The sequence below is a fragment of the Catharus ustulatus genome, chromosome 6 (genome assembly GCF_009819885.2).
Source record: "Catharus ustulatus isolate bCatUst1 chromosome 6, bCatUst1.pri.v2, whole genome shotgun sequence".
In the NCBI taxonomy this organism is placed as follows: domain Eukaryota; kingdom Metazoa; phylum Chordata; class Aves; order Passeriformes; family Turdidae; genus Catharus; species Catharus ustulatus.
Window position 1 is genome coordinate 10,411,160 of NC_046226.1, and position 144,179 is coordinate 10,555,338.

The 144,179-nt window shown below is 43.2% G+C and overlaps 3 protein-coding genes and 1 long non-coding RNA gene across 26 annotated transcripts; 2 read left to right on the top strand and 2 right to left on the bottom strand.

Annotated features, from left to right (window-relative positions):
* Positions 1-1,209: 1,209 nt before the first annotated feature.
* TRMT61A (tRNA methyltransferase 61A) lies at positions 1,210-24,038 on the bottom strand. Of its 2 annotated transcripts, none has more exons than XM_033063421.2 (4): positions 23,946-24,038; positions 20,960-21,324; positions 10,996-11,262; positions 1,210-2,643 (listed from the first exon to the last, which is right to left on the bottom strand). In XM_033063421.2, the coding sequence occupies exons 2-4, from the start codon at positions 21,288-21,290 to the stop codon at positions 2,315-2,317; spliced, it is 927 nt and encodes a 308-aa protein (XP_032919312.1). In that variant the 5' UTR covers positions 21,291-21,324; positions 23,946-24,038; the 3' UTR covers positions 1,210-2,314. The 2 variants fall into 2 exon arrangements, with proteins under 2 accessions (XP_032919312.1, XP_032919313.1); XM_033063422.2 differs by having other exon boundaries at positions 23,932-24,028.
* LOC116998080 lies at positions 23,482-28,284 on the top strand. Of its 4 annotated transcripts, none has more exons than XR_004418298.1 (4): positions 23,482-23,762; positions 24,788-24,966; positions 25,459-25,598; positions 27,615-28,284. It is a non-coding gene; the product is annotated as an uncharacterized LOC116998080 (long non-coding RNA). The 4 variants fall into 4 exon arrangements; XR_004418299.1 differs by lacking the exon at positions 27,615-28,284 and adding an exon at positions 26,465-26,723; XR_004418297.2 differs by lacking the exon at positions 27,615-28,284 and adding an exon at positions 26,462-26,723 and having other exon boundaries at positions 23,484-23,762.
* An 80-nt stretch (positions 28,285-28,364) lies between these two features.
* CKB (creatine kinase B) lies at positions 28,365-37,938 on the top strand. Of its 3 annotated transcripts, none has more exons than XM_033061871.1 (8): positions 28,401-28,503; positions 29,354-29,566; positions 30,683-30,837; positions 31,748-31,880; positions 32,794-32,965; positions 34,426-34,549; positions 35,211-35,400; positions 35,980-37,938. In XM_033061871.1, the coding sequence occupies exons 2-8, from the start codon at positions 29,374-29,376 to the stop codon at positions 36,156-36,158; spliced, it is 1,146 nt and encodes a 381-aa protein (XP_032917762.1). In that variant the 5' UTR covers positions 28,401-28,503; positions 29,354-29,373; the 3' UTR covers positions 36,159-37,938. The 3 variants fall into 3 exon arrangements, with proteins under 3 accessions (XP_032917764.1, XP_032917762.1, XP_032917763.1); XM_033061872.2 differs by lacking the exon at positions 29,354-29,566 and adding an exon at positions 30,016-30,203 and having other exon boundaries at positions 28,415-28,503; XM_033061873.2 differs by lacking the exon at positions 29,354-29,566 and having other exon boundaries at positions 28,365-28,503.
* A 19,052-nt stretch (positions 37,939-56,990) lies between these two features.
* MARK3 (microtubule affinity regulating kinase 3) lies at positions 56,991-118,907 on the bottom strand. Of its 17 annotated transcripts, none has more exons than XM_033062661.2 (20): positions 118,521-118,907; positions 110,520-110,558; positions 106,007-106,198; positions 100,188-100,241; positions 93,293-93,341; positions 92,542-92,607; positions 89,988-90,058; positions 84,739-84,795; positions 83,602-83,838; positions 83,388-83,507; positions 82,594-82,693; positions 82,225-82,337; positions 81,313-81,466; positions 79,615-79,832; positions 74,266-74,369; positions 69,496-69,660; positions 68,508-68,723; positions 66,167-66,193; positions 61,507-61,551; positions 56,991-59,456 (listed from the first exon to the last, which is right to left on the bottom strand). In XM_033062661.2, exons 1-20 carry the CDS (start codon positions 118,569-118,571, stop codon positions 59,111-59,113), a joined length of 2,424 nt encoding a protein of 807 aa, XP_032918552.1. In that variant the 5' UTR covers positions 118,572-118,907; the 3' UTR covers positions 56,991-59,110. The 17 variants fall into 17 exon arrangements, with proteins under 17 accessions (XP_032918552.1, XP_032918556.1, XP_032918549.1 ...); XM_033062665.2 differs by having other exon boundaries at positions 68,508-68,681; positions 118,521-118,906; XM_033062658.2 differs by having other exon boundaries at positions 68,508-68,765; positions 118,521-118,906.
* Positions 118,908-144,179: the final 25,272 nt, after the last annotated feature.

The window sequence follows — 144,179 nt, forward strand, 5'->3', positions numbered from 1 at the left end:
AGCGTGGAGGGAAAGATCCATCTTTCTCATCTACCACTTTTGGTAGGGAGTGCAGCCAGAATGTAGAACACAAGTGACCACAAGCAGCATTAAGAAGTGGGGTCTGGCAGCACAGTACTGTCCACTTTGGAGTGTGGGATCCTCCCTGTGACCTGGACAACAAAGCAACAGCAGGAAGTGGTGCAGTGCTGCTGGCCATGGCTGCCATCAGCAGCAAAAACACAGAAGCCTTTTTAATATTGCAAAGACAGAAATGAAATCCTTCTCTTCTTATGCAATGCTTGCCCTTCCTCAGCAGAGATCAAATCAATATGGGACCAAGCAAAGTCAATGGTTTATTTCAAGGGGTTTTGAATTGGGCTTTGTAGGCAAAAAGGCATCAGCCTTATTTCAGACTTCAGGAAGATAGATTGGTATTTCCATTCCACATCTATTTGTAGCACAGAAATGTGACTTTGTTCCTTTTTAGTCTTGTTTAAATGTTATACTACTTTAAAATAAGGTCTGTCTGGAAAAAACAATGAAGTTTGGGGCTGGAATTATCCCTGGAGAAGCTTGGGGATCCCCCTTGTTAGTGAATGAGGATCACCTTGAAGGAAATTGAGAACCTTGTGGTTGTTATAATTCCCCATCGTTTTTTCTGGAGTCTGTCAGTAGCTGTGCTGTGCTGCTTGGTGGTGATCCCAGCACACACAAATATGTGCACATACAAACACACGCACACACGTTCTAACACAGCCACCAAACCCCACACACAGCATCAGCAGCTTACTGCACAGCCTGGAGAACATGAACAGCAGCAGAAAGGGAACCTTCCCATAATGTCTGGGGAAATGCTGCAGTTGTAGGCCAACTTACATAACTGATTTAGCTGAACAGAATTGCTTTCTGCCTTTAATCTGCTCAACAGTTTATCTGTGCAGCCGTGATCGGTTGAGCTCTCCTTAAACCATTATGGATTAGCGTTCTGCTGTAACACGTTAAAAGCTTAGCTTTGTTTATTTTTGTCAAGAATGGGGGAGGGATATCAGGTTAAATGTTCAGGCAGCAGTCTGTGAATGGCTGTTTCTCTTGCACAGCAATCGATACACTCAGGTACTGAATGCAAGGCACAGCTAAATGCTTTGAGTGGCAGCACTAGTGTCTGGAATAGGAATATTAGTGAACTTACTATTAAAAATAAAATAAGAAAAAAGAGAAGGAATTTAATAAATTTGCATGATTATTTTAATGTATAAATACAAAATGTAATCCAGCATTCAAACAGTTCATCACACCCATCAGCTCTGTATGAAAGACCAAAGAGTAAATGATCTGAAAACTTAATTAATAAGGCTGGTTGAGGATTTTACTAAGTTTGCATTATTGATGTAATTTGGAGACAGAAATCCTGCCAAAAGCAATCTTTCTGTCATTCAGCTGCAGGAAAACAATACCCCATAATGGAAATAAACCACCAAACAACTGGAACCTCATCCACACCACTTACAAAGAGGTGCTCAGATAATATTAGCCAGCTGTTCAGTTAATTTTCACAGTGGATTCATCAACTATGCAAGTGGTTGTTCCATTAGAACACGGTTGTATGGATCCAGGTTTCAATTTCTACTACAAACTGACGAGCACAATATACCAATTTAAATTAAATCCAACAATTACCACACTTCTTTGACCTCTGTGTAGTCAAAATGATTTGCAGATGCCAGCCTGGAATGGAGTAAGAGGTTGTATTCCTGCATGCTGCCAGTAATCCTCTGGAACCCTACTCCAAGGAAACACTGATTCTGTGAATAGTTGCGCTGGCAGCCCTGTAATCTTGGAACTTTCTTATCTAAAAATGGAGGAAGTAGGCACTTTCACATTCTTCAGAACAACACAGATACTAGAGAAGTTTAAAAAATAGTGTCCAGTGTCCAGTGGTGGACAAATAAAAAAAATAAAAAACCCCCAAAACATAAACCTGGGAAAGTAATTCAGAAAAAAAGAAGGAAAAAATCCAACTTCTTTGTAATTTGTCTGTTGTTTGTTTTGCTTTCTTATGAGAGATCTTAATTCTGCACATTCCAGTGAATGGCCATTCGCTATTAATTTATCTTTTTTCTGACAGCAAGTGGAGCACCATTCCAGAGTTTCAACATTCCCTTGATGCTGCTCTGCTTAATGCTTGTGTGCTATTTAAACAAAGCATATTCCAACCAAATCTGACTATATATGGAATTCCCTGACAAGTAAAACTTTGGATGCCATACAAAAAAAAGCCATGAAAACAGAATGCACACAAACTCCACTCCAGACTGCACTAACTGGGCATGTACTACACCAGGCTCTTGGTGGCAAAGGTCAGGTAGCCAGTGTGCCCAACCACCTCCCTCAGTGGCACGCCACTCTTGAACTGCACAGTCCCTTGCTGCAGATTAGCACACGGGCTACCTTGGTGTGATGGGCTGCTGCTGTCAAAGCCAGTGCTAGAATTATCCTCAGCTGCTTTTCCAAGGTCAGGGATTTGCAAGCTAATTGTCCTTACATTGTACACTCGGAGCAGAATTTCCAAGGTGTTAATCTCTGTAAAACCATATTCTTCCATTGCTAGGCAGGTTCTCTGAACTTGTTCAATGCAGGGGGAGAAGGAGCAGATGCGGCCACCTGCAAAATAAGACAGGTAGTGGAAAACAGGGCAAAAGCCAAAATGAAGCACTTTTCATCTTTTTTCAAATTCTCCCAGATGCTCATGAAATTACAATCATACAGACAAAGTGACAACATTCTTCAAGAAAATCTTCCCGAGACAACTTTGTTGGTTTAAAGTGTCAGCACAAAATCAAACATGGACAACTCCACAGGATGCTTCAGACCCTTTAAAAATGACAAGAGCAACTTCATACATCTTCCACATGCAAAGTTGGCATCGACATTTGCTCACAGCATAACTGTTGAAGCTGATCCCTTTGGAGCAGGGACTCTTTAGGAATCACTCTCCATGGCTCTGGGCTGAGGCACCAAACTGCAGCTGGCACGTACACAAAGCCAGGAGTCATTCTCCACACGCCGCAGAGCGCTGGAGCCCAGCGCGCGTGCACACGCCCCTGACAAAAGCGGCTGTGTTTGGTTGAGGACGATGGTATGCGTGGACAGAATAAAGGGATCTCTCCAGGCCATAGATGGAGTGCTGTTAAGGCTTTACCCTTTTAGTCAAGCTGACTAGCATGTCTCCTGAGCATTGAAGTTTACTGGATATCGTATCGTGCAGGCTCACAGTAAATGCTGTAAAGCTCTAGGACAGGACTTTTAAGTGACCAACTAACACTTGTCTCCTTGTCTGTGCACAGCTGTGATTTTTGATTCTTAATACGGAGTATTAATAGGCCCCCTACACCTTTCTAAGTGCTACAATGTCACCTTAACAGCTGAGAATAGAACGATTCAGATTTACTCTGAAAAGCCACAGCCAAATCAGATCAAAGAATTATAAGGACACTGTCTGCCACAAAGCCAGGGCATGTGCTTTCACCCAGGACACAGTGTCCCTCAAGGCAACTGCCCTTCCTGAAAAGCTTTTGTGCAGGAGGAAGGAACACTGGGCAATGCAGCTTCAGCTGTTGTTTCATTTACTACAACTAGATGAAAATGCCTGCTGACCTGATTTGCATTCCTTCCCAGTCCTCTCCTGGGCTCCAGTCAAACCTTCCAACACCACTCATCTAATGAGTTAAAGAACCCGTGCAAGCCAGAGCAAAGCATCCTGCTAAAAATAGAGGCAATGCTGGGACTACATGAAGCCTGCTTTATCTCAAACTCCCCTTTTTTTTTCCTTTTTCGTTTCTAAAGCCAGATCTCTAAAAAAAGAAAGCATCAGGTCTGAAAGCGTCACTGTAGCTCTCTAGTTACTGTGCAGCAATGATGTGCTGGGTACTGCCTGGGGAAGAACACTTTCAACAACCATTAATTCACCATACGCTAAGTAAGATTTAATTTTAGTCCTCAAATAAAGTCTCTGCACCAAGGGGTTCTTACCATGAATCTTCAGAACAAAGTACCCTGGACAAGTAATTCCCTGGAGTGACAATTAAAACTAATAATCACCTGCAAAATTAATGCTGGTATGTGTCTTTATAAACCAAGTCTGTTGATGCTGATTAAATCACACGCCCAGTCCATCAACTGCCATAAAATTAGATTTGTATGTTCATCAGGATGGCCAGCACTACCAAAATGCTCCTAAATCTGACAGCTAATCTTTTCTGGCCAAAGAACTTACACACTTCTACCATGCTTGCAGATGTAAAACAGAAAAGCTCAGGAAAAAAATTCTGTTACATAATTAGAAAGCTACTATGATGCACGCATGTTACAAAGAAAGAATTTATATTCTTATTGTGTAAGGAACTGAACAAATGTCTGATTTTACTAAATGTCAGTTCACAATAACTCTTTGTTTGCAAAGCAAGAATCTGCAGGGAGACCAGAGACTACTACTTCATTCAGGCTTTTTGGTTTTGAGGCTTCATATTGCAACAAAAAAACCAAAATATATTTACATTTACAGTAAGTCTGTTCTTATTTATTCTGACTCGAAGGGTTTAAAGACATGTTTAGGCTTTTGAATTCACATGCTCTGGATTTACAGTCAAAAACTCAAAGCCTGCACACAGCTGTTGCCATACAAGCAGCAAAGCCACCTACGGTTCTTGTCAAGCCTTCAATTAAAGGCAGAGCACCCTTCCTCTTGCCTGGGGCTGGTCAGCTGAGCACAGCACATCAACACCAAACTTGGTGCAGATTTATCAGGCTGCCTCCTCACAACTGCTGGGGGAAGCAGGGTTACAGAAAACAGGCTTTCACGCTTTTTGGTAAGGAAAAAAGCTCTTGCTTGCAGTAGCAAATATCCAGAGGGCAAGCACAAAAAATAATGTTCCTTTACTTCCTGCACTGCTGGAAGTTTCTCAGGTGTGAAAGATGAGAACTGCTGGTATTCCATATAACTGAGACCATCCAATGGGTTTTAATAGTTCTGTCAATTTTGTTTTGCCCTTTCATGCCTATTGTTCTCATTATTTTTATACATCCCTCCCAAATAAATATACTTACAAAGGGCTTAGAAGCAAACCCATCAAGCATCTGTCCTTACAGATCCTAACAAGTGGGAGAGAGGTCCCCTCTGCTTTTTCCTATACCATCAGGTAGGCCAGATCTGACTTGCAGTTACAGGCTGGAATGACTTGATTAAGCACATATTAGGAGCAAAGTTTGGAAAGCTACAATTAGCAGAAGGCTGGAAGGCAAAAATGAAACTGCAGTTCCAGACTGCGAGAGGCTGTCTAAAATAGAAACATTTGGGAAGTTTCAATTCCTATGGTGTGTTTAGACCAGCAAAAAAAAAAAAAAAAAAAAAAAAAAAAAAAAAAAAAAAAAAAGAGAGAGAGAGAAAAAAGTAAAAAGGCAGCACTCAGAAGGACATGGTCATCTGCCCCAGGAGCAGAAACATTGTCATCTTTAACAGAGCAGATCCTTCTGAATTCTGCACACTGTGGGCTGCCCTCTGTACCCGGCTGGACTACCAGCTAGGCAACACCCCTTCTGTCACAATCACCAAACAGATATAAATCTAGATTTCAGCATTCAGAGTTCTCAGACTCTTTGAGAGCCCTCTTGTCCTTTAGACACCAAGAGGCTTTTACGGCTTAAAGAACTTGAATATGCATTGCTTTATCTTGCCATGCCAAGGATTCCTTAGTGAAGAAAAGACATGAGCCTCCCTCCCTCTCCTCTCCTCCTGGGGCACATTGCTCTGTCTGTGGATCACAAAGGGGTGGACTAGACTAGAGAGCAATGAAAACATCTGAATGGAAACCTTTTTGTACAAATTGGGTTTGTCTTCTTTCAGAGCTCTCCTTTTAGGAAAGCTACCGTTCCTAAAATTTGGTTAATGAGATCTGTGTGTCATCATAAATTGATATAGTAATTATGAGAGATTAATCCTGTTCACATTGGGAAGCTGTGTGAGCTTTTTGATCTGAAGAGCTGTCTAAAAATGTGTTTATTCATGTATAATGCATCTGACAAGTGCTACAGTTGAGGAGAAGAGAATAATGAGGTTGCATGAAAGACTTAAGGTTTTTTCTAACTTCAGTTTTACAGGGAACAAGTTAGTTTGAAGCATTAATGGAGAGGTTAAGTGTCCTGAATCCATAGCCTGGAACAAGCCCACACAGTCCTGGCAGTCATTGTAAGCAGCAATAGGGTCGAGAGGACATGAAAATGGAAGTAGAATTCAGACAGGAATGATCAGAAAAGAGAGCTTAAGGGAAGGGGGAAATAGAAGATTTTTATCCACATAGCATTGTACATTTCAACCAGTTGTATCTAATTGGTAATTGAGGGACACACCATTGCATCTCTACAAGAGGCCGGTGTCTCAAAAGTTGCCAGAATGTTCCTGCCCAACACCAACAAGCAATTTTGTTTCTGGTTTGTCTGAGCAAGGACTAACATCTCTACCAGTTCTGCTTAGCTAATAAGTGTGTTTAGGTTTCAAGTGTGGAAAATCTCAGTGCTACCAATTGACAAGAACTCCAATGTGTACTTAAGGTAGAGAAAACACGTCCAAGAAATGTGCTCTTATTTTTGTAGGTTATTGTATGTGTCACAAGTCCTCTGACAGGTTCTTTCATCATCCCCGTATTATTCAGATGATGCACATGCAATGTAGTACCATTAAGGGAAAAGGGCAGTAATTTTAGAATGATTCTGTGACATAAAGAATACAGCACAGCATTTTTACCTCTGCAAAAGAACACAGCTTGGGTTTTGGGACTTAAATGCATTGTCATAGTTGGAAGATTACGTTACAAAGATCTCAAGGAAGAAAAAAAACCCACACAGTCATTATCATTGTGCAGGGGTGAGGCAGGAGAGTCACTGAGCAGCATCACAGTGGCATTTACTCTGTGCTAGTAGGACACTAAAAATATTGTATCTGCAAAAGGGGACAGAATGTCCTTTAAGTGCGTGTGCTCGTGGGCGATTTGATGTAGCTTCCCTGACAAGTGAAATTAGAGGATTTGGCTGTTGGAAGAAATTAAAGGATGTTTCTTGATTCAGAAAAGAGAATTTTCCTCAAATCACTTGCCAGCTCATTAATAGGGAGCTTGATGTGATTTTCTGCAGATGTGACCTTAACCTCTGCACTTGTAGGTGCATGATTCAAAAGGAATTTATTCCTGCTCATTATTATGGGCTGGTAAAAGCATGTAACAAAGAATAAAAAAATCAGTTGGCTCCATACTGGGGAAGAAAACCTAACAACTTTCTTTAAGGACCCTTTCATCTCAAACTACTTCCTTCAAATTGTGTAAAAACCAGTAGCTTTGGCTGGCCTTCCACAGTGAGGATTTTGATGCAGGAATCCTTCTGGTTGACTCTCTACATGTGAAAGAATCACTTGTACTTCAGGGCAGACCCACCATGTGCACCTGACCTACCAAGCCCTAAAAGACCCAAGCTAGAAATGAATTAGTAATCTAAGTACTTCCCATGGTAAGGGACAGAAGCTGCTCCTCAAAGCCACACCTGGGTGGTTTAAAACTGGGACCATGAATAACCTCTGGAGCTCAAAAAAACAGCCAGTGAGGCTTCCTATATAGACATGGAAGTGCAGAGGCCAAAAGAGGGAGATGTTCAAAGAGAACTTTACCTGCAGAGTTTTGGGGGGAGAACTGACAGCATCATATTATCTGATTCAGGTGTTATTTCAAGGATCACAATTTGACAAACTCATAATTTCGGGGCTTAATGATGTTCAAGAGTGAATGGAAAATCTGAATTTAAGAGTAAAATCTTTAAAGAAAGAATGGAAATAAAAGAGAGGTGGTTTTAATAATTTTGTGACTCAGACTGTTAAACACCATAAGGAGCAACTTAAAATGCAAGAGGCTAATCCAACCTAATATATAGCTGTAATTTTCCATCCCCCTACCTGAAAATGTAAAATCTGTATGAAAATTATTGTACCGGTGGGTTTCTCCCTCATCTTCCACAGCCTTGGAAGAAATAGACAGTATTTATGAGAGTAGAGTAGGTGGGTGCAGAATTATATTCAAAGCATTACAGTATTCAGCTGTGAAATGACTGTGAGTCAAAAGTTTCAGGGCATTTAAGAACTGCAGAATATTTCTGTTACCTCACAATTTTCTCATTTTCTTAGTTTATAAAAATGTACCCTCAAGGGGTTAATGTCAACATTGCAAAAACCACCAAGGTCAGCTATTGGGAACGCAACTATGACTACAGAACAGCATTAATCAGCAGATGCTGCAGAAGAAAAACAGTGCAGGTCTGGAAATGAAAGGAAGTTCTGCAGTGCAGCAGTGCCTCAGAGATGCTACAAGCAGCATTTCTGCTGGAAGTGTGAGTGGTGACATCAGCACAAGAGGATGCAGCTGAGATACAAACCTGAACAGCAGCAGAGAGCATCACCAGAGAACAAGAACCTTCTAGTCACAAACATACCGAGCTATTTTATTCTTTCAGCTCTTCAGAGGCTGGCAGTGCTTTAAATGGGAGGCCAAGCTGCTCTAAGTAGTGTATTTACAGCATACTGCAAGGCATAACGTGAGTGATAAATGTGCTATGTAAAGAGGATCATTAACACCCAACCTACCAGGAGCGGCAACCGTTCAGGACCTTGAGCTGAAGTAGAAGAGAAAACACTGATCTGATAAGGCTTTGTTAAGGTTGAGAACTCTCCCATATTGTCTCAGCTGAACTCTCTATCTCGAGTATTGAGGTTTTAAGGAGAAGAGTAGCTAATGCTATATATCGACTTTGCTTAGTTCTAATTTAATTCAAAATACCTTAAGACTTTAGGGACTAAATTACCACTATCTGGCAGCACAGCTGTGATATTTGCATGGCACATCACAACAAAACCCACAGTGTGAATGGTTCAAATGTGACCCTGTCCAGATCTGAGACAGAGGGTGTGGACAGAAAAGAGGGAACTCATTTCCTGCAGTGATGCTTTATCACAACACAACCCTGGAAAAGGGCTGAATAACAGCAGAATGTGCACAAGCTGTACTGCAGAAGAGGTTTAACTCTTTGAAAACACAACATAGAAGCACTACTAAATTATCTGCCTGTGGTAGGGAAAGGGAAGCAGTTACAGATAACCTTCTGCAATTTTTTAGATTTAACAGCACTAAAAAAACCACAACAAAATTACCCGCATGACTCAGAATAAAACAGGAAAGTGTTTAAGTTTTTATATATTACTACTACAATCAATCATATTTTGCATGAAAATAAGTTTTTGTTTATATGCAAAATAGCAAAATTTTAAAAATGCCCCCAGTCAGTGGGGTATCAAGTTCCCCAAAAGAGGAGCCTTAGACCAGCAGCAGATCTCAGACATGGGAGGCTGGTTGCAGCAAAAACTGCAGCAACGATCAGCAACTTCGCCTTTTGAGTGGTTCATAAAGTGAATGATGCCACTTCACAAACACAGAAATGTGGGATTTTGGAGTCTTATTTATATTGCCTAAGCAGATGTAACCTCGCAGCATAGCACAGAAAAGCATAGCCAGATGGTACGGCCGGTTTGGGACCATAATACATTTTCTAGGATTTCAAATGCTGGAGTGAGACGAGGATTCAAAACTTGGAACTGTTCAAGCAGCCCTGCTTAGTATTCTAAGCATGCACCACTTAAATAATTCAAATTGGACTGCGCAATGCAGCGCCTTCTAAGCTGGGAAGTCAGCTGAGCGTTGCGCTCACTAGATTAGATAATTTGAGCATGGGAAGGGCATTGTACAGTGCAGTGATTTTTCTCCCTCCCAGGACACACTGGAAAGCTGCTACAAATTGAGCTGTAACCATTGAAGGTACAGAGTGCTAACAAGGCTCACTCTATTTACTCACTTTTTAAAGAAAGTGTGTTATGTGGGTATCACAAAGCTTTCCAGAAAATTTTCAGTAGTAGCTGAGGTAGCCCAACAGCAGGGCTGGTCCTGACTCAGCAAAGCAGTGCACACTCAGTGACCTTTAAGAACAAGCTTAAAGCCTGTGATTCCAAGAAGACTTAGCAATTCACTTGAAATCCAGCCTGTGGTTATGTATTTTACAAAGAACTGGGCCTTGGCACATAATCAAGTTTTTTAAACTCATGTGCCAGCATGGACACTGTTCAGCACTCCATGGTCTCCCAATTATAGAAGCCACTTTTGTAGATGGAAGCAATTTGGCAAAAGTTAGTTCAGATCCACACAATTATGACATTACTTGGAGGAAAACTTATTCCAGGATAAAATAATCATTTATTCACTGAAGCTTATTTTTCAGTAGGGAAAAGAGGTATAATAAAGTGATGAAATCTGTGCAAAACCACAACATCAGTTCCCTCTTGCTGTCACAATCCCAAAGTAACTGGTATAAGCTAGAACATCCTTTATGTTCCATTCCCACTGCATCCAATGGCAAACTTCTCACTAGCTCCAACCACACAGATTTAGGACATAAACTGGCAAGCATATTTAAGTGCGACCACATATTTTTTTAATATTACTGTTGGGGCGCTCTGTTAAATAGGTACAAATCTGCAATGGTTGATGTGAAGTGAGGCTGAACACCTTTTATACAAACATCTTTCCACTGAATTGCCAAAGAAATTTGCTTTCAGCAGTTACTGTTACTTCTGCTTCCCACACACCTCAGATCTAGCAAAATGCACTTGAGAATGGTTCAAAGGAGTTTTTATAAACTGCCCATGCTAATTGTAGCAGCTCTCATGGGCCTGCAGGAAAAAATTGTTCTTCTCCTTTCAAATCTTCCACAGTAAATTGAATCTGCCTTTTGAAGGTTTTACAGCCTTAAAAATGCCTGGAGACTGACATTTGAGAACAGTGATGACACAAGGCAAGGGAGCACATCTAGTGTGTGGCTCAAAGGCAGAGATATGTGCACAGTACTTCCTGAACAGAAAGAGAAAAATGCAGTTACCTTCAGCTTTTAATGCTGACTTTGCATGTCCTATGGCTTCCCATGGAGATGGAATGTCTAGGAACACAGCATCTGCAATGTTTGAGACCCCAAAGCCATTTTTGCAGACATCCTGGTTGATCACTGTGACCAGGTGCTCCACCCCGTGCTCCCGAAACTCCTCCCGCGCCTTCTCGGCCCTTTGCTGGTGGAACTCCACCGTGTACAGGTGCCCAGTGGGAGCCACGGTCCGGATGAGAGCATGGGAGAGGGACCCACTGCCTGTACCTAGAAAAGACAAACAACTCATGAAATTGATTTTGTCAGTGCCAAACATCAGAACTAAAGTCTTCTGCGTTAGTCTTCCTTCTTGGAACACTTGTTCAAAACTCAAATGAACACAAACCACTGATTCAGCTGCCAAAAGAGAACAGTCCCTCCTTCACGAAGAAGAAGGGACTAGGTGACCTAGGAAACAGTCTTCCGGGTCCTCAAAGCATTCATTAAAGAAATCTGGCAAACACAGGATCTGTCCTATCTCCCTGGAGCAGGAAACTAATGCCAAGGGTCAGCTATAGCTCAACAACTACCACTAGAGAACATGAGAAAATAAATGCAACAGGAAAATTCAGGGAAATTAACTGGAGAGGTTTTGTTCAAAGTGTCAGACTCTTCTAGGGTGAAAAAAGATTAAGGCAAATTTTAATGGATTTTCAAAACCTCATACTTCACTAAACAAAGAAAATATGTTGGCATGGGTACATGCTTGAAAATCCTATTAATATCCATGCAAACAAATGGCTGTCAGGACACAGTTTGCTGTGCACAGATCTCTTAAGAGACATCCTCAACTCCCACTGGAATTACCCAAAACTAAGGCCTCTTGGCTCCTTGCAGCTACACTGATTGAACACCTGTTTTCACAGGTCACTTACACACATACACACCTACACAAACTTAACTAGTCTAAAATATCTGTCACAAAGTTGCAGGTAACTACAATTGCTACATACAAACAAGGACTGACAAGACAAAGATTTTTTTCCTTGTTATAGTTTGATAATTTAGGAAACCTACTTTAAATGATCCATTGGCATATTGAATAGATGAATGACTAATAACAAAGATTTTCACTTAAGAAAACACCCATATACCAATTCCCATTGCAAATTAGTCACTCAAGTGGCATTTAATGGAGTAACCCCTCAAATTCAAAACCCCACAGCAACCCCAAATTATCTGTGTTTATTAATTCATGATTCTTGCTTAGAACACATTTCTCCTGCAGAAATAATATCTATTTCTATCTATTTTCAATGACTGTTCAGCCTGAGGCAAGTTCTTTCAGCTAACATAAACCTTAAAAAACTTATAAAGGACAGAAACCGAAGTACAGCATCTCAGAAACAAGTAGAAAGGAAATTAATTAGAGGGCACAGGGGCTGGTACAGTGGCTTAATTGGCGCAGTACTTTCCATAATCATACAGGAAGTCTGAATTCACTGGCAGATCCCAGGTTCTTGCCCTCTAGCCACATAAGGGGAGGAACACTGCTGTGGCACTGTATTTAATCCGACAGCTCTGAAAGGGGAGACATTCAGACTGTAAACAGAGCCCAGGACCCATTTTTGCCACTGGATCAAGCGGCTGCACCGTGGAATCGGCACCGCTCCTCTGCTTCCCTCTGAGAGGGCTCTGACCCCAGTGGGCAGACTGGCACCCCCCTGCAGCTTCAGCAGGGAACATTAGAGAGGGAGAGAACACATACAGATTTTTGCACTGGCTTCAGAGAGGTCCAAGAGAAGAAAGAAACTTTTACAGATGTGCATTTAATAATGTGAAAATACAGGCATTCGAGGCACCGTTAAAATAAATCAAAGAAAAAGCAAAACACACCTACATGGGCTTACATCAAAAACGATCCTGTCACAGCACTTGAACGATCTAAATATCAAAATGAACTTTTCCCTGGTCAAAGGAGTAATAGTAGCACAGCAGCCATGTGGTTGTGAAAACTCAATGGTATATGTGCATAACAAAGAAATACTATTCCACTGATATGTTTTTAATGACAAAAACAGGGAACTATTGCTCACGGGTTGCTAAAGACTGAAACCCTGCCTTTACATTTCATGCCAAAAGGGAGGATTACACAACTGAGAAAATGAGGGAATTTAATTGTTTTACCTCTCAAATGTGTAGCGCTGCACACTTTCTGCATCTCTCTCTGCTAATCTAAAACAGGCCTGGGCTGTAAGCAGAAGAGGGAGGCAGCTCGTGCATGTATCCAGTTTCCTTGTTCATATTCTTCTACATTTTTAATCACTTTCCTTTTAAATCTACTCTTCAAAACACCACAGAAAATACCATTTGTCTCCTCCACAGGAAAACCATTAAGATTTTTTGGCTTCTTTTCTAAAACTCTTCTCTTATTCACAAACACTCCAAGCCAAACCCTGAAATAAAACCAAGATGCTGGAAGTCACCACTTGCAGGTGTATTACAATCAGAGCTTTTGTTAAACAAGATTGCCAGGAATTATTTATTGTTGACTGGCTACCACAAACATGAGAACAATGCATATGTATCACATTTTAACATATCAAATTCTATCACATTATTATTATTAATGGGAGTATTTCTGAAGATGCTGCCTGCCTTCTCTGTGACAACACTTTTAAAACGGCAGGAAATAAGGAACAAGATGGTTATGAATCACCCACTATTGTAAAATCTCTCCTTGATAATATACTCTGAACCCAGACATATGACATGATGATGACCCTTAACTCTCATGTGCCCAATAGATCAGCACATTTGATGTGATCCATTAATATGAGAGTCTGGCATGAATCCATATCTGCCACAAGCCCTAAAGCCCAATCAACACTGTCTACACAAGGCAGGGGTTCAGCCCTATGTTTTTGTGATGTTGTAGAAGGGGAAATTAATGTTTATATTCACCTTCTTCCCTGCAAATCTGCAACATTAAACATTTCTGTCCTTCTCAATTTCTCTTTGTTTTTACTTCAAAATCACCACTGATAAAAAGCAAAATATGACTCAATGACTCTTAGGCATCAGTTTGGAATAAGTTCTAGACAGGTACAGGTTTCCTCAGGAAATGAAAAGTATCCTTGGCATGATACAGAATCAGTCAGGCCAGCAGCAAAACCAGAAGAGTACTACTGCAGATATACTGGAACACTACCAAACCAGAAATTGTATACCTGAATTACCTGTATACAAACGAACCAAAAAAAGCCTGGATACTCAAAAATTGCTATTTTGCATCAGAAGAGGCAAGATCAGAACTGGAAGAACTTCAGGGGATTTTCTTTCTCACAAAGGTGCAATGAAATGCCTGTGTTCCTGATATGACCCAGAAAGCAGAAGACAAGAAAACTAGACCAACTAATTAATAATTCTTACACCAGGATGCTCCCTTTCTGACAGCCTGCACAATAAACAGCCTTAGAAACTGTTTGCTCTCTGCCACAGGACAATGCCCACTTAGCTACCATGTTTTAATCATGAATGGACTCTATAGAACAGAGGTAAAACAACAATTCAAACTGTACTGAAGACAACCTTAACAGCACAGTTGCTGCTTTAGAGCTCACTTAGGTGAGCACTTATGTCATTGCTAATTTTCACTTGGAAAATGTGATGCTCTTTTACATTGACTGTTCTGTGATCTCAAACATCTTAGTCAAAAAGCAGACATCTGCATTGCAGGCATTTAATGAGGCACTGCAGGGGCCCCAATATGCCATACAAAGCTCAGCATCTGAGGAGCAGCACTGTGCAGGGGATCAGCACAGTGTAAACCAGGAATGGGCCCCACTTCAGTCCAAAGGCAGGAACTGAGCTCCTGGGTTACACCCATGATTTAGGTGGCCCTTATGGCCCTGCACACTGAGGCACTATGCTTTCCCTCTTGGGCTCAACCACACGACATTCCCCTTCTCTGATGCATATAAGCTCTAGGGGAGAGTTTTTGCCCCTCTCCCAAGCTGCAGTTTTAGGATTTCAGTCCTAATAAGTGGACACCTATATGAAACACTCTAGCTCAGCACCTACTCGTACTTCCTTCTGATTTGCAAACAAGCAAGTATTGATCAGATGAACTTCTCAACTGCCCTGACCTCCAACAGATCTGTTCTTCTCACTCTCTGCTTATTCAAGTGTCAGGTATTCCACAGAGAAGCCTCCACACACCTCAGGCATCTTGAAACAATGTACATGTTAAAATAATTTCTCAACTTCTCAAAAGTTATAATGGACAGCATGTGAGCTGTTCAAAAATGAAGCATGTTATTTCAGCACAGAATACTGCCAAGACTGAGTGTCACCATGGCACCAAGCACAGTGGTTCACCAATATAGAATACAAAGTGCATTTTACACTGTTTTCTGTTTAGTCTGGTTTCCTTATTGCAAGGGTATTTGTCTTATCTTCTGCAATCCTACCCATGCCATGAATATAAGTGACCTGATTCTGTGTTCCACTACATTTTCTCTTTGCAGGCTGTTGCTTGGCTTGTCTTCTCTAGAAGTTTCTCATCATGGTGCTTCTTTTTAAAAAAGGAGCTACGAATTGTCATTTAGGATCTACAGATGTTTACAGTGGTGCGTAAGTAAAAGCATTTTGGAATAAAGCTGAATAAGCTCTTAAGTGCATAAAAAGGTTCATATTGCCTGGAAACAGGAAAAGAGGAAAGTATGCAAAATGTTATTTAATACTGGGTGCCTAAAATATCTAGTAACATTTTAACAGAACTTAAGTTTCTGATGCAAAATTTGGCTACCTAAGACATTCTGAAATGAGTAAATACAACAAAACAATGACAGTGTTGCTCTATTTGTCTCCTAGCTACACCACTTAGCTCTAGCAAATAGTAAGATAGGTCATGAATCAGCCATGAGAACGGAAGGAGCCTCAAAACCAACAGAAAATTAATCTTGAGACAGAGCTAAAAACTCCACAGCTAAAATCTGTCAAGAAACACTGAATAGACAAAGACTGCTCACTGTACATGACAAGTTGGTGTAATGACTTATAATGAATACATGAAAAGATGATAGCATTGATAGAAATTAACCCAAATACCTTACTGGGAAGAGAGTCAAGGGCCCAAATCTTGGTAGCAGAGGTAAGACACAGGAAGAACAGGGACAGAGAGAAGGAAGAAGAGAGGGAGGGAGAGAATTTCAAGGAGTTGAACTGATGGGTGAAAGAGAAAACACCTAATCAAAAAGTTCACTCTACAGTCAAGAAGTTCCCTTTACAGAAAATTAGCTTATCTGCCTATCTGTCATGGACACCATGCTGAAGCAGGCATCTTAATTTTAGGCAACAGGCTGGAGGTCACTGCTCACTGACCAGACTGAGGAGCTGAATGAAGGTACTAGGAAGGTTTTCAAGGCTGGCACTGCCTACAAAAGAATATGAAGAATTAATTTTTCTTTAGAGAGCAAAGAAATAAATTTTCCTTAGAGATTCAAAAGTCTGAATTTTTTAGAAAGGAATCTTCTACAGAATGGACATAATATGGTTAACAACATGGTTAGGTTCAGAGCTGCATGAGAAGTGTGCTTGGTGGTCAGGTGAAATTATAAGATCAAAGTGAGTCCAGAAAGTCTGGAGACAAACCCTTTAGGGTATGAACAGCAGTCCTCATCAGTTACATGAACAGCCACAAGTCTGAGTACTTTACAGTGATGCCTCATGTGGTCAGAGGTTTGGTTTATAGAATCATCATAGACTCACAGAATGGTTGGGGTTGAAAGACATCTTAAAGACTCTCTAGTTCCAACTCACCTGTCTATGGCAGGGACACCTTTCACTAGACCAGGTTGCTCAAGGCCCCATCCAGCCTGGGCTTTAACATCTCCTGGGGTGGGGCACCTACAGCTCCTCTGGGCAACCTGTGCCAGGGCCTCACCACCCTCACAGTAATGGGTTTATTCCTAATATCAAATCTAATTTACTGTCTTTCAATTTCAAGTTATTACACCTTGTAAAATTCCCTCTCCACAGCTCTCTTGCAGCCCCTTTAGGTACTGGAAGGTGCTATAAGATCTCCCTGGAGATCTCTCTTCTCCAGGCTGACAACCCCAGCTCTCTCAGCCTGTCTCCCCAGGAAAGGTGCTCCAGCCCCCTGCTCATCTTCATGGCCTTCCCTGGACTTGCTCCAATAGATCCACATCTTTCTTACTGCCCCTCTGTTGAGGGCCCAGTTCAGTGCTTTGGTGTGGCAAGAGAATATTATGGTTTATGACATTTGTACTGATGAGGCCTTTCTATGTTATACAAGGATCAGGTTTTCTAATTCTTCTCTCACTTTAACATGAACAGCTGCTAAGAGGTAGATAAGGGCGACATTACAAAACACAGACATAATTAGTTTGGGCTCATTCCAGAATCAAATTAATACTTCCAAACTTTGGTCTATACTTTACACTAAAAACAGAACTGCAAACAATTTAGATGTACTTATGACACAAAAATAGTGAAGACATGAGGAGTATTTGTCAAAAAGTCTGTAAGCACTTCAGAAGAATCATAAGCACACAGCTGACTTGCTGGGACTGCACAATAAACTCTTAATCATTTATTAAGTATCCATTAATCATTAAGTCCTCATTAATTTTTTATGAGTGTACTCTTTAACAAAATCTATACCCAGGCTGTGAGTTTGAAAATTTCATAATTGTTTTTGAGAAGCTCTCCTGTTACTCCTTCTCTGAGAAACCATGAGAACCCAGAACAAGGCTCTTAGCCTTCAGAAATCCAGTCCCACAGCTCAGAAACCCATTGCTGTGTAGCAGTGAATAGGGTTTAGAAATTTTTAATTTGGGATTTAGCTGAAGGGAAACAAAAAATCCAATTAACATTTTCAGTCATGTGAGTCTGATTTTGTGAATGCTGAAGGATCACTGGGATGGTGGTTAAAGTACTTTTGACTAAATTACGTTTTGTCTAAATACTACGCTCCATCGAAGCCAAAATATTTCTGAGATTTATCAGATTAAATGAGGTTTCACATGCTGTACTATTAGGACAGACGCTCTTTTACATCTCACCATGGAGAGAGGACAGTAAAAAAGCCTTGATGTGGGGGGACTGGAAAGAAGGGGATTTTGTCTGGGAAAAGTATTTGAAAGGTTTCATATTGGTTCCAGTATAGTATTAAAAATAAATGTAAACCCCTCAAAATCAGCTGTCAAATAGAATTATTATCCTATATGGAGCCTACTCTGGGAAGTTGACATCAATATTAGATTTGGAGACAAAAGAGAAAGATTTAGCCTATTTCTTTACCTAGGCATTGTTGCACATGCAATAAACACAAATGGGACTATTAGAGTTACCAGACAAGAATGAAACTTTCTACTGTTGGGCCACTCACAGCAGGTATTTAAGCAGGTATTTTTTGAGTTTCATACTTTTGGAAAGACAGGGCTGTTAAAAATTGTATCCAAGTGGGGAATTTCTCAGAGCAGGGACCAATATTTTAAAAAGATCTTAGCTCTAGTAACAATGCTAACAGTTTTAAAACTCAACATACGTTTATAAATTAGAAATTAGCAGAAGACAGAAAAAGGATCATATTCCTACACCTCTGTCATGAAACATCAGGTAGATGCAGAGTCTCCTTATAGCCTCCCCAACAGAGTATGCCTGGGTCATTTTAATTATGCATGTGCTGCTGACAAGCTTGCTCTTTATGTATTTATTAAAGATGATTAAACATTGTAAAAACTGTATTAATATGTTTGTATCTTTTAGGACAAATCATGACTAATCGATTTGAACGATACAATAAAAGTGACATGAAATTAATCCTTATGATTATTCTACTCTATTTTTATAATTACATAAGATCACATGCATAAGATCATTTATACTCACAGCCTTTCAACATGACACAGAGTATATTTCATCTTACTTCTTCAATCATTTCTTCTCACAGTTGTGGAGACCAATTAAAAATTCTGCTAGCTTACAATTGCTAAATACAGGACACACTTCTACAGTAGAGTTAGTAAGACAAGAGGAAAAGAGCCCACCTTTTTTACAGAGCTCGCTTTGCCAGTCCATACAGCAACTGTGTATCTAAGTTCAAATAATAAAAAAGACGTCTGTGTTAAGTAACACTTACAATACACCTGAACTCAGCACCAGCAGGAAATAGACACAAGTTTTACTAAACTTGAGCCTGATTTGCTTGATTTCCTCTCTTGTTTCTACTCATCACCACTGGGCTGGTTCTGTCCAGCCCACACAAGGTTAATCCAGAGCTAATGATTTTGGATCACCAAATACCATCGAATTTAGGATGGCACCAAAGCAGGCTACATCACCACACTGCAGGCTCCACTTGTCAATATCTGTCAAGTTTTTAATTCAAAGTAAATCTGCAGTAACATCTCTTGCTTCAAGGTTAGCCAGTTGGATTTGTTGCAGTATTCTCTCTTCTTTCCTGACTCTGTGAACAGTGAACCTTGCAAGCAATACAAGCGTAACTACAGCAGTAACACTGTTCACTTTGCCTGGAAAGCTGAAGTTGCAATACATTGGTAGTACAAGCATTAAAATGGACCTGGTGACAGTTTCCCCTTAGCAAAAAGGACTGATTTGTGGCTATGACTTTTGACTCACAACATTTTTGGAAATCAAGTGTTTCCATTTCTTAGCTGTTTAGATAGGCAAGAGATTAAATATTTTCATCCTCTCTAGGCACCTTTGACATTATTGAAAATATTTTATGTACAGCTCTGTACATTTGACTAGTCCAAGTGAGACAGGACATGGAGCAATTCAAATCTCTCCCCCCCACACCCCTCGAATAATTTTTTGTTTATTTTTCTCATCCTGTCTAAACATAGCAGGGAGAGGAAGAGCTGATGAATTCAGAAACTTCCCATGACAAAACTAAAACCATCAGATCATCCTACAAACCGAATTACAAACTCACAGGACCCAGCTATTTTCACAGCATCAGAGGCTTCTGCAGAGAGCTTTGCCTGCTTCAAGTGCTGCTGTACAGCAACTGCTCGGTTCTTAAGGGGTGAAACTGGGTGCAGAGATAAGTGGTGCTTCAGCTGTGTTAGAAAGTGGTCATTATGTCTGAAAAGCTGCCCAAAATTATGCATGAGTGGGAACAGGAAATGGTAAACGCAAGAAAGTACAGTGCATCACAGTCCTGTCATGCTGATCCTTTGGCACATCTATGCTTGAGAGGGAAGGGTATGAAACTGCTTCATAAAAATGTTCAAACAGCCAGAAAAAATAAGGACAAACTACCTCAGTTGCTATTTCTCCAAACTACAGAGACTCACTCAAATCAAGCAAGCCTCATATTGCCTGTAGTAATAAAGACATTATAATAAACTCTATGTAACCAAGAAAACATTTATGTAAATTTTTACTCCTTACTTCCAAATTAAGCAAAATCATGAAAGCTGTAATAAACTAAACCAAGTTTAGAAATAAAACACAGCCCTGTGCTCAACAGTATTTAATCAGTGATTTTGTTTGAGGCTGTGGTGCTACAAGTAGATTACACTTGAGAAGAGAATGAAATTGATGTACTTACACGGTACCATATATAAATATTACCAATTTATTTCTCTTATTAGCTCATCACCAGAGTATCTTTCACCAGGTTATCTCAACTACGTCCTCTAAATCTGCAAATTCAAGGCCTGAATTTTAATTTAAATCATGTATTTACAAACTTTTTTAAAGTACTTAACAACAGTTTTAGAAAAGGGGATCAATTGGCATCAATTTTTGAAGAAACAGCAGCTGTTAACATGTGCACATAATATAGAATTCTTCAACATGCAGGCAGGAAAAATTGTATCACAGCAGAAAAAAAGTGCAACATTTTGCAAAATAGAAAGAAAACCCTGGTTTTTTCATGAAAGTGTTGGTGTTAGTTCCTAATAAAGGATTTCAACACAGTAATTATTACCTGATTCACATACTATGGAGCCTGGCTTCAGTTCCAGCATCATGGTGATTATAGAGATGTCTGTGGAATACAAAATCTGTGTCCTGTGTGGGAGATTCATGGTCCACAGTTCTGGAGTTGGATGAAGAATGAACACCCATCCTCCTTTACTGCAGGTCACTTTGGAGCCATACTTCTTGCCTATGAGGTCTGTGGAATGCCTGATGACCCCATACTTAGTCTGTGTTACAGTGCCATGCTGGACTTTCACAGGAAACATGGACTCGTGGCCCAGGAACACAATAGCTGTGTCGCCATCCTTTATTGTATCTCCATATTCAACAAAACTCATGGTGACAATCTTGTAGTTGGCCAGTGGTTGTCACCTAGAGAAGAATAAATATGTCAGGAGAGTTTCACAAGACCATGATGGAGCTAAACCTGCAGACATAAACCCAAGTAATTTTATTTTCTCCAATACAGAACAAAAGCACACTGTGCATATAAGATGCCAGCAAGAGAGCTCCAGAATGTTCAGGGGACCTGCCCTCCGCTGTACTCTTGATCCAATTACAAACAATGGAAGGATCCCACAGATTTGAAAATAACAAGTATTTTTCTTGGCTTATGGTACCTTTTAAAGAAAAATCGGGAAATACATTGTCATTTATTCAGCCTGGTCCACAATGCTACTGCAGGTTAGTACCAATTTCAGCACCCTGTTCAATTACAGTTCCTGAGCACTCAGAGCATGTTATTAAGTTGCAACTTCTACTCCCATCTTCTTGCTTATTTCTTGGTGATTTACAACATAAAGACATTCTGCAACTTGCCTGGACCTCAATCACCAGCTATTGAGACCACTAACAAAAGTATACTTGAAAGTTTTCCAAATGAACGTTTAGAGATAGGCTAAGGGCATTAATTTATGCATAAACTTGACTAACTAACTGGAAAAAAAAGAATGTTGTGGCCTTTAATTTGCCATTGGGGGTGCAAAGTAATTGTCTGGGAAGTGATCTCTGCTGCAGCTAAATGTAAACAACCATTTGCAAGCTAATGCCAACAGTCGAATCACTTCAGCCCCATGGTCTCAGAGCTGTTTTAGAGAATTACAATTAAATTTTGATGGCTTTGAGAAGACAATCTAGAAATCAGAAGGCAGCTTACAATGAAACCTGACATTGCCTTTCAGATAAAGCAGCTAACTGTCTAAGCTGCAGGTTGATCTGTTCATGCAAGAATTGTTTAATGAAGTAATAGGGATCCCAAAGTTAGAAATTAAAGCCTGTGACAGAAGGCTTTGAAAATCAGATTTCTGATATACCATTCCTGGCAGAATCAAAAGCAGAGTTACTTTTAGTTTCAGAATAATGACTGAATTCCAGCATTTTGGTGTTGAATGTTTGAAAGTCTTGTCCTGTTTCATCATTTAAATTAAAAACCTTCAGTTCTCAAAGTGTAGTCCGGTGTCTGTAGTCTGGTTCCTGCTTGGAACTCCATGTAGCTCAATTTGCTGTTAAGCAGCTAATTTATAATTTTTCCACTGCACTCGCTGAGGTTGATAAACAGATGTGTTTGTGGCTGAAACTTCCAAAGCTTATGACATGCTTATTGTATAAGGTGCTCAGATGCCAAGGCAGAGGAGGCTTGTCTGGACATCTGGTGAAATAGTAGGAAGGGCATCCCATAAATTCAGAAATGTATACATAAAGTACTTTGTGAGATAGAACAAATTCTGTCTTTTATAGCTTCCACCTTATGATTATGTTCATATCTTAATCTTTCACAAATGACATTTATAGTTCTCATTCCAAATACTTTTAATCAGTGCAGTTTTCAGCTCTCACAAGTGTCATTTCAAAGGATCTCGAATGGAATTCATTTCTTTCACAGTATTTACTGCAGTTACACCCATGTGAACAAGAATCCTGTAGCAAGTCTGCAGGAACACTGAGCAAATTCCTCTCCCTTTGATAACATCAACTGGCTCCCAGCTTACTTGCCTTTCTTTGAGCCACTACACTTAACATTAATGGCAGCCAACAGTCCCAGCAGTGAATCACAGAATCATCAAGGCTTAGAAGGGACCTTTAAGATCGCCAAGCCCATCCATGTCAGAGCACACTGACACCCCAAGTGACACATTTTTCAGGCTCAGACCTCCCGTCCCACATATTCATACATTTGGGGTAAAATTGGCGTCTGTGAGGAATTTTGGAAGTTTCTTTGCCTTGCCCCCTTGTCAAGGAGCACAGTGAGCTACAAGCACTTGCAGTATTTTCAGTTCCCTGGCAGTGCAGAGGCTCCGCTCTGTTACATCTCCCCGGGCAGCACGCAAGGCACTGGGGCAGCAGCGCTGTTGCCACACGGTGTAAGGGGATGGCAGTGCTGGCAAACGGACACGGGGTCAGGGTTTTTCTCTGGGTTTGCCATGGCTGCAGCGACCTAAACCAAACGCCCCAGGCGATCCCTCGCAGCTCACAAATAAAACCACTAACATGATTCTTCAACCACAAGCCAGGCACATATGTCTCCTCCCTGACCAGCACCACAGAGACCTGGCAGGCTGCCCCTTCCCCTCCCGAAGCCCGGCTGCTTGGCACGGGGGCAGGGGAACCTCCCGCAGCCGAGGCGGGCACAGCCCCCTCCCCGCCCAGGCACACGCGGGCTGGGGAGCCGCTCCGAGCCCCCGCTCGGGGGTGACCCCGCTGCCAGGGCTCCCCTCAGCCCCTTTCCTGTCCCGAGGGCGGTAATGCGGCTCCTGGACCCCAGCAGCGCATCAGCCCGACCCAGCGGAGCCGGGAACCTCAGCTGCGGGCAGGTGAGAAGCACGGACTGGGCAGGGAAGGGGTGAGAGGCGGCATTAGCCTGCGGGGGAGCAGCGTTAACCCGTAAGGGTCCCGGGTGGCAGCTCCGCGGGGACGGAACGCCCTCGCCCCAGCGCCCCGCGTCCCCACGGCCGCCCGGGACGGCAGCGGTTCTCCCCGTACCCTGAGCCGTTTACCTCCCCAGCCCGGCCCGGCGTGGCCCGGCCCGGCCCGGCTTTCCTCACACGCGGAGCCCGCCCAGCGCCTCCTTCCGCCTCGGTCGCAGGCTGCTGACGCTCCCGCCGCCTCCGCCCCCGCCAGCCCTGCCTGGAGCCGGCGAGTCGCCGCCGCCTGTGCCCGGCGCGGTCAGACCCGGTTCCTGCAGCGCTCCTGAGGCGCCTGTCTCAGCCCGTCATGCCCACAGCTCCGTCGAGGCGCCCGTTCCCCTCAGCCCGTCATGCCCACAGTCCCATGGAAGCATCCATCCCCCTCAGCCCCATCGAGGCACCTGTGCTCCGCAGTCCCCTGCTCCCCGTCCTCTCTGCGCTCCTTGCTGCACCCTGAGGAGTGGGGACGGCCACTGCCCACCCTCAGCAGCACCCCCAGGCACCCGGCGGGGTGATCCTGCCTCGGGCAGCTGCCCTGTCAATGAAACTTGAGGGGTCCCAGTGGGTCAGAATGAAAAACCGCGATGGGACTGATAGCCCCAGTGGGAACTTGGCATTCATCACCCATTGAAGGTGTGGGCTGTCTCGAGGGCCATCGCCAGCAGGGATGAAGCTCCTTGCCCAGGGAATGACTGCCTTTGCCATTGGCACCTGGGCCTTGCCTCCAGCGCCCAGGCAGGCAGCTTACAGAAAGTTCCACATGCCCTTCCCCCCAGGCAGCCTCAAGGAAAGGCAGCTCGAGGCCAACCAAGCTCTTCACAAGGGTTTCATAAGGCTGCAGGAGAAACCACACTGTGGGCTCAGAAGCAGCAGAATTGTTATCTAACCCCCTAACAGCATGGTACTAACTCCTACTTCTGTCTCGTGTTTAGGATTGAAATGATGTGGAAAGCCCTGCCTGCCCTGGTGGTACGGGGGCTGTAGTCAGGAGGCAAGGAGAAGCAAAGGAGGAGAATATTGCCTCATCTTCTGCTCACAACAAGCCCAGGCCACCTGGCATGGGAGCGGTATGGGCATAGCAGGGAGCATGTGAATCACCCTGGACGTGCAGGTAGTGTTCCCAGCTAAATCAGATAACGCTCTGTACTGTGCTGCCTTCACCAGTAACCTGTAATACACAATAATGGAGAAAAAGTCATCCTTTCACAATCACAAACCCAGTAACGGACAGCTGTTTAGATGATGATCTGTGATTTTTTAAATTATTGTGGTTCCATGAAGTATAAGGGATTTTTTCCCATTAGCTTCACTGAGAACATATTTTTTGTTATGGTGTTGACCTGCCCATAGCATAATTGCAGTAGTCTTTGTTAGTTATGAAACTCTTCTCCATCTAATCTAAACATAATGTATGCAGTTTCAGAGGTTTCTTAAACTGCAAACTCCTACTCAACTGTTTTTCTGACTGGCAATCATGGCTCTACTGTGCCTTTATATTTGCACCCACTTTGTTTAATTTTCTGTCATTTTTAGTGCCATTGGTTATATTTGTCATTGTTTATGTTCTCATGTCCTTTCTTTCCCATGATGGGCTGCTGTTCAGATCACTATGGGCCTGACTGTGTGCAGTGACTGAGACACTCAGCAACTCCTCATTTCCACAGGCACTCAGCTCACTGGAAACAATCAGTAATTTTCAACAGACTGCCTAAGCAGTGAGAAAAAATGGACTAAGGATTACAAGTAAGCAAATACATATCAAGTGATAAATGGGAAAAGAAGTTTCATTTGACAAGTTAAGCAGATGGAGCTATGGCCAATTTCTTTAATCTAGTGCTACATGAGTGTTATGTTTAATTTTCAAGTGGTGTTTAGTTGTAGATTAGGAATTGGAAACAATTCAATTGTTCACAGCAAACCACTTTCTCTTGCTGTTTCCTAATTTGGAATATTGTCCTGTGTTTCCAAGATGATGTTTATCCCTTAATTCTTCAGGTTCATATTACATTCACACAAGTAATTTTGGAAGACACATTCACTAGCTAACACCCATCTCCTCTTGCACTTGTACACCACACAACACTTATAATTAAGCCTCTTAGGAAGTTAGCTGCATGGCCCATGATTAACTTCCCTTAATTCTTCATTGTTAAAGCTCAGTGCAAAGATCTCTGGAGTAATCAGCCCACCTTTCCAACCGGAACTGTAGCATATAAATCAGTATTCACTAAGATACCGTCCCAGCATGGAAAGTGAGTATTGGTGCTTTTATCACAGTCTAACAGGCCATACGGGCTCATCCAAAGCAAGTGTTTCCCAGCAGATGAGGCAGATAAAGCAGGTGATCAGAGGCTGTTGACAAAGGGCACAGCATCTGTAATTAAGTCACTAGGGAAGCTGGCACAGAATGCTGTGACAAAGATAGGATCCAATTTACACACAGCTTTCAGCAAATCTTAACAGGCTGTCTGAGTAAAACCCAGCCACTTCTGACATACTGCATGCTAGAAATTTGTCAAATAGTGGTGAGAAAAGGAGAAAGATTGGATATATTTTAGTGATTTTATGTTCCTGACTTTCTTTCCATGTCCCCATGTTCTTTGAAGAAGAGGTGTGTGTTTGTGTTGGAAGTGCTGTAATGTGTGGCACACTGAGACTTCTACCTGCTTACCACAACTGGTATTCCCTGTTCTGCAAGACTGGGAGAAAAAGAACGTATCCAATGAAACGGATCCTTGGATTTTGGATCCTGAGGTGACCTTGACTCCACAAATCTCCTGAACAATTAAATTACAGAACAGTTGATTGCTTCTTTGTTTGTGTGGCAATAGATTATGGAATAAGATAAAGGGAGCCTTCAGAACCTACCCTGATTGGCTTATTTTTTTTCTTTTGTAGAGAACACCCCCACAAAAATATGTCATAATGTAAGAAAATGGTTTTAATATATTTCTGTTCCAAATAAAGAATAGAATATTTGTGGTTTGTATAAAAAAAATCCACACTCAGAATTCTATGTTTGCAGCTGAGGTAATCCATTAATATTATATTTATATTGTAATTTATTGAGGACTCTAGGTACAACTTTATACTTATAGTAATTTAATACTTGTTTAGCCATGTGTTATTTGCAATTTACACTATTCTGAAGCATGAGCATTGTATGAAACTATTAGTGTGTAGGGGAAGATTTTGTGAGGTTAAAAGTGCAGAGGAGACCTAGAGAGAGGATTTGTTCTTTGATCCGGAAGCTGAGACTGAACTTGCACAGATGCCGAGCCCTTGGCTTCTCCTGGAGATCTGTGTACTCAGCATCTCAGTCTACCAGACCTGGAATAACTCGGAAATCTGGATGGCTGCCAAACACAGCACATTTTTATTTGATGCAGTCTAGGCTTTTTATTTTGCAATGATTTCCTCTATACGTATATTATTATTTGTAAGTCCTTAGCAGTTCTGTAAAGTGCACATGCTTCGTGTTCTTAGGGTGAGGGTACTGGTCATGGTGCTGAAAGGATTGTGGTGGGGAAAGAGTTTCTGGTCATGTCTCCTGACAGTCACAGCTCATGTCAAGGAAAGCAGCTCTAGGACTCAGATTCGCACTGTCATGGATAAGTACACTCTGTTTGGACAGGAGGATAAACACGGGTTCTGCTGTGAGAAACACGTCAGAGAAAGATAAAGATACTATTATGTAAAGGTGAAAGTCAAACCAAGATATTCACATTGTTAACAAATTATTATTTCTGCAAACACCAGGATTTTCAGCTGCATCTTAGCTTTGGGACAAACCCACACGTTCCTACAAAAAGACCAGTGGAAGTCACTATTTTCATGAATTTCAGGTGAGCTTTAGATGGGTCAGATCCCAGAGTTCCTGTGCCTGTCTTTAGCAGGAAATCACCCTCTCTCCAGTAAAAGCTGATTTTTTTTATTTTTTTTTTGGCACATGACAAGAGCAAAGGATTCACTGCGATTTACACAATCACCCTACTTCCTTTCAAATTAAACTGTAAAACGAGCCCACGGTTTCGCAGGTGCTGGAGGCGAGGCGCAGGTCCTCCCTCTGCAGAACCAGGCTGCCGGGGGCTGGGCGCCACATCCGCAGCCGCCTCAGGGGCTCCTGCCAGCTCGGGGCCACTTGCCACTCACAAGGCTCACAGCACGGCCGGTGTGTGCACTACAAACCCCTTATTTTGGGACAATGCGTTATCAGACCCGTGTTTGAACCCTCCACCGAGGGGTTGGCGAAGGTGTGAAGCCTGGCACAGGCCATGCTGGCGTGCAGTGGCACCCCTTGGCCGGTGGCACACGAGCCGCGTCCCCGCCCTCACGGCCGCACTAACGGACAGCGCCGGGGCCGCCTCAGCGCGGCGACACCGCCCCGGGGGGTCCCGCCCCGCCAACCGACCTCCCCGACGCCGAGCAAAATGGCGGCAAGCGCGGGCCCGGCCGGCGGCGCAACACCCGCCCCGCCCGCGGCCGCGCGGCCCAATGGAATGAATGGGCTATAAATAACTGCCAATGGGGCGCCGGCTTGCGCTCTATATAAAAGACGCGCGGCGGGGCCGCTGGAGCTTCACTCGGAGTGGGGCAGTACAGTGCGCGGAGCTGCGCGGAGATTCTTGCTGTAGCTGCGAAGCCCGCGGTAAGTCCCGGGGCAGCCGAACCGTTCAGCCTTAAAGGATTTTAATTTTTTCATTTTTGCTTTTCCCTTTTTTTTTTTGCTTTTTTTTTTCTTCCCCACCCCCGCTGTGCGGGGTGGAGCCGGTCTGGCTGAGGAGGGGCGCGCGGCGCAGGGGCGCAGCCGGGGCGGGGGGCGCGGGGAGCGGCGCAGGTGCTCGCCGGGCTGGTTGGGCTCTAAGACCAGATTAACCCGGTATTTAGCAGGGTAGTTACATAGTTCGCCCCGTCTAGGTCCCCTGAGGCAGCCGTCTATTGTGTAAGGGCTCGTTGGATGCTGCCCTCCCCTCCCCGGTCGGGGAGCAGCCGGGGGTCCGCGGACGCGGAGGGCGCCGTCGCTCCTCGGGATCCCCTCGCCCTTGAGCGGCGAGAGGAGGCGCGGCCGCGCACCGAGGGTGCAGCGGTGCCGCCCCGCTCACCTGCCGGCCGGCCCGGGGTCCCGGCGGGGCCGAGCACCCCCCGGCTCTCGGCGGCCCGGCCGCTCCCCGTGCCCCGAGCCGCGCGGGGTCTGCCCGCTGCCGCACCGGCCGCTCCGCGCGACCTTGGGCGCGTCCCCTCAGCCCGGGCGGCGCCCCGGCAGGCGGAGAGCCGCTGCCCCTGCGGCCGGGATGGTGGGGACGGGGCAAGGCTGGTGGAGGCGAAGAACTTTTTTCTTTCCTCCTTCTTGGCGCTTGTGAGAGGTGGTGTAGCAGCAAAGGTGTGAAAGGCGCGGGTGGAACGTGAGCCAAGGTGACCTTTTGGGTGCCTGGCGTTCCCCCGGGCGGTCTGGAGCCTGCCAAACCCCCAGTGATAGGCTTCCCATCTTTTTCCCCTAGTGACTGCGGTAGGGTCAGCCATGCCCTTCTCAAACAGCCACAACCTCCTGAAGATGAAGTACAAGCCTGAGGAGGAGTACCCTGACCTGAAAGCTCACAACAATCACATGGCTAAGGTGCTGACCCCGGACCTGTACAAGAAATTGAGGGATAAACAGACTCCCAGTGGATTTACCCTGGATGATTGCATCCAGACTGGGGTTGACAACCCAGGTAATGGAGTCGTTAGGTCTGCATAATGATCTGTTCTCCCTCCTGACTGGAAGTGCTTCTTGACAATGGTACCCAAACTTCTCAAGCTATTGAGGGTCAGATCTTCTAAGTATTGAGAGACTGCTCTAAAAGCATGGCTCTGTTAGGAGGCCATGTTTCCATCAAGCTATGTTCCATGCTGTGATCTGACATATCAATTCCCAGACACTTCAATTATGTAACTGCTCTGCTAAATACTTTCAATCTGAAGAGAAAAAAAGTCAAACCAAATGCATTCTAATTATAACTCATCTGGGGATGGCAGGGGGGGAGAAAAAAAGTCAATTTACCTGGCTGTTTTGGTCTAGTCATATTCCAGACTGGTTACGTGATGTTCTCTAGCACTTCTATGAAAAAGGGGGAGCAGATGTGTTTGCATGTTAACATTACAGTATTTATTTTTACTCTAGCATTATCAAAATGGCCCAACTAAATAATCAGAGACTGCCTCCTGATGAGGAGTACCCGGACCTGAGCGCCCACAACAACCACATGGCCAAAGTTCTAACCCTGGATTTATACACGAAACTGAGAGACAGAGTCACGCCCAGTGGCTTCACCCTGGATGATGTCATTCAGACTGGGGTTGATAATCCTGGTAAAATGCATTGAGAATATTCCGTGTGAACCAGCTGAAGTAACTGGTGCTTTTGAATATGGTGACTTAAAACTAATCTTGTGGAGGTGGTATTTATGAGCAGACTACAGAAATGTAGCTGTGTAGCAGAAGGAGCAAAAAGCAAAGCATGCTTGCTTGCAGCAAAGCATGATTGTTTAGACAAAGTTCTATGCAGTGATCTAAATTAGCTAGTGAAATTAGATGTGCTGTGCAAATTTGTCCTAAACCAAGCTTTACAAATGAGCATGGTTTAATGACAACAGCTATGGGTTTCCATAGCACTGCATTTGACTAACTGGATGAAGTGTAAAACATAGGGTCTCTCCAAATGTTTCTATGTAAGAATGAATTTCTAAGTGACTAGACTTGCCACTAAAGAACTTGCCTGGTTAGTGCTGCACTGGAGTACAGCCAAATGTTGCCCAAACTTAGCTCTTCTGACTTTATTACCACTCCAGGCCATCCCTTCATAATGACAGTAGGATGTGTGGCTGGCGATGAAGAATCCTATGAAGTGTTCAAGGAGCTCTTTGATCCAGTTATTGAAGACAGGCATGGTGGCTACAAACCAAGTGATCAGCACAAGACCGACCTGAATGCTGATAACCTGCAGGTATAAAGTTTTGATCAATTACAGATTATTGGTCTGAGGACTGTAAAGTTGCTGGCAGCTGCCTGAACTGATTGCTCAGGCTCTGTCCCCTGACTTCCACCGAGCATGGACACTTGGGCTGTGGGTCTGGTGCAGTCAGCCTGAAGAACTCGCTGCTGTGGAATGTCAGTGGCTGGGTACAGCTGTGCAGCAGGAGCTTTTCTCAGGTGCTGCTGCAGCGTGGGTTGTGCCAAACACCTTCAGTGTGCATTTCTACGAGCTGTGGGCTCTAACAGTCACACTAAACAGCACTATCCTGGGAGTCAAGGACTATCATAAAATTTAAACACTTTCCTCTGTCTGATCTTGGATCTTAATTACTAGCTGATGTGTCATGCTAGCGAATAAATATTTTTATAGGAGTAAGGGTTCTTAGTCATTTTATGGATTTTAAATGTTACTGTAAACTAAACTCCAGGAGTGTCTAACTCCCATGTTGATTGGCTAGCCATAAATCATGTTGAAAATAAGAGACTTGTGAGAACAGCAATGAATAATTCTCATTTGCAAGAGTAAACACCTACCTAAAGAAGGTTTTGCCTCATGTTGAAATCTCTAGGTTGCAAGTCTGTAAAGGGTAACAGAAAGCCAGACCACAGTCTGAAATGGACATGGAACTGATGTTCTGGTGATAACCCTGTCTTCTAGGACTACTTAGTAGCTGTAGTCTTGGCCTCAAAGCAGGAGTTGTGTTGCACAGATAGTTGATGTAATGCTGAAGGAAATAGCCCTGAAGTGAGGTACTGGCTTACAGGCTAGGTAGTCAATACCTCAGGTGTAAAGTGCATTCTTAAGTGCATGGGGGCTCCATGTGTTTAGGGGAGCTATGTTGGTAACAGGGTTGTACTTGCTGGTTTCCTTATCTTTGTAGGGAGGTGAAGACCTGGATCCCAATTACGTGCTAAGTTCCCGTGTCAGAACTGGCAGAAGCATCCGTGGGTTCTGCCTTCCCCCGCACTGCAGTCGAGGGGAGAGGCGGGCTATCGAGAAGCTCTCTGTTGAAGGTAAAGTGAGAACTGGGTGCATCAGGGACACAGTTCTGTCCTCTGCATAAGAGGTGTTCTTTGCAGTTTGAAAATGGAGGCATTTGGCAAAAGCTACCTCCCTGGAGACTTAGTCTGAATATGGAGCTTTCCCTGGAAAAGGCTCATTGCACTCGAGCTGCCTCAGCATTGCAGCTTGTAGCTGAGAGCAAGAGCACATGACAGAGGGAAGTTGGACTGCATTAAGTTGACCTCTGCTGATCTCAAAAGCTTCTGTCTGTGTTTGTGGGGAAAGAGGTTGGTTCATCAGGGCTCAAACCTGAAATGTAACAGCTATGTAGCAACTAGAGGGCTTGAGTCATGGGGTGCAGTGTTCCTGGCTGCTTTTAATTGACTTTCATTAGTGTTCAGCTTGCTTAGAGATGTAGTCTTGTTACAAATCTGCAGCTGACTAGAATAACACCTGGTTTTTGGTGAACTTCTTCAGCTGATGGTTTTTTTGTTTTTGGGGGTTTTTTGGTTTTTTTTGGGTTTTTGTTCCTATTACTTCTCAGTGCTCAAGGTGCAGTTCTGGAGACTGAGAGTAGTTGTTTCAAAACCTCTCAAGGGCAAGGTAACAGTCCTTGACTAGAATAATGCTGCTTGTTACATTCATAACCTTGGTTCTCCTTGGAAGAAAAGCAATCTCCTTTTGTACAATTCAGCAGCACTAACGATTCTATACTGCATGGTAGGGAACAAAGGCTACTTGTATAAGCCTGGAAGGTGCAGACAAATCATCTGACACTACCACAAGGGTATTGACATTGCAGATTAAAGCAAGGGAGGAACCAGACCCAGTAGAGCAAACATTGCCATACTTTGTGTGGGGTCTCCAAAGTACTGGAAAGTCTAGCACCTTTAGTCCCATTCTAAAAGAGCCTTTCTCTTTCAGCTCTGGGTAGTCTGGATGGTGATCTCAAGGGGAAGTACTATGCTCTGAGGAACATGACTGATGCAGAGCAGCAGCAGCTGATTGATGACCACTTCTTGTTTGACAAGCCAGTTTCTCCTCTTCTGTTGGCATCTGGGATGGCAAGAGACTGGCCTGATGCCAGGGGTATCTGGTGAGTATGTCTGTGAGGAAGCAGTCATAGAAGTCAAAAAAGTCTTGCGGTTTTGGTGGTGACTTGTGCTGTTGGGCAGCATAGTAGCTTCTTACTTGGTATTGCTGTGTATGATGAGAAACTCCTATGGGAGAAGTTGTAGTTAAATTCAGACAAGTGTTCTTACACCGGTAAGGACCAGGTGACTTGGCTAGCCCAAAACTAGAGCCTGCATGGGTCAGTGAACCACCATGCAAAAACTGAATCAGCTTATGGAAGTGGATCACTTGTAAAGGAGCAGATGTGCCACTACAGTCAGCTCTTCCCACAAGAGTTGAGTGACTTGTGGTACAAACAAAACCACCATAGCATTGTCTTAGCTCAGAGTCAATCCTGGATGCATAGTTACTCCCTTATGGTCTCTTAACTTTTGCTTGCAAAAGCTCACTCATGCTGGACTAGTATGGCTTTATCTGTGCTGGTGATGAGATCTGCCCCCTGTCCCCAGAGGCTCGGTGACAGTTGACTGATGCAGAGGTGTGGAATAGAAGGATTCTGCTTCTTTTAAATGTAGGTCACCTACATAAAACTGCATCTCAGGAGCTTCTGCAGCATAATTAACTTGCTCCCTTGTAAGCTAAGGGCTAGGTTTTTATCAACAGGAATGCTCCAATCTTATTACTGCAGCTGTTTCAGTACAACTCGGAGGAAGCATGCTTTGTTTCTGTAGGTCACCTTTAAGATTGCATCATCTACCTGCAGATTGCCAGCATCAGATAGCGCTGTCATCTGAGCATGACTAATCTACAGACTTGAAGTGTAATGTCTTAGTGTTGTCTGCATAAATAACTTTCCTTGGGTACTAGCTAATTTTTGATCCTAATCAAGTTCAGAAATTACCAGCATGATAAACACTGATGATAGTACTTGCTGTCAGCTACAAGCTGGGACAGGAGGAGCCCATTGTTCAGAGGATTTGATATAGCATCTCTGAAGAACCTTGAACTGAAATTAATACTGAAAATAAGGTACAAAGTGCAGTTTGACAGAATGCGACAAAATACTGTAAAAGGCTTGAGACACATGGTGTCATTAGGAATATTATTGTACAGGATTCCCTCAAAGTCTACTGATCATCTTTTTGCAAATTGCTGAGCAGAAATAAATTAATTTTTAAACTGGAGCCACAAATGAGCTAGGGGTATGAGAAGTTTTAGGTTATGGTACTGTAAGACTATAAGGTAATGCCATGTTATTAGGCACTCTGTAAAGACAAATTCAAATTAGTCCTTGAAAAGAGCAGGGTAACAACTACCAGCTTAACTTGGGTCCTGTGTGGGCAAAAGAAGGAAAATCAGTCTTTCTGAAGCAGCTTTTTTGAAGTGAGCCTCTTGAACTAAAATCTGCAGTGATGAGCAGTTTGAGGCCATCTTCAACATGTGAGGTGGGAAGGACAGCAAACTGATTGCTTTGTCTCCTAGGCACAATGATAACAAGACTTTCCTTGTTTGGATCAATGAGGAGGATCACCTTAGAGTTATTTCCATGCAGAAAGGTGGCAACATGAAGGAAGTATTTAACCGCTTCTGTACTGGACTAACAAAGGTAAATCACTATTTGGGCTGTAGGTTCAAAAGGCACATGGTTCTCTGGTTAGATCTGAGGATAAATTCTTCAAGCCTCCTCTGGAGTCCTCCATGGTAGTGTTTCATAGCCTGGATCTCTGGGAGCACCCTTACAAGGTCCAGAGCTGTGAGGGCTCCAGAACAGGTGTTCTGGCAAAAACCTTGTGGCTGTGTAATCTAGAATGTTTGCTTGATGCGGTGACACCCTTATCCAAATGTCTCAACTGTATTTTAAAGAAATTCTCTAAAGCTTTGAGATACCTTGGTGGAGGAAGAGAAGGCTTGACTTAAGTTCTTAGGCTGGATGCTGTTCTCTACTTCTAGTCTTGACAGGAGCTTGAGCTTTACCAGCCCCTCTCTTGATCCTAAGAGATGTGCCAGCTTGTCATGTATTAAATACAGCTTCCTAACAGATAGTGATGTAAATGTAGCTTTTAAACTTAGCCTGTTTCACTGCTAGGAGCAAGATGAAGGCCTTAAAAGCCCCTTCCTTGTTGGTGGGAATTTTTTCCCTAGAGAGGGGGCTTATGTGGCTGAAGTAGCTGTTGCTGCGTGACTGAAGCTGCAAGTGAGTGCTAATAGATGTCCTACAATCTTAAGGCAAATAACAATCTCTAAACATTTGTTCTTTCTATTTATAGATAGAAAGTCTCTTCAAGGCCAAAAACTATGAGTTCATGTGGAATCCACACTTGGGCTACATCCTGACCTGCCCATCCAACCTTGGAACAGGGCTCCGTGCTGGTGTGCACATCAAGCTCCCACACCTTGGGAAACATGAGAAATTTGGAGAGGTCCTCAAGAGACTTCGGCTGCAGAAACGAGGCACAGGTGAGAGTTGGTAACACTGATGGGCTGAGCCAGTCTGCCCTAAGACACCAGCAAAAGCCTGGTTATGGCCAGAGCCGTCTCTTGGTTCACACTGTTGGTGCCTGTCACATCATTCAGGAGGTGCCTTGTAAAGCAAATGAAGAGAAAAAATTTTCAAATTGTATATTGGAGTAGTTGAGGATTCCACTGCTCTACCTTAGAATGTGCTGTGTCTGTCTAGTTAAAGTCCTCTGTCATTCTGAACACCGGGTAAGGTGGACTTGGTTTGGCAGCTGTTCCTGTTACAAGCAAGGGTGGGAATCCTGGTTTAACCTAGGGCTAGGAGATGGCTCCAGCGGGTACTTGTGACCTCAGGTTAGATTGCTCGTGGGTCAGAAGAACAAAGAGCTGGCTTTGTTGCATGTTCTGTGGTTCATGTTGGCAATCACAGGTGGCTTTGTCTTCCTCCATGTAGGAGGAGGTGCAAGTGGCAGTTTGTGGAGAATGGTCCTGCTGTGTCCCTACCTCAGGCTAGTGAGGGAAGAAAGGCAGACTCACCCCTAGCTGAGGTCAATGTTGTAACTGAATCTCTTGCTGCAGGTGGTGTGGACACAGCTGCTGTTGGAGGAGTGTTTGATGTCTCCAATGCTGATCGTCTTGGCTTCTCTGAGGTGGAGCTGGTGCAGATGGTGGTGGATGGAGTGAAGCTTCTCATTGAAATGGAGAAACGCCTTGAAAATGGCCAGTCCATTGATGACCTCATGCCAGCTCAGAAATAAAGCACTTTATTCTCATGCTTCCTAACTTATTGGATGAATAATAAAATGTCACTCCAATTCAAACCCTTGGGGTCAGAGCCCACTTAGTTACACTGTAGAGAAGTCTTCCATCCATCTGTGTTAGAGTTTATTTTTTTGATGGTTGAGATGTTGCTGAAAATGAAATAAACTATTGTTTGGCCTGAGGTGTCTTAGATATGTTAACTGAATGTCTTTGAGATTTAAGTGACTTGGTTTTCATAGTTAATGCTAGACAGTCTGGTTTTGTGTGCAGGCGTATCTTCCTTGGTGTGCTGCTGCAGACCAGCTGACTTGAAATGTTGTTAAAGCAGTTTCAAAAGTTGAACCTTTAAACTTGATTGTAGTTGCTGTAAATTTGAGATCTAGTGTTAAACATGAGTCACTGCAAACATGCCCTACCTCCAAGGCTTTGACTTGTGCATCTGCTCATGCCAACTGTACACTGTCATTATCCTGAGTACTGCAAGCCAGGCTGGCTCCTGTAAGGGAGGGGAGAGAGGCTGGCTACAGAGGGCTGCTGCTTTTTTCAGATGGGCCCTCGGGCATGCAGGGCAAAACTCTAAGATCAGACTACAGCCCGTGGTATTACTGACTCTGAGCTGCTTTGTGGGGAGAAGGGTGTCTTCAATCTAGCTAGTGTAAGCACCAGTTGCTCTTTTGAGGGTAAAGTGAAACCTAGATTAATTCAGCCCATGCTTCTTTCTAAGTCATTTTAGCTCAGCCAGGGCAGTGATGGGGTTTGGAAGCTGCCACTTAGAGGAAAATACAAACTAATTAGCTTTAGTCAGCTGACTCTTGTTGGTCCCTGCACCAATTGCCCTATGAACCTAAAACTGAGCAGTATAGTCAATTAAAACATGCAAAATATTTTTTTTTTCCAAATTAGGCCTGGCTTGCAAGCTCAGGTTGTTCTCTGGGTCTGACCTCAAGAGTGCATTAAGTAGGTCTGTTCTCCAGAATGGCTGTACATGCATACTTGGCTGGGTAGAAGCATCACATTATTAACAGAGGAGCAGCATTTTCCACAAGTGCTGCTACCTCAGAGCATCAGACCCTTGGAAAGAACAGCCTTTGCAGCTCATGCAGATGCACCTGCTCAACAGCTCTACCCACTGCAAAAACACAGCTTTGATGGAGGGAGCGTGATGAGAGGTTGATGCAGAGCTCCTTGGCGTGCAGCTTTATATAGGTTTGCATAGATGACTGAAGCTTTCTTTTGTAAAGGCTGTGGTCTTTCTAAGGCTGTGATTGCAGGCTGTCACTTAGCTGAAGAGATGATTCCAGCTGAGGTAAGCTAATTTAATTTTGGTGAGAAAAGGCTGAGTGAACATTTCAGATAAGATTTTTTTTCTTTTAATACAGCTTTGTATGTGTTTCAAAGTTAATTGGGTGGGGGAGAGGAGATAATCTGTAAGAGTTTTGTTCTGTACTGGGTGTTCCTGTGTTTGAGTTAATCAGCACAGGACTTTTCTGTGCGAAGCTTGTGAGAGCAGGGAAGAGAAAGTGGTGCAAGAGACAACCGGTTGGTTCTGTATATTTAGATTCCCCCATGCTGTGCTTCATGTCACTGTTCACAGACGCTTGGCAAATAGCTGGTTTTGCTTCTTGTAATCAGAGAGTGTTCATTTAGTGGTGCCTCTCCTCAACACAGCGTTGTTACTGCGCTCACAGCAATTACCTAATGGAAGGAGCTGCCTGAAAACTTGTCTATTTTTTTCTAGCTATATCAGCTGGACTAATAAAAACATTTCTCTCTCTATGCATCTTGTTTCTCCTATGTTCTTAACCCATCCGAGCTGTTACGTCTGTCTGCTTTCAGCGCCTCAGTCCCTGCAGTCTGAGACAGCTCCTGTAGCTGGCTAAACAATTGTGTTCAAAGCGGCAAGCCAGTCTTTAATGCCTTCATCCAACTAGAAAATACTTCTTTTTAATTGGTTTTCTTTCCCACCCACTACCTTTGCTGTGTTCCCTCGTGTTGCTGCCATGCGACCGCGCTTTTGTTTCAGCTTGTACAAAGCAATTGCAAATATTTCAGAGAAAGAATGTGTCCTGGCAAAAGCTGGGCACTGTGACCAACCCCAGGTGGGACCTGCTAAAAACCTCTGATTAAGAGAGGAATTAAAGCTCCTGCCCCCTCACCTTCAAAGCTTTGGTTTGGTCTTTGGCATTACTCACCCTTGTGCCCATCATGGATTGTATGGAGCAGCAGGGCACAGCTTGCTTGTGCCTTGAGCACCCCAAATGGTGCTGGCAGGCTGCCAGGGGAGCAGAGTGCTTGGCCTCAAACCCAGGGGAGGAGAGGAAGGTTATCAGGCAGTGCTGTGCTTTATCCAGGGAGCCTGCAGTTAACCATGTGCGTCCCGTAGCCTTTGGAAAGGAGCCCTGTGGCTCCTGCTCTCATCAGCCCACAGTGATGGCAGTGTCCTCACCAGGCCTGCAGTGGGGATTGCTGCTCTGTTGGTCCCAGCAGTGCTGGGGGAGGAGAGGGGCCGGGAGCCCTTGGGGCCATCTTTGGGCTTTCCTGTGACATTTCAGCTGAGCTTTTCTCCCCCAAAGACTGAGGAGGGAGGATGATTGCTGCCATCCTGCTGTGGTGAGGCAGCCCCTCGTGTTGTCCTGTTTTGCTGCCCCTGCTCCTACAGGCTGGCATGTTGTCCTTTGGGTGCTGTGAGACATGCACCACTTTTGTAATGTTTTAAAGAGAAATTTCTGTTTCTCATTATGTTTTCTTCCTAACTGTTTTGCTTCCCTCAGGGAGCAGCTGCCCAGCCCTGGCTGGTGTGGTGCCAAGCCTTGCCTCTGGACACGCGTGGCACGGGCAGCACGCTGCCTGCTGGTACCCCAGGGTCCTTGCTCAAGAAATGAAGCTGCTTGGGAAACCATTTGCCTCTCATGTTACACTCACAGCGCTCCTTATCCCACTTCCATGCTATCTGCTGGAAAATGATTCATGGTGTCTCACCCTCCTGTGGACTCAGCACCATGGCACCAGTCCTGGGCTCTGGCCCTGGCAGGGGAGGCTCCCAGCCCGCAGGGAAGTGGCCAAGCTCCCTGCACGCTCCTGTGTGCCTCCAGCCAGGTGAGGGGACAGGGTGGCTGCTTCCCAAGCAGCACCAGGGCGGCTCCTGCTTCCTGGGACCAGGTGGCAAAACCCTGTGCTTCCTCTCACAAAAACAAGGGAAGGAGCAAGGTGGTTTTACCTGCTGGATGCCTGGTGAGTGCTCTGCCTGGGGCACAGGAGGCTCCTGCTCCAGTCCTGCTCTCCACAGAGGGTTCTTGCTCAGCTCCAACCGCAGCCTAGGGCAGGGCAATGCTTTCTTCCAGCTTTCCATTTTGCTTGGCCTCCATTGCTAGGCCAAGGAAAAGGAAGGTGTTATTGCCTAATGTCTCCAGCACTCACCTGGGAGGGTTTAGGCCTGTCCTCAGATGAGCATTACCATATTTTTACGCAACACGGAATAACTTGAGCAGAAGGCTTTGAGTGATCTTTGTTCTTTTCTCCACCCACCCACCCACACACAAAAAATGTGGTAGTGTGGTAGGCAAGGCACTCTTCTGAGGATGGAGATGGCATCACAGGCTTTTCATCTCCTGTTTGCTTTGCTTTTCCCCTGGGGAAGCAACAGGCCAGCAGACTCCTTTGGCTGCTCCGCATTCCTCTGGCTAGTCTGCCTTCCATCCTCCTAAAAAAACATAGTTGCAAAGCTGGAAATAGCCTGGGTGACATTTTCTCCAGCTCTCCCCCAGTAGGGCAGGGCACTTCCCCACCATTATGGGTTTTGTTGGGCTTTATTTGTCTGCAGTGGAGCCCAGCCCAGCCATGGAGAGCACCCCACAGCACAAAATGAGAAGCTCATCACAACTGGGCCTCTTGCTTTGCTTGACTCTCTTCCCCAGGTCATAACATAGATTTATTTTCTTACACAGGAATCAGACAAGCTCCTGACCAGCTGCCATTCAAGTCCCACAGCCACCTGCCCTGGGCTCCCAGTCCCCCAGCACCTCACCAGCCACGAGCCAGAGGCAAGGGCTGCCCAAGGTGTCAGTATTGAACCACTGGGCTTCCCCACCTTTTGAAACATCATCTGGGTGATTTTTTTTGTCCAAATGCTGCACAGAGCCAGGCTGAGTGTGCCAGGTGAGAAGTAGTACCTGCTACACACACTGTGTGAGTCTAGTGATCAAATTGGCAGCATGGGCTCAGCCTGGGATTGACAATTAACAGGGAAATTCTGCAGTATCGGACAGGGTAAAAATAAACTCTCATGCATCCAAACCTATCAAAGATTTTTGTTTTTCTCCTTCAGCCTGTGAGTAAGACTCTGAGAAATCATTTATATATACATATGCACACACACATACATATATATATATATATATGAATTAAACTTTTAAAAGGGCAGAATGCCTCATGCTCAACACCCAGGAAAATGGGTAGAAAAATGTTAACGTTGGAGTTTTTAATGAATGTGAAAAGTTCAGCTAAAAATACAGAAGAATGGGCAACCCTGAGCTTTCTTCAATGCAATTTCAGAATAAAAGCAGAACTGAAGATTAATTTACCAAATACATGCAAGCTCCAGCTCTTTGCAAAGACCTCAGCTTTTCCCTGTGTTTGGTGCAGGTGGGTGTGAGGTTTGGCTGACAGCTGCAGTCTGGTTGCTTTTTCCACATCAATTATTGATGACCAGAGAATGAAACTGAGAATAACCTGGAAGACCTTAGAAGTGTCAGCTTATATATTTCCAGTGACTTATTGTGATGTTGTTGGATGGCAGCACACAAACACAGCAAAGCTTTCCTGGATTACATGGGAAAGAGTGAGACTGGAAACTCACTGAATTAACTCACCTGAAACTCCATGCCTGGTCCAGCAGAGTAGTGAGCACATACACCAAGGACAGGTTTGCTGGGGTGTAAAAAGTGTCTGCTTGCAGTTCAAATGCTGCTGCACATCCAAACTGCAGCAAAGCTGGAGGGTTCAGCTCTAGTGCCAACTCTGCCAGTGGGAGTGATGGAGGTTGGGCACTGTCTTTGGCACAGAGGTGACTTCTCCTGCTGTCGTGTCCCAGCTGGCAAGGGACAGGCTGGAGGCGATGAGATGCAAACGCGGTGGCTTTGGGGCACAGCTGGTGAAGCCATTTTGGGCAGGGAACCTGGTGTTTCACTGAGGCCTTGTGGTTGGCCCACAGAAACTGGACAGTCTCCCTGCAGGCTGTGGTGAAATCCCCTGAATCATCACTAATCCCTGGTGGAGCTGACAGCGTTCCCAGGCTGCCGGGCACAGGGTGCCTGCGATTCCTGGGAAGCCGGCACAGCCATCCCGTGGCTCTGGGGCCGACCCAGAGACTGTGATGGAGCCAGGAACTGAGAGTGTCCAGGTGGGCAATACAGGAGATGGCTCCAGTGGGAATGGACACATGGAACCGCCCTGCTCCATGAGCTGGTGGGCTGTGTTCAGCAGGGGACATGGAGAGCATTGTCTTGGATTGTTGCTGTAACAGCCTCCAAGCTGGAACTTGTCTGGGGAGAGATGGCTCCAGAAATACTTGTGGGAATATGCATGAGAAGAGGATTGTGATGGATGGCCCCAGAGTTTCAGCTCCTCTCCATGGGAGACCGACTTTTTTTGTTTCTTTGTGGTTTTTTTTTTGTTTTTTTTTTTTTTTGATAAGCCATTATTTTAAGGGAAAATGTCATTGACCATCTAGAGGATGCTCTTTCCCTCGTGGTTGGAATGGGTACCTACCTCCTTCCCTCTGACTGGTGGGGCCTCAGCAGTGACCCAAACCTTGCCTAAGGGGCAGGAAGGGCCATGAGAAATCGAACAGCTCAGCTGTTTCCTACTGCTGAGAGCTTCAGGAGAGGCTTGAGTGTTTCTTAGAGCTGTCCTGGAGAGCAAGGAGAGCTGAGCAATGTCAGGTGTGCAGAGGCTGCAGCATGCCCAGATGCCCCAGTGCTCAGCTTCTGTGCCCACCAGGTGCTTGGGCACCTCCCAAATCTGCCTGTGGCTCTCCAGAGGCTGATCCCCAGCAGTGGTGCTCACAGCATCCCACAGTGTCCGTGCTTCCCACCTCCCACCTCTTTTTGAAGCCCTATCCCAGCAGCAGGAGGTACGTGCTGGGGATGGGTGCACCTCCCACAGCCCCAAAGTCCTGGCCAGAGTCCCCAGACAGCAGTGGCTGTACAGACTGTTTCTCACTGCAAGCCACCTCCTGACTGCATTAAGTGGAAGAGAGCCAGGTAGATGATCATCAGCAGGGCTGTGTGAGAGGCACCTAATGCAGCACCTGCTGGAATCACACCTTGCACCTGAGCAGCACCACCCTGAGCTGCCCACTGCCCATTTACTGCTGTGCTTGCTCCAGCTCTTTCCCTGGGGTGCTGTGAAGAGGGGCAGGGCTCACCTGGGCACAAGGCTGACCAGCAAGCAGGGACTGGCCAGCCCAGAGCCCCAGGTTGTGTGTTTTCTGTTACTTGATGGTTTGGCCTTTTTTTTTTTCCCTGTGTTTTTTTGTTTTTCTTTTTTTTTTTTTTTTTTTTTTTTTTGCAGTGAGCCCTGTGCTTTGCAGAGACTTGTCAGCAGGACAGAGACCTTGCAGCTTAGCATGGGGGGAGCTGAAAGGGGATGCTGAGGACAACCTCAGCATGGGATAGAGACAATCCATCTCTGCCAGACCTGTCCCTTGCTGCAGCAGAGCAGCACCCCTGGACTGGGGCTGGATCCTGAGGGTGTCAGTAGGGAAAGGTCCCTGTGGCAGCACAGGGCTCTGCCCTGGCTCATGTGCCTCACTTCCTGACAGTAACCTAAATTTTGGACAGAACCAGCCCCCAGTCCCATTGGGAATCATCAGTCTGGCTGCAGCAGACACCCTGGAGCATCCATCCTCCCTCTCTGCTGCAGTCACAGATGATCAGCACTATTTTGTGCTGGTGTTCACTTGTGTCCTCACACAAGCAGCAGGATTGAATATTTTGGGGTGCAGCCCTCAGCTGCTCACCACTGCCACTAAGAGACCCTATCCCTCTTCTCTCCTGGGGGTACCAGGATGTTTCCAGGGATGGAGTACCCCTCCCTGCAGCCCCCTCCTGCTCCCTGGAAATGCTTTTGAGTTGACTCAGGTGGCCCTGATGCTTGGGCATGACACCCCAGAACATGTGTCTGGGAAAACCCTTGCATGTGGTATAAAATGCAGATTTAAAAGCTGATTGAAGCTGTATTTTTGTTTTTCCTCACAAGGAATAAAGGATTGTTCCTATAACAGTGTTTATGAGAAATTACACCAAGAGGTGGGTCAGCTGAAGAGGCAGATGGCCAGTGTATCTTTTCCAAATACTTTTATATAAATCAGTGTCAAAACCAGCAATGTTTCTGTGGTTAGTGTATGTTCTCCATCAGCCTGGACTTTCCTGGGGTACCTGTACAACCTTCTCTTTTAAGATAATTTCCACTGCCATTGACACAGCCACATGGAGATTATTTTCATACAATTTAGTTCAAGAATGAAGCCTCCACCAAGAACAACTTCCCAGGAGAGCCATCTTCTATAGGAGTTTAAGTGCTCACCTGACTTGCCTTTCAGCTCAGTTTATTCACTTCTAGTTAAAGCCAGCCCTGAGCAGCGACCACCAAAACCAGAGATGAGATTACCCAAAAGGGATTTGGAATACATGCATCAAAAAGATACAGAGAAACAAGGAAATACATTTACCAACCCAAGAGCTATTTGAGGCTGAATTGGCATGGGAACACTTTAAAGACTCAGAAAACAAGCAAGTGAGGTAAAACAATTTTTAAGATACTAAGAAACATCTTCCAGCGAGGGGGGAAACACTTTGTTGTTTGCCAGCACTTTTAGTCCCATGACGCTTCCAAACACAAACCTCCACCATTAAACTTCATTAATCCTCCCTTCTGATTTCTGTGTGGGTCATTTAGAATTACTTAATACTGAGCTAAGGGGAAAACCTAATAAGCCAACCACTAATCTTGGAGTTTGGCATAATTGTCTCCTTGCTGTTTCTCAACATGTTCTGTCTTGTCCTGCCACCCCACTGAGAAAGCCCTGGAGTGCTGCAGAGGAGGCCAGTCCAGGCTCACATTGGCACCCAGGACATGGGGGCCCTGGCCAAGGGGCTGCAGTTTCCAAATGAACAGTTTTGGGACAGATTTTGGCCCTTGGAAATGAACCTCTCAGAAACGGTAACCTGTGGTGAGAGACTACTGCCAAGCCACACTAAGACTGGGATCCTTGGAAAGTAGCACAAGGAAATTAGATGTGTATATATGGCACTATCCTCTGCATGAAGCATGAGGCTAAAACATGTTTTAGATGCAGATGAAAGCTTGACAGCATTATCTCTCCTTTCCAAAGTAGAAAAGCCTCCTGCCACACCCCCAGTTAAGGGGACATGATGCTGACCCAGGTGGAGGAAATCCCAAAGTCTGTCTTGGAAAAGAAAACAAGATTGCTCCTTCAGCTTATGCCAGTACTTTGTGCTTCTGTAATGTTGCATTTAGCAAAGCACCATTCAGGCTTTTAACCAGCCCTCGAGAGTATCTCAGCCCCATCTCACAGCAGGGAGGAAGCTGCTTTGCTGAGGCTGGGGACAGGTGACAACAGTGGCTGTTGGACATGATCCTCTGCTGTGGACATGATCCTCTGCTGTGCTGCTCACCCTCTTCAGAGGTGAAGTTTAACCTGGTCACTCTTCTTCTCCAGAGGGAATATAGAGAAAAAAAGAAAAAACCCTGGTTTGAGATAGAGAATCCTCCTTTAGCTGAGTGTTTCTCTCACATACAAACTCACCCACAGTGCTGGGGAAGGATTTCAACCAAGTATTTTTGTCCCAGCTAGCTGGATTTTATTTATGCCCCTTTTAGTCTGTTCCTTCCTCAAGATTAAAATAAAAACAACAATAAAAGTAAAAATAAAGTACAAAGGTCTCGAGAGAGATCAACCTTTCCTCTCCCTGCTGCCTTTCCTGCAGAAATAGAAAATTCCTGCAGAATTTCTCTTGGGAATGGAAAAGGCTGTAAAAACCATGTTATCAAAGGTGAAAAGCTTTGTGGTCCACTCGCAACTGGACACCTTGGTCCCTTCCCACAGGTCACCTCCCACCAGCATGGGGAGGGCATCAAAGGGGACCCCATCCTCCAACCCAGCTCAGGACAGATCCCTGTGCCAACCCAGGTGCTGGCAGCAATATCACCCTGCTAGAGATATGGCTGAATCCTTGCCTGCAGCCCCCAGCCTCACTGTTTCAGGCAGTGGGTTTTATCCTCCAAGTTTTGGCCATTTTGGGGTGGGACCCTTTGTGCTCCATACCTTGGGTGCTACTGGTGGCAGGATGGGGCTTTGCTGTCCCAGGCAGGCTCAGAGGCATCAGGAGAGGTTGCAGAGAGCAGGGACCACAGCAAGGGTCTGCCCAAAGGAGCCCCAAGAAGGAAAGGGGGTCAAAGCAGGGAAAAACAGGGGAGAAATCTTGGAGGGTGAGAGCAGGGTCAGAAAGCCAAGGCCAGAGCTGAGCTGCCCTGACAGGCTGTGTTGCCTGTGTTCTCATGGAAACAGGAGTGATGCCCTCCAGCTTGGCTGTTTCTCGGTTTATTTTTAAAGCAGCTCCTGTTTACACAGAGGAGCGTTCCGGCATCCCCTTCCTGGGGAAGAGCAGGGCAGGGGCACAGCAGGGAGAGCTGCCATGTGCTGGCCAGCATCATCTCACAGGGCACAGCAGGGAGAGCTGTCCTGTGCTGGCCAGCATCATCTCACAGGGCACAGCAGGGAGAGCTGTCCTGTGCTGGCCAGCATCATCTCACAGGGCACAGCAGGGAGAGCTGCCCTGTGCTGGCCAGCATCATCTCACAGGGCACAGCATGGAGAGCTGCCCTGTGCTGGCCAGCATCATCTCACAGGGCACAGCAGGGAGAGCTGCCCTGTGCTGGCCAGCATCATCTCACAGGGCACAGCAGGGAGAGCTGCCCTGTGCTGGCCAGCATCATCTCACAGGGCACAGCATGGAGAGCTGCCCTGTGCTGGCCAGCATCATCTCACAGCGCACAGAAGGGAGAGCTGCCCTGTCCCGGCCAGCATCAGCCAATGGGGCACAGCAGGGAGCCCCATAAATGGCAGCACCACCAACCAGGGGCTCTGGCAGGGCAGGGGTGGCTCCTGGCTCTGCTCTAGGTCAAAGTCACAGCCGGCAGAGCTCAGGAGCAGAGCTGGTGTCTCTCGACTTCCCCTCTACACTGAGCAGGCCAAGCATCCTCTAAATAAAAAGCCTCCCTTGGCCTCTGTGTAGGAAACAGCTGCCTTTGAGCAGCTGGGTCGAGCAAGACACTTCCAAATCAGGGCATCCCAGTCCCGGCCGGCGCTGGTGCTGTCTGTGTGCGAGCCAGCGTGGAGCGCTCTGTGCTCCCTGCGCTGCAAAAGGGACCCTGCCTGTTCCTATTAAAGGACATTGTTTAATCTCCAGCTGGGCTGGTGCTCACACACCCTGCAAGCTGCAGCCCAGTAGAAATCCTTGGCAAGTGTCATCAGGTCTGTTTTGGGATGCCAAAGAGGTGTGGTGCTGCTGCTACAGCCAAGGGTGCTGAGCCCCCTCCCACTGCCCATGTGGGGCTTCCATGTGGCAGCACCCCTGTCCTGCCCTGGGACAGACCCACACTGCTGTGGCACTGTGAGATCTGCAGGGAGAGGATGCTCTGTGAGCCGGGATGTCACTCTGAGGTGACAAGGCCATGGGTCAGCAGAGGGAGACATGGCACCCTGAGGTGTGGCAGGACGAGCTCCGCCACGGGGGTGACAGGTCAGGTGAGCAGCCACCAGACACAGTGTACAGTGAGGGGTCACAGGAACCCCAGCACCTGGCTGGACTTGGGTTGGGCTCAGGGACACTGGGCTTGGCAGGTGAGGGCTGCCATGGTCAAACAGTGCCAGCAGGAAGGGCACAGTCCTGCCCTGACCAGGGTTTCATGGCCTCCAGTTGTGCTGCTCTCCTAGCCCAGGATAACTCCACTGCAGCAGGTTGTGGACAGGACTTCACTTGCCTTTGAAGCTCTATTTCCAGACATTCACCTGCAGGCCACACACCTGGGGCCACCATGAGTCACTGCAATTTGTGACTGACCTGTTTTAAACCACAAATTGTCCCTATTGTGAGGTCAGAGTCCACCAAGTTGAGTGGGGCCAAACCTGACACCATGTGTCCTGCAAAGTATTAGGGTTTCTGCTGGTGTTTTCACCTCAGTGACGTGTAGCTTGGCCCAGAGGTTCACAAAAGCCATGGCTGAGGCTGTGCAGGAGCAGTGAAAGGGGCAAAGAGCTCCCTTGCCTTTTCCTACTTCCACACCAAAGCATTAAACTTTACCTTTAGTTCAGGCACGGCCAGGTCTGGCCACCAGTGCACTGAGCACCTCTATCCCTCCTGCCTTCTTCTCCAGCTCCCCAAAAGCAGGGAGGGCTGCAGCCTCATCACAGGAGCAGATGACTTTTTCCACAGAAACAGATGCCTGCTTCAGCCAACACATTGTCTTTGTGTTGAGCTCGATCCCAGCTATTCTGATTGCCACTGTTGTTATTATTTCCATAACTGTTTTTCCTCCAGACTTTTGGCTCCAGGAACACATTACTTCAGCCCTGCCCACTCCCAGCGCTGTGAGGCTTCAAAAGATGTCTGAAAGACCTGTCCTTCCTGGTGACAAGTGCTTCTTCCTTTGTATTCTCCGGGGACAATGTCTGCAGCACGTCACAGGTAGGGAGGAGCTGGCCAGGAGAGCAGGACCAAGGCTGTGGCCATGGCAGGAGGGACAGAGTTCTGGCAGCCAGCTCAGGAACAGCTCAGGTTGGGGCAGGAGGGGAAGGGGTGATGCTCCTGTCTGGCACCAAGCCAGAGGTTGCTTTGTTTCTTTACCAAAGGAGAAAGCTTCTCTTGAATTCAAGCATATGACAGTCTGAGCAGGAGCCTGTGCTCGGGATTTTTATGGATCTCTGTAGGCTAAGAGATTCACAGAACAGCTTGCTGCTTCCTTCAGCAGTGGAAGTGAGGCTGTCACAGTTATCCATCCAGGGAGACTTCAGCATGGATCCCCCAGCTCCCTCCCTGGGACATCACAGGATACCCTGGATCCAGCTGACGTTTCAGCCATAGCCAGAGCTGCCAACGAGATGCACAGTCCTTTCCAGCAGCTTCAAACACCAGCTCTGTACAGTGAAGATCCAAGGGACTTTCTGGCTCCCCAGAGACATCACTGGTGACTATTGGAGCTGAAATGAATATTTATGGCCTTCAGGAAGGACAGCAGCAGCTTGAACACAGGACAAGTAGCCACAGGGCTGTGGTATTGTGCTTCCTCCTAGTTCTTTGCTGAGTCTTACGCTATAAAACAAACCTGAAGGTCCTCCTTGCATACTGTGAATCCCTTCTCCAGGACAGAAAATTTCAGGATATGAGTGTATCACCACACTTTGCCAAGAAGAAAATTTGGGACCTTCTCAAATTACTCCACTTACATCTACCAACAGAGAGTTTTTGTTGTCCTACACGTCAGCCTAGCCACACTCATCACGGTGGCCAGAAAGAGATCTAACTTGAGCCTTGGGAAAGTCTGACTCCAGCTCTTCCTGCCTTGTGACAGACACTTGTACAAGCTGCACCACTCCCTCTGTGTGAGAGCAGGACCTTCCCTTCCTCTTTTGCACAGGCATGTGGAAGCGCAGCAGAAAAGCATCCAGCCAGCCAAAGAAGAAGTTGGTTTAGCAGCTAGACAAGAAACCAGGGCTCAGAAGTGTCCTGGCCCCAACCCAGCGTGTATTCAGACCAGAACAGAGAAATGAAACCGGCTGAGACAGGAAGAGACTTTCTGCTATCATCAAGGCAGAGTTTTGTCCTTCACCCTCCAGCTCTCCCTGGGGCTCGTCTGGGGCTGCTACCACCCCTGCCAGCCAGAGCTCTGCCATACAAAGTGAGACAGCAGCAGACCAGGGTGCTGCTCTGTGGAAAACCACACCTAGAGAAGGATGTGCCAGAGGGGCTTTTGTTTTCTGTGGTGATCCCCAGGACCTGCCAGGCTGGACCCTTGCTGCAGGCAGGGGTGACCTCTGTGACCACGAACTGGTAGTGGGTCCCTGTTATAAGCACTGGGAGGAACAAGTGACTGTCCTAAAAAGTGACCCAATCCTCCAGCAATGCCTGGGGGAAGTGTGCCAGGGGAAGGAACTGCTGCTACTCCCTTTTGAAATTCATAGATCTATTCCACTTGATTGAAAATAGAAGCCAAGATTAAATCACCCAAACCTTTCCTCCTCTAGATTTGCCTCCATTTCTGCTCAGTTTCCTGCATTGGGACATGGCCTATTTAGGGACCCCCACCACCTGCAAAGACAGATTTTAGTACCTTTCCCTGAATCTCAGCACACTCTAGGATTTTCCACATGGCAGCTGGTGAGTGGGATTGCTGGCAGGCCTTTTTGTCTCCGGTGGCATCAAGGCTGAGCAGGGCTGTGTTCTAGCTCCTACTGGGTTTAACACCTCATTTCCTTTGCTGTCTGCCCCAGAAACACGAGGAAAGGAGGCTCTGTGCCCTTCAGGCTCAACAGCAAGTTGTACAGCAGCACACAAGCACCGGCAGCTTCGGGGCTGAAGAACTGGTCTGGGAGCCCAGGTTTGCTGGTGACCGCAGACTCTTAGCACAGACATTGATTTCTAAATGAGCACAAGCAGCTCACTGGGCCCTCCCAAGCTACACAAACAGGGTCAATGAGCTAAAGAAGCTGCTCATAGAGTCACAGAATGATTTGGGTTGGAAGGGACCTTAGAGACCATCAAGTTCCAACTCCCCTGCCGTGGGCAGGACACGTCCCATTATACCAGGCTGCTCAAAGCCTCATCCAGCCTGGCCTTGAACTGTCCCAGAGACAGAGCATCCACAACCTTTTCCATGGGCAACCTGTTTTTACACCTCTTGCACCAGAAGTCAGGCTGGAGGTGCTCTGCAGCCAGGTGGGTGTTCAGCCCCTTTTGAGAAGAGACTGAGGCTTGAATGTCGTGCCAGCCTTGGTTAGTCACCATCAGGACTGGGGGTGCCTCCTCTTCTGCATTACACTTCCACACCTACAGCCTGGCTGTGAGGCATCCAGAAAATCCTCCAGCACAGCCAGTGTAACAGGTGCAATCAGCATAACCACAAATTTCAATGCAGCACCGTGCTGATCCAGAGCTTTACTTCCAGAGCTTTACTTCCAGGCTTTCGGTTTTTCATTTAGCAGCATGTCTATCTTTGGTTCAGTCCCAATTTAGGATTTGTTTTCATTCCCTGTCTTCCCTGAACTCTGCTGCTAGATCAATGAAACTCAGCTTTGCAATGAAATGTGGAATGCTACTGCTCTCAAGACAGAAAACTGGGAAAAGGCATCATCTGAGTGACAAAAAAGGCAAGGATGAAACATTCGTTATTCTCACATGTTGTTGGAGGACAGAAGGGGAGGGTAAGGTAGAGGTAACAGTAAGTTAATGAGAAATGCTGGATGCTGGTTAAATAAACAGCATGTGTCTGTCCCTATAAGCCTTGGCTCTCATCCCTCTGCTTTATTTTTATCCTTGATGAATGCTTTTGTCACTGCCTTTACTTCTACTGCTCTGCAAAGGTGGTTCCACATTTCCCCACTGCTTCAGCAGAATTAGCCAGACACAAGACCCTTTTTTTTCCCTGACTATTTTGCATCATGCAACACCCACCCTGGTAGACCCAGCTTATAATGTCAGTGGTAGACAGAAAATTGGAGAAGTATCTTTGCTTATTTTAAGCTTCCAAGTTATTTGGTGCACAAACCAGAGCTCAGCTCCCCTTTGCACCCAGCAGAATCTCCCCTGTTCCATCAGGATTCACCCCAAGTGCAGCTCTGACCTAAAAAGTGACCTTTAAAGACGAGATGCCTCTTGGCCAGCAGCTCTGGTTCCTGCTGTGAACTGTCACAGTTTTTGGGCTGATTTCCCAGAGAAACAAGCCCCATGTAGCCACACACTGTGAGTGAGAGCTTGGGCTTGTGTACACTCAGTCTGGGCCCCCTGGAGCTGTGGCACCTGCAAGTGAGCAAGGCCACAAGTGAGCAAGGGTCAGAGAGAAATCCCCCTGCCTGTGCCCTGAGCAGAGGCCAGAGCAGGAACGAGCCCCTCCATGCAGCCCCTGTGGGCTGCAGCTTCATGCCCAGAGCTGTTTGCTCCAACAGACTGTGAGACAATATGGGAAACAGCGCACTGGGCTCTCAAACCCACACAAGCAAGGGGCCCTTGGAAGTGCTACTCGCTGAGCTCCTCTTCTGGCACTGGTGAGCTCCCACCATGTCTCCCTTTTCACCTTGCAATATTCATTCATTAATGTCTAAGTGGAGCTAAAGGACAACCAGGGAGAAAAATTGAGGTGGTTTCTCACAGCAACACGGCCAGGACAAGTTTTTCCTTCTGCTTGTAGTGAGAGCAGCTGACAGCCCCAACAGCAGGACAGCCCTGCCCCATCCATGAGCACCCAGAGGCCTCCCAGCCCCTCACTGGGCTCTGCTGATGGGCTCCTTGCTCATCTCTGCATGGACCCCACATGTCAATGATATAAAAAATAAAGAGCCATATAAAGAGAATTCACCCAATAAAGAGCATTCTAGTGAGGTGATTGATTTCCTAATGAGAGGCCTGGAAAACACCCAGGAACTGAAGCCATCCAGAACTGATGACTCCTCTCCCCCCTATCCTAGGGACTGCTCTAAATTATAGATTCATTACAGCCTTGACTTTAATTGAGCTAAGCCATCCTGTAGGTCTGGATTCACTTCAGCAGCAAACACTGAGGAGATCTCGTTGCTCTTGTATTGCTCTGCACCATGGACCAGCACGGAGATGCTTCAGGGACCCCAGAGCACTTGTACTCCTTCTCCAGCCAGAAAAGCACTCACAGATCTGGTCTGTAGAGACTCATGGAGCTCTGACACCACAGGAGACCTTAAAAAGGGACTGTCCCTTGAAGCGAGACTTAGCTCAGAAGGGTTCAGCCAAGGCTTGTCTCTGGAGATAAGGAGTAAGCAACAAGTTTTGGAAGCCAAGGATAAAGAGGTTCATCAAGGGGTCAGCTAGATAAAACTACTAAAATATATTTGACCTAACAAAGTTACTCTGGTGGCTGCTCCCAGATCAGTGATGAGGAACAGAAATTCCCAACAGCAGAACTCTGCTTTTGCTGCTCCTGCTGCAGTCACACACGGAGGGGTGAGCCCTGTGCATGCCTCTCAGCACAACCAACACTCCAGGAATTGCCTTGGGAGGCTCAGAAAAGGGCTCAGCAGCAACCCATGGTTCTGGGACTGCAGGAAGGAGGGGATGAGACACAGGGCTCCTACACAGAATGAGCACAGAGAAGCCTGAAATAAACAGCTTCTCCATTCCCATTTGCCAAGTCCAAACACCCCAGTGATAAATATCAGTACCAGTCACTATTAATCCCACGGCAGCAAAACTTGGACTACAATACAAGTGAGAGCTGAAGCAAAATACTTGATTTGAAAAAAGGTCCTGAGCAAATAAGGAAGTTTCACTTCTTGCCTCCTTGAAGCACGTGACATGATTTGTTTGAAGAATAAAATAGGCTGCAGGCATGGAAAATGCCAGGCATAAAGCTTTAGAGAGTTACTAATACAGTGGAATATAAATGGCAAGTGATCCCAGATTATTTTAGAAAAGGCTGGTTCCAATTTACAGCCTTGATTAGACTGATTACTAAAGGATGAACAACAAAATAACTTCAGTAATTAAATTTCCAAAGAGGAAACGAAAGGTTCTTACTCGTAAAATGAGCTGTAAATGAATTTAAATATTCAATATAACTTTTGCCTTTCTCAACAGAAGAGCATGCTGCCTGACATGGTCATTTTCTAGGAAAGGAGACTGAACAAGCTTTAACAAAGTAGTGGAAAAAGGGCTTTGTAGCCCTATAGGTTTTCCATGGGAAAGGTAAAGCCCATTGAAATTACACTTCAGCTCAAAAAGCAACGTAACCTAACGGAAAAATAAATGTATAATTAGGGTGCATTTCAAGTTGAAAAATACAGTTTTCATCAATATCTTGTGGTCAGTTTTCCTCTGTAATGCTTTTAAGTCAAAGTTGTCCAAGTGGATGGTAACAGCGATAACCGATGTGAAATCGCAGGGTGGGAGTGATCCATGGAGCTCCTCTCTAAAAAAATTCCAAGAGAACCCCAGCCAGAGCTGTTTCTGCGTTTGGGAGACATCCTGTGGCCGCTGCAGACACTGCACCGTCCCTCTGCAGCTCGCCTTGCCGTGCAGAAGAGACCATCCGACCATCCATCCATCCATCCATCCATCCATCCATCCATCCATCCGTCCGTCCGTCCGTCCGTCCGTCCATCCATCCATCCACCCACCCACCCACCCATCCATCCCTCCCCACCCCGGTCCTGCCAGGCAGCCTCGACATTTCAGTGTGAACCCCCAGCACCAGCCCCTGCCCCTCTGGGCACCACAGACACAGACCATTCAAACATTGCCTCCAAGCTCCTCTCAGTGTGGTTCTCCCATCCATGTGGAAACATGTGTGAAAACATTTAATGCCTTTTGACTGTGTGAGCCGGCGGAGGAAATTATTCCACGCTTAGAAACTTTGCTGTTTGTTGCTGTTTGCGGTGCTCGCGTGAGGTCTTGGCAAGAGGCACCTCCATGCAAACAGGATTTTACCTTGAGACAGGCAAATGATTGAAAACCATGTGATTGTAACACCAGTAGGATTTTACTTTCTGATTTTGCATCCCCATATGTTTTAACAGAATTATTTTCGTGGTGAGGTATTTTGTTATCTGATTTTATTCACCTAATACATTCAATGTGATCAGCAACTACAAGGAAACACAAACTGTACAAATATTTTGGTTTTATGCCCTGAATTTTTTTAGGATGCTAAATGATAACATAAGGGTATAAATGGAATGAGAACTGCAACATTTCTATGCCTTGAAATTCCATGCTGTGGTTCCCACAGCAACCATAACCATGGCCACTTCTCACGGATTTTACATCTGAGTCTAAACATGCTGTTCAAAGTGCTCAACACACATAAGCAAAAACCAAGAAAAAGCATTTTTCCCCTGCAATAAACATCTTACCTGCTAAGTCACAACCACTACAAGGTGTTAATGGCACTCACAGGTGAAGGTGAATTCACAATAGCTGACAATTAATGCCCTGAATGTGGTTTCTGTGCAGAGATACTTGCAGGATTCATAGTGTGGTATTGACACCCTTCTGTTTTCTGTTATTGCTGGAACATGAGCCTGCTGTTTGTACCAGAGGTTAAAGCACTCTTAGAAGGCTGAAAGAGAACAGTTAAGGGTCTTTCAAATTCTTTTGTTTTGAATACCAAACTGTTTCAGCATCAGAAGCACTGAGTGGTCAAGAGACTGTTCCTCCATGGCTTTGCTCGTTTTATCCAGCCCCTTTGCTTGCAGGCAGTACCTGGTAGTGCACTAAAAAGAGACTGGCAGAAACAGGAACATGAAAAGCATCAAGTTATCCAAGTAAGTTTGCTGGTTTGCCTTTTTCCACTCTTAAGTTTACCACAAGTAAGGAGTACACAGAGACAGCAATTCCTATATCCCCCTTGTTCTTGGTTTTCTTTAAGCATTTACTGCTGCTGCAATGTAAGACTCCAATTGGTCTTGGGTATGAAAAAGTTGAGCTTCCAAAAATTTCTTTCCTAATTTCTCTAGGTTGAGCTTTATCTAAAGCTCATGCCCCTTCCTGCTGGATAAGTTTATTCCCTGAAGTGATGGAGTAATCATCAATGGTGAAATCAATGAAATAATTCACTGCTACTGGAGGGGAGAAGCTCCAGTAAAAGGTGGCATTTTCAAAACTCCATCAGAATGTCAAACCAGGGGTTTAATTGGCAGCACTAGTAACCTGTAATAACATGAGCCTGTCTTTACTGGAAAGCTCCAGAACTTTTCTGTGAAAACTTACAGAAATGAGATTGTATGGACAGTTACAAGTCTACATATCTAAAATTAAATGTTAATCCACAGTGGTACCAGCTTTCCAAAACTGTATTTATTCCTAAACATCTGCAGTGTAAATTAGAACCAAAAATTTTACATTTGTAGACCCCCCACACCCCAGATGGCAGAAATACCATCACCTACTGAAATTTTCTAAATATTGAACACTTTAGGTTACTAAGAAAAGATGTGCTCTTTGACAGCACAGCCAGAAACACCCAACGAGGTCCCCCCTGAAATGCAGAGTGACACTGGTTTGAGGGTCCCACACCACAGGGTACCTGAGCCCTTTGGGGACAGTGACCACGGTGACAGAGTGGGTTCCAGCCCAGGGGGCCGGGCACACTCTGCTGCTCCAGCCCAGGGCTGCACAGGGACAACAGCTCTCTGGGCTGGCTGCAGGCCTAACTAAATTGCAATCCACAGCATGGTCTGTGACACAGCAGCTGTGGCAAACACTGATTAAAGCCTCCACACATTATCCCAACGGGCCCATGCATAGCTGAGCTTTTAACTGATTTGGAGAAAGCTCTTATTTAAATTCCAGATATGTCACAGTCTTTCTGTATGACTAGGAGGACTACTGAACCCTGCACTTCATTTCTGCAACACAAACGTGTGAGTATTAATTAATATTTTTATAAAAAATCTAATTTATCTTGACACAAACTTCTGTAATAAAAAACCCAGGATATGGTATCTTGCTATATTTGAAGTCTCACTGTAATGCAAGAGAAAAAGCTAAACCATGCCCTAATCTGTACTATAAATCTTTAAATCCACAAAGATTGGACCAGATGCTGTAGCTTGAACAGAAGTAGTGTGCAAAACACTTAGCCCAGCAGGACTAGCTGTTCCTCCAGCCTACCTCTCCCTACTTCTCAACATGGTCAAGGACCTCAGGTCTTGTAAAGAGGCCAAATAAACTGAAGTGTTTCACAAGTCCTAAGTACAGGGAAGGTTTGCATAAGAAAAAGCATATCTGAACTTGTTCCTGCTCAGTCTTCATTGTTTTGTTTTATGTATGTAGCTTCAAATGTTTTTATTTAATGAAGTAAAACCCAAACTCTTAATACATTTTTTCTCTGCCAGATCCAGCAATCAAAAGACACCCTCAGTGCTGGCTGACACAGGTTTCAGTGATGCAAACTTCAGTCATGAGCCCATTACAATCAACCCCCAACACAGCCCTTGGAGCACAGGACACCAGTCATGTCATTAAATAAAAACGCTTCGCGGTTGCTGTTCACGTGTCTCAAAACACTGAGACCTGCTGCTGCCTCCTCACCACACACTGACCTCTGATTATTTTTAAAACTTGCCCTTTAAGGTGAGAAAAACCAGCTGTGGTTCTGCAGAGTCCCATCAGCAGCAGTGCCTGCAGACCTACAGAGATTCCCAAGAAATATTGCAGGTAAAAAGCCTGTGCCGGGGAAGCAGTTCATCTTTGGTTCTGAGAGCTTAAGAAAGAATTTTCCTTCCCAGGCAGCTCCCAGAGACTTGAACACCAAGTATGCAGGGTGCTAAATATTCTCACAACTCGGTAATTTTGCAAGGCATTGGGGAGGAAGCTGTTAAAAATCTTTTTCTGATCATATTAAGTTATTTTTTTAATACCTCAAATAAAGATTTACTCTAAAAGAAACTTTTGAGAACACTTTAAGAAAAAAATACCAAAGTACAAACTTTAAATATCCAAAGTATGATAGTGGTGCACTTTTTAGAAACACTTACATACTTAACAGGTGAAGTAGGAAGAGAGTATTTCAGAAAACATTTAATACGAAATCTTTTGGAACTTCCATCGAATACAGATTTACATAATTTATCAGAACACTTTCAGTTCAGACAACAAAGTGCACTGCCAGGTGAAAAAAATACATTTGGAGGAGTGCTTAAAATGTAGGGAGTGAAAGGATAGGTGACCATTCACCTGAGAAAGTACAATGACTGCCCTGAAATGTCTTATTGCTATTACAAAATGGAGTTTTCATGGAAAAAGCCCATACTGAGCAGCACAGGCATGGGCAGAGCACTGAAAGCCAACTGAACTCCAGTGGCACCTGGAGTTCTCAAGCCATGGCATGATACAGAATATACAGAGAATAAAATGCAAATTCAGGAATATTTACTACATTTAACAACTATGATTACCATTTAAACTAGCATAATCAATATCAATGCTTAGGGGGAAAGAGAGGGGAAGTCTGCTGCCTTCACAGACTACAGATCACAAGAGCTAACTTGCAAAATATTGAGGACTTTGCATTTTCACCTCGGGTCAAATCTGAACTGTGTACTATGAGTAACTATTAGCTCACTGCAAATTTAAAATGCAAATTTAGGCTCCAGTTTACAGCACATGTTAAGTACATGCGTAAGTGCTTCACTGAAATATAACCACAAAACATTAATACAAAAAGTCAAGTAGATAATGCAGGGTATTATCTACACAAGTCTTCGATGAAATAAACTGAGTATTGGTAGGAAACAATGCTTGAAGAAATCTCTTCATTCTAGTTTGCAAAATCAAATCCGTTTCACCACTGCGATGGTTAAAAAGTGGGGGCTATCCCAGAGCAGCTTCACATCCTACCAAAAGCTAGTTGGCCATCAGAGCTCCTGGGGGTGGGATTCACTCTGCACGGGGACAGGGGACAGGGGACAGTGGCCTCCCTCCCAGAGACACTGCACAGAGCCATCCAAAGCAACACAACGGAGCCAAGGGAAGCACGCTGGGAGAGAGCTGCGGGGAAAAGCTTCAGCTGCTCCTGCCTATGGCTGTAGCTTAGCAAGCTGGACGTTTGGACAGAGGAGATCAGTAGCCACTTTGATTGCCACTTCTGGGTTTCAATGCTGAGGGTGCCCAGAAGGTGAGGACAGCACTGCCCAACCTGCAGCAAGGCCAAGAACTGCAGGGACTGGGACGTGGCTTGCGGCAGAGAATGGCCAAGATTTGAGAGTCCCTTTGTGCTTTGTATCAGCCTGACCTAGTCTAACGTGGCAAACTCGTTCTGAAACAAAACCACTACTCAGCAATTAGCACCTCCTTTCACACTGCCTCATTCCCTAGAGGAACAACAGAGAAATGTTCTTAGCTGCAATCAATACTCATAAGCCAAAAGGACAAAGATACAGTTTTAGTAGTTTAGCAGAAGCAGAAGAATGGAAGCATTTACCCAAATATTAATGCACAAATTAACTATATTATTAAAATTTGATTCAGACTTAAATAATAAATAGGTGGGCAAAATATAATGCAAGACTTACGCAGTAAAAGTGAATTTTTAATCATCTCATGAGATCTACTTAGAAAACAGGACTAATAATGTTCACAACCATAAATCCAAACCCTTCACACACTTTTTTTTTCTTAACACAGCAGTGAACTGTAAACCTGCGTTTACTGGTTATCGCTTCAGTCTTTTTAAATATTAACTCGAGTGTTTCCTCCTTGGCCATTTCAATTTTTAGCACCAAAATTAGCCCAAAAAGAGGTACTGGTACAGCTCGATGTTGTAAATGAATTGTTTACATATAATACTTTATATATTATACACACATACTGTACATTCACACATCCACACAAACAGGAGGCATATTTAAATGAATATATTCTGTGTTTCAATTTGTTGTCAAAGACTTAGGAGCAATGGAAATAAAGCAGAAGGGGTAATATTTTACATAGTAGGCAACTTTAATGCTGTAGTGCACTTATAAAAAAGTCCAACTCTCCCTCCCAGCTCAGCAGCTTTTTTTTAATATCACTATTCAGAAGGATGCAGAAGTTATTGCCTAAATGTTATTCTATACATTTCCATCGGAATTCTCAAAAACACTTTAAATTGCTAACTAATTTACAACTTAACTATTGTTTTCTTGTTACAGCTTTAACTCATTGGCAATTTTGGAAGCAATGTTTTTGAAAGCTATGGATGTTCCCGATATCCGCTTAAAGCGAACTCCGTTCAGGGACAGTCTTGGCAGTTTACACACCTCCATCTCCCACTGGACAAGGTTTTCCGCGTGCCCATCTCCATGGACACAGAAAAGCAAGAAACGCTCTCTTTGTTCATAGTCACAATTATTGGCATCCAGGACCTTTCGTATTTCCCTCATCATGTCATTGGGATCCATGGAGCTGGTGGTTTTCATGCTCCAGGTAAAACGCAGCGACCGAGGCTTGGCTTCCTTGTTCTCGTCCTTCTGATCCACAGCTACATTGCGGCTGAAAGACAGGAATTTCGGAGTGAGCAGGGCCAGCCACCCTCCCCAGGGGCCACGTTAGTGAAGCCAACACTCACTGCACACCACCCGGATTAGAGCAGCACTGGAGGCTCCCCCAGCTCCCCCAGCTGCTGTACACACACACACAGTCGGGGGAAAGCTGTAGCTGCTGGGGCTGGAACAAAGGAATGGCACGAGGTGTGACACAACTGGCACTCACTGGATTCGGGAGATGGGGGCAGTGACCTTCTGGAGGCAGAACTACATGCAGCACCTACGACTTGATTTTAAGGCAGGTTCTGCTCAAAACTACTCTCAGCTGAAACACCAGCTCTGTGCTAGAAGTTTCTGGAACATTGAAATCACAGCTCCCTGTGGTAGGAGGGTGCCCAGCCCAGGCCATGGGAGGTGCCCACGTACACGGAAAGGGGTGAGCCCATGCACAAAGGTGGGTTCCTCTGCACCTCCTCCTGAGCAGCAGCCCTGGGAGGGCCCGTCGAGCCCACAGCTGCTGGCTGCAAGCAGCAGGAAGGACAGCAGGACTAGGGTCACCCACCTGCTGCCCAGGTCAACATGAGCCCCTAGACCTGGACTGGCTCAGTTACACTCTGGTCTTGCTGTGCTGGGGTGTGTTTGAAATGATCCTTAGGGACACCCCATGCTGCAGGCTCTGGGGGTTGCCTCAGAGAGGAGATGCTTGCTCCTAAGCTGGTCAGTAATTCATTAAATACCAACCACTGATGAATCTTCTGCAGCTACAAGCTGTGCAGTTAAGTGTCTCTGAGGGGGATGTGCATAAAGACAGCGGGAAGTGACCATTAGACACCTCTTCAACATAGTTTGTACAGATGGTGAGAAGGTGCCACTATTGTCACAGTTTTAAGAGATGAAACACAAAATATTGAGGGTGTGTTTCCCAAATCTGCAATTTTTTTGGTAAAGCTTTCTTTAGGTATGGATAAGTGAGGTTTAACAGGACAAAGGAAAGAAATGTTCCAGAAATTTCTAGTTTGCAATCATTCTTCTACTTCAATTAAAATCAGTAGTCATGCAGCTAAAAAACAAGGAACCACATTTGGACCTCCAGGGAAAAATACGGATTTGTTTTATGAATATTTGTACACTGTCAGTCACCTCTTCAAATTTAATTAAATATATTAACTGTCATACTTAACTATTTTCTGAAAATAGCTATCCTAAATGACCCTCAACCATGCAGTTTAGGTCTCATGTTGAGCCTCCACATTAAGCCAAGCTGCTCTTTGAAATAGATGGCAATGGTTACACCACGTTTTACTTCTACTACCATTAAGCAGGCAATTATGAAAAAGTTAAATAAAAAGTGATAGCACAGCCACAACTAAGTAAATATATTTCTCAAATATAACCTATTTCATAATTCTCCTATTAAAAGACTTCTTGTGACTGTGAGAGTCATAAGACTATGCAATGTGATTTACCAGATGTTAGAAAATCCATCACACAAATTAAAGAGAATTCTGTTTTAAGGTTTTTATTTAATAAGGTTTTAAAGGGCCAGTGAAAACCCCAACTTATATTCAATGCTCATTTTATTTTTGGAAGTTTTTTCTATTTGAAAACAGTTGGCAAAACCAGCAGCTTGATAATTTCTAATGATTTTGATATGCTGGTTTTGGAAGAAGAGTGTAACATGAAAAATATTTAACTACCTGTGATTTTGGAGATGAGAAATATCTTATCAACTTTCAGTGGTTATTCCACACATTTGCAGCCTCACTAGAGACCACTTATCTACACAGCTACACGACAACAGCAAATTACAATGATTAAAGTGCAAAAAAAAAAAAAGAAAAACCACACAAGGAAAAAGGCAACAGGAAAGATGAAAGTTTAGAACCAAGTCAGTCAGTGCTTTAACAGCTGTTTTGCAGACAAAAATGCTTCTTTGTTTAGTTCCAATGACTTACATGAAACAAAAGCTGCTGCCTGAAGCCACTATGCCACATAATCAAGGGGAGAAAGGTTCAAACTCACCTAAGTAACATTTTAAACAAAAGTTTTACCCTCACCTTGAGCCCTCAAATCTCCCGTTCCTCTCATATTCAGTCGGGAGCCTCAATGAAAAGAATGCAGAAGCAAAAGGAAGTGGGAAAGAGAAGACAAATCTTACACTACAATATATAATATCTGAGTAGTTGCTAAAAGATACTGCAATCATACCAAAGGTGTCTTACAATACAAAACAACAAAGATGTAAAGAACTTAGTAGGTTAGGCCAAATTCAGAATGTAACATTGTCAAACCAAATGGAAGTCTATAAACTACAGTTTTTAAACTGACCATAACTAATATTAAGAGTATATGTTAAATCTGTAGAACTCACTGAATAAATTTGAAGTTCTAAAAGCAGAAAATGTGAAACTGAAGTTACAAAACATATTGAAGTGACTGCATTATTTACTAAGTACCTCCTAAAAGAGAAATAGCTCCCAACTATTTTTAGGCTAACGTTATTAAAAAAAATTATCTGGAATAAAGTACATATTTTTTTAAAAATCCCCTTAATTATTTACAGACAAGTCTGATCATCTTTTATATTTGCATGCTCATGAGATCTGAGGTGTTCAAACAATACCAAAATACCTTCATGCAAAAGAAGAAGATGCATATACATTTTAACAGAACTTTAAGAGGTAAATCCAAGATTTCTCAAGTTGTGGTAACTCCATCCTATTAATTCCCACACTGCTGCATCTTCCCCACCCAAGACCAAGTTTAAGTCTTCTGTCTTCTTGCAGTGCTTAAGACTACATTGCTGGTCACCACCATTCATTGAAAGCACAGGGTCAAGAAGCATTCAGGGGAAAATTCTCTCTCTCTACCTCGCCACTGTTGAAGGAAGGTGGTTCAACATATCAGCATTAGCTCTGCTCAGGGGGATGCTGCCTGTACACTGCTTTCATCCAGACTAAGGCAGTACAAGGCTTCCCTGAGTAACACAAACACAGCAGTTTGGGTGGCAGGTGTCTAGGGACAGCAATGTAAGACAGTAACCTTATTTGTTGATGCAGAGTGCTATTTATATCAGGGTGTGTGGGGTGTTACAAGGAGCGATTTCCTCCTTTCCTTCCTTTTAAGAGCTGTGATGAGGGATCAGCCTTGCAAGGTGACTCTGGCAGTCCCTGTCACAGGGGACCAGGAGCTGTCCTGGCACTCTGAGGGGCATGGGCCACAGAACCAGCCCAGATTCAACTCAGCAAACTACTACAATTCAACTACTGCAAAGTAACTGCACCTAACAGGGTCCAAAGATGCTCAGCTGAGAGCTGTTGGTCATGGCAGCATCTGAGCAGAACCCTGCTCTCTGAGGTACCACACAGCTCCAGTACTGCAGGGACAATGTCACCGGCAATTGAACAGCGGCCAAGCAAAAATCACCCAGAAAAAATGAGAAGACAACTGGAAGTCCCAATGCAATGTGGGCAGTTATTGTAGTTATTTTAATGAGCTCTCATGCTTCTAATATAAGAGAAGGTGGAAATAGAGTTTTCATGCCTGTATATATAGTCCATGAAGTCATCTTCAATGAGAGCTCTACCGGACCCAAAAAAGGGCTTGGTAGGAACCACTAAATGTACCAGCTGAACAGATCCTCCCCTCTCAGATGATTGTTTTACTGGGCAAAGCAACCAACAAGCTAGAAAACACTCCTCAACTGAAAAACTAAGAGTACTTAAACTTCAAAGAGTCTTCTGAGTTCCTATGAAGTGGAAGATGGCAGCTTTAAGAGCTGCAAACATTTATGGATTTTTGTTGAGTTTTTTGTGTTTTGTTTTGAAACTTGCCAAAGGCTGTAGAAATGGGAGCACAACCAGTTTCCCCAGCAATGAATAGCCCTACTGTTGCTGGAATCTGCCCAGAAAAGTCTGTAAGGAAAAATCTCTAATGATGTTCTGACACACTTTTCAGTTTGAAATTAAGCCAAAGCGTTCAGTTTGTGAACCACTGTAGTCTGAATCTAAGAAAGGTCATTATTTAGAACATACCTGCCACTTTGAAATAAACATTCTCATGGAAGCCTCTCAGAAAACCCTCACTTTGCTCAGTTTTTCCACGTATCAATGTTCCCTTCATTGAGCAGGAGGAACTGCATAAAGTGACACACAGCCTGAAATGCAAGCCATCATGGCAAGCTTAGGAGAGCTGTGCCAATCTCAAGGTGCTTCTTCCTTCATAACAGACATGGTTATGGTCCATCTCTGCAGCCCAGCACTGCTGCTCTGGGAACAGACACTTACTGTACTGCCAGGATTGTTTTGGTTGGGGTTTGTGAGTCAGATGCAGCCCTGAGGCCTCCTCACTTGCTAATACGATCTTCACTTCTGTGCTAGTTTATACTCTAAATTTTCTGCTTTTGCTTGTGTTTCACATAAACTGATTTTATGGACTAAGATGCTTCTTGGTCTTGAGCATGGAACAAACACATAGACAAGTTCTGTTCTCATTTGTCATGCTATGCCTACACATTATCTACCTTAGGGTTTATGAAGGGCTTTCACAAATCTGATTGTTTCCACACATCTGTCCCAAATTATACTTTGTTTCCTGTTCTTTACATCTTTGTATGCCATTTTAAATATCCAAGTAAACACAAAGAAAACTGTCTAAAAAGATACTGAAAACCAACAAAAAGTGCATGATGATAAAATAAGATCAATTTATGGAAATGAAGAAATGATGCTGCAATAAAATCTAGAACATAGAATCATTTTTGCTGTCAGAAAAAAAAAAGTTAAGACTTCCACAGTATGCATATTGGCAAAGACAGTGCATAGTACAAGATATATATATATATATATACTCACATATATATATATTTGATACCTCTGTGTACTGAGTACACTATTAATACCAGCAGTTTAACAAGGAGTGACTGACTCTCTACTTTCATTCAGCTTGCTAGAACTGATGTTGTGGCACTATGTCTACGTGCTACTGGGTTACTATAGCTCTTTCAGAACTACAAAGACAGGTGAGCTCAGGTAGGATTCACAACAAATATATCCAGGAAAAACTGCCAAAAACCCCAGAATTTTCAGTTTTTGTACCTGCATACAGATCAGGTATAGAGGGGCACCACGCATACTTAAAACAGAATTTAAAAAGCATTCTGGTCCTGTGAAGGTCATGTAAGACTTTACAGATTTCTTATTCAAAAAGACATATTCATGGAAGTTGTAGCAGATATTTCCCCCCAATGGCCCAAGACTCCTGGTCAAGTCATGGCCAAGACAAAGGCAATTTTTAAAAAATTACCTAAAAATTACCTCATGTCTCAAATTTAAACAGTAACCTTCTGGTTTAAAACTGCACTCATATTAGCATATCCCAGCTTTCTTTAGACAAACATAGATGCATCCAGCTGGGGAGGGTTGCACAGATCACAATCCTTTGTTTTAGAAATGAGCTGCACCCCACACCTCATGATGCACGCTGGGTTAAAGCCACTGTCAGCGCTCAGTTCCAGCTCTACGTTGAGGTGGATGGTTTCTTTCCTTAAGGAAATTGTTGCCTTTTCTCAAGTCAGCTGTGACAATGTCAGCCAAGCCAACCAACACCAGTTCCAAACACAGATACATTTGGAAGAGCTCTGATTATTATCCCCATGGCATGGAATTTACTCAGTTAATCAGGTAGGGTACCTTTAGCCTTGCACTGTACATAACAAATCCACATTGAGGCAGCAATTTACGTATCTCCCTATTCTAAGCATTTCCTTGAAATGGTCTAAGTAACTCCAAATTACATCACAAGCACAGCCTTGCATCCTGAAAGTTAAAACAGATGCCTGGTTTTTGGCCCCATCTCCCTGGTTTTGATCAGCAGTAGGAAACTGGAAGTACCACCCTTTAAGAAATTCCAAGATATGGTACAACTAAAGAGGCTATTACAAAACTCTACTGGAAAATTTATCCGCACATCAAAATTGTATAAGCAATTTCATGAAATCATAATGGATTAATGAGAAATATAGCAGCTAGATTCATTCCCAAATTACAAAACATAATTCAACCCTTCAGCTTGAAATGTGAATTGGACTTCTGAGTTTTTCCCTTTTGTTGATAAATTTGCATAACTGTTGTACTTTTTGTTTATAACTAAAGTGCTCTCCATGCACTTCAGCTGCAATTCACTTTAACAAATGCACCCCAGTTAAAGATAAATACACAGCTAGTGAGTCTTCATTCAATCTTCCACACAAAACTGTTCAACTCGACTGTGCTCAGCTGCGGGCAGTACTTCAAACCTTTTTTTCTCTTCAATATCATAAAACAGAGAGATAACATAAATTTAACATTACTTACCTTTATTTGCTTGTAACCTTATGTTTTGTTTATACTTTCATCATTGTTATCAAACACCTCATTCTTCAAACATAAGCATGCTAAGTGTATTAGTACAGAGAACAGAATTACTTTGGCACTACCAACTCTATCAAAGAAAGAAGAATTCACAAGGCATGCTTAGCATCTTGTTATACAACACAGATGGTGCCACAGATTCTTAGGTATCATCATGAGTTAATGGATTTATTCTATGCTTTCCTCTGAAGAAAGAAAGTATTTAGTTTTCAGCAGGAAGTTTAGTTTTCAGAAAACCAAGGCTAGAAAAGCCAAATCTTTTGTTAATTGCAGGAGCCACTTTTTTTTAAATATAAATAAATCCTACCTTTTGATAAACCTGAATGACATGTTTCTAAAAGAAATTAAGCCAAAATAAAAATTAACAAAAACTTTTGTACAAAATAAACTGAAAAAGTCATTTAGAGTGAAACATGCAAAAGATCTCATTTTAAATGCAACAATTAAATTACACTTCAATACATTCTCAGATTAGGCAGATGATTTAGGGGCTGAAAAGTCAAACTCTTGGAACTGTCACTTTCAATTTTTTCTGGGAAACATGTTACCAGTATTCATTATGAATTAAAATATGTACTGGTGGCAAAACACTTCAAAACTCAAAATTTGCAAGGTCAGGTAAAAATATGTTTGGATTTTCTTCATATATTTACCATAGAAAGCAAAAATCAGTAACTGTACTATAAATACATCTTGAGTATCTTCAGAGTTAGGTTTCTTCCTTTCTTCATAACATTAGGTTAGCCATGTTGTGCCAAAAACTGCCTTAAATATTTAACTATTTTAGTGGCAGAAGCTGTAACAGTTGACTACACCAGAACAGAAGTAGTTCATAATCAAAAGAATTCTGATTCCCCATAGAGAATGCTACAATAAATTAATGAGTAATAAGGTTTAAAAAATTTAACAGGAAGAAACATAACCATTTCCTTCAATGGCACTATCCACCTCCTCAGCAGTTCCTACAGCACTGAATATAACAGAGTCCCAGCTGCAAGAGATCCTCCAAGAGCAAAATAATCATCTGTAACTGTGCTATTGTGTTACAACTGCATGTTATTTAATCAAGTCCAGATGGAATTTAAACTACTGTCAAAAGACCTCTTCAAGAAAACCACACTGCACTGCAAAAGTTGAAACTCTGAGATAATGATAGAAGTTTGAATGCTGCTTAAACAACTGAGTGAAAAGTTTGCATGTTCACAGTTTGAGCGTCCACATTTGGAACGTCAAATGGAAAATTAAGTAAGGATATTACAAACAAAAGTACAGAAAGAAAGATGTGCCAAAAGGATGTGGCTGATTAAGACTTCACTTGACATAAAGGAGATGGCTTAACGCTCAAAAACATTAAAATTAAACTTCTCTGTCTCTCTCAACATAAAAAGAAGGGCAAAAAACCCAAACCAAATTTTCTACAGCACAGTGTTTCCCAGAAAAGTGTTAACTGGCAGAGAACTGAGCAAATTAAAACATTTATCAAAGGCTAGGGTCATGTTCTTGTTTTGGAAAGAAGCAACTTCTACATTTTTAAAGAAATTCACTCTAAACTGAAATCAGCCATTTGTGAAAGACTGGAGTCTGGCTTAGCAGTATTTTGTAGGGATGGGAGACTGCAAAGGGGATACTGAGAGGGAGGCATCTATAGTCATAAAGTAGACAGGAAGGAAATGGCTTGCTGCTGACGTGGTAAAAGCTTAAAACAAAAGCTAAGCAGGCCAAGATCAGAATGATCTTGTCCAAAAAACTTTACCTGATAAGGAGTGTACAAAAGCTTGATGATTATCTCAAAGCAAAGAAAAACAAGCCCTCAGTTCTGCAAATGCAAGTTGTGGAAATCAGTGGTCTGAAGTATGTGGTATGGGAACTGACAGGTTTTAAATACAGAAGAAAAAAACCACAATTTTCAATTTTAGGGTTTGTAGTAAGTATTTTAAAACATATATGGGTTTGAAACTAGAAGTTCAGATAGAATAAAAATTGTTAGTGCAGGAGCAAGACCTGCTGAAGTTTGGCTTTGGCTAGACCACCACACCTTCACACCTAACACAGAATCTGCACATGAACTAAAGGCCAAATCAGGAATAAATTTTTCAAGGTTTGACCATACTCCTAGACTGAAACCCTAACATTACTATAATTTTAAGATGGCCTGTGACAGCACTACTGCCAACAGAAGCTTTTTCCTCCTGCCCCTACCCTTTTAGCTGTGGTATTGCTATTTCTGTGTTGCCAGCAAGGTTATGCTGGAAACACTGATGGACTAAGTGACTGGGAAACACAACCTGAGCTTCTAATGCTACATCAAACACCTAGACTGGGATCCTAGTTTATGTCACCTACTGAGGGACTACGCAGCTTTTCAGCTGAGCTGAAACATTTCATCTCTGCAGCATTCATACCTCAGACATGAGACTGAAGAGCACAGAAGAAACAGAACAGAACCAAACTGCCTCACATTTAATCCCATTTGACTCAACTCCCAAAAACTAAAACAGAACTATGAAAAGATCATAAGCAACTGCATTTTAAGTTGCAGAACTTAAGACACTAATCAGTGACAAAAAATCACCTAAGCAATGTGTTATTTCTGCTATAAAAAGGAAAAAAAAAAAAGAAACACAGCACTAGCATCTTGAGAGGCTTACCTTCTGGTTAGTTTGGAAGTTAGTTTGCTGAAGAGGTTAGTGGAGCCGCGGGTGCGGGTCTGGGACAGCGGCGTGGCCTCGTGGGACAGGCTGGGCGAGGCGGGCGGGCCGTTGTAGGTGGCGGTGCGGCGCTCGCGCAGCTGCCCGTGGAACGTGCTCCGGCTGGCCGTTCCTCTGGGGAAACGAATACGGTCAGGGGTGGTCGCACTGCTAATGCTGTGGGTTGAAGCAACGGGAGTTCTCTGATCGGGAATAGTGCTAGGGCAGAAAACAAACACACAAAAAAAAAACAATGCTAGAACGCCTTCGCACAGGCACTGCGGCTCAGCAGGAAACACAAAACACTACGTTCTACAGTAAAGCATAAGCAGACACTTTTATATAGGCCAAGGTTGGAAATACCAACATTATTACAGCACTGTATGGAATCAAAACTCATAAGAAGTTAGGATTAAGAGGCTGCCGAAACAGAAACCTACATAGGCAGAAAAGTGCAACAGGAATATCCTGGAGAAGACCAGATAAACCAGGCCTACAGTGTTTCACTGAGAAGACTGATAAAAGAATAGACCAGTAAAGTTTCCTCCCAGGAAAGAGAATCAGTAACTTTAATGTCTCTCCCTCCACATTCTGTACATACATCTTTGAAAGTCTTGCTAATTTGAAAGTATCCTACACAAAATTCTCTACAAGCAAACCGCTCCAAGTAGTGAAGTCCTTCAGGATACAGTTAAAGTCTCCCACAAACTTTGACAATAGGGAATGTCCAATACTCCTAATAATAGGAAAAAATTAAGGTTCACTATTGCAGGATTATGTCACAGACAGCCTGACACACCACAAGACAAATGTAAACAAGACTAAAAAAATGAGGAAACACACATCTTGTGGGCAAAATATACTAGAACAATCTAGGACTAAAATTCCACAGCACAAAGTTAAGAAGCAGTGGGTATAAGTTAGTGTCACAACGATTTCTGGTTCTTACATAGGCCTGAAGTTATCTGCGCCATTGTCTATTGGAGGCAACATCATCTTCGTGTGCACAGAGGCTGACATGGACATCGACTTCTGATGTCGCAGCCGAACACTGGAGAAGGATGTGGTACAAACTGAAGCAGGGCTAGCTGCGTAAGCGAACATTTCTGTCAGGCTGCGAGGGGGTTTGGGTTCAGGCAGAGGCAGAAAGAAGAGCATGATGGACCAACAACAAACTACTGCATAGAAAAAAAAAGCAAACTTTTCCTTCTATTAACTGCTTTATCAAAGAAAATGAACTCTAACAGCCCTTGTCTCCTATGTAAACAGCAGTAACTACCCTACACTCCCCTTAAAAAGCATCCTTACTTACATGGCACTGGGCATCTCTAAGTGACCATGCTCTTACCATTAGCATTAGTTTGCAGTGATACCCTCCTTGATGTACAGAACCTGAATAACTCAGAACTCTATGCCAAAGCTGTATGACAAAGCACTGATGCAACTTGTATTGCTCTTAACAGTAAACAATGCATTAAAATCCCCACCAAATGCACTTTCCAAAAGACAACAACTCCATTACTACAGCGAAATCCTTTGTTTTCAGAATGCATCTATGTTAAAAGAAATCAGTGAAAGTTGGGCAAGCTGTCAAATCTACATCAGATAACTGAAATGTACACACAGGTACAATCAAAACCAAAAATACCATGATCTTTAACAACTCCAGAGAGGGCAAAAGAAAAAGGCTTCTAATAATGACCCTATACATGTAGTAGGTGCTGAACATGCTTGCTATTCTCTGAAGAAAGAAGAATGACTGTTGAAGAGCATCTTGTATTGCTTTGACCATGAACATTAAATTCTCCAAATTACCATTCAGGCTTTGAAGGAAAGTATAGAGCACTGTCTTAGCAGAACGGCCAATAAGTTGCCAGCTGTATAATATGTTCAAACAGGAGCATTAAACTTATTCATTTATTTAGGCCAAAATACTCATTACAGCCTTCACATTATCTAGTAATGATAAGGATAGGAGAAAAGTGAGAAGACACAAGTTGTTTTGGGCCTTTCAGACTACACCACCATGTCACTCATCTGAAGATTGCTTTAAAAGTAAGACTGCTGTAATTCAGAAATTTTGCTCAAGGTTAGGAAATCAATAATTCTCAGTGACAGTTTCATGACACTGCACGTTCACTTCCAAGTTACTTCATGGTTACACACAAAAACTCAGGTCCTGCCACCGAATTCAGGTACAGCACTCTGGAGAGAAGAATGCTAGTGAAGCTACAAGTGTCAGCTCATCCACTTCTCAGGTTCAGCTCCTAGAGCACTAGTGCAAAACATCACACAGCTCAGACATCTGAACTGCTAGTTAAAATGCTTAGCCAAACATACTTGGTTTTGGTTTGTTTTTAACTTTTCTGAAAAACTTCATCTGAGTCATGCATGTATCTCAACAACGTTGAATCCATCAGGATAACAACTACAAGTACTACTTACAATGAAGCCTTCAACACAGGCCCAGCATTTACACTAACCCAGGGTTTTAAGCAATTGTAAGAAAATGAACATTCATCTCAAAGCTAATAACCTGAAGTCACATAATTGGTCACTAGTCTCTCAAGCTCTTTCAGCTCCTTTCCTCTATATCTACTGCAAAAGATAAAGAATCTAGTTTTACAACACAAGACCCAAGTTTTTAGTCACCTGCCTCCAGAGATCTGACATCTAAAGGTATCAATAAGGGACCTTCTCTTTCTCTCTGCTTTGCTAGAAATCAGCTTCCTTGGATTACTAGCCTGGGAACACAGGAACAGTGGAACTAACAATCACCAATTAGTGCCAAGGCTTATTAAAAATCTGAAGCTGTTGTAAATCATTTGTGTTACAAATGATTTAAAGCAATTGCCTATCATTATGAAGAGTGTTTCATGAGTCCCCAAGTGCGTTAATTAATGCTCAGGCTTTGGAGAAAAGCCAACAGAGTTGTCTCCAGCAGAATGCCTGTGTCAGCCACACAACGTGTTAAAGCAGAGATGGAGACTTAGAACTCTTTGCTTCTACCAGTCTGGCATGGGTCTTCAAGATTAATTTCTCCAACATCAGATCTACTGACTATCGATCCTTTAAGTTTTCATACTTTCAGAAATAGTGCCTTCTCAGAATTCAATGTGCAAGATAAAAACAGAATAAGCAGTATTTCAACATTTTCTTAACAGAGAACAATAGAGATTTTAAACGTGTGCATCTTGCCTTTTATGGTAAATCTCCCAAGTTTTCACTGGGTCACAGTCAGCTAGTCATCTGACTAGCTATGGAAAATCTAAAAACCATTTACAGCAATTACTCCTGCCTGTAACATTTGCCACCAGACATTTCAAAAGCACAGAAGTAATTTTTAACTAAACCTTGGATATGTACAAAGCCCAGGTTCAACTTCAGATCTTGCTTTACAGAAGAAAAAAGAACAAGTTGCTAGAGCTACTTTCCACCAAGCTGAGAGTACAGTAACATTAAAGATTAATTCTTAAGAGCCAGTCCCATCAATAGCCATGTCAATTTTTCCTGCATTAAAGGTCCTTGCATTTCATGTGACCAGTCAATGCTTTACCCAGTTACAGCAACAAAATACATTCAGATGTAAATTCTGAATTCTGTGCCAAATCACAGTAATTATGAAACTGTGCCAAAATGAACATGCAGTTTAGTATTGAAGCGTTTCAGACAATGACATCTCCTAATGTAATACAATTAGCAATGCATTCTGCATTCTCATTACCTTCTCTGTTTTTAACCCTCTATAAAAATTAATGCAGTAATCAAAAAATGCATGATAAAAGTTATAAAGACATTTTTACCTGTGCAAATATAAATTCTCAGACATTTCAAATGATCCAAATAAGGCTAGTTTGTAGAAAAAGCAAATTACGTTTAAATATCATATTGACAATAAAAAGGTAAATTACACAAGGATAACCAATTATGAATACAAAACACAACTAGTATAATTGTGAAGTGGTACTCAATCTTAACTTTAAGTTCTATATGTGGCAAACCAGAAAAACATCAGTTTTCTGAGAAACTCAAAGCTGAGGAAATAAAATTACTTCAAAAGATAGCTCTTTATGAGTATGAACTTACTCCCAAATTAAGAGAACATCTAAATCACAAGCATTCCTGGTAAACAATATCTAATAGCTTTTAAAAACATAATAAAGAAATTTTAGACAAGATATTTGTTTAAGGATGAACAGAAATAGTATTCAGCCAACTAATCAAGTAATATAAAATTATCAAAACTTATGGATAGAAAGATTAACTTTTTCCAAAGAAAAATTAAAATAATCATATCAAATCAGAGAAAGGATGGTGGCCCTTAACCTAAACAACCTGGTGAGATTAAGGAGTAACCAATGAAGGCTGAGACAGACACACTGAGAGTCAGTACCAAACAGCTGTCCTGTGCTTCACAAAACAGGTGACTGCAGGCCCAACTGGCCAACTACACTTTTGGCAGTCTTCAAACTTATACTTGACTCCTTCCTTAATCACTTTCCATTTGCAGAAAGTTAGGATTAAGAGACAGGGTCAAAATCATGTCCTTTATCCCTCATCTCCAGGAATCAAACAGGAATAGCTCCAGAAATCAAACAGGGAATAGACAGGCTTTCCATACAACATGAGAATCTCTCATCAACTGCCAAAAGAAACGAAAAAATTTTGTGCAAAAAAAGGCAGATCTTCTGCCAACTTCAACACAAGTTAGAAAATAGGGATTTTCTTCGACCCTTTACAAAATATCATAATATTAGGAAGGGTTGGAGAAAATTGGGAAGGGTAGTAGAGGGGTACACATGCCTTTAAGTATCAGCTGTGCTCTCCTGGCAAGGGTTAACTCCTTAATTGTTGCCAGCTTTTGACAGCAGTAAAATTCTGACAAGAAGGGTTGGAAATCAAAACACCTCAGCTAGCTAGGAAATTTGGTGGTATTCCTCCCAACTGCTACTCTAGATCTGATATCTACATTCACTGTAATATTATTTCTGTCAGCTCTTCTCAGTCTTCACAGGATGGCAGTAGATGCAACCACACTGCCAACACATATAGTGGTTAGCTCCAGTTCCACTGCATGCTCTACTCAGGCTTTCACTCAGTGAAATAGAAAGAAATTTGTTATTTCTCTGACTGTTTTCACTCAGAATGTGGAGATACCCTGAGGAAGGAAGCAGCTGAGTTCTGTAAATCCTGGGAAACAATTAGACTGCCACAGTATCAGCAAGGAACACTATGAGTCCAAGACAATGGCTGATCACCATTTCATCTTTGCTCAGAAAAAATTACCTTCTCCCTTTGCAGCAAAAATGGTATTTCAAATAATCCCAGTGAAGCAGAGTTTAGAGTGAAACATAAAAAGAGAATGGCTTGAGAGAGATGGACTTTGTAGTCTGACACTAAACAAGGCTCTTCTGCAAGTACACGCTGTTTGGCTGCAGGAGTTCATAACAGATTTAAGATGAAGGCTGCTACAAATATTTCACATATTTAACCAGAAATCAGAAACTTCCTTTTACATTTTAAGTATAAAGACTATACAATTAAATACAGGAAAAAAACCCAAGGTCCAACATACTTACAGGTGCTCCATAACCAAAGATCTATACTCACCTTTCATTAAGAATTACATTAGAATATCAATTATTGTTAAATTAGGTACTACAATTTTTTGGAAAGGTGAAGACAAGGGACATACGCCATAGGAAGACATTTCATATACCTGTTCTCCTTGCCATTTTGTATCACTGAATGCCTATCAGCAGTGGTTCTTTCACTACAAACATATGTGTTGCGCCGTGTCATTGCTCCAGGGGTAGTATTATTCTACAATTAAAAAACATAGGCTTGTTATTCCCCACAGAAGGTTTTTTCGAGGTTAGTCTGCATATAATTGAAGGTTTTTTACTTAATGCTAGTTCTACACAGTTCTAAAATTTACAACAATTTAATAACTTAATATACAAACTCCATCTAGCATTTGTAAGGAATAATGCAATCAGAAAGAATAATTCTAACAAGTTGTTCTCGCATTTCATATTGAAGGCTCAAAATTAAAATTCTTTAAACTTTTAATTACAAACAATCTGAATTACAAATTCTCTGTATATACAGCATTCTTCTACATTTGGATAGCCTGTGTCTTTATAGCCTATTTTTGAAATACTTTACCACTTGTAGCTTGGAGAATTTTCCTTTAAGTTAAAACCATACCCTTAAACAAGATAGGAAAAGCAAAGACTTAACAAACAAATGTGGTAAAATTCAGTGGGAAGGTAAACATGGACTTTTAAATATTAAGATACTATGAAACACTAGACAAGTTTTAAAAACAGGGAAGAGTAAGAGACAAATTGCAGAGAATTTTAGTAAGACAGTTATAAAAATACACATTTAAATACAAGCATAATACATTGAGGACAAGAGAACCAGGGGAAGTTAAACTACAGACCTTACTTTAGAGGGGAGAAAAGAAATAGAATTACTTTGCCTCTGTCTTTACAGAGAAAGAGGGTGGAGATATGCCCAAGATGGCGGTCAATTTTCCAGGAACGACTGAGAAGCTATAGGTAATTCACAGATAACAGAATTATAAAATGTTAGATTCAATTACTGTAGGAAAAGCACGGTGGTCCAGACAAACATGCACCCCCAGGTTGTAGAGGAAGTAAAAGCTGGCAAGCCTTTGTATTTTTTCTCCCCACCCCAAGAACAAAACAGAGGAAACTGCAAATGGTTGGAAAAGTGGGAAAAAAACCTTTAAAAGTTTTCTTGAAAGAAAAGGATCACGGGGCAAAGCAGGAAGCAAAAAAGGCTGTAAACTTCAAACATCACTGCTGGGGAAAGTCTTGGAGGAAGCCAGCTTAAGGGAATGACTGGTCAGCACCTGGATCAGCACATGTTGAGTCAGGAGGGCCACTAAGAATCAGGCAGGGTACTTCATGCTCAACTAACCTTTTGGAGTTCTTTGAAGAATTATGCTATGACGGACAAGGGAAACTCAGCGGATTTTAAAAATAGCATTAAGAAAAGGTTTCGCATAAACGGTCACAGGAGAGAATCATGGCAAGAAGGATTAAAAAAAAAAGAAAGGAAAAACTAGTTCAAGCACAAAAGCAGAGTAGCCAAACCTTTTTTTGTTTCCAAACCTGAAATAAAACTGTTAAAGTGGAGTATTCTCAATGACTAGCAAGAGCTCCTCCAATGCCTTAAGGCAAAATATCTGCTTTCTAGGGAGTCTCAAACAACACAATCCCTGAGCTATTTAACCATGAAGCCATCTTGTCTAAGAGACTGCTGACCTGTTTGTTACACATCTTTTTACACAAATGTACAAATTAACATGCAACAGTGAAGTGTTCAACCTCCTGGTGTTAAAAAGTACAAAGACAAAGGATATTTTAGATCAGCAGAACAATTAATTAACTTATAAGATGCATGCAGCTGTCTGAAGGCTTCTCAAGTACTCTTCACCAGAAATTCCTTAGGGATAAGCATGTGCCCAGCCCTTTCCTTGTACTTTATTCCTCATACATCCCTTGTCTTCATATACACTTATTTATTTTAGAAACCCTCACCACTGAGGGTCATTTATCACTATACAAACTCCTCTCTCTTTACTAAGCTTGCCAGCAATGCAAGTTGTGCAACCAAGGTGAGGTTTTGTTTATCTGCTATTGGGAGGTCACAGTGCAGAGGACACTTCATGGAGGCCTCACAAACCAGTGGTACAGAGAAATATTGCTTATTAGTATTTGCAGATCATTTTGTTCTGAGGACACAAAGCAGGATGAAGCACCTAAAACATCCAACACTGGTCTTTTGGTGGGAAATAAGCACAATAATCAGTGGCTTCCTTTTTCCACCTGATCCCTTTGAACATGAAATGTTGGTTTCCCTCGAGAAGACAGGACATAACACTACAATGTACTGTCATGTTGCATATCTGGAAAAACAAGACTGCAATCTCTGTGCTGGACTAGACTTTTAAGACTCTGCATTTTCAGGTTTGGGAGCAGACAAGTTTTGGTATTCAGATCTTAAATGAGAGGACATGCTCTCCCAGCTCCTTCTGAAATGCAAAAATGGAAGCATCAGTATACATTTTTTCCTGTTTGACTCAGATTTCAGAGGTCAGGGGAAGAGATTTAAGCACTTGAAGGTTTCAAATTTCAGTTTTGGCAAGAATAATCTTGGTACTGGGTTCTTTACACTTTCTAGTGCATGACCTTTCACAATTCATCAAGGAAGCTCTTCAGCTGTGACATTTTTTCCAGCCAATCTACAGATTGTTAATCTCTGGGCATGACTAAATAGCACAGGTGCACAGCACTGGAAACTGGTGTGAGCAGCACCCCACTCCCTGCTGGAATGACACCCCCTAGGGTCAGGGTTGGCTGCCTAAGTTCATCTTCATGGCATCGTGTGCTGTCTCTGCAGGAGGAACTGACACTGCAAAGCACATGTTGAGACTTGTGAGCACATGCACAAGGTCTAATCACAGCACAAAGGAGGAATTAGTGTACAGAGTCCTCCTCTTTTCCTAGAGAGTCTTGTGTACACTGCTGAGGCAAGCTATTTCCCATTGAGAGACACCAAGGCAAGGACCAATAGAAAAACTTTCACAAAAAGCTTCTGACTTACAACAGTGAACCAATCTATTTAATTAAGAGTGCTAGCATGGTACTTGGTCTTGGATGACTTTTCAAATGTACCACCTATTCTTCTCTTCCAGTTTTCTTAAAGATATTTTAAGGGTTTTGGGGCAGCTTTATTACAACATTAAGGAAAAAATCCAAAGCCCTAATAAGCAAAAAAGGAATTATTAAAACACAGATATACCAGTTCCTGCTAACTATCCAATGTCTGTAGCAGGTTTCAATTATTAATTTGCCCAAACAGCTTGAAGATTTTTGATGTGTACTTGTTCAGCTTGCAGAACTATTTGGGTTGCAAGAGTTTAAACACTCTGTGAACTTTAGAAGTATAGTTTGGAGCCCCTCACTCCAATCCCAGACTTAGCTACCTGCTCTACAAGCACAACTCTTATCCTTAAGTGCAGGCTTTTAAGCTTTGTTATTTAATAATAGTAGCACACAACTACTCCAGCGAGGTCTCCAGCAAGAACTGGTTTTACTGCTTTTGCTATTCTGTCAAAATAATTGTTTTTATAGGGTATTTTTCTATTTCTTCAGTGCTGTTCCATCATATTAGAGATTTTAGGACTTCAGTGCTCAGTAAAACAGAAAGAGTCTTCACCTCAAACTTTTTTCAACCTCAGGACAATATGGTAACTTCAGTAACTTTTGGCCTTCTAGATGCATGCGAATACTCTAAGAAAGAGAATTCCCTACTTAGCTGAAGAAAATGAGTAAAAAGTAAGTGCTTCCCTTCATCCCCAACATCCAGAAAGGTAAAGTGTCATCTTTGCAGTTTTTTGCAGGGGAGAGAAAAAGGAAAGGAAAAAAAAAAGGAATTTGAACTGTCTGGTGTGAAGAGCTATAAACAGAGGCAATTTTAAACACTAATTATTGAGTGACAACACAAGTCTGATTTCCTGTTCACCACTTGCTATCACTGCTAGTAAAAGATCAGCTGGACCTGTTGCACACTGGGTCATACAGTTATGAGCTGAAATTTTATTTCAGGTACAGTCATAAGAAATTTGAAATAAGCCTACTGGAATAAACCCCCAGCATTTGGGAGTGGCACAGAATAGCAGATGAAAGGATACTGAATGTAAAGTATGGTGTAACTGTGACACAAATCTTTTGAATAAGGCACCATACAATACCAAGTGAAGTCCAATGGAGAACAAAACTGATTTGATTACCTTGCCATTTTGAGATTCAATAGCTAAGAACTGTCTTTTAAGAAAAAAACAAACCTGAATGGTTTCTGGACTGATCAAGAACAAAGGGAAACTGTGGATGACAACAAAAGTCAAAAAAGGGCTCCCAAAATCCTAAGTTCTTGTTCAAACTTATGAGTAGCAGCTGCTACAGTAGATGTGTTTTTCCAAGGAAACTCTTGAGCTGATATCCTTCAGCCAAGCCACCTCTAGCCACTGAACCAACTGACAATACAGGGCAAATAAATTAAAATAAGTTTAATTTCACTTCATTTGCTTCAGATTGTCGTGCAACTCAGGAAGTTATGATCTTATTTGTTTTAAGTAATAGTGCTGAGTATTATGACCAAAGAAATGAGACAGCTTTTTGGGATAAATTTAATTGGAAAAAAAAAAAAAGTTCTATTGCAAGTTGAAGAAGTTGAATAAAGGTCAGAGATTTTTTTTTCATCTGAAAAGAAGGAAGTTTTTCAATACAAAATCCCGAAGTTTTAGAAATTAGATGTCACAAGAGTGAAGCATTATGTGAAAACAGATTTCCAACTTTGCCTTTGACGGAGGAACCACAGAGAACAAAAGTTAAAGCCAAAATGAACAAAGGATTTTCTTTCTTTTGGCACACTGCCTACTGCTAAACCATGTACATTCACTACTTTTGCTCCTTTGTATGTTTTTCTTGTTGTTGTTGTGGTTTAGAGGCAGGTGGGGGAAGCCCACAAGGACAAAAGCCAGGCACACTGCTTTTGAATACAGGCTGAAATACATCTTTGAAGAGTTTTTAGAACTACATTTCTTTGATAATATTAACAACATAATTATGACTTAAAATAGCATGTTTGAGGACAAAGATTAGGTGGCTCCTTATACACGTGACACTATAAAACAGGATAACAAGAACAGAGATTTCATTCTTCTGTACAGAGGCCACAGAGGAGTGGTTGGTGATATGAGAAGTAACATAACTATTTTTTTTGTTTTACTTTTTTTTTAATACCTAAATTATGTCTGTTTACCAAGAGCTACTAATGCTAATATGAATACTGACTACTACATGACTATCAAGAGGTAACTTGAATAGCTGACATTGCAAGGGAAAAAATACCTACATTTACTCTTGATAAAAGAAAAGTAAAATCAGGTCCACTGATAAATCACAGGTTTAACACATTTTTTACACCTCAAAAAAATTGATGTTTTTGATAAATAAACATTTCTACTTACACTAGGGACAGCCGAACTTTTCTTACGTTCAGGAATATCAGCCTTGTTGGGATTGCTGGCATTTCCAAGCATTGGGCTAGCTGGTGCAATTCCTCTTCCTGCAACAGCACTACTGCTGGATTTTCTTGACTGAATTCCTTCCTCTTTGAGGTCACTGTCTGTAGTACTAGTCTGGCTTCTTTTGGGATATGCCACTACTGAGGGGATGGATGGTCCAGCTTAAAAAACAAACAAAAGAAACAGGAAAACGATTTTTCTTCTCAGAAGTTCAGTAACTATATTTTATCACAGTGTAAATGTATTCACACATGAGAACCAACGCTGATAACACTGGGACTCAGAGTTGCAAAAACATAATGAAATTATTGAAATAGATGAATTTCAGGAAACAGTAGAATACTGTGAAAAACCTTGCAAGGTGAAGGTACTACTTGATTTCCATGAAAGTTTCAAGAACTTCATTGAGGTTTCTCATTTGGCTTGCTATAAAAACCCTTTAGAATCATCTTAAAGACACTTAACATGTAACTGACTCATTGAAACCAGAGCATCCCTCAATAGCACAGTGCTGCCATATGCTGTTCAACCCAATTTCCTGAGACAGGCAGCTGGTGACAGTGTTGCTGGTCCCTGGGGCACCAGCAGCACTGATGGCTGGTGCTCTGTGCTCCTGCAACAGCCACAAGTGGCAGTGGCTCACCAGCAGCCTCCCCACCTGTGCCAGGAACAGACAATGGCTCCTGACACCTGGGAATGACGACGCCCCTTCAACAGTGCCAAGTTCCCTCCTGCCTTAACAGCCTCCCAGACACTGGGTAAAGACTGTGGGGTGTGTTAGGATTGTGTTTTCTGACATCTCACACCTCTGAAGAGAATACATCAAGTTACATCAACTTCTCATTAAAATGATTAACTAAGAATTAATCAAAAATTGTATGTATGTACAAATACAGACATAAAGAATACATATAAATATATAGCTAAAACTTGCTTTACAAGTATCAAAACCCCCAGTAATTGGCAACATAGAAGACTCCCCAAGGAAAGCAACCTCAGAATGCAGAAAATGTAGGGCTAAACTGGGATTCCTTTCATGAGTTAAATGTCTGAGCAGGAGGATATTCAAGAAATTTAGAAAATACTAATTTACTATATTGCACTCTCATTAAGCAGAAGAGTTGTAAGTTTGTCAGCCATTGTTCTTTATAAATTGAATTCCTGCTGGACAACCAAGTGACACTACCCTCAGGAAACAGGAAACCAGAATTATTGGCAAACTGACATTTCTTCAAGTTTTAGACACAAGCTGACCTACTAGTGTCAAAAGAAAACAAAAGCTAAACAGACATACAAGAGCATGGGGGAGGAGTGCTGTGCTTTTCATGAAAAAGGGGGTTGCAACATTCTCTTCAATTTGTGTAACAAGACTTTGCCAGCACAGTCAGGAATGTAAGGGACAACACAAGGCAGAACAAGAGAATTAAATTGGTGCGTTCAGTGTTCCTCTAAAAGCTCTTTTGAAGGCTTTATAACAAAACCAATTTAAAAAAATCAGTTATTCACTAAAATATTTAACCACCATGCTGTGAACTATGCTCTTGTCATACTCCTTAGACTTGGGGGATGGAGACAAATCCAGAAACCGAGCAGAACTGGAAGTCACTGTACTCTGCAACACTGAAAATGAGAAATGCTCACCATGATCGCTGTACCGCCGCTGTTTCTGGCTAGAAGATATGCTTCTCTGAACTTTGTGATGAGGAGATTGTCCAGTGCTATTATTAAGATCGCTACTTGGCCTAACTTTGGCAAGTGAAAGATTGCTGCTGGAGCTTGAATCACTTGCATCCAACTACAACACAAATGAGAGTATTAAAACAAGGAGTTCAGACAAAACAAATTAAAACATCCACTGCATTCTGGGAGTAGGAACAGGGAGGTGGAAGATGGCTCTGCTACATGGGAAATTAGTGATGGCATGGGCAGTTGCTTAGAGGTACCACCTTCCTTAAAGTTGTACAAATGTCTTAGGTAAAACTCAGTGGAATTTGCACCTCCTCAAAGGATAATCAGTATGGAAAATCCATTTGTCCTTTCAGAACTCTCCCCTCTGAGTTCTCCAAGATTTTAACAGGAAGAGAGGACACACTTTGTAGAGACCACCACACCAACTCCTCCAGCAGAGGAACCAAGAGCAGCTTTCAGATGCTGAGCCCTCTCAGCATCATATGGAAAGTTAATCTACAATGCAATAACTTTTTCAGGTCAGTCCTGCTCCTTGGCTCTCTTATAATAGTTACACCTGGCACATTCACACCTGAGCTCCTAGACTAGCCAGGACAGTAACTGCATACAAAATCCTTCAGAGGAGTAACTGCTGAGAAACAGGGCAGCTCTCGAGAGCCTAAAGGCAAGAGTTTATTGGCTCAAAATCAGGTGAGAACAAATCTGCTTAATTTGGACTGTTGATGAGTAGAACAACATGACTTTAAGTGCAATGGTTTTTTGGGCAGGAATGCAATGCCTACAGTAACTGACTTAATTTTTGCTTCTAACTCTGCTAAGGATATTTTCTGATTGCTTCTTTGCAGTTTTAAGAATGGTACTTACCTCTGATGACTTCCTTCCTAGCAGTAAGTATGTAGCTGTGATTTCATCATACTTCATTTTACTAAGGGATTCTTGAATTTCTTCTTGAGAATATCCCATTCCTACCATAATATCTGAAACCAAGCAGACACTCTGTAAGTAACTGAAACTCAGATGCTCAGGCTGGCTGGGTGTTCAAGAGAAAGGACAGAACATTTAAAGAATTAAACCAGAATTATTAATTTTGAGAACATGAACCTAATCAAGTATCAGTTTTAAAGGATTAGTTACTTTTTCAAAATGTCAAACAAATACAGAGTGGTGGTGGAGGAAAAAAATCCCTTCCCACATCATGCAAGTAGTACCATACTCTGGGAAGTGCTCACTTACCTATTCTTTTCTGGTCCGAGATGTCTAGCTCTGGTTCAACAAAAGGTTTAAGTTCATCCTCCTCATGCCCTGCATTGATCCACCTGTCCTTCATAATTTGCTATGAAAAAAAAAAGTTTTGTTACTATAGTATACTTACCAGTAAAGGAAACAAGCTGTGGTAAGAACAACTTCTTTATGCAACAAACACTAAGGTCTTTCCTAGTTTTTATTTCCCAGAACATTTCTAGCACCTATTGCTTTGCTCCAGTGAGGAGAACCAACTATGCACACCCAGCCCAGCTTCTCCTTAGTCAACTGTATTCCAGCTCACAGCTGAGAGCCAAAAGCCTGCAATGCAGGCCAGGAGCAGTGTGACAACTTTAACATGTCTTGGAATTCCAAGCTCCACCAACAGAAGTCCATGGAAGCCCTGTTTTGGTCTTTACTCCTCCACGATGGTACAAAAGGTAGGCAAAAAGCAACTACAGCAGCCAGTCCCTCCAGTTCACAACTGCAAATGTGGAAAACAATATGGTGGATCATCCATTAATTCAGGAATCCACAACCTAACTACCAGGAAAAGTTTGATGACACAAAAAGCGTTGTGACACATTGATTTTGAAAGTAACTGGAGTCAGGTGTGTTATAAGCTCAGTAAACAATATCTTTGAAGAGTCATGTGCTTTCATCAACAATCCCACCTCCAAAGCCCAAATATGCATAGGAACAGTATGGAAATAATAAGTTACAGCTCAAAAATCCAGGCTGCAAAGTATCTCCAGCTTTCTGATGCACCTCATTTGTGCAATTACCTCTAGAGTGCCTCTTTTTGTTGGGTTTAGCACCAGGAAACGTTTGAGGAGGTTTTCACAGTCTGTGGACATGTAGAAAGGGATCCTGTATTTTCCCCTTAGCACTCTTTCTCTAAGTTCCTTGGTGACAGAACAAGAACAGACAGTAAGTTGTAAGCAGCAATTCACTTAAAATATTAGATAAACATGGCCAACACAGTCTACAAAAAGCTACCTTTAAGTTCTGTCCATCGAAGGGAAGAGATCCACTCACGAGAGTATAAAGAATAACACCTAAACTCCAAACATCTACTTCAGGTCCATCATACTTCTTCCCTTGAAAGAGCTCTGGAGCAGCATATGGTGGGCTGCCACAAAAGGTATCCAGTTTATTTCCAACTGTAAACTCATTGCTAAAACCAAAGTCAGCTATTTTAATGTTCATATCTGCATCTAGCAATAGATTTTCAGCCTGGAAGAGAAAGAATGGTTTGTAAGATGAATAAAATATTTGATTTACAATGCTATTGATTGCTTTCACTCATTCTTAAAAGGCAAGAAGCTGAAATACCCCTTATCATTCCTTTCCTTGCAAAATCTTTAGGTGTGCTTTAGTCAATCATTAGTATATCCTGTTTTAAACATCTCTGTACAACAGCTTCAGACTATGGGAGCTGTTTCACTACCTGAAAACTTGTTAGCATCTGTTTTTCTCCACAGAAAAGCATCTTACATTTTGATCTATTCAGATGAAAATATCACTATCCATACTTGAGAGCATGTGGTAGTACTCTTGCCTGGTAATAAACATAACCCTTAAAGTGTTTTCAAGTGTTCTTTTTTTTTTTTTTTAGTGGTGGTATTGTTGTTTGTTTTTTTAAGTTACAAAGCTATGACAAGTTGAACAAATTACATAGCAATACTATTAATATAAAAGGCAGTGTTTAAAGAAGAGACATGCTGTTTCATGCCAAGCTACAAAGAAGCCATACTCCAGTTTCATTATCACTACTGGTAATTCATTCTGCTCAACATCAACTCTTGACATACCTGTATCAAACTACTATGATTTTAAAAAAAAAAAAAAAAGATTTCTCAGCTAACACTGACCTGCATTAGATCTGATTGTGACTGCTGGGGGAGAGGTTATCTTTCAACAGTCATTAAATGTTTGCATTTAAAAGCCTTCTAAATACTTCTCCTTTTATTTAAAATGGTTCTAAGCTGCAAATATTTCTCAAAACTTGCTATAACATATGTAAATCAATCAATGAGAAAGTTCAGTATAAACTGTATTTTATAAAGAATAAAGGTTGAACTCACAGGTACAGAAGCTGACACACATACACTGCACACACTTTTTCCTACTCACCTTGAGATCTCTATGAACAATATGCTTTTGATGGCAATACTGCACTGCAGATACTATCTGGATAAAAAACAAGCCAAATTATGTAAGTAACATCTCAAAAAAGTAGGAGCTTTAATCAAACATTTCAACCTTTATTACTGAAGTTGATAACATAAAGTCATGCAATCAGACCCATATAATGAACTGCTACAGTGACCAGTATATTTGGGAGAAAGCTGCTGAATAACTTCGGTGTTATTTGATCTATTTGCTTTCTCCTATACTTGAACGAGGATTTTGTTTTTCCTGTGGGGCTAATTATAGACCAGTAGCAGCAATGACTTTCAAAAAGGTTACTGAAGTATTTTCATTCCAGTACTGTATACAGCTATAAAAGCTTTCCCCCTAGACTAAAGTTTTCCAGGCCCTCTCCAAAGGTGATTTTTCATGCCATGCCAGTCAGAAAAAGGGTAAGAAACAGGTTTTGGTTTCTTCAGAAACTACTGGGAAACAGCCTGTTTGTCAAAATTTATGCAATGGCAAGCAACTATGCATCTGACAGAGATCTGCTGTCTAAGTGCATATGGTTTAGTGTATTTTGTATACCATAGCAAGCTCAAGGGAAAAAACCCTCTTATGTCACTCAGGCATAATGGAATAACTTCTTCCATCATTACTTCCAAATACCATAAAGCTTTTCCTGCTTTATATGGCAAATAAAATAATATAAAATATAAAACAAATATAAGATAGCATATAAGCTATTTAAACAGTGCAGTGTTATAGTACATTGCTTCATGAAGCCATAAGCATTGCTGCAGAACTTCACATGTATGGAAAAGCTGGATTAAGTATTATTCTTACAGGACCACAAATGCAGTCAAAAGCATTTTGTCATGCATGGATGGTCAGAATTGAGGCAGATGTTATGACTTCTTAAAGTAAGTGGAACTGCACATAAAAATAGTAACTACATTTAAATAAATATATTTTCAGTCTTCATTCAAGAGTAAGAAGACTCGCTTGGCGGAAATGAGGTAGCATTACTGTTACAGGAAAATAACTCATGATCAGTTTGGTGTAAGGATCCTCCTGGTAAGGAGCAAGGGTTCTTGCCCTCAGCATTTAGAGCACATGAAAGGTATTGGTGGTTCTTGGTAGTTCAAATAACTGATGCACCAGTAAACTTTGTATTTGAAACTTAAGCACCAAAGTGATCTTTGTGCCCTGTATTCTCTTGAATGACACATGCAAAATGTGACCTTAGAAACCAAGCAGACAGTGCAAAGTTGAAATACTATTTCCATTCCCTACACCTTCATTCTGGTTTTGTTTTTTCCTTTATGTACTGGTTCTCTCTTTCAGACTCCAAGTTCAGTTTTTTACAGTTACTGAAACTGCCAAAGTGCTCCCATGCCACCACCTGTCCCATTCTTTCCCTTCCTTTTCTCTCTGCTACCATCACCTCAGTGCCAGTCACAAGCTCATTTTGCAGGGGCTTCCGATGCTGACAGCCTGACAAACACCTCAGGCTTTATTCAGGATTGCAGAGACACAGCACTATTACCACTCACTCCTGAACTGCTTTATTGTGACTGCCTAAGAGAGGAAGATCGAGCAGATGATCAAGCAGCAGTTTCCTTTGGAGATGCTTTTGAACTCCTCTGCATTACAACAGGATGGCACAGAGACTGCAGAAGTGAGTCCAATCCACATGAAGTGAAATAATGCAATATGTAGGACATTAATAATTGAAGAACAGCAATCATAACTGAATGAAAAATAGCACAAAGCATGGCTGCACCAGACTGAAACCTTTGTCTTCCACCTTCTATCACTGTTTCCATTGACAGATCCCTCACTCCCCAACCTTGTGTGAGGAATTTTCTGACGCTTGGCAGGTGAAGAGAAGAGGGGAAAAGGTATCTGAGCTTTTTGCTAGAAATAACAATTGGAGCATTGAAAAGTTTTCTAAAGAGTGATTTTAAAAATCTGTATAAATACAGGTTTTGAAGAAGAAGTGCTCTCCAGGCAGAAGAACCATTCCCTAAAAGGATTAAATGACAAAAGGATAAATGACCTCTCTAGGGCCCTTCCACACTGCCAAGAGCATTCTGTTGCTTTACTGGAACACACCAATAAGATGTATTTTGTGGATTTTATAATTTTCTAAGATCTGTCCTAACATCTACCAGCATTAAGAATTCTAAACTGCTTCAGCAGGGAAACAGCGAGAAGACTGAAGAAGGTCAGATCTTACTGCTTGCAGAAAAGAGAGGGAAATAATACACACAAATTTAAGGAGACTTGCTGCTCTGCATCAGATTTTTCTGTGGAAAAATGATGAGAATGAACCAGAACTGCCTGGAAGTCTGTAACAGGGATGAAGAATAAGTGATATTAAGAATGTAAAACATTCTCAATTTGAATTTCTGACATATGGCAACACAAAAGGAGTTTGAAATGAGGAACTGTATAGCATAGTTTTATTCTTAGACTTTATACCTTCTCCTGTGTTCCTTGTCAAGTTCAACTGGAATAATATGATTACTGTCTTTTACATTCTATTTTCCTGAAAAAAAACCTTACATATGGTTAACAAGATGGACTAAAAAATAGTTGCTTTTTATCTTTAACAAGCAAAGAAGGGAGAATTACCAAATTCTGTTCTTTGCCTGCTAGAAAGGAAGTGTCTCCTCAGACAAAACAAGTGTTTGATCCAGAAATCACATCTACTGAAAGAAGAAACATGATCTGAAAACAAGATATAATACAACCTATTGTAAGAGCTAATCTCAATACCATGGCACAACTGTTTCTTCAGTTCAGAAAGAGCCACTGTCTGCTAAAACAGTTAACAAATTAAAAAACAAGACTCTTATGTCGTAAGTCTCTAACAGAGAACAGCTGCACTGCATCAGATAAAAGGTCTGCAGAGTGCATTCTTCCTCCAACAATGTCCAAAAGCAATACAAAGCTATTCTGGGACTACAGTAAGGTGAAATGAATAGTTTTATGACCTGTGAACCCAGCAAGATTTAGTTTCCTTGTTTCCTTTGACACTGTCCCTCAGCCTGAGCTTTAGCATCTCATAAAATGCCAAGCTCTGATCAAAGTTACCTGACTTTCATCCAGCATGAATGCTTTTCTCTCTAGCAAAGCCCAATCCGCTTGTGCTACAGTTTCTCTCCTCTGCTTATTTCTAGGGTTCTCTCTTTTTTTTCCCAGGAACTGAGGCTTTTGAAGCTTTCAAGAACCTCCCTTCTTTGAGATCAAGGTCCTCTAAAACTGGTTGAGCTCAGCAGCCAGGAAATCAGCTGTTGGGGGAGGACAGAGCACAGCTGTCTGCACCAGGAGACTTGCAAGTCTGAAAAAAAACTGAAAAGGGTATTCCTGTGCATGCAAGTGAGGCTATCTATCTATCTTTATAAACAGCATTTATTCTACAGAAATACAAAAAAAAAAAACAACCCAACAAACCAACTCAAAAAATCATCAGGCTCACTGTACAAAAACCAAATTCTTGATGGGTCAAAGCTCAGCAGGTAACTCCCTTTTAAATTCTTCTCCTCCACATTTCTTTTTGAAAATGAAGCTACATATATCCTGTACTACCCACATTATCCCATAAAATTATGCACTAGGAATACCAGCAAAACATGTTCGACCTGTTCCTGTAAGTTTTCACTTAAAGGGGAGTAAAACTGTTAGAAAAAAAACCTAGGTATTTATTGAAGAAAGATGCAATTTTAATGTAATTACTGCAAGATCTTTTTCCACATAGCTCCCGATGAAACAAACTGAGGACTGAGAGTAGAAAGTCTATCAGTAGAAGTTTCCAATATTCACATCTGAGAGAGAACAGTCAATCCTCTCAAGTTACTCTGAAGATCTTCAAGTGTCATTACAAAGGCAACAGCCAGAGATTTAGAAGAGATGGCTGAAGTGGGAATGACTGTTTCACATCCCACCACTTCTATTCCCAACGCAGCACAGAAGCATAAACCAGAAACCTTCAATCATAAAGGAAAGCTACCTATCTACCAGAATATGAAAGTGAAGGCAGCGGCTTTAAAAAGACATTAAGACTTTGTTGAAGAGTAAAAGTTTTCCTTACTGTCAAGCTGTATAACTCCAGTAATCACAAATGACTTCTGGGGAGATGAAATCTACAGCTGCTTTTGGGTTGTTCTGTTTGTTTGGTGGTTGTGGTGGTTTTGGTGTGGGCTTTTTTCCCCCAAAAGATTAAGAAGGGTAAATATAAGATTTAATAAGATGAGAGAAAACAAAGCAAAATCATTAATTGAGTTCCTGGGAGTATCATATCTTATATCAAATTTCTTTTATGTATGGCTATGCTTAAAAAATGAAACTATCAGAGCCTCCTCTTCCAACAGGGAAACTGACTGACACATCACTGCCATGGTCCAGCAGTTTAAAACCCCTACATACCATTCAAAAAAACAACTCTTGCCCCTACTAATTATTTTCAAGTGTCATTAAGCTGGAGCATAATTTTGACATTTATTATTTTTTACAACATTACCAAGGCTATCCAAGTGACCAATGGGAATAGGCATTGCCGAATTTCAGCACAAGAGCAGGAAACAAGTGTATAAGACTGGTCAGACCTGAAATTCTAGGTGCTACAAGAGCATTTGGATTTAAATTAGCTATGCAAAAGTATCTGCTTATGTTCAGTACTGCTTTACTGTAGAATGGAAATGCTTTTTGCAGATCAATGAAATTCCAACATCTTGGCAGGGCCAGCTTATTCATCATAAAGAAAGCTAAACTAAAAAGTCTAGAAATTACTTTTCTGCGACTTTTTAGAACAGCTTTTAAACAGTATTTTCTCATGTAAGCAGAAGAATGTGAATGGATCACTACTATATGCACCGTCTGCATTTTCAAACTGGCCTGTTTGTAGCTTGTTACATTTGAACAACTTCCAAAATGTTGCAGACCTGCTGAGCTAAGGACATATGAAATCAGCCCAGAGGAAATGCATTTTGGAACGGAACACACTTCCAAACCAAGCGGTCTCTGTGTTCTGGCACTCCTGGACACCCTGGCACTCAGCACTAAAGAAACCAGCACCACTGAACAGACCACTGATCCTTCAAAGTACTGCTGTGACCCAAGCTTTTTCTTACTCACAACTACAAGCCCACAACATGCTAAACACTGCAAAGGACAGCTGTTTTACTCATTTCAGCATTAAAAACAGGGGTGAGGGGAAAGCTGACATATAGGAATGTTATACATACCTGTCTAAATTTAGCTCTAGCCTCCTTTTCCTTCATTCTTCCATGTGCAACCAGATAGTCAAACACCTCCCCTACAATTCAATAAGGAGATACATTAATGTCAATTTCAGAATGTAGAGATTCCTCTCCAGCAGTTGCCCATAGCAGTTTCACCAGAATGACTGTACTTTAAGTTTATGATTACAGGACAGCTCAAAAGAACAGGGAACAACTGCTGTGCAATTTACTACAACATCATCTCTTTTACAAGAAAGTAATGAGTGACTGGATATACACAAAGGAAACCATTTCCTTCCAATTACTTAGGATAGAAACTGAGCAGTATACTTCTGTTTTGTAAACAAAGATGACATCTATCCCTTCACAGACTTTCTCACAACAGTTTTCTTTTGCTTCAGAAAAAAATCTGCTTCATATATGGGAACAGTTAATGATATTTGTAAATGCCATCATACCAACACAAATTTTAAATTGTGCATGTATATAAAATGGTTCTAAACAAAACCAGAAACCTTAGCTTTAACCTAGACTTGGAAGAGGTATCCAATAGGAGGGTCACAAGAATGAGCATAGCAGGACACACTGATATAATCCCTCACACCACCATCATACCTGTAAAATACACTGAATGAGGTCAGTGTTGTATGGTTGTGGATGACTAAAGATTACTGAAGATCTACTGTGTTTCAGTTTTTCCCCCTCTTTAATCAATGCAGTCATTTCACAGCACATCAGTACAGACTACAGTGTTTGAGCTTTAAGTGCAGGCCACTGACCCATGAAACACTGACATGTTTTTGAAAGCATGGGAGACTTTCTTTACTAAAAATCAACAGTCATGTACGTAAGAACTACAAGCACAGAATAATAACACAGTTTTTAAAAGTCCTCACCAGTATGCAAAAACCATAAAAACTTCAGAAGTGGTTCAAATATTTAAATATTCCCTACTGAGCAAGGAAACATGGTTTTGTAGACAGCCACCTCACAAGGGAACAGCTGAGTAATATCATGTTTATTTTTTTTAAAAGACACAACTCCACCAGATTGCAATAAAAATGTAATCACACTGCAGGAAAAGCAACAACTGAGCCATCTGAGGGAATGTCAGGACTTCCAATAAAATAGTCTTCTCTCTGCAGTGTATTCTTTGATACTCAGCTAACTTCTCTCAGCTGTATTTCACAGTTGTTTCTTAAAAAACCTTGAAGCAATAAACCTGAACACTCCTCCATAATTCAGGGAAAAAGATACCAGGGAAATAATTATCCCAATTTATATGAAGCGTTACAGCTGTAGCAATAATGCCTTTCATCCTGCAGCCAGGGTTCATGTGCATCATGATGACCTCTACCTTGATAAAGAGGAAATAGGCAAAGTGATGCCTGCCAGTGTGATAATCAACCATTCCTGTCTGGAGCAGCATGGCACATGAAGAGGTGCTGCTCTTGGCCTTTTAGACCAGGACAGCACTTATCTCTCCCTTATCCCCCTATGAAAGGTCCTCACTCCTGTAGAGAACCACTGGCCTTTCTACCTCCTAGAAGCCAATCACTAGATGGCAATAAGACTTCACTTTTAAATCTAGTACTATCAAACAACACAGAGATGTCTCCCAAACACCTGCACTAGTCAGTATTTTAATGGAATAATACCCACTCTGTTCCTGTTTAAGCCAATTTTGGCTGAGCATTTACAAAGCTGCTACAAGAAAACACAGGTAGGTGGAGAATCTTGCCTTATTTGTAGCAATTGATTAAACTTCACATAATCTAATGTAACAGTCTGAATTTCTCTGAAAAATCTATCTCCTTCCTAAACCAACAGAAAAGCTTCAACTGTTTGAGATTCCCAGATGCTGGTGCTCAAGGGTGACACTGACAAGCTGAGTGACATTAAGTTCTAGCCAGCAAGGAGTAACTTAAGCCTGAACACCTTAATTCTGGCTCTGGTGAAAATATCTGACACTGCAGGATGTGCATTTTTCCATCCCCTCTACAATCAGGAAGAGCTTTTAAGCTCCTCCTAAAATGGCATAAGGCTAAGCCTAACAATTCCTGACAGTAGCAGGCCTGTGATTAAGATATGTAAGATGTCATCAACATCTAAAAACAGAAGTTGCAGTGCTCATGCTTTTGAAAGTAACAATTAAAGAAACACAGAAATGTTTAATCTGAACATGATTTTACCAAATATCTTATACAAAACAGAACACCAGAGGTAGGGAACTGAATACAATAAATTGAGAATATTATTATTTGCTACAGGCAGGAACAATCAGTGGCCAAGAAAAGATTCCAAATTAATTTGAGTTGTTAAAAAAAAAGCAAATGTTACTAAGTTGTACTAAGTTTAGAAGCTGGTTTTACAAGTTACATTTATTATTTATGTTGACCAAACAAGTCCCAGTGAATATTAAAGATTTTGCTTAATATTTTACACTACCTTGACATAAATATTTGCTGAGAAAGAAAGCAAAACTTTCAAGAAAACAAGTGCTTTCTCTCACTTGGCATTTTGCTTACATGTCTCACGGCAGCAAAGAGGTACTTACCCCCACTTGCATATTCCATTATTAAATAGAGAGTTTTTTCAGTTTCAATGACTTCAAATAGCTTCACTAGGAAAGAAAGACATTTAGTCATCAGTTAGCTAGCTACAAAAGCATTATGTTAACCCCCCCACAGAATTCTGTGAAAGAAAAATACACAAACTGTTTGCTTGTCATTTGATAATATCAGACTATTCACTCTAAAGAAGCTTTCTGTTTAATGTTCCTAAGTAAAAAATACTGCAACACATTTGGTCAACTCATACAGAACCACATATTCTCAAGAAACAGTAATTTGCTTCTGCTACATGGAAACATAACTAAACTAAGCAGATTTGAGCATCAATAGCCACATACTGACACACATGGTGACAAATCAGTTACCAGTCCCATAGGAGTACAAAAAAAAACTTGAAAACTTGAAACTTAAAAAAACTTGAAAAAAATTCTCGACCGCTTTCTCGGTTTTGGTGTATATGCAAATTTTAATGAGAGCCTGAATTCAGTCAAAAATCAATACTGTACTCAAAAAGAGCTAATTTATCAGTTAGCCATGCAAATAACAGTTTGAGCAAATGGACCAAAATGTTTATTTTACTTTTTTTTTTAAACACACCATTCTGAAATATCATTTACTACTACTATTTTACAGAAAATTCAGACTCTAGTACAAAATAATCTTTTAAACTCATTCCACAACAATCTTAACAATAACTTCTCCAGAAATGGAAATTATGTGAAAGAAACAAGATACCTATATTTGGATGATTTAAGATCTTCATTATTCTTACTTCTCTAAAGAGCTGAAATAAACATAAAATGTGAAATAAGTTAATGAAACCACTAACAAACAGTCATTCTCCTTAAAGACTGATGACTTTGATAAAGTCACTTAAACACAAAGGACAAACATTATTAGCATTTCAATGACGTTCATGAAATAAGCACTTCTTGAAGGGAGGAGTTAAATTCTGCTTAACAACCCTCCCAAACAAATCAACCCTCAAAAACCTGAAAACACCCAGGAAAGACTCTAGAGAGCTCAGGAAAGAAGTGACCTTAGCCCTGTGGTTTGCAGACTTTCGGGGTCAGAAGACCATTGTGAACCCACGCAGCTTCCTGCTGACCAGTACATCTTACACATCTTTCACTCCCTTCACAAAAAGTACAGACCCAAATTTTTGTGAATCCCCACCACAACAACTTTAGAAGACCACTGCAGTATGTTACAGGTATGAATTCAGCATTCTTTGCTAAAGCCCAGGAACCTGTGATCTGCTGTGCTACAACAGCACATCACAGGTGAAAAATGAGCTGTTTATAGAGTGCAAAAATCATGTTAGCCAACTATACCAGCAAGGAGCAAGTTCTAAGGAGAGAAGGGAAGAGAAGGCCACCCCTCAGCCCTTCAGAAGCACTGCTGCAAGGCAACTGAGGCATAGCAGCATCTGGTCCTGGGTCTGCCAGTACAGCTCCACTGACACATCCAGACACAGCCTCAAGCCTGCCCGATGCTCTGTGCAACACGCTGAACGTGCTTGCCAAAATTAATAGGGCAGAACATAAATGGTGTTTTCCTGACCCCATCATGCTGCTTCCCTTTATGCAAGCACTGGTGTTAACCCTGACTAACACACAAGGTACAGGAATTATTTAACAGAAAAATCTCACAAAACACACCACTCCTCCACATAAAAGCACTCCATCTCTAGCCCACCCCAGAGGATGGTGGTCAGGGACAACTACCCATTTGAGGCTGCATTTGAGGATAGCATTTTATCTCCTGCCCTAAATCCAGAGATAGTGTACTGATTGTAAGGATATTGTCTTGTTTCATGTCCCCACTGCCAATACTCATGGGAAGAGGGCTTTGCTTGAGTAATTATTTCTGAAGATTTCAACTTTTCCTGTCACACAGAGCAAACTGTCCTTCTGCAACTGAATGGAAGTAGGGAGTGACATTTAACAAACTAGAAATGAAAGCAAAGTCATGACTGAAAATTATCAATTCTTTTCACCTCTCCAAACTCTTCTGCAAAAGATTATTGTAAGATACACATAAATTCATAACTGTAATACTAAAAATACCACAGATGGTGTTACTGCAATACAAAACATTGCTTTGAACAAAGCTGGTAAATAGCAGATTAATTAAAAGCAGTTCCAAGAGAAAATGTTTTCTAATAACATTTGAAGCACAAATACTCTTTTCAGAAAACCAAAGAATTCTCTTTTTATGGACTACACTACATGGCAGTCAAGTGTGTAGCTGCTCTCCCTCTGCAGCTCCCCTGTGCCAGCCCAACACTCCAGAGGGCTGATTCTCTTCAGTGTCAATTATCTTCTAACAGCATGCTTCAAAAAGTGGGAGTAACCAAGAGGTTTTATTAGAAACCTAACAGAAATTTCTACAGGCGTATCAGCAACCTAACAGATCATATTGAACTTCATGCAAAGAGACTGAAGCAGAAGTCCACAGCTCCAAGGGAATGCAGACATAGGAAAAACCCCAAGAGTCTTGTAAATATGGGATAGGGATAACAGCAGTTAATTACAGCAAGGAAAGCTGGAAGATTAGGCTCAGGTCAGATTTCAGATAAAGTGAAGAAATTTGGTGGATTACACATATTATACACATATTATACACATATTATTATACACATATTAACAACTCAAAAACTTGTAGGCATATTTACTCAATTAAAAAAAAATAAAATAAAGTAAATCATTAGAAACAAACAGAAAACAACCAAAGAGTCAACAAAACAAAATCCTTATGCCTTTGTGATTTTTAACGAAAGAAAATGCAAGGGGTGGATTTTAAATAAATCAATAGGAAAACTCCACATTCTGAAGACCAGTTGTTCTAACCACTCTATGCTTTCTGATATTTCAGAATCATAGAATTTCTGCAAATGCCAACATCTGGGGAGCAATCCTCACTGCACTGTCCAGGAGACCTCCCTGCTACAGCCACAGCTGGGATTGGCACACTACCTGAACACAGAGAAAAAACAAACAGTTTTCCAAATGCTTTTAATTATCTTGTTATCCAGGTCTGTGCCTGACACTCTGCTAGATGACAAGCTGCTTCAATGAAATCAGGATTGATTGATCAAGTAAATTATTAGCCATGCAAAATAGTTTCAAAACCACTGCAAACGTGTTTTCTTTATCCTCTAGAGAGGTAAAATTGCTTTCTTTATTTTTGAACTATGTTATTTCTGGAGCTTTTTCATATGTAATTAGACAGGGTAGACTACATCATCTCGATCATCAGGAATTTAAAAGCAGTTGAATTTATAGCTATTTTTTCTTGCTTTTCATTCATTTCAGCTAAACTGGTGTATAATATATTCTGAATATTCCATTAACACTTTTAATCACAGCTTATATAACTGAAAGCCTCTTATCAGTTTTTACAATTTTGAAGAGAGTTGGCTTAATTCACTCTTATCTGATATCTGATATTTGATATCTTCCACCCCCAGTACCTAGATAAAGCCTACTGGGTCAGATTCTCACCAAAACACTGGTCCACAGTGACTACTCTGCTTTACTAACCCATGAAGCATGTCAAAAAGTAGCTTCTACATTATGAGCCATTTGTTCAAGTGGGTGACTAGGAACAAACAACTTTTAAAAAACAGACTATTTCTGTCTCAGAGGAAATTAAAAATAAAAATACTTGAGAATAGGATACAACCACCACCAAATTGTAATTTTAGTTAGATAAATGCACTCCAGATTGTGCACCCTTATCTATTGCATGTCACATTTTGACACAGATGGGGATATCTGCAAATGCCTGACATTGAAATATGTATTATAGCCTATTTCTGAAAGAGGAATAAAATGCAAAACATCATACAACTTTCCCAAAGTACGATGGATAAAGGTTTTACAGATTTCATTCCCCCAAAATATTATGTGCATTCATTTCTAGGAAATGATGTAGTAGCTATCATCACACAAAAATAATTCATTGCAAACAGCCTCACACCTCTGAGGTTCCCTGCCCACAGGAGCACAGAACAAGATGTAATATCAGAAAATGTAACATGAAGATTCTCAATATCAAAAAATATTTTCTTAGTTTTAGGAACTTACTTGTCATAATGAAACTATAAAGGCAGACAAACAACTGAAAACAGTTCTCATTAGTTTAATTTCTAATACTGAGATTAAAAACTACTCCCAGCTTGTTGAACAGCTCATTTTCCGTCAACAGGAGCTCTACAAATGTTTCCAGGCAAAGACAAACATCCTTAGTCTGCCAAACAAATGGCTTTCAGCTTTGTTGTGGTCTGGTCCTTTGAGTGTAAGCTATGTCAGATACAGGAAAAGAATGCCATTTAATTAATGCTGTGAGCCAAAAAAGTGAATAAAAAAATCCAAATGAACCAGCAATGGAAGCTGATTCTTTTAGGTTAACTCTCTTTGAACACAGCAAAAGACAGACTAGAAGTGCTCCTGCAGTAGCTATCACAAGACCATAACAAATTATTTTAAAAATACTGGGAAAGTTTGCTAAAAAGTGATTCAGTGCCAACTGCAGAGCACCAACGTCTCCTGGTCACCTTCTCCTTTAAAGGAGGTTTTTCACAGGATGTTGTCCCAAGCCAGCTCAAGCCTGACCTGTGTATTAGGCTTCTCCTGGTAACTGCTCACTGAAATATGCCCTACATCTTATAAAGAGCCTCAAGCAAAAAGCCTTTACACAATACAAGTTTGCCTCAAACTGAGAACAACGTGAAAACAGAAAGGGATACTCATTACAAATAGAAAAGCCTGAGCATTTAAAATTCTCAACCTTTTCTTGCAGTTCTTAAAACACTGATTGACCCATGGTCAGAAAGGACACGAACCATGTTAAAACTGATGTTTAAGAACACTCAAATGCTTTAACAATAAGTATTGCCCAAGTAAGTACCAAAACATCTGCACATAATGAACATAAATATTTGGCTGAGGAGCCAAGTTCTCAAACAGGAAAATGAGAAGTGATTTAGTGCTATTACATGGGCTTGCTAAAAAAACCCTTGCATATAATGGTATTGCTAATTCAAAAGAAAAAAATATTTTTTGTCTAGGAGGAAGTAGCATCAGCACTTGTTTGCAATGGGACCAATAGCCACTGGAACTGCATACACAAGTCCATTTGTGGAGAATAGTGATGATGACTAACACCACCAACATGGGAAAAAACCTCTAAGAATTCCCTTTTCTTTCAAAGCAGGGAAGTACCAGTTACAACTTCCTCTTCACTAAGCAAGAACAGGAGAGCAGTACTTAGGTCCTAAAACAACATAAAGTGTAGCTGCATGTGGCAGCCACAGAACTTCCTCAGCAGCAGACAAGAAACTCGACCCTTGCAAGAGCTGTTCTGCTGAGTATCAGTATCGAGCTGTCAGGGCTGCAGAGAGGGCATACCAAGAATTACTGCTCCGGAAAGCAAAGCAAGTTCTTAACAAGGTTAACTTCTTCCTGGCAGCTGAAGTATCGATGTAGAAGATGGAACACAAAGAAATCAGAACTGGCAGCCTTTAATCACCATTTGTTTCCCCACCTAAGGATGACTCGGGCATGCAGCTACACCGCAGCTGAGACACTGTACACCACACCCTCTTCTGGGCACAGCCCTTCCCTCCCCACCATACCTCAAATATTTTATCTCTCTCTCCAGAAGTGCAAGATCAGAAGCACTTCCATCTTAGCTTCCCCCGCTAAGACCCACAGGTCGTGTGAGCAGTTGGCTCCAAAGGCACCGAGGCTGCAGCACTGCCGGCAGCGCTGGGGAGAAAGGGGCAAAGGCTCGCAAAATAAAAAGCCTTGGTCAGGCACAGCTGGCAAGTAGTTATGTTGTGCATTCACTCTGCTTCCTACAGCAAGCAGGCACTTAATTTTAAAAAAAACTGCTTTCAGTTTTTTTATTGAAAACTGATACATCTTGATAAATTTTTTCTGTGCTTGTATAACAAATGAACTTAGAGAGGAAAGCACATTAGCAATTTCACTCCACAAATTTGATCTGATATCTACCCTGTTATTTGGTACTATTCTTCCAGACTCCCTTTTAAGAAATCCAGTGGTTCCCAAGATCATACTACAAATCACGCTTCATAATCTAATTTTATAAATTGTAAATAAAAATTAAATTACAACAGAGATGGAGTCACAAGTGCACACTGAGCTAGCTGAAACTCAGTAGTCAAAGGCCCATCATAGATACTTTCAGTTTGCGACTTTACCAACTGAACACCTGTGACCTGTAAAAGGTTTGTACTGTATCCTAGTATGAGCTCAAATTGGCATTAGGGCCCAATCTCAAGTAACACCATTTGAAGGACTATGATTTTACATTTTAAACTGAAAACATGACCTCTTTACTTCTCTCTGATTATTCTTCCCACACCCTGATGTTTCCCCTTTTAATCACACAGGTTTTGTTTCACTTTCAAGTGCTGCTTCAAGCCTTCAACCATTTTTATTTAGGTGTTCCAAGCTGCAATCTGCCACAGAAAACAACTTTATCTAATCCATCACATTACCTAATTTGCACTTTATTTTCACCTGGTTACCCAGAAACCACCAATAACCTCTAGGACTAAACTTTAAAAAAGATGAGAAAAATGCACCAGATTATCTACTTTTACCCTACCTACAGAGTCATCCAAAGTTGCTACCTGCTCGGTTGACAGAGCCTTTCTTCTACAGGTTATTCTTTGCCTCTCCACCAAACCATAAAACATAAGAACGTTTTCCAATTTACTTTTGCACCACTAATCTTGATAAAATAATATAGTCATATGATCTTTTTAGTATTTGCATAAAATACAAATGTGTATATTCTCCAGTTTACCCTAGTTACTCTCTTTTCATTTTGTTTGCAGGTAAATTCTGTGTATTGTCTTGTTCAAACAGAAATATTTCAAGAGGGTTTTTAGCAAAGTACTCAAAAGTAAACAAAAAGTCTTTGACTGCAGCACTTAAAAGGCCAGAGTTAGAGAAGTCCCAAGTAAAAGTAACATTTAAATGTATTTCCTGCATGAACTTCCAATCAGACTGGGTTGCTTAATGCAAGAGCAGGGTTTATCACTCTGTACTAAAAAGATAAGGCGATACAGCTGTAACAGCACATTAAACATTCAGAGCTAGAGGGTAGAAACCAGAATAGCCATGGCCCAATTTATTTCATACTGCATCACCACTCCTGCTGCAAACTACATGAAAGGCACAGATACTGCTTGGCCTTCAGTCCACAGGCAGTATTTTCAAGGCCAGTTTAAGAGGACAGAACATGAGTTGTGCATTTCTAAGTTTAACAAAGCGACCGGCGTAAAGGAGACATGGGGGCATGACACCAAACCACAGACGTCCTCTCTACAGAGTCAGCTCTGCTTGGGAGACAAAGGAAGTGGCAAATACCACTGTTTTCTCAGTTTACAGCTCCATACGAGTTCAGCTTGAACAACTGCAGGGTTGTCAAAAATATCTGTTATAAAACCAGTTATTAAATACAGTAGTCAGACGTGTGCAAAGGTATGCAGTGCTTCAGATTCTCCAGCACAGGCATTCAGGATTAATGGAAGGAGGTGGGGAAGTGAACAAGTTATAATACAGTTGAAAGATTAAATGTAAAAACATACCTTTTGTAGACTAGTTGGGTTCAGCTGTGTTTTGTCAATTATTTTTATGGCAACCTAAAGGAAGAGTTCATGATCAGTATTTTCCATAAGTGCAATACCATGTCATTACAACATGCTCAAATCCAGTAACAGAAATGGAAAACATGAAAATTGCACAAAAACGCTTAACATCCTTCTGCAAATTATGTACTTGTATGCTAACCAGAAGCAGGAGTGGAAAACCCCTAGTATTTTAAGGCTATTAAGATGAGAAGCTTGCTGAATCTTTGACTTGACATTAAGACCATCATACCCATGGCAGTGGAAGCTCCAACAGCAGACAGTGCCCCAATAGAGAGCAGTGTGCCTACAGATAACATTCACACAGCACAATTACACAACAGATTACACAGTACTGACTGGGCATTGGCAGCTTCTAAAAGCAGATATTTCAGAGCATATTGAAAGCATTTCCACACAAATTTGGCAAGAAGTAAGTTCATCTTTGGAAATCCACTAAATATTTGTGTCAATTTGCTCTCTGATGGGTATTATAAAAAGTATCACTTGGGAATCAACAAAAACACATTGGCAGTAATACAACATTTTGGGTAAGTACATTCCTTTACTTGTTCTCCTTTTTTCAGTAAATGCTGCACAGAAATATTAAAGAAAAATATAAAAATTTCACACAATAAGCAGAAGATAAATTCCACACTGTGCTAACTAGTCAGAACCCAAAGATTTGAATCAATCAATAGGCAACAGAAACTTTAGTGCAATCCAATTTGGATACTGGATGAGGTAGAACAAGAAATTAGAATCTTTCTAGAATTACACACCAATTGGTATTTTTCCTTTCTAAATTAGAGACTAAAGGTACCAGAAGAAGCTCCATAGAAGACGGTGCGTCTCAAAGACACAAGATGCTGCAACTCAGCTATCTACAATATCTCACTGATGCAAAGGCTTTCAACTCCAATTTTCAGCTCAAACAGTAGATGTTGCTGCTTCCCATGCTACAGCTCCCATTTCCCTGCATCACTCTGTGCTATCTTTGTCACCTCATTAACTTGGGGTTGGCAACATATGGAATACAGAATATCTTACATCAAAGCCAATTTATATCCCTACATTCAAGTGCAAGAACACAGGGAGGGATTGTCACGATGGAGAGGGTAAGAGGGGAACAGTGTTCAACGCTTGGGTGCATCACAGAATTACATAATGGATATGGTGTTTTTCTGAAACTGATAGTCAAGACTTATTTTGAGCTCTTCTAGATGCAAGATACGATGAGACATGATTGAGAAGCCATCTAAGAATGCTTTTACTTTGGGGAGTGTTTTCTTCTAAGGCAAGCCACTGAAATTAAGGATCATTATTTCCTGAGGCAAAATTCCATTGCAAAACCTTGAGAAATCACTTCAAAAATACAAACAAGAGAGAAAAACATTAAGCAATAGGTATTTTAATATTAGCAGCTGTGTACCAAACCCAGAAAGATTTTTATCTCTACCTTTATGCTTGTTGTTAACTTTGTGACAATAGTTCAAAGTTATTAGCTTCCTGCAATCTCTTTTAATTCCATACTGGACGCAGTGACCACGGCCTTTGTAAACAGCAGATAATGTTATTTGAAAGTGACCTGGTGCCCCAAGACTACCCATAGCTTGGTAAGTGCATGCCACTCAGAAAAGGTTACATTTGTGCTCTTGGCTGTACCATTGTGGTCAATCTTTAAAAGATGTAAACCTTTTCCAACACACCAAGTCTTAAGGTACCATGTTACTGCAAAACCAGCTCACCTCAGTGCGCACTTGGTACCAGATGATCAGAAAGGTCTCTGACACTGCCAAACAAATTAAGCCCTGGAGATACAGGGAGTGTACAGACCTCAGTTTTCCAAAAGAGAGACTCTCAGGCCTGTTCAGTGCACTAATTATAGCCTTAAAGGCAGGATGAATTTAGAGAATTCCTATCCACATGCATGCTGAGAGTACAATGTGTTAACATGAACTGTGAGAGCTTGACCCCATCATCAGAACAGGGAACAACTTCAGGTGCCTTGATAAGGTCTCCAAATCACAGGCAAAGGCAGCCTGCCCTCAAGAATAGTTCTGACAAGTCTGAGAAAGTTAAATGGAGAATTTTCTAAGTACAGTTAATAAAACATTAAATTGCCTTTCAAAGCAGAAACTTTGCTGTCTTCACATAAAGTGCATTTTGAACAGTTTCATATACTGTGAGCTAGGGCCAGTGCTGGAAAAATGCAAGACCACCTACACTATTACACCACTGCCATGATATACTGTGTGAAATTGTTAATAAAATTAAAATTGAGTTTGCTTTCACCATTCAGAATAACACAACTTAAAACACTCTTCTTACATGATTTGAATAAGGGAGTTAAAGAAACCAGAAGTTGGGACACTGAGCAAATTGGCCAAACTGCTACTATTCAGAATGTTTTCTCCCTCTTAAATTTCAGTTTTTCCAAAAGAAGAACAGAAAGAAGATGACAATAGATTCCTTGGAGTCAGACTTGGATTCTGAAAGAATTCAGCCTCACTGGGAAACTCCAGCTTCCTGGCTATTAACTGAACACATCTTTAATGAACAGAAGGGTCCATAATAATTTTAGCCAGATCAGTAACAGCAGAAAGTAGTTTTATCTTTCAGATTCATTTTGGTAAGTACGGAAAACTTGCCAGAGGAAACATCCTTTGATAAAACTACAACAGAAAATACATGAATTGCAGTCAAAGAATTAAGAAAAGCAGATTGACAATGAAGACTTGTGATTTCAAAAGGGCAGACAGTCTACAAATAACACTCTCCTAGGCAGAGGATCAAGAAGGATGGTGTGTCCAAGCACCTGCTCTAATGCAGTGAAGCTGACCTCTGGCCACACACTCCTTGCAAGACAATTCAACCCCCTTGAGTTAGGCTGATGTACTGATCATCTCCTGAAGAGCTAAACATTTCTTCCTTTCTGTAATTTGAATATGGGCTCTCATCATGCATCCTGCAGACACACTAAAATGGAAATGAAAAAGATTCCTAGAACTTAGTCCAGCTGGAAACATAAAATCTTCATCTCAAGCAACAGGAAAATACCCAGGGAAGGTCTCCAGATGCAAGGAGATGAGCAACTACCCTGAAAGAATGCTTAAACAAACATATCCTCCTCCCAGGAAGCGACAGAAAAGCCCTGATCTGCATTAGGATTTGGAAGCTCCTCAGCACAGAGATATAAAGAAGGAATTGCCATAAAGTAAAACTGATATGGTTTAAAAGGACATTCAGAACAGAGACACAGATAACAAGGAAAAGATAAGTGGGGTACAAATACAGCAAGAACACAGCAGAGATGAAAATTCCCTTAAGTGTAACTCCCAAAACTAAGCACTCAGTTTAGGTTTTGGTACATAAGATGGAAAAAAGAACAGGAACAAAGGACAGGCAGCAGGAGCAAATGTGTAAAGCAGGAAATCACAAATTCAGAAAGCTAAGTGCCATCTGGCTGAGGCCAGGTTGAGAATATGACCCTGGAATTTTTACAAGAAGCAGGTTTTCAAAAGAGAAAGCAAAAAAAGCACTTTTGCAGCACAGGTTCTTAGCATCTACCAAGAACAGAACAGCACAGCTGGGTTTAGAAATGAGAAGACAATTTTTTTTACCAATTCATCATAAAATTCCTATTCATCATAAAATTCCTGAACTCAAAACTGGTAGGGAAAACCCAAGGGAACAGAAGGTTTAAATGCAACATATTTTCCTACAGTTCATGTACCCTACGGAAACACACAAGATATGACTACCTGGACTACTGAAAAACCTCATCTGGGAGGCTGCATGGAAATTTTTCAACTAGATAGCTGAAAAGTGCACAGAGTTGTGGTTTTTGTCCCTAAAAAAGATGACTAAAGAGATATTAGGTTGGAAATAAATGAGTAAGAGTCTTTCAAGGACAAGATTTTGGGACCAATCTTGTTTAATATCTGTATCAGCAGCCTTGGCACAGGATGTCAAACCGTAATGATTAAGTCTGTTACAGGAGTTAAGAGGCACCATCAAATACAATGGAAAACCAATTTAAACAACCTTGGAGATCAGTTAGCAATGAAACTGAGATGTAACACACAAGGTTGGTGCTGCTGCTGATCACAAGCAAACACATCAATTTAACAGCCATGAGAAAGGCTAGCACAATCTTAAGATTGATCAGATAAATACTTCTGTAAGGGCAAGGGTGAAGTAATGACATTGGGGAAATTGCTGTCCAGAATACTGGAAATAATTCTGGTCACAGACATCTAAAATTATAAATTGTACATTTTATCTAGCAAGATAAAATTTTACTCACCTCCCTCTTAAGAAAAAAAAAAGTTTTAAATATCTTGAAGATACTTGTATAAAGTTAGCTTAATTGTTCTCTTCTAAGGAATGACATTAATTCCAGCGGTCACAACCCAGAAAATATTTATGCTCTGAATTGATTGAACTACATCAATTCCATGAAAGTGGAAGAAACCCAGTACTCAAATCTTTCCAAATTTAGCCAAAAATGTTACACTGTCCCCTTCATTTGTTGAAATTTCAAACAAAAATAATGAAACAGAGGTCAACACAGTTATCTGCAAGTAATGGAAAATGTACTTCACTTTTCACAAACTGTGACAATATCTACCTCCAAGTTCAATACCTATAATAATAGCAAAGAAATACTAACCAAGTACTTGCATATCTCATCTTATTAGTATCAGTAAAAAGAGGAGGAAACTTAACTGGAAAGGAATTAACCAAAAACTTTCTCTACAAATGAGAACTAACTTTAACATCAGAAGACAATGGGAACTGTCGGTCAAAAAAAAAATCCACCTCAACAGCTCTGGCAAAACAATGTCCTCTCTCTTCTTCCCTCTGTTTCTGCCACTGAACTCCATATTAGCTCAGAAAAGAGAAATTCCCTTAAAGCACTGCAGTCAGCGACACAGCTTCTGTAGAAGTCTTTGCTGGTATCAGCAAACATTTACTTCATCAGACAGGTTTGGCAAGAAAAGGTCAGCAAGGTGCTTCTCCCTGTTTCAGTACTTCAGAGTTGCTTTTAATAAAACAGCACCAAGACACACCTTATTGTAACAAGCAGACAGGACTATAGCTACCAAATGAGAACCACCACTAAGTACAAGTGATTAATTACATTGCAATGGCATGCAGAAACTAAATATGGAGCTGAGTTCAACTCCAAGAAGAAAGCTTGTCTATACTACACACATTGAGCAAACTGTCACTGACACACAGACTATCACTGAACAAACTGAAGCATCTTCCCAAAGCCACCCAGCACAGTAGACACCCAGGGATGATCCACCCTGGGATTCCTAGGAGATATACTGCTTTGGCAAGAAAACACTGCATTTGGGCTCCTTGGAACATAATTAAGATAACATTTAGTTCTCATGCCTGACTTTGCCTCCAATAGAGCCCTGCAGTACAGAGACACTAAGAGACAGTCTTTGCAACAAGCTTATTTAATTGCTGTATATTGATCTGCTTTTTGAAAGTGGAGGATTTATCCAAGAATATTAGTAGCAAATTTTGACATAATTCAGTTGGACAGAGACCTGTCAAAAATACAAGTTTAAGAAACCATTTCCAAGAGAAATTGTTTTGTAATCGCTACTAAAAAAATAGTTTTCAATTTCTACTTTTTTCTACATCGGTGTCAATATCTAGTAAAATGTGCTGTATCTTCACTGACTTAGATGATGCTATTCCAAGAGAACCTTCACAACTACAGCAAATCACTGCTGTTTACACCCATACCACTTTACCTCTCTGCCAGTTAGGATGTGCCTTGCCAGTTTCACTTTTGCAAAATTGCCCTTTCCAATCGTTTTAAGGAGTCTGTAATTTCCAATATGCGGCTGCTCATCGGCACAGGAGGCTATGGAGTTCCTGCAGCGAGCTCCAGAGCGCCCAGTTCGAGAGGAAACTTCCTGCCGTGCGTCTCCATGGGACGTGTGCTGCAACAAAAACATACACGGGTAAGGCTGAGGAATAAAGACAAAAGACACCAACGATGAGAAGCATGCAACATTCAAAAACATCAGCAATGCCTTTGAAGAAACCTTCAAAGGATCCAACTGAAACTTCATGTTCATGCTGAACTTGGTTCTGACGGGGGCAATAAGGTGGTGCCCAGTTTGCAACACCATGTTCACCTCATCGCCTGGTAAAGACAGTGCAACATCACCTGCACTGCAGCAACAGCTGAGCACTTTTAAGTAACTTGCATGGACTGCCAGATCAGGTACAAAATATGGATGTGTCTGATATTATTTCCCATTTGCATTACTGTGCATAACTAGTGCAGGAAAGCCTTTGGAAAGGAAACATGAATATAGATTTTCCAAACTATCCTTATTGGACAACTTATATTAATAAAATAATAAAAGGGTTTTTTTTCTCTCATGTGGTACTAAACTTGTGCTCCTACAGATCCACATGACTGAAAATACCCAGGATGACCTGGAGAACAAGGGAAGAAATCTTATCTAATGTACTGAAACCTTGACTATTGATAGCCAGTTACAGAGATGAGACACTGCAATCTTTCAAGTTCCTTTCACTCTCATTTCCCTGAACAGCTACTAATTGCAAAAAAGGAATGGTTATATATTATCTATAACAGTCTTTACTCATTAGATCACATGGTTAAGATTACAGTACTTTTTCATTTCCTGACAGCCTGTTTATGAAAGAGTAGGTGCCCTTTTACATTCTTAAATTATGGTTGAGGTCCATACACCAACCACACTAATTAAGGTATTAGTTAGAAATGTTTAGGGCCTCCAAATGTGGAGCAAATATCCAGCTCCACCAAAGGTGACACGTTAAATTTACAGTCATCCCAGAAACCCCAGATCTTGCTCTTCTACTACTACTCCTCCTGCTGAAACCCATTGGGGACAATAAAGAAACTGGCATACAGCAACATTCAGTCTGAAAATCATTGTACTGTGAGGATGAGATCATACCTCAAGAGCTAACAACCATGGTACAGGCACAAATGAACAAATCCATGCTTGCAAGACACTTGGCAAGTTTCACTTGCCTGATGTAACCTTGTGACCATATACTCTGACATCTTAGGTTCCTTGATTTGTTAATTTGAGTGCAACAGCTGTGATCGAATTATTTCTAAAACCACATTAATTTCATTTAAAAAATGCTACTGATAGGAGTCTATGGCAACTCCTGGAAAATTGCTTCAACAGTTACTATTTTAAAAAACACACAAAGTTTTAGTATCAATCTGGCTTTAGCTTCTCCTTACTGCCTGGCTACTGCATTGCCACAAGATTTGCACTTCCCATAGAGGTACTTAATTTCTCTGATCACAATACCCTTTCACTTTAGTAAGTGGTATGTATATTGAGTTCCCTAAACAGGTTCCTGTACAAATGACTGAAGACAAGGAAACATGTCCCGTACTTCTGGTGAGAACCCTCCTCTATTTTTCCAAGATCTTTTTGTGGCATTCATGGCAGACGTGGACCTACCACACCAAGAGTAGGTGCAGCAGGACTTAACACAGAGGCTGTGTCTTCTGTTCAACACTCCACTGATTTCACAGGGGCAGAACTAACCTTCTTTGCAGAAGACCATCTGTACCTGACCACCCAAACCTGATTTACTGTTTCTCATTCCTGGATCCTTACATGTATGATCACATTTGGCTGAAGTGAAATGCAAAATTTCCTTTCATGCAGAATACCAAGTGTTCCTGATGAGTGGCCCATCCTGCCCTATTTCATAGTCTAGCAATTTTAGCAGTTTTCAGGAGCAAGAGTACACGTTTTTTCCAAACCACTAATAACTGGCACAAGAATAAGCAGCACACCCGTAACAATATCCAGTAAAAATTCAAGGCTTGATAATTCAGTGCTCCCAATAATATCTTGAGACCTAAAACGTTTATCAATCAGTAATTCTCAAGGAGAGGAAGGACGAGCACTCAACAACTGAAGGAACTACTAAGACAGCGAAATCCTATATTAACAATTTCAGTATTTTGCATGTCCTTAATGTCAGGCTAGTGCTGATTTTTCAGGCCATCTTAGCCACCACCCCTGTGTATACTGGCACAACAATGCCAATCCTCTATATTTCCCTAAACTTTGACTTCTAACAAACCTTGCAACACACAATACAGAAAACTTCTCTGTCAGCTCCTTTTGTACCTTTTAGTGTCAAATTATTCAGACCAGCTAGAAAAAAGCAGCAACTGCTGATGCTAGATGCTAACATCCTCCTACACTGCTAGCCCTGGTGATCAGAGACCAGGATGTTCTGTACAGGGCCATGAGGATATTTCTTGGATATATTAGAGGAAGGTTCATTTCAGTTCAAGTACAGCATCCCAGGAATACAACTGTACTACTTACACTGCACTTCACTGAGTTGATAACTTTCCTCAGAAAAAGTATATCAAACTATTTGAACTACAGCCCTTCCACACCTGGGCACTTGGCACGAGCTGGCTTCAGCAGGAGCCAGACTGCCTCCCAGCAGGGCTTGTTAGCTTAGGCTCTCCAGCAGACAGATTCAACAACTTGAATTCAACAGCTTTTGAACCACCCAGCTGACTCTGAAAACACAGTAGTTGTGCTGCTTTGTGCTCAAACTAGAACACTGCTAGTCCTGAGCCAGCCTAAGAAGCAGCTGAGACGTGGGCATCAGGTATGACGTATTCCCAAGCCACAGAACAGGTCAGTCAAAATTGATCTAACTCGTACCCTACTTCACATAAGCACATCAGTTAAAGAAAAGATTTTGTTTCACTAACAAACTCTACTCCACATAGTAAACCACCAAGGTTAATGTGTCTTGAGAGTTTCACTGACCTCTTGTTGAGAAATGACTTCTTGTGTCCTACAATTTTCTCATGCTTCCTAGCTTTGCATTTAAAGGGTGGAATTAAAAGCTGTGAGCTCATTTGGACTACGGTTGATAAACTGAACACAATCTCCTTGTATGGAGGTATGCATTTCCACCACAACCTAGATTATTTCTTTTCAAGAATATGACCTTTTTCAGCTGTTGGTTTAAAGTATCAAGCTGTGTGTTCCCTAGCAGTTCAGTTCTCTCCAACTGATTTGCTCAAAGACATGTTTCACTCTGAAGAAATCCAGTCATTTGCAACCATATCTAATTTGGACTATATTCCACTTTACATAAATAAATCTATCAGCAAGTCCTTCCTCTGTCAGTTACATTATTATACTGAACAAACAGCAAGCTTTCTAAAAACCACAGAAAACAGATTGTCCATTTCAACATGGATTTTCTTTTGCATATGGAAATGAAGAGCATAAACTCAAAACTGAGTGAAAGTGTTTCTCCCAACCTAGTCATTTTCAAGAAGCTGTGCCAGGCAGATGGAAAGTTAAATGGTGTAGGCAAGAAGCAAAATATAGGTGGTCCAATAAAAGCTCAAATCATGCATTGGCTTGTATAGCATCTGGCTGTGCTCAAGTACTTCTCCAGGGTAGTTTCCTCAGCAAACAGATTAACAGTGCCAATCTCAGCCCAGAGAAATGGCAACAGCATCCTCTGCTCTCCAAATCAAGATGCAGGTCATTTGTCTTTTCCCTCAAATCTGCAGATTTTGCCTCCCTCACTACACTGACCCCCCTAAAACTCTGTTCAATTTCAGGTTTCTTTTCCAGGTCCACATTTATATGGTTTCAATAAGATACAGGGATTGTCTTAAAAACATAAGATTCAAAATCAGCATGTGTTTGTTATAAGTTTCCATACATTATGGTAGGTGAGTTGTAGTTCCTGGAGGTGCTTTCTGTGTAAAAATAACACTTGCTAATGAACTCACCATTTGAGTGGCTCCCAAAATATCTGTCTTCATGTAAAGCAAGACTATTACACTCTAGAGGGAAACTGAGGCAAAGAGATTGGGTACTTTGTGCAACTTCAGTTTTGCTAGTCCCCACCTCTTCCAAAAGAAAAGTCTCCTGAAATCCACTCATGACAATAAAACGCTTTCTTCTGTGTCTTGGCATGCATCAAGTTGCATTTAAAAAATCTTTTAAATACTTTAAATGTTTGTTCTTTTTTTTGCACCATCCACTTTTCAAGCTAACAGGACAACCTTTGTCATTAAAAAAACCCCAAAACAAAACATTCTCCTCCTCCCCTCAGCCCCACCCTATTATTACTCAACCCAGAAGGAAATGAAGTAAAGCATCTCCATTTGTGAGAGACCTTACTGCAAGGGAGGGACTGAACTCAAGACCAACTATATTTGGAACACAACACAAAACCCACCTTTTCGCAAAAGCCTTCCCCCAATGATGAGCCGACATCCTTTCATAGCCAGATAATGATTAGCATGAAGAGAAAGAAAAAAGAAAAGGAAAAAAAGTAAAAAGCAAATGAAGTATGAGGGTGTCAACAACTGAAATCTTTTTGGTAGATGTTAGTTTTATCCAGTATCTGTATGGTTTCAGGTATCTTAACATTCAGAGCATTAAAAACACACAGGACAGTGGGTGACTAGCATCAAAGTTCTTGAAGTGCTTAAGAAGGTGCCAAAAGCTGAGGAAAAACCTGAAAGAAACAGAATCTGATATCCATTTGAAGTGGTGAAAACCAGTAAGAAATCAGAATGTCCAAGACCTGCAAAAATCCATGTTTAATTACAGAAAATAGGAAACTCTTTCTGAAACAGGGGAGGGGGACAAATGGCATCAACTTTTTTAAAGTATTTATTTAATTAAATAGTGAGAACTAGTTTATCATCAACAAAAATGAACTAAAATAATTTAATCTTACTGAAGTCTCCTGGAATGTTTATTACCTTAGCTGTTACCTCACCTCTGCATGAAATACTACAAAGTGATATAGAATTTCTTGGAAAGCCGTCAGACCAGTAACAATCACGACAGACTAATTTCATTCCAAATTTTTAATTGTAATAAGGAAAAACTGTACTTAAAGCCTATACCTTATAATGCTAATAATGTAAGTATTCCAGGACATGAACATTTGAGACACTAAATTGCTTCATTACCTTAACCTGGGCACACAATATATAAATATAAGGTAATTTCTGGCTGTGCACTTCCCACTAGCACTCTCATATACACTCCCATATACAGAAAAACTTAATAGGAAATATATCACAGTTGTTGGTTTTTTTTTTAATCTCAAAAATATTTTAAATCAAACATGCAAAGACAAAATGCCACTGCAGTCCTTCCTAACAATGTGTATTTTATTTCTCATTCTCATTAACATCTTTAAGAGCACACAGACTGTTGAGCACTACCCAGTGTAAGAGCAAAAAGGCAGCCCTAAGGATATGCACAGAGGTAGCATCTTACTGAGCACAGATATCCCTGAAACAGCACAGCAGGGCATCCTGCAACTGCTGACGAAGGAATTCTACTGGAAAGTCAAAACAGAGACTTACGCTTCTGGCAGCCACCAAAGGGTGTCACAGCAAACGCTCGATCACAATTGTTTATATAGCAGTTACTGCTCTGGGATTCCCTAAATCATCATGTATTATTTTCCCAGATTATAAAACAGGAACGCAGCAGGTGAAGATGCCCTGTACTTGTCCTGATTTTACTTCCCTCCCACCAGAGACCAAGGCACAAATCAGGATATGGAGTGAGGTGGGTTTTGTCAGACCCAGCATGCATATGTTTGCATAACCAATTATTTGGTTCCAACACATATAATTAAAAGTTTTTAGATCAGCTTGCTCCATAATCAATCTTAAGGGTAAACAGTCACAGCTTCCATCTCACAAAATTTTAAAGGGTGTCCTACGAAGAAAAATGCTGTCCACCTAAAGTGGCACCAAAGCTATCAACCCATGAGGGCAGATTTATTCACTGATACGGGCTACAGTCCAACCATTATGGATGCTGTGATCACGTGGAACAACTGAAAGGGTCAGAATTAATCAAGAGAGACAAGCAGACCCTCTAGAAACATAATACAGATGTTAAGGAAAACACTAGTTGGGATGCTTCCATTGTCACCAGAGGAAGATTTCACTGTGCAGTTCTCAGACTGCCATAGTGTTCATTCATGTAATTGGTATGACATTCATGAAAACAAGTGGCTGTTTTAATTAGGTCAGATCTGTGAAACCATCGGATTAAAGGGGGAACCTGAAGAGTAAACAGCCTTTAGCACATGGAAGCTATACCTCTGACACACATTCCTAATTCCTCCACACCTCAGTGAGTAAGGCAGAATAAAAGGAAAAAAAAACAGGAGTAATACTCAGGACACGGCAGATCGCGCTCAAAGTGAGCACAGCAATGCAATGCCCTACACTGGGCAGCTTGATGGAGGCGGACAGTACGGACAGAGGACACTTTCACCAGGCAGAGGGAACGCTGCTACCCAGAGCAACACTCACACACTCCTAATTCTGGAGTGCTGACAGCAAAGCACTAACAGTCCTCAGCAAAGGAAGGATGCTCCCGCCACAGACATGCAGGATCTGGCTAAGAGTGCTCCCATGTAAAACCACTACAGCCTCTGCAACGAGTTTGGCAGTATTTGGTTCATGGTCTATACAGCATATGAAAGAGAGTGAATCTGTAATTCCATGATTAGCACTGAACAACACAACAGTGAAGAAATCCTGCTTATATAATCAAAAAGATAAGTCTGGTGCCGGTTAGAAAAGCTCTTTAAAAGCTCTTTTGTTGCTTCACATTATCAAGATCTGACATTCATCATATCTTTCCAGCCAAAGTTCCTTTACTGCTGATTAAAATGGATATTTATTGACATCAGCCTGGGGAATAATAGCTAAAGAGCCAACCATATTCTATTCTTCATCAACAATACTGCCAACTAAGTTGTTTCCAGAATCATCACTGTCAGTAATTACATGCTAAACAAAAAAGAAAAAAACCCAACCACCTCACAGTTGGTTTTCAAAAACCACATGGAGCTTACAGATAGAAAACTCTGCTTAGGCTTTAACCCTGCAGGAACAAATTTTATTTGAAAGTCAATTTCTGTTTACACGTATGTATATACATATTGAGCTCAGTAACTTTCTGCTTTATGGGGCAAGAATTCCTCTTAACCCAAGGGTTTCATCCTAATCACAGGTGTACTCAGTATCTTTCAGGTTTTTATTTTAAGAGCAGTATGCACCTATTTATCATATGTTCTAAAGAATTGTAGTGGCAGATGATCTCCACGCTAAGCAGAGCCAACCTTGATATGCCATGAGCCTAAAAAAAAAAGTGACCTCCATTTTTGATCTGGCTGACACCCATGAGGCAGCATTACTTGACTGAGGAGAAAAGGAAGTTGCAGACACATGCTACTTATATATCATATGAAATGGAGATCAGGAGAGACAAATGCCTCCACTCTTTGAATTCCTTTGACTTGAGTCACCTGAGACATGTTGTCAACAGGAACTGCCCGCTTACATCAACATGAATATATCTTTTGGCTAGAACTAAAATGGAGAATCGAGCAGGTAAGGACACCAGGTGAGTGGGTAACAAAAGCTAGGAAGAAGTCTATAAAGTTCAGTGTACTAAATACTGTATTTCCTCTCTTTTTTTGTTGTGCTCTGTTTTTCAGACTACCACTTCTAAGCCTGCAACATAAGTCACATTTGGTGGTGCTAATAAATTTGTCTAACTATGTAACATTGTCTGGAGTAAGGTCCTGCAACCTAGTTTTTCTAAGTTACTGAAATAATGTACAAAAGGGGAGAAAAAGTTTATTTCCAGGAACAAAACATGACAAATTACATTGCTGTAAGTATGTATCTCTGTTTGCAGCTGTGGCACAACTCATTGCCCTAGCCCTAGGGTGCTGTGCTACAACTGGCTTAATTCAAACCAAAACAAAAACACTAGGCAGCATTTCTAACCTTCCCCACCTGAACTGGACATTGTGTCTGCTGCCACAGAATGGGGATAACTCCACTTTTCTTAAGGTTTTATACCAGTCAGATCAGAGCTGACCAGACTCGTCACACAGCCCCACGATAATTAGCGCTGGCACAAACCGCGGGTGGGAAGAGGCACCCGAGGCTGATGCCCCCAGCAGCCTCCCATCAGTGTGAGCCGACTGAAACCAACTGATTAAACACCACAGCACAGGCTGTCCAGCACAGCTAAGAATTAAATGTCTCACTGTAAAAATGTGAAAATACTAGCAGCTGGTAACTCGCAATGTCATGCAGCCTCACCAGGTATTTTCTGAGTACACAGTACCAGGCCTATCAGGCATCAGCATTTTTTTCTGCTCTGTGGAATTTTGGCACTAAAAAATACATCCCAGGTGAATCCCTAAAATATTTTTTATTTCTAGTTATTTTGCCACCTTAACCCAATTGAATTAAAACCAGAACATTTATTACAACTGGTGAAAAATATGGAATATGTAGATGGTCCTGTAGAAGAAAATCTGTCAGAACTGTTGGCCACAGGAACGCTTCCCTCATCAGTCCCTTCTTTACAAAAGCCCACAGGATTTCATACTGTGGAGGAAAGCATTTCAATTACAGATCTATCTGTAATAGGAGAAGACTGATAAATAATATATAGAACAATGCAAGCTTGCATATTGTCTGCAAATGTTCTAATGCATTTCATAGTTAAATGGTAATAAACCAAGACATACTGCAGTAACTTTCCCAGTATCTTAAAATACATTTTTGTACCTAACCCTGCCTTTACTAAATCTTTTTAAATAAAAAAAAAATGGTGGTACTTTCACTGCACAGGATTCTTTTGTGCAAGCACAGTTGCCATCACGCTGGCATTTTTCAATAGCAAATTTTTCACATTAGGCACAGTCATGGAGATAAGAGCATATTTTAGTCTTGCTTTTCCTCAAATTACTTAAATTTTTAATTCAGGTTGGCCTGCAGAAACAACACATTCAAAACAGATGCCCTTTTTTCCCCCCAAAAAACCCCACAGCTGTGCAATGAACACGGAGGTTTTAATTAAACTCTTTAATCCAACATTTTTCTTTTTTATTTCATGCTGTTAAAAAAAGTAATCTTCCAACCTCCATACCACCTGTATTTCCTTGTTTCTATCTATAGTTTGCTATCATCATCCCACTCTTTGAGTATTTTTTAATGAATAGTTGTCCTACTCCTCACAATCTTGCTCTTTCTGCTCCTATTTCTTTGTCACTGGTTGTCCTCCATCCTGCCATATGCACATTCCTCTGTGACTTCTCTCATCTTTTGTTTCCCCGCTTCTATCTTGCTTTCCCTCTGTGCTTCCATACTCTATTCTCCTCCATCTTCTCTCCCCTCTGTCTCATCACTAGTAAAACAGGTTTATTCATTCTTCTGTCATCTAAAGTCCTTCTTCTGTGTCTATCCTGTCTCCCAGATTTGCATGAAGGAGGTATCTGCTGCCTCTGTTGCTTTCTTTCTCACATGCAGGACATATTTTTGAAAAAGACAGAGAAGATCTGACCCCGTCCTGCACTTCTGTCCCCTAAGCAGCTGGCAGCCACTGCTGCACAAGCCATGGCCAGAGAGGAGCTGCTCTGTCTGTGCAGTGAGGAGCCAGCTCATCGCAGGCCTACAGCCAGCTTCCAACTGTCCAAGTGTGAAGTTCCTATGATCACAGATCATCTGGGATGCCTTTCCTCTCAAAACCAGGTGACTAGGAGCCAAATTCTTTCACCTCAAAGGCACTAAAGGCTTGGTAGCTCTGAGAAGCTTTTGGGGAAAGTCACTGTGACAGTATTTCCACTTTAGCATGTCTTGATAAGAAGCCTTAGGAAAAAAAAAATTTAAAATCAAGTACTGGCAATTATACTTTTTTATTCAACAGAACCTGCCAACCACTGAACACGGTTAACTGCAAGCACAGACAATGATAATTTACACTCACTGTCATTCTGGAGGCTAACTTCATTTTCAAAGCTGCAAGTATAGGCATGGATAAGCTATGATCAGCACACTTCAACCAGATTCAACACCAGCCAAGCCTTTGTCAGCAGTGGTAACCTTCCAAGCAGAGAGAAGGCATTAATAGGGTCCACAACCATGGCCCAAAGGCTAGCTGAATACCTTGGCACCTCCTAAGCCTCTTCAAAGAGTCCTCTGAATATTAACTAATTAGACTTCTCTTATGTGAAAGAGAATGAATCAAGGCTCAATTTACCTGCCAGCACAACACACCCAGATTTGGATTAGAAGAACAGTTAGCTGAAGTATCAAAATTATTGCATTTGATATTAAAAAAGAGACCTGGCATTCACAGCTGTAGGGGTAACTCCGACAGACTAAATGTCAGATTTAAATTTAGTTTTTAAGCAAGGTGTAACAGAATAGAGTTTGGTAAATTTCTAGATAGCTGATGGCCAAAACATCAGAGAGCTTCCTGAGAAATATGGTATTGTACTGAGAGGGGATGCTTGGCTCACTGGATGGGGCGAGTACTTGGATTAATCACCCGCTGTCAATACCACTACCTACAGGTATTTCTGTGGACATCAGCACAGAATACAGCAACTGAAAAATATGCCTTATTCTAAACCTAAGGCAATTCATCAGCAAGCAAGACAATCCACATACGTCAAATTATGAAGATAACTAAACAGAAGTGTTAGACCAATATTTTCAAGTGAGAACAAGGTGCCTTAAGTGGAAGACATGTAAAAATCTAACTTCAAGTGCTAGAACACACAGCTTGTGAATAATTATGTCTCCTCGAGGACATATTAAGTCTTTCCACTGTTAAGTTATCCATAGTAGAGTTTGAATTAATTGGGGAATCTGATCTAGACACTTTCTAAAATGGTTTACTATGTGGCCTCCATAGATTCACATGGAGATTGAAAACCCCAGTCAGGTTTGGCATAGACTAAAACAATCATCCAAATAAACTCTGCAGTGTTTTGTAGAGTATGTTTCAACTTCAACTCTCCCCATGGCATAGGAAGGGCCGCCTAATATTTTAATTATTTTCTTCCACAAGACAGGAAGCTCATTGAGATTTTACAACCAAATATGCTTAGTTGGCTTTTTGCTCAATACAGCCCTTAGCCTGCAGGTTGCATGTAGTGCTAAAACAAATAAAGATCACAGAAGTTAGAAGTGCCTATTATGTCAATAAAATCTAAATCCCTAGTAATGCAGTAATTGTTCCATGCAGCATGTTCTCTAACGCTTTGTCTGGTCTTGTTTTAAACAATGGGGCTACCATCACTTTTCTCGGACTATTTATGGTCTGGAACAATCCAACAGTTTTTCCTGATCTTTAACCAAAGCTTCCACCTTTTATGCAAGTCCAAAACATAAGAAGCCCTTGAAAATAAAATTTTAAAAAAGCCTCCTCCATCAAGCTTAGCGTCTATCTTGTAAAGAATATCAGATAGCCTTTACAAAAAGCTGAATACAAAGTTCACCAATCAACCGATTTTAGACTACAGTGAACGACAACTCCCTTCTGTTTATCATTTAGGGACATGTCAAAGCCTATGCAGAAAAATGGTTAGACAGGATACACCAGGATCAAGGAAGTTTTAACTTAAGAGAAACAGTTTCTATCTGCAGAAAGGGAGTCTCCTACCGAGCTTCGTGTGTTGCTATAAGCTCATGTGGTAGAACTACTTATTTTTTTGTTCTTTCCTCCTTTAGCATACGACCTTTGCGTCTGACTTAATCTTGTAAATAAAGTGCCAATTCCTAAACCTTGGCTTTGTCAAGGTAGGGAACAAAAAAAAAGGGGCGGGGGGGGGAAGGGATATTTGGTGTGAAGGGAAGAGGCTCCCTTGCGCGAAGGGTAATTCCAATAAAGAAACCCTTCTAATGTCATCTGAACAGGTGACTAGCCTAACAGCGTCATTACCATCGAGAACCCTGCAAATTAAGCAGGGAACAGGCCTATTATCTAGGTCACCTAGCCCACCCCTAGCCAAGATGAATTATTCCCATCTGTTTACCAGAGGTTTATTCGGGTGCTTCAGCAGTAAGTTTGCATATCGGGAGAAGGCAGCCGACCCCCACCGCGGATCCCCATTACCGACATAACCGACCCGATCCTCGCCCCCCTGCGACACTCAGACAGTACACAGGGGGAATTAAAGAAGGGACACTGGCTTTGCGAGGGATGCCCGCAAACGCCACGGAGCCGGCGAACCGTGCTGTGGAGAGGTTAAAAAAATAATCAATTCAGAATAAATCGGCAATTTGGGCAGCGCACAGGCAGCGGGCGGCTGCTGACAGCGCCCCGCGGGGCGATGCCCCCGGCGGGGCCGGGCGCGGTGCGGGTCCCCCGCGGCCGCGGTACTCACGTTCTCGGTGTCGCGCTCGTTCACCGTGGGCAATGGAGTCCGAGTGGACATTTTCCCTCACTCGGGCGGCCGCGGCGGCGGCGCGCACAGACACACACACGGGCCCCGGGCTGCGCGTCTGCTCCGAGATGGTGGTCGCAGGGAGCCACCATGAAGGACGAGGTGCCTGGCGGGGGGCGGCGTCGCGTCGGTGCCCCCCCACTAGATCCTCCTCGGGGAGCGGAGCGGCCTCGCCCCCTCCGAGTCCTTTGGGCTCATCCTACAGCCGGGGTCCGCAGGGGTCAGCAGCGGGGAGGGGGCCGCCTCATCCAGCGGGGAGGGGATGGAGCCGAGGGAAGGGATGGAGCCGGGAAAAGGGAGGCGGCGAGGGAGCGGCTCCGCAGGGGAGGGGGTGAGCGCAGGGCGGGCGGGAGGAGGCGGCAGCGGGGCGCCGCGCAGCCCGGCTTCTCTCCGCTGCCGCCGGGGCACGGCTAGCGCAGGCCCGCCGCCCGGGGGGCTGCCCTCTCCTTCCCCCGCCGCGGCCCCGCTTCACCGCGCCGCCGCTCGCATCGCGGCCCGCCCCAGGCTCTGAGAAGGCCGGCGCCCCGCGGGCTGCGGACGCTCGGTGGGTGCCCGCCCGCTCGCCGCTCCCTCCCTGCCTGCCCCCCGCCCGCCCCGCCGCCACCACCGCCGCCGCCGCTCCCGGACGAGGCAAGATGGCCGCGCTGCTCCTCCGCGCCAGCCCAGCGCCGACATGAACCGGAAGGTCCCGCCCCTCGCCCGGCGTGTGCGGGGGCCTCGGGGCCGGGACCGGCCCTGTGCTCCTGGGATCGGCCCCTGCCCTCCCGGGGACCGGCCCTGTCCCCTGTGCCGACCCCGCTGTGCTCCGGGGATCGGCCGCTGCCCTCCCGGGGACCGGCCCTGCCCTCTGTGCTGGCCCCGCTGTCCTCCGGGGACCGGAGCAGCCCCGGGGCAGCACAGCTTGGAGAGGGGTTCGCCTTTGTGAGACCCCACCTGGAGCACTGCATACAGCTCTGGTGTCCCCAATACAAGGAGGACATGGAACTGTTGGAGCGAGTCCAGAGGGGACCTCGAAGTTGATAAGGGGGCTGGAGCATTTCCCCTACAAAAAAGAAGCTGGGGCTGTTCAGCCTGGAGAAGAGAAGGTTGTGTGGGGAACTCTGAGAGGGGCTGCAGGGAAGCTAGAGAGGGATGCTCCATCAGGAGCTGTAGTGATAGGACAAACAGTAATGGAAATAGAATGAAAGACGGGAAAATTACATTAGATATTAACAAGAATTCTTTTAGCGTGAGAATGGGGAGGCACCAGAACAGGTTACTCAGAGAAACTATGGATGCCTCATCCCTGGAGGTGTTGAAGCTTACCCTGGATGGGGCTTTGAGCAACCTGGTCTAGTGGAGATGTCCCTGCCCATGACAGGGGCTTGGCACTGGACTCTTCCAACCCCTTAACAGTCTCTGATTCTGTGATTCTATAAAGAGGCCCCCATGGAGCTGCGGCGCTCCTGGCGTGGGAGGAGATGTGTGAGGTGGGGTGGGGAGCTCAGGTTTTGGGGAGCACTGTGGGGCAGAGAGGATGGTGAGCATCTCCCTGCAGAGCCAGCCCTTACTGGGGAAGGGGACAGACCCCACTGCCCACTCACAGCTGGAGGAGGGACACAGGCAGGGGTAGTCCAGGAATGGTCATGTGTGTTTGGGGTTCTGTCCTTGGACCATCTGCCAAAGCATGTCCTTCCTTTTCTTGGGCTTTCCCAGTCCAGAGTTACAGAAGGGAGCTCACACCTGGCAGGGGTCCGAGGCTGGTGTTGGCAGATCTCACCTGGTGCCATCAGACACCCATACAGTGTTACAGCACTGTGTTTTCATACCAGCTTGATGCTTGGCTCATTTGTTGAAGGAGGGTGGAAGCCTGGGCTATCAAAACATTCTTTGTATATCCAGTAGCTACTCTACATAATCCTTTTTAAGTCTATAAAGAAGATCTTAGTATAGTCATGAGTAGATCTAATTATGAATGAAAAACAAGAAAGAGAAATAACATCTGTATATTCAGTATGTAGGTGGCTTAAAACCAAACTTCTGTTTGTTTTTTATATTTTTTTAACAGACAAAATATGGACCTCTGTAGAAAAAAAAATGCTGGGTCTGGTGAGATTTGTAGAAAATTGGCATATCTGCAGATCTGGCAGCCTAGCAGTAACATTTTGTCTTTCTAAAGTGGAAAGACTAAAGTAGACTTCTAAACTTTATGACTCTCATAAATATTTGCCAGCTCAACCCTGAAACCCATCCTACAATATAGGTAATATTTCCCTTGTTTTTAGAGACATGAGCAAGGAAAGATAGCCTTTGAATGCCACCCAGTAAAATTGTATATCTGTTACTTTGTCATCAGAACTACAAAATGCTCCACAACCTCTCACTTCCAAATTTTCCTTCCTAACTCTCTCTTGCTCTGTCTTGATGTCTTGCTCTGTGTTAATGACAGGAATTTTGGATTTCAGGACTCACTCCTTGTGCAAATGTTTGTATTTCTGTGTGTACGTGCGCATCCATGTGTGTATTTGCTTGGACAATACATACTCATAGTGGAACCACTTTCCTTGGGAAGCAGGTAGGACCCTTTTCACAGAGCAGGGAGTGGGATTTGTCTGTATCTGATCTGTCAAGGTCAATCACAAAGTCTAAAGCAAAGCCAGGAAAAGTATCCAGATCTCCTGACTCTGCTTTTGCCACAGGGCTGCTGCTTCATTTTTTTTCTTTTTGGTTGCCAGTAGAATATGTTCTTTACAATGTGTTTGTAAAAAATTGTAATTGAGTTATGGCAGAGTCAGAAAAAGGGCAGAAATTGGGCAGTGGTTTCTTTGGGTTGTTACCCAGCCTGGTGCTCTCACCCTGCACTCGTGGGTGCTCCAGCCAGCGTGGGAAGGCTGAGCTGCCCACATTGGAGCGATTGGCAGGGCGTGAGAAGTACACGTAATGCTGTTTGCACCTTGGAGTGTGCCTGTCCAGATCTGTGCAAGTTCTGTGCACAGGCATGAAGAGGCATTAAACTTAGCTTTGTGTTTTACATACTTGCATTTCTGCTCCGTAGAAGCTGTAGTCACTCTGATAAAATCTGAACTGTACACTGGTGGATAGTCAGATGAAATTCCTGGGCCTGTTGATACAGTAGGAGTTCCACTATTGCCCTTGATAAAGCTCACATTTAATACTTGCAGTCCGAATTTAAAGGGGTTGGGGAAAGGACACAGGGAGCAGGGGAGCTGTGGGGGATGACTGTATCTTTCAGAGTCATGTTTTTATTGGCAAAGAGATTTTGAAGTAAGAACTACTGAAGAAGTGCTTGAGACCACAAAAATAACAGTTGCTGATTTTGCAATTTTATTGCCATTAAATGACAACATTGATTAGGGCTGGTTTTACTGTGTAGCAAAACTTGCACAGGGAATGACAAACTGCATAGCAGGTGCTTTCTTCTACATTTCATTGTTGCTATATTCTGCTTCTCCCATTTAAAACAGATGAGTTAATTTCAAAATGTATTCATGTTCTTCTTGGAAATTGGGCCATAGAAAAAAGCTGATTGTATGAGTTTTGTCTTTCTTTGTTGTCCATAAATATTCTGTGTATGATCAGGTACTACTTAAGCCACATTCAGAAATCAGAAGGTGATTTCTTTTCCTCTGTAAAGATTTTGAAAACTCAGAAATTTGCGCTGCAATTTGTGTTTTGAACTAGTTACAATGCTAGCAGTTATAAAAACTTAGTTTTGGCAGTAGAGCTGGAGAATATGACTCAAAAACATACAGGAAGCAGATTTTGCTAGTTAAGGTGCTTTTTTATGTCACTCATTTGGCTGCCACCTCACAGAGAAAACAATAAGATATGGAACAACATCACTGTGGTGAAGAATTTAGAATTTTTTTCTTCTGGACATTAAAAGCCACACTAAGAGCCTCTTAACACTGCACTGCACAGAGTAGACTCCAACAGCATTTGCAGTCAGAGCAAAAAGTGTTGGACTTCATTACAATTGCTGGGCAAAACAAGGATTAAGTTTAATGTATTCATACGCACAGGTTTTGAGTCTTAATTCTGGAAGAAGGATTACAAATGCAGAACTGACTGAGGAATTTGTATTCCACTCACCACTCTTTAAAGGCTGAGGACTGAAAGGCATCAGTTGGTAGAGACAAGTAGAGAATCAGTTAATATAATTGTTATAGGTGCTTTGTTGTGTTCTGGAGCTATGACAGTGCTTACCAGCTGGGAATGTGCCCAGGTATTAAATCATTTTAGTTTATACAACTATTCAGGTTTAGATTGATAGTCATTAATCCTGCTGAAACTTTTTGGTTTTTTCCTTAAGCCTTTGAAAAACACATTTTAAAATGTGTTACATCCACATATATATAATTAATATTATTCATTCTTATTCCAATGCCTTGTTTCTTTTTCTTGCAGAAATTCTAAGGTAATTCCATGCTGTGAAAGATTTCCAGGACTGTTTTATCATTAGTGTTGTCTGTAGAACTGAAGTCATTCCTTACATTTGAAATTAGCATTTGTATTTAGTTTTAAAATCTTAACTTCCAGACAATACATAAACTTAACAGTATTTTATGGTAGGAAGAACTATGTGATTTTTAAAATGTCAGTGACAAAGCTATTGATAGAAAAGGACTGATTACTGTCTGCAGCCTGAATCAATAGTCCATGCTCTCTTATGATGAGGCCCAAGTGCAACCTGCTGCAAGGCCAGAGCAAAATGTGGTGTTGACAGCAGAGAAAACATTGGAAAGGGAAAAGATCTTTCTTCTCAGCTTCATGTCAAACAGAGACTGAGATCTCAGAGGTGGGAGAAGGATTTGTGTGTGTTAACTTCTTCCTCTGGTTCGTACAAGTGCCTGGGGACAGCAGGGTGGCTGTGGCGCTGGAACTGCTCTGAATTCCTCAGGTGAGGAGGGTTCAGGCAGCAAGCTGCAGGAGCAAACAGGAGCAAACACTGGTGGTTCCTGAACTGCATGCCTCATTTAATTCCCTTCCTGCAGGGCTGAGCATGCTGTGCTTTTACTGCAGAGCCATATAGAGTGGTGCATGACACGTGAACCTTCGTGATGGGATCGCTATCAAGTGCCTGAACTGCACTGATTCCACTGCCATTTGACGCAAATGCCTGTATGGATCATAGCTCCAGGACAGAATCAGTGCTGCAGAGAGCTGGGGGAGAGCGCTGCTCTCATGGCTTGGCACAAGGTCAATGTTTAGAGAAGCAGAGGATTGAAAATACCTCCTTAACTTCCCATGGCCCTGATGCCATGTGGGTTACAAAGGCAATGCAGAGGACAAGTAGCCAATTGGTGGTGATGTTAGCTCTGAATTTGACTCTGTATGTTTGAAGCTAAAATAGGTGTTTTATAGCAACCTCTTCCACTCCTAGCACATGACCCCACCAAAGCAACATCCTAGATGCTTTGCCATCTAAGTCAGGCATGTTAGTATGCCTCCTGTGCCCTTTCCTGTGTGCTTGATACTGAATCAATGACTCCATTCACAATAACGGAAAAAGAATAGATGACTCCTGAACATGTCATGTTTTCAAATGCTGGTTAACAATTGGTGTGCCCAAGCAATAGTGGGAAGTAATTGTTTTCAAATTCCAGGGCTTTTGGGTACAGGTTATCCTAAAAATTGGTATAGCCCACACTAGTTAAATCCATCTTGTTCATACAAGACTGTGTGTCAAGGTCCAGACATGGGCTGAGCCTCAGTATTTTCTGAAGGCACTTCAGGTGAAGACCCAGGTTGTTGTTATACAGTCTACAAAGTTTTAGCAGAATCAACCTCTGGAGTCCCTCTGTGTATTTCCCTGAAGTAACTTGTTTTTGGTTTGGACTGTATCTTTTATTTAAATATTACCAGAGGCAAGGAATCAGTGAGCAATGTAGGAAGACTGCCCATGTGATTGTTCCTCCTCACTTTTAGAAACATTTGCTTCTGTTCTGGATATGCCTGCTAATGACATCTTCCAGCTGTGGGAACTTTCCTAGTTTTGTGTCATGGATGATCAGAATTTGCTCCAAATCAAGATCCAGCTCAGCCCACATCCATCTCTTAAAGAGACTAAAGAGATTGAAGTCTTGGGGTGTGTTATCAAAAGGCATCCTATTCAAATTTGTAAGCAGCAACATGCATGTTTCCTCTGATTCATCTCTACCTGCTCCATTGGTTTGCGCTGTAGATACCAGATGTGAACACGTTTTTTCATCTGTAATAACATGAAACTCAAATACAGACATGATGTAGGTTATTTAGCTGATGCCACAGCCAAAGAACCCATTTAGCCCTCTCAGATACTGTAACTCTGAACTCTGGAAACTCACATTCAGCTGTGTGCCCTTTTCAGTTTTTCTGACCCTTCTCTTCCATATAGTATCTCCTCTATTGAAACTACCCTTTTTTTATTATTATTATTATTATTATTATTATTATTCCTACAGGTGTAATTTTTATCTTTGGTAGTACTCAAATGTGTGTTGTTCATCTGAATGCAATTTTGTAAACTGCTCTGCTTGTACTGGTGACACATACTTTAATTTTTACCTTTTTTCTCTCTCTTGGTGTCATCCACAAACCTTATCAGCAATCCTTTCATTTCTTTACAGTTCTTGATAAAATATCAGTCGGTGAAGATGAAGAACTAATTGTGTGGGGTTATGGGACCATATTACATTTTTCTGGTGTTAATAAACTTTTATATGTAATTGCCATCTTGAAAATTCACACAATGCACAGGCCATCCAGGCTGGGAAAGGAAAAAATAAACTACTCTGAGAAAACACAGCTGATTAGTTGTGTTGGTCAGCAAGCAAAGGGAAGGGGTGTAAGGACTGAGGACTGAATAAATTGTTGGGTGGAACACTGAGCTGAAGGTCCCAGGGTGGCCCCCAGGGATCAGTGCCTGCTGCTCACAATACCCCAAGCACCCTTCCAGGAACCTCTGGTGGTGTCTCAGGGATGATTAGTTAGACAACCAATTTATATGTGTCACGTTGGCTTTGGATTGTTCCGGTTTCTTAATCACCATGTCTTGCTGCAACAAGCTGAGGGCCTCAAAGAAGTCCAAGTGTTTTACATCAGCTTTGTTACGTTTATCACTCAACCTTACAATCTCCTTGGTGAAAGATAACAAGCCAGTTTGAAAGGGTCTCTTTCCATAAACTCCTGTTGGTTGGCATTAATGATATTTTCCTCCTTTGATTCTTTGTTAATCTAGATCCATATGAGTCATTCCATTATACTGCTGGGACTCGTGTCAGGAGACAGGCCTATAATTACTTAGATACTTCTCTCTACCTTTTCCAAGACCTTTTCCAACATTTGCCTTCCTTTGGAGTTTCTCCACTGCCCAAAAAGTTACTGGGTATCACAGGCCTCTGTATTGCTGTGCTTAAGTGTTGAAGGCATCCTTGATAATAACCCAGATAAAGTCAGCACAATTATATGTGCTACTGAAACAAGGGGGTGTTGAACAATGAATTAACTCTATAATCCTAAACAAGCTTTACAAGAGCAAAGAAGAAATATTTTATTTGCATGTTTATCCTGAGTTTCTATATCACAACTGAGTGTTATGGCTACAAAAGGTAGAAGGTCAATAGCTTCAATCTGAATTGGAAAAATCTCACATTAATGCTGTTGCCCCAATCCTGATTATAATTCACATCACACAAGAATATAAAAATGCTTTTGGAGGGAGAAGGATGTTTTATCACTTAAGCATGGGACAGTTTTCAAGATGCATGGAAGAGCAAAATGAATTAGAAGGCATGCTTTAATTATTATCAAAATGAAAAGCGGGAATTAAGACGATCATAATTTCAAACACACACAAATAAACTCAAGTCCTTTATTCATCTACATCTGTATTTATCTGAACAGGCATCTGAAGTTGCTGTAGAGGGCCAAGTTCCCCCTGGCTGCCCCTGCAGCCAGCCTGGCTGGTGCTTCCCAGTGGGAAAGATGTACTCCCAGCTCAGGCTTTGGAGGAACAGGACGTCTTTGTCCCAAAATACTCAGGGCACCAGCTCTGCTTCTTTCTGGCCAAGAGTGCCTGTCACAGCTTAGCCTTTTTTCACTGATGACAATAAATGTTCTGGGATTAGGTCTGTGGTCTGTATGAATCACAGAGCTTTGTAGGACTTGTTTCAAGTGCCTGGCACTATATAACCATAATAAATGAATAGTCCCTGTTGGCAGTGAAGTCCATGCATGCTGCAGGTATTCTGAGCAGAGAAAATCAAGCCTGTGCTGTACAGCTGAAGAGTTTTCTCCATGTGTCGTGGAGTTTCCCTTTGAATAACTTGCTTCGATTTTCTTTTCATGTTACACACCATCACATGATTTATAGGCAGGCATCTACCTACAACTACATAGCATTTATCACTTCTCATTTCTCTTATTCTCTTTTGCCCTTCTCTCTTTAAGCCTAGCACTTTTCCTATGACTTGAACCAAAGTCTCCTTTTTTTTTATTTCATAAAAATACCATCAGAGTGGCCACAGCTGTGAGCTGCTGAGTGGAACAGAAGGGGAGACCTGGGAACCCTGTTGCCTGGGGAGTGCTGCTTTTTGGGTGCTTTGCACCCGTCCCTTGCCCTCAGTGAATGCCCACTTTGCCACCCACCTTCTCCCTGGCCCCTTAGCTAGTCTGTCAACAGAGCGATAATTCTTGCTGGCTGGATTTACCCTTGCAAATATAGGATCCCATTGAGCTAATAAATACTTCCTGTCACTGCCTAGGGTTGCCAACAGTAACATTCCCTTCTCCATTTATAGGAGATGCTGAATATGGCATTGGTACTATTAACACCTTTAATATTCCTCCCATTAACATTTTCTGCCAGTGAAAGGATTTTCATATTTTATGTTGGTTCTGGTTTTACTTTCTTTGGTGGCTACTGAATCCTGAACCACTTGAACTTCAAGGAATCAGACCTTTAAATTTGTTTTAAAACTTTTACAATCACTTTAGATTTTTCAGCCTGACTTTGAAAAGCAAGATAATATTGGAGAGAAATGTGGGTGTATGGCTCTGAATGCTTTAGGAACCTTTTATATTTACCCTTTCTTTTCAGAAGCAATATGGAATCAAATACCCATGAAAAAGAGACACCAATTATTATTAATACAAGACTTTTCTGTAGGAAAAAAAAGGAAATAGAAGAGGGAAAACTGAAAAAAGGGAAGGTAACAGAATGGAGAGGATTTTGCAGGTTTTTAAAGCTTCAGTAAGTGCTTGCTCCAGTTTTTCAAACAGCTTTTGCTGAAAGCACTTCTGTGTATCTGCATTAGCAGATGAGATGGTTTTAACCCCAGTAAGCAGGGACATGGGAGCAGTCTGGTTCCTGCTGCCTTGCCCCAGGAGGGGAAGTGAAGGATGGCATTGGAGGAGCTGGGTGGGCTGTGGGAGGCTTCCCAATGGGAGAGGAGGAAGGGAACACACATGTGGATGTGAATGAAGAACTGACAGACTGGAAAGGCACGTGGATCTGAGGGCTGGGGAGAGAGATAGCAGCTGGAAAAACATGCAGACATTAACCCTGGGAGTAAATCTGCTCTTCTCACAAAGAGGAGTGAACTCAGAGGCTACATTAGGTCCCGTGCTGGGTGTGATCCCGGATGGTTTGAGTTCCTGTTTCCTCATCCCACTGGGTTTCAGTGAGTATTGTAGTTGCTTATTGTGTGGCTGAGCCTCTGGGACACCCTTTAAGAGGAGGAAAACCGTTTTGCCTTTTTGTATGAGGGAGATGACCTATGAGGGCACTTGTCTCCAGGGAACACTGCTGAAAGTCAGAGGCATCATGTATAATCACCTGAGACCGATCCTGGTCTCACCTGAGGCCAAAGTCTGGCTGCAGCGAGTTGAGCAAGGATTTTTGGAGGACATTGAAGGGATTCTTTAGTGGGGCTGCCTGTTAGAGGAAAACGTTTCCACTGGACTACATTTGCAATTCACTGCCATGTACTGTAGGCCTCTTCATGGCACCGTGCCATAGATTTCATGGACCTCTGAGCTTCTTTGGGAAGACCCAGCACAGATGGGAGAGGACTTGGGAAATGCACTCTGTCCTCTAGAGACAGCGGTGAGGGGCAGGCACAACCAGTGCTCCTTGGCAGTGCTGACAAATGCTATGTAAGCATCCATACACACATACACACACACACACACACACACACACACACACACACACACACACACACCACCCCCCACGCACATATTCTTCTGTGTCTGCATGTATATAGCAGGAAATCTTCTGCTCCCCTCGTAACAGACCCTTCTGGTATCTCTAAGCATGACACACACTCCCCTTGGGAGTCCATGGAGGCTGTAATGTCTAACAGAGTGGGATTTATTTCATTCTGTAACACCTAGGGAGAAGACTAATACTATTTTCTAAAGTGCTGCATTGTTTTTGGGTTAATCTATATTGCTTTTAATATTTTATGTATGTGAATATTATGTACTGCAATGAAAACACCCTTATATCTTTTTCTAGTAAGTGCGTCTTTCAAAACTAGAAATGATGTCAAATGATGGAAAGGAGCTCTGGGTCTGGAAGGCACAAGGAAATGCATAAAAGATGAAGGCCTATTTATGTTTCTCACACGCACAAAAAACCCTCCAACCAAAAAAACAACCCACCTACATTAAAGAAACACTATTCAAGCTACAAAGAAAACCAGCCAGCATGTGGCCTCTCTGTACTTGCACATTAGGATCCAGGCTTTAATTACAGGACTTCACGCTGCCTTCCCAGAGGCCCCTGCACACAGGACCTGCACTGGGAGCAGAGCTGTGTGTGGGAGAGGAATCCCCTTTGCTGGGTTAGCTGGGTTACAGCAGCTACCTCCACCAGGAGCAATATACATGCAATGTTAGCGCAACAGAACAGGCTGATTTCCTCTATGCTCAGCAGAGAGCTGCTTCAGGTATCTCTCCGTGCAGGACTGTGGCTCTGGTGTTGTTCTGCTGGTATGAACCATCCATTTTGTGCATGGAGATGAGCCTGGGTGGGGAGCCTTGAGGAAACAGTGAAATGGGAAACCTGCAGAGGCAGCTCTGCTCGGTTTCTCCTGCCCCTGGAGCAGCCAGCTGTGTGACCTCAGCTCTCTGAAGGTCATTTGCACACATGCTCACATCTGTGGGGCTGCTCCTGGGTTCCAGAAAAGCACATGGGAGTCCCCAGCAGGCCCACCTGGGGGGTGACAGGGCCAGCAGCAGAGACAGAGTACAGAGGCCACTGGGGAGCAGTGTGATGGGATCTCATAGTGTGTTTGTCCCATTGAAAGGCTGCCATCCACAAAGTGTCAGCCAATGTGAAATGTGGGACCAGAAGGTTTCAGCTGATGTTGGAGGAGAAACATAGGTGGGAATATGTGATTCTTCCCAGATGTTGCAGGGCACACATTCTAATGGGGAGAAGGGACTCCTCTTTCCTGCTGTCCCATATACTCTGAGGTTCACTCCTTCCTTTCCCCTAGCTCCTTATCCCAACTTGCCCCTCCTCAGCCAGCTTACCCCATCTCAGACTTTCCCCCTCTGTTCCCAGGATGCCCACACCTCTTTACCTCTTCATTCCAGAGCTTTCCCAAAAGGTCAGGGACGAAATATGTCATCTCCCAGCCTCCCCCTTGCCAAACCACCTTGACCGAGATCTCCTGGTGTGGCAGCCAGCTGGCACATCTTAGGCCAGCCCTGGTGGTTAGAGCCTGACAAAATATGTCTGAAACAGGTTTTACAGAAAGAATCCTGTGCCACAGTGACAGCAGGCAGTGCTGCCAGTCAGCAGAGACATCCTGTGCCTGAGCAGCCTGCAAGGCTGGCAAAGGCAGGGCGTGTTCCTGCAGGCTTGATTCCTGGTGGCCACGTGGTTGTAGGCATTAGAACACGAGTTGTGGATCATTCTGCCTTATTAATCGGGGAAAATAATTGGATTGTTTCTCATTAATGTCCTTCAACTCCACCAGCACTGGGCTTCATGATGAGCTGGTTCTGGAAACCAATTCTGCAGCTAGGAACAGACATTCCTGCTGAAGTCAGTGTCTTCTACTTTCCATCAGGCAAGGTGCTGGCTCTGAAATTCCTTGCAGTTGCCCTCTTTCCTGAGGAAGCTGAGTCCATGCATGGCTTTGTGGGCTTGTAGGCATTTCATAACTTAATAATAGGTCACATTAATTCATTTTTTTGCTCTGCCTTTACTCTTTAGAAAGATGGAAGTTATTTTTTAAAAATAAAGCATTGCATATGCTGTATGTGGGAAGTGGTGATTTCTAGCTATGGACTGAGGGGGCAAAACTGTATAATTTAAAACTGTATAATAAATAATGAGTCTGATGCCTGTGTTACTGTGATTTTGTACAAGTCTAAAAGTGGAGTCCTGAAGCCAAGACTCAGCCCATATCACTCCATTGCAGAGCTCCAAAATAGTGGAAAACAGATCCTTAGTTAAACAGGATTTTCTAAAACTTTATTTTTCCGTTCAGCTTATGAGCCAGGCCGTAAATCCATGGCATGATTCAAACATGTCACTTTTGCACCAGAAGATGGGCTGGGGTAGGTGTGGAGTCCTGGCAAGACATCAGGAAAATACCTGCTCATCTGAACTGCCTCAGGGCAGGTACCCTCACTTGTCCCAGCTGATGAGCTGGCCCTGAAGTCACAAGGCAGCCCCAAACCTGCAGCATGCTGTTCTTTGCCTCTGATTTCTTTGACAGACACGAGTGCAAGGCAGGATGAAATCTGAACTTTCTCGGCACTGTGAGTTCAGAGATGTTGCTGCTGGTTTGCCAGTTCTTAGCCTTCCTTGAACATCCCCACATTACCATAACTTTGCTGCCTTGAGGGGCTGAGATGTTTGAGCTGAATTCACAGCACATGCATTCAAACACAGAATATGGGCAGGGTGAAAATCCAAACCAAACAGCAGCCACACAAAATGCTGAGGTACAGTTGTCCAGATGATACTCGTGTCCAGCAACTGCAGACTCTGGATAGGAGGGAAGGTGAGGCCCTCTGCTCTGTGCTGCTGGGGATGCTGTCCCAGGAGATGGCAAAACTTGGCAGACTGGACCTGTCTGCAAGGAGCCCAGGGCAGACTGCTCCCCAGGACACAGGCACAGCCCCTCTCCTTCACAGCCTCTCACACTGAGACAGAGACACATGCGATTTGCCGTGCCCACACATCCACTGCAAGTTCCAGGGGCTCCTCAAAGGCCTGATCCTCCTTTTGTGCCAGAGGGACAGACAATATCTCCACTGCTGGCTGCAAAGTCTGTCCTGATGTCTCCATGCTTAAATAAGAGAAAACTCGGGTTCCTTCACAGCAGGAAGAAGGTTCCCTGGACAAGGGAAGAAGATATCCCTATTCCTGTTCTTCATAAGGACATAGGAATGTCCCTATTCCTACAAATGAACCCTTTCATTACAAGTAGTAGCAGACCTTTCACTACAGTACACAGCAGGGAAAACTATAGGTTTGGATGCCAACCAGAAACTTTCTAGTCTCCTGAATGTCCCACTTTTCATCTCCCTGACCATCCCTGCAGTTGCAGGACCAATGCTGCAGCAGGATTCCTTTGTCTCCATGTGTGGGAGGGATGGGATGGTCTTTCAGTGGGTTTGTCTTTCCCTGGGAAGGAAGATCTCTAGGGCCATGGCTCCCCATGCCTGCAGCAGCTCCCCTTCCCTGGGGCTGGCCACTGCATGCCTTCCCAGTGAGGTTACACAACGGCTGTGGGGAGCAGCGTGTTAGGACAAGGTGTGTGAGTCACCAAAGGTACTGGAGTCTTACATAACCCCAGCATACATTTCTGGAGTACACTTCATCTGAAGGGGTTGTCAGGAGCCCTGACTAAAGTGACAGCCTGGGAGGAGCAGGGCAGAAGAAAGCTAATACTTCTCTTCCTCCACTCCTTATATTTGATCCAGGAGGCCTTCCTCCACTCCTTCTCCAGATCCAGGTGGCCTTGGTCATCCAGGGTGTGTCCCATCGTGTATGACGACATCTTCCCTAGGAGGGGCTTCATTGTGGTGTTTTGGACAACCAACCACAGATGAACCTCAGATCTACATAAACAGAACTAATTTACCTCTAAACCCTCTGTGTTCTGATTCTGACTTCGCATTCTCCATCAGCTGAGCCTGCACAACCCCATTTTTCCCTCTCTGCTCTTCTCTGAGCTGGTATAATGAGCCTTTCCTTGGATTTCTGCCATCCCGTCTGTACAAGCTCTGGGTCTACTGGAGTACAGCACTAGCAGGGCTGACATGACATGTTTGAATCCCCTTGTACAGGACACAGGTCAGATCTCAGCAGAGTCTACTGGGCAGAAGGACTTCACTTGGCTCACAATCCATCCTGCTCATTGGCAAAGAGGGACACAACCCAGCTTCCAGCCTGGGAGTGTGGTGCACTCAGAGGTGTCGTTTGGGAGAGTGTAGGTGGGGATCAGAAGAGTTTCCAAGTGGTGGGGTAAATTTCTGATTGCTTTAACTGTGAACTGAATACATCTTCCAATTCCCACATCAAGTCTCACGGTGCAGCCAGTATTTCATGTTTCAGGTTCAACTGAAGTTTCAGAGAGCTTTTCTGGCTCCAGGATAGACTCTTTAGGCAAATCCAGAGGAGTGTGAAAGGTTATGACATTAGCTTCTTGTATAGGAGAGAAAGTGGCAAATGAAGGAATCTCTCAGTATGGTTTAGATAATTTCTGCATGAACAAACCTTTAAGAAAACCTTGGCTCCCTTCCAGCATGGAAGGGGAACACCACCTGCAGCTGCTGCATTATGGGCTCCCCTGATGGCTGAGGTTTTCTGCAGAGTAGCAGAGCATGGCTGCTGTGGAGGCACCCAGCAGGGCCAGGGGCTGACTCACCAGCAGCCAGGAATGATGACACATGGACTGGGAAATACTGGCACAGCTTGGAGCTGGGCTTTGCAGAGCAGTGTCCCCTGTGGACACCAGCACGGGCTGGATCTTTGCAGAGAAGCAGAGACTGGCCCCTGGCACAGCTCCCTCTTAGCTTGCTGGGGGTTTCTCTCTGTGGAGAAGGGTTTCAGGGTTGAGCTTGGAGGCTGCAGATATCATGTAATGAGTAGAATACATTCCCAGCAGATGCCTCTTCCAGACATGTCCTAGCTCATTCTGGGCACCCTGTGCAACACCTTTCCCCAACAATGCTCAAAGGCAGTGAGGAGACTGAGAGCTGCCTCACATAGAGAAAAAGCCCCTCTGCTTGCAGTCAAAGGGACACAAAGGTCTCCCACACACTTGAATGCCATGAACTACTCGAGTTCCATACCTGCATATCTCCATATCTGACAAACACAGGCCAGCTCTGCAGGCGTTACTCATTCCGGTGAGCCCGGAGGGGTCATGTGAAAGAGCCATCAGCTTTCACAGCTGGAGAGAAATGATGCACTTGGCAGCACACCCCATGGCTGCAGAATGAAATGTGAGTGTGCACACCAGCACTGAGCACCCCTGCTCATCCCTGGCCAGCCTGGGCTTGGGAAGAAGCAAGGCTGAGGATAACAACCTCCTCACTGTGGTGGGGCTGCCTGGCTGGGAGCCTGGGACTGCCTGGGGCTCAGATGGCAAAGTGCCACCACACCACATGGGGCTGGTGCTGTGGCCCTTGCCTCACACCACTGCTGGGCCATCAAACCCACAGAGGAGTCGGCCCTTTGGGGTTTTGCAAATTTTGACAGCCCAAGGTGTGCCCCAAAACAGGACAGCCAGGTGCTCCTGCTCCAGAGTCAGGGCTCCCCTTCCCTGGGAAGCAGCTAATCTTAACTGGGTACACGAGTGTCAACAGGTGCCATGGAGGGAAGAGGGACGAGGGGATATTGGTGCAGCTGGAGGAAGTATTTATAGCTGCTTTTTAAAAAACCCTGTATAGATCACATCTCTGTTAACGTATGTAACACAATCGGGAACCTGAGCTTTTCATGATCCCATGGCTGCAGGATTTCCTGTGGAATCCTCTATGGGCCACAAAAACAAGCTAAAAATAAATACATTAAAAAGAGACTCATACTGAAACATGGGCATGCCAGTGCTTCCTCTCTGACCAGTGAACTGGATAGTGGCAAGCAGAGTAGGGAAGGGGATAGTCCCTGGAAAACTCTCTGCAGTTACTCCTCTGGTGGGACAGACCCCAAAGGGCTCTAGGCATGCAAAGGTGAGAGCATGCACCAGTTGGCAGGGGTTTCAGGAGTCCCAAACAGAAGCAGGAGTTATGGAAAAGTTATCCATCAGAAGAGAGCAGAAAGCAAACCTGGAGAGCCTGTCTCTCTCCTGTTCAGGCTGGTCCTCAGCTCCCTCCAGCAGCCACACACCAGAGCCAACAGTGACACAACCCAGGCTCTGGAGAAGCAGACCTGCACATTTGGCATGCCCATGTATTTTAGGAAAAGACGCAGAAGTCATATTTTCTTGTGCACTGAGAGATTGAAAAGGCCACCAGTCCATCCTTCACAGCTACTCAGCTCCAGTCAGGCTGGCCAGCAAAAGGCAAGAACAGGGTTTTGGCACGGCTATGATGCTCCCAGACCAACCCCCACAGGTAGCCCCATCCTGCTCTGCAGTATCTCCCAAGGCCCCATTGGCACAATAACTTGTCACTGCCACATCCCCACAGCCAGGCCCGGGGCTCCAGCTCAGTTTGAGATCATGGCTGAGATAGGATGCAGTTGAGCTCAGGAGGGAGCAGTGGGGAGCAGGCAGGACCTGGAGAGGCTGACAGCATGACCTGGCAGCTCAGCTTCTCACCCTCCCCTGGGCTCCCCAGGGTACCAGGACAGCAGCTCCCCTCCGACAGGCAAAGCCATCACCTCGCTGCTGCTGCCTGAATCACACATTCCTGACACCTGCATTCACTGTGTGGGACCAGCCATTAACGGGGCACATCGGTAAGAGCTTGTCGGAGCCACAAAGGTGTTGGGGAGAGGGGCGGTGAGATTCCCTGCAGCTGAGCTGATCCCGAGCTTCATAGCCCCTAATGGGATTCAGTCGTTCCTTCCAGCAAATGCCCTGCAGGCAGCAGTGATGGAAGGTGGCTCTTCCCGCAGATCTATTCAGCCTCTGCCTTTCTTCCAGCACTGCCGTGCTGCACAGCAGCTGCCAGCCCTGCACACTCCCTGGTGGACTTCTGTCAGGAACGTGTGCTCCTGGCTGTGTCCAGCCTGTGCTCTCTGTGGTACCTCTCCACACAGAGCTGCCTCCTGCAACCCACACAGAGGCAAAAGCATCCCTACAGGGTGGGCAGAGGGAGATAATCTGGTACCTCTCTGGGCGTGTATCAAGCCCTCTCTCTCGCTAGGGGGGCAGGTAATGGGATTAGCGAGAAGGCACCTTGGTTGAGCTGCTTTGGCATATGTTCCCTTCCCCCAGCACTCTGCTATTAGCTGCCAGAGATGAAAAGCTGCGATGTGCAGAGAGACAGCTGGAGGTGTCAAAGATATCACCTGCAAGCTGCTCTTTGTGGGGATGGGTGAGAGCAGCCAGCTGGAGGAACCAGAGCAGCCTCATAGCACAGGGGAGTGTGGTCAGGGAGGCTGCTTAGCCTTCTCCCACTCTGCATCCCCACCACTGCAGGGGGACTAGCCTCTGGCACTGTGAAAGTGCCTCCATGTGCAGGAGCAGTGGAAGGAAAAGTGGCTGCTGCAGCACAGGTGCTGGGGGACTCTAAATACTATCACCAGTAAAACTCCCTTCCCAATGGGGTGTTTTGTGCAGAATGAGCTACAGGTGTAAGGATTGACCTGGTTTTTGTTTTTTGGGTGATTTTTAAGCAGTACCCAGGGAAAGGGTGTGAAGGAAATAGTTTTAACCATTCTGTGCAGGGGGAAAGAAGGTCTACAGGGAAAAAGGCTGTTTACCTCTGGTGCCTACCTCTGTTCACAGTGTTTGGAAGTCAGACCCTGCCTGCTTGGTTATTTCTGGATATGCAAACTAGAGAAGAGTAGGATAAGGCCCTTCATGTCTAGGCCAGTATCATCTCTCATCTTACATGCTTTAACCTCTCTGGCTCTGATACATCCCCTGTCCCAGCATGTGCAGCCATTCAAAACTCTTCTGCAAAGCTGCTTTTCCTGGCTTGTTGCTCTGACAGGTTTTCTTTATATCACTTCCCTAGCTCTTCTTTCCTCCTTGGATCCAGGAAAAAGTGATCCACCTTTTACAGGAAGGCTCTTTATAACATTTTGACTTCAAACCTGAAGGGCCAGCTAGAGACTGAATGCTCCTTTGTGTCCCAGCAAGCAGTCTCCATCCAGCAGAGGTATTTTGTCTTCACAATAAAGTTCTTCCAAATACTCCATCTTCTTTTCAGGCCTTTTTAAACAACCTTCCATTAAACTTCAAACATTAAGCAAATCTAGGTACTTGCAAAGTTCCACTTGCTGCTGCAGCTGTGATCCTCCAGTGGGTCTGAACCACCCCTCAGCCCCATACATGGCTGCCCCACTCAGGCATGGCCTGTTTTGGGGTTTTCCCCTCCTGCAGCAGTTCTGTGAGCCTTGAGTAGCCTCAAGGACCTCCTTGAACCCACTTTAAAACTAAATCAAGCCACCCTCTGCCATCACCCTTGTTGAATGTCCTCCTTTCAAAGCAGCAGAATTGAAAGTGAATCAGCCCTAAAACACCCTCCCAGCCTGGGATGATATGCTCAGAATAGCACTCAAAAGAGCACAGGTCTATTAATACAGAAGAGATGGGGAAAGGATTGTTTTTCAGAGATGGATTTGGCGTTGTTTGAGTAAGATTTACTTGGAGTCAGTGTATGGCATCATGGCTGCTGTGGAGGCAGACACATCAGTCAAGCCTCTCCTATCCCAGCTGGATGGACTAGACAGAATCCTGTCCTCACAGGACTGCAAGGCTGGGGCTATTTTTCTGTAAAATTAACCACATAGGCTCACAGCTTCTCTCTGTCCCCCAATAAAACCAAATTCCTGTGAAGCTGGAAACCTTGATTAACAGCCTGCTACAAGTGACAAATCCCTGGGGTCTCACTGTATGTCCAGAAGACACTGCTTGAGGGTAAACCTATGCTTCATTTCGCTCTGGAAAAGAGAGAAAGAACTGAGCTGTCTTCAAGGAAGCCTACCGATTCACAGAAAAAACTAGGGGAAAAAGGTAGTTTCTTTGGAAGTCATTTTCTCTTAAGAAGTTCTGTCTGCATTTTTTATTAATGATACAACACCCTGGATGTGTCAAAAAAATATGAGAATACATTTGCTGGTGGGGAGCTCCAGCCTTGCAGAGTCAGGCAGTGCAGCTGGGCTGTCATTTGCTTCTTGGAATTTCATTTCCTAATCAACACATCCATGAAATGACTGTATTTTCAAAGCTTAGTTTCCAGAGCTGCTGTGATCAAAGACAGGGGAGGTGGGGGGAAAGCAGGGAGGGGGAACCTGCCATCCCCATCAGCAGCCCAGCACAGAGAAATTACCTGCCTGAGAAAGCTTAAACAAAGGATGGTTTAAGTCCCTGCCCTGGCTTTAATGTTTCAGAGCCAAACAAGAAAATAGGGATGCAGAGACACAACTCTCATCATATTCCTGCTTTGGTGAAAAAAACCATCACTTCTTAGAAACGTGAGGACCACCTTGAGATTTGCAGGATCTGGCTGTTCCCTTCTGGCTCAGGAATGCAATGGAGAGCTCTGGAGCAGAGGAGAGGGGCCTGCAGGGACCCTCCTGAGCCACCCTGTGCTGTGGGGGTGACACCAGTCCCTGCCTTCACCCTATCCCTGCTAACTGCATCCATCACCCAGGTCCTGGATGATACCTCATCTGCCTTTTTGCCTTTGGTGTCCAACTGGTCCCACGGACAGACTCGTGAGCATCTGGTCTTACAATTGTCAAAGAAGAGGAGCTCAAACACATTAAAATTGCCCAAATCTGATCCAGGCAATCAGGCTTTTGCTTCTCTGACACCTGCAAGGCCATCAATTCATTTGTCTGGCAGTCACCTTAAAGCCCTCCCACAAGGAAGCTATGCTTGTCTTTGAAGGATTTAGGAAGAGTGAGAAAAATAATTCTGTAAAAACACACAGGCCCCTCTGGTGTCTTCATTTATCAGGAAAAGTCACTGATGATTTCCAGATGATTTTGGGTTAGTGGCTTTCTCTGTCCTTTCACCCTGCCTGGCAGATCTATATGGATGCAGTCAGATGCCAACAGCAAGAATTTGGACAGCTCAACCTCCACCAGCCCATCCCACCACCCTGCACCACCTCCCTCACTGCCCAAGCAAAGCCAAAGTGCCCAACCCTGCTTCCCAGGACCAGCTTGAGGCAGGATCATGTGGGGAGCTCTCTCTTCCTGCACTGCTGATACTCTTGGCTGTTGTGCTTTTCATTTCAGTTTTGCTGTGAGCAGCACGATCACACGAAAAGAACATCACAGGAAAATGAAGAAAAATAAATGGATTCTCAGATTCACCCCATTAGACCACTGAGCAGGAGCTGGATGGTGTTGCCATCAGTTTTATTTTCTCTGTGGCTCCCTGCAGCTCTGGGTATGTCCATGCTAACACAGCTCTTCAGAGGTGTTTAATTACAGCATCCTGGGTACCAGAAATGCAGATGGAGGGGAGGCCCTGGGGCTGCACGGTGCTGCATGGTGAGTCACTGCTGCCTTAAAGAGAGGGGACCATCTTCTTCCCAGCACATCCTGTGCTGGAGGAGGAAATCTGAACACCCAAGATCATCATCAGGGCAGGGCAGGTATCCATGCAGGCAAAGCAGCAACTGGCTGTGTGTGCAGGATCTCCTCACATGACATTTGGGTGAGTGCAGCTGGTGAAATGGCTCATTACAAGACATGTTAGTGGGAATGAGTCAGGTAACACACAGATGTGGAGATGAGGTAGTTTGTTCCTGCAGGTAAAACTGCTGCTGCGGGTAAGCAGGCTGCATGTGGCCTGACTATTTCCTCCAATGATGTCAAAGGCATCACTTTGCTCTCGTGCACCGAGATTACACGGATCAGGGTTTTAAGGCTGGAGAAGATAAAAAAGCAGGTTGTACCCGAGTGTGACATGGATGTACCCATGGGTCAGGTGTGATGGAGAGGGAGCTGCAGATCTCCCTCTCTCTCTCAAATATTTTCTTGACAGTACTTCCAACAAAACAGTATTTTCACTACTCTCATGCCCTTCTCATCACACGGCTCCCACTGTTTCCTTCCAGAGGGACATCTCCATCACTGCAATGGCTGAGCCACCCCAGGGCAGAGGGTGACAAGGCAGCCACTGTGCCACCTCCCTGCCCCAAGGCTCCTCACGTCTCTGGGGGCCCTGCAGCAGGTGCGACTCCAGCAGGGGCAGGTGCGAGGCCAGGAACCCCCTTTCCATCCGACACAGAGAATTTTCCACTTACTCCCCAAAAACGTGCATCAGACAACATGAGCTCAGTGGGTATTGGGAGGGAGAAGTCCAACCCTGGTAATTCTGTAGCCAGATGCTATTCAGGAGGGTGAAAATTGGAAGGAAGAGGATTTTTGTGGTTTGTTTTTTTTTTTTCCTTTGTGATTTTCTTTGCTTTCTTATTTTTAAAAATTTCTTCCTAGTTTTTGTTTGCTTGTTTGGCTGTTGTTGTTTTTGTGTGGTTTGGTTTGGTTTTGCTTGGTTTATATTTTTATTCTCTTTTTTTCTCCTTTCCCCCCGGGTCCGTCCCCGCTCGGGGCCGGGGCGGCGCCGCCGGCGCGCGGGCGCCCCCCAGCGGTCACTGCGCTCCGGGGGCCGCGGGGGGACCCTCGGGTGTGTCCATCACCGGGATACGGCATCAGCGGGATACGGCACCACCGGGGCACGGCATCACCGGGATACGGCACCACCGAGACCCCGGATCACCGGGACACGGCACCACCGGGACACGGCATCACCGGGACACGGCATCAGCGGGACACGGCATCACCGGGACACGGCATCAGCGGGACACGGCATCACCAGGGCACGGCATCACCAGGGCACGGCATCACCGGGACCCCGCATCACCGGGACCCCGCATCACCGGGATACGGCATCATCGGACACGGCATCACCGGGACCCCGCATCACCGGGACCCCGCATCACCGGGACACCGTATTCCCAGCACCCTACCTTCCCGGGATCCTGCATTCCCGGCACCCTGCATTCCTGGCACCCCACATTCCCGGGATACCACACTCCCGGCACCCGTTATTCCCATCACCCTGCATTCCCGGGATCCCGCATTCCCGGCACCCCGCATTTCCTGACCAGCCCCCGCAGCGCCCCAGTGCCCGGCCCCAGCTCCCCCAGCCTGATCCCGCTGTCCCCGCCAGGATCTCGGCCACGATCCGCGGTCCCTGTGCCCCACGCAGCCCTGCCCGGCAAGAGCGGCGGATGCTCGGGGTTACAGGTGGCACCCAGGCCTTGTGGCGGGTCAAAAGCTGCCCCTGTGCCCTCCCCATCCCACCTGCCCGCCTGTGCTCTCCCAGCACGACGCTCAGGGGCCGTGCACGTGTTACGGTGATGGGAGAGCAGGGTCACTCCCGGCTGGGATCCCTCCTGCAGCCTGGGGTCGTTCCTGAGAAATGCATCTTTGCCACTGTCACAAAACACAATTCTGTGAGGAAAAGTAGGTTACAGAAAATTCCCAGCGCTGGTGGCTTCTCTGACACCCAGGTGCCTCCTCAGGGTGTCATCCCTCTGACAGCTACAGGCGCCTCCCTTGTAAACTCCAAACCCACCACTGCTGACCAGCCCTGGACCAAGGCACAGGCTGACTCCACAGCAGAGCAAGTCCCGTGGAGCAGGAAAGGCAGGAGACCTTCCGTGGTTATCAGGTCAGGCCCTGAGCAGTACCTCTCTTTGACTGAGCTGAGAATGGGTTCATGGCAAAGCGGGAAGGCAGAGGAAGGAACTCGTCATCCCCCATCACCCTCTGGCCTCCTGTGTGCAGGGCAGGTTGGGTCATGAGTGCGGCCGCTCCTTCCCCATCCTGCACACATCTGCAGGTTTTCCTGCAGAACAGGTTTTCTGGTATTAGTGATACCACTGCTTCTTTCTGTCTCCCAGTCCCACCCTACAGTGCTGAGGTGAAAAATGAAGGAACAAAGGCAGAGACAGTATCATAAAAGACTGTTAAAAAAAAAAAAAGGAACTGCAGCAGTTGGTGCCTTGTGTTAGTGAAGCTCCACAGCTCCTCAGTGCACATCCCTGAACGCCCCCAGAAAGGCTCTCACAACAGACAGGTACCTGCTCTCCCACTTTTCCTCCCACCAGGAACACTCAGTTCCCCTTCAGTGATTCAGATAAAACCACCCCCTTGCCCAGGAAAGGCCTGTTGGTGTTACTAAACAGGAAGCCCTCACTGATCACCTCTCAATTCCGATCACCTCTCAATCCTCACCACCCACACACTACAGCCACCTTCACTTCCTGGCTTCCCTCTCACCGACCCAGACCAGGATGCAGCCAGCCATGCCTGTGCTGCTGAGCCTGGCTTCCCTGTGTCTCTCCAGCCCACATGCTCCTGTCCTCTCCAAGAAACACGTCCAGAGCAGATGTTTCACCCAGGCACACAAACCTGGCCATGCAAAACCGAGAGCACCCCCAGGTCCACACAAGTGAGGAGGTTCACAGAGGCTGCTTACCCATCTGCACAGCTCTGGGGACTCCAGGAACACCTCTTGCTTCCCACAGCATTTTTTTTTCCCCTAGTCAAATGCATTGCTCCCATCTTCTGGTATCAGGATTGACCAGGAGTAAGTCAGGAGGACTCATCACCCCTGCATCTCCTTGGTTTTCAGTCAGCACGAGGAGTGCACAGTTGATTAGTTCTCTCTATATGTTGCTGCTTTTTAGGGTGGGTTTTTTTCATCCCTGGACTCACCTTCAGCAAGCTGTCCTACCTTCTAAAACTTTGGCTCCTCCATTGACTTCTGTGAAGGTGTTATTCTCCAGTGATCTTTGTTGGGTAGCATCCAACCTGCTTTTCTCACAGAGTGGTTTTCCCTTCCCTATTTCTGTACTGCTCCACCTAAGCAGGGATTTTGCGCTTTGAGGTGATGTGTTCCTGACAGCAGCCTGAGTGGCTGCAGCTAACACATCATTCATCTTGTCTAAACTGTTTCTGGGATTTTGACAAAGTCCACCAATAATCAAGGTTTTTAAAAAAATTTCCTTAAAATTGCCCCTTCTGCCTTCTGGACCTTTTATATAGGCATCTTTCAGCAGAATAAATCAAAACTAAAATCTAGCCAATCCTGTTCATGGAGAAGGCAGGGAAAATGCAATCTCCTGTACTAAATGTCAGCTGATAAATAAGGATCTAAAAGAGATTGTTTAAAATCCCATTACTTTCTCCACACAGAAGAGTGTTTTTCTGTCTTTGGAGCTGTGCTCCTGTTTCCCATTTTGCCTGGGTGTGCTTGCCCACCATTCACAACCACCCCAAGTTGCACAGCACATCCAGCTGGAACTACCACCTCCTCCGGCTTGTGATACAGAATGTGAGCACAGGCTGAAGGAACAAAGGTGGCAGGATATGGAAGCTTTTAAATCCAGTTTTCCCAAACCCAGAGACCACCCTTAGTCTTGTCATTTAGTATTTTATTTCTTCATTTCATCTTTTCCTATGTGAACTACTCTGTTCACAATTTGTATGCCTGTGCCTTTGTCCATAAGAGTGATTATTAAATAATAAATAATTTATTAACAATTCCCTGGTAAGACAGGGATGGGATTCTCCTGGGGAAGTATACTGTCCTCATGTTTCTTTTAAAGATGTCAGATGTCTACCTTAATTGCACAGAATCAAAGCCAAACTCCATTGACGTCAATGCAGTTACCTGGGTTTTATTAATATCAGATAAATATAAAAAACAGTATCAAGCAAAAATTCACAGAGAATAATAAAACACCCACACAAACCTCCTGTTGAGTTGCTCCTGGTGCTGATACTTCCCTTATTTGGAATGTATGGCTGCAGTGCCTATGACTCCATGCTCAGACCAGAGCTCTCCTTTGAATGGTCTCTTTTCCCCTTGAGAACATAAAATGCAGAAAATGCCTCTAACACCAGAGTAAGGGGATGAGATTAGCACCAGAAAGAACAGCTCCAGACTCGGAAAATATCACAGACCTGGGAGCAGGAACAGGCTCTGAACCCCCTTTCCCCTCCTTGCAGGTGCGGGACTGCCTGTGTCCGAGCTCCAGTGCAGTGCAGCTCAGTAACCTCAGAGCTGAGTGATGTGGAAGGACCAGTGTGAGAAAGTCCTGAGAGAAAACATCTAGGGCCAAGGTACCTTGGCACTTGGGCAGGGCCCCTTGCAAAGCTTGTGCACCCCCATGAACAGTCTGTGCCCAGCCCTGTGCCTTGCTGGTCCCAGCCTTGCCTTACTGACCTGGCTGCCTGGCTTCACTCCAAACCTGTCCTGTCACAGCTGGTCTGTGCAGCCAGCTCTGGAAGCCAATGCTACCCCATCCACAGGACACGGGACTGGTAATTTAGCCACAACAAATTAGCATAAAGAGCCCTAACTACTGAGTAAGTAATGACTTTGAAGCACATGCAAGTAGAAGAACTGAAGTGCAGAAAAGATGGTTTAGCATCAATTT

Coding starts and splice junctions, on each gene's coding strand:
- TRMT61A (XM_033063421.2), bottom strand. CDS start 21,290: ATGAGTTTTGTTGAATATGGAGATACAATAAAGGATGGCGACACAGCT. Junction 11,263..20,959: donor CTCCATAGTATGTGAATCAG/GTAATAATTACT, acceptor TGTCTTTTCTAG/GTACAGGCAGTGGGTCCCTC. Junction 2,644..10,995: donor GTCAGCATTAAAAGCTGAAG/GTAACTGCATTT, acceptor CTTATTTTGCAG/GTGGCCGCATCTGCTCCTTC.
- MARK3 (XM_033062658.2), bottom strand. CDS start 118,571: ATGTCCACTCGGACTCCATTGCCCACGGTGAACGAGCGCGACACCGAG. Junction 100,242..106,006: donor ACATCCTAACTGGCAGAGAG/GTAAAGTGGTAT, acceptor CTCTTCCTTTAG/GTTGCCATAAAAATAATTGA. Junction 66,194..68,507: donor ACTTCCAAACTAACCAGAAG/GTAAGCCTCTCA, acceptor AATTTCTTTTAG/AAACATGTCATTCAGGTTTA.
- CKB (XM_033061871.1), top strand. CDS start 29,374: ATGCCCTTCTCAAACAGCCACAACCTCCTGAAGATGAAGTACAAGCCT. Junction 32,966..34,425: donor CCTGATGCCAGGGGTATCTG/GTGAGTATGTCT, acceptor TTTGTCTCCTAG/GCACAATGATAACAAGACTT. Junction 35,401..35,979: donor GCTGCAGAAACGAGGCACAG/GTGAGAGTTGGT, acceptor CTCTTGCTGCAG/GTGGTGTGGACACAGCTGCT.